Below are 109349 nucleotides of genomic sequence, written 5' to 3'. Positions count from 1 at the left end.
AAAAATCCTGGTAAAAGGGTTGACTTTTTAATAATGATGAAGAATATAAGTCTTTGGAAAGTTCACTTCCTGAAAAGGATGAGGTAGTTTTGCAGATTTTTTGAATAATATTAAGAGTATTGTAATAGGGTTGACGCTTAACCAATTTCAGTGACTTTTCAGTAACAATTTGCACTCATAGTCACAATATGAAAACTTAATAAATACATTTAATGTGGAAAACTGCTTTCATAGACAATAACACACAAAGCATGTCTAATTATTGCTTCTTGCAATATAACTACACTGGTATGTTTTTGCAGTATTTCGAGTGAAATCTGAAGGAAACAGCCTTGCTATAATAGATGATGTGAAGGCTGTTACAGTCTCTTCAGCTCCTTCCAGTTCAATATCATCTATGGCTTTTAAAGATGAAAAACGAATGTGGATGTAAACTAGGGTTTGTCACCTTTAGCAAACTCCATTAGAGAAAACATGACACCGATATAACGTCGGATGTTTTGATTCGGCTCCTGGAGGTCCAGTGTCTTCAGTTCCAAACCTGATCAAACTCACCTTCCTGTAATCCTGAAGTGTTTGCACTGGAGGAGAAATTAAATAACCCAGATATAGTACGAAAACTTGTCATGTTCCTGTATAATTGTTTCAAACAGGCCCACATTCAATCTATGTGCTTGTCGTCCTACACAGTCCATGCACTTTACATTTTCAACAGTTAAACTCACAGATGCATTTAATAAAGTTTACGGTTTTTAATCCATTCCACAGATTTTAACCTAAAAAGACAGTGTTGTAAATGTAAAGTCTGCAGATTCTGGATCTGTTTAGAAGCCGTGCAAATACACCCCCACAGACTCATTTCTCTTATGTTTTGTTACTGCAGCCGCCAAACTTTTTATAATATATATGTTTTTCCTTCTATACATGACATCTCCTAATAGATGTAAATTAAATTACATGTTTCCTTAGTCTGAAAAAGCTGACATTTTCCCTATTTTGTCTGGCTATTTCCATAACGGTGTAGTTACAGCATCTTCCAGCAGGGGTTAAACACTGGAACCAAGCAGCCAATCCTTAACCCCTCGCTGACACCTGTTGGTGTGGATTCATCATCACAAAGGAGTTCTGGGTAAAAAGAAAAAAAATCCTGCCACGCCTTTCCTTTAATATATCTTTATTGCTTGAATAGTTTTGATACAGAACAGCTTACATTTCTGATTCTGAAGCACTCATTGGAAGAACAAGAGTAGTGTACCAAAAATGTTCTGGTGATTCTGGTTCCATTCAAGTCCAGTAGAATTATTTTTTGGGGATGTAGCAGCGACACAAAGCTCCCTTTTCATCAGTCAGCACGTCGAACAGTGACAGGTTCCTCTGCATTTCTCCAAAGAGGATTATATCTTGTAGAAAACCCATGAGTGGAATGTGGATTTGATAACTCCACCCTGTTCATTTGAATTCACAGTCAAGTGCTAAAAAAAGTAGTGATTGACGATTCAACATTTTCAGAAATCATATGTGAAAATAGTTTTTTGTTGCAAGAAAAATGAGGATTTGAGAAAGCTTTTTGTATGAACCCTGAGAGTGAGACAGAGCGGGGGGTTGAAAACTAAAATTAAAATTATAACTGAAAACAAAAGGTTATCATGCAAGACTACCCTAGATTCACCCATAGCAGAATAACAGTAAATTTCACAGTTTTATACGCAAAAGAATATATCAATGAAAACAACTTTTATCTCTCTGTCAAACTGAAATCATCATCATCATCATAATAATATAATAAAGAAAACAGAAACAGACCACACATTCAAAAAAAAAAAAAAAATGCATACAAAGATCTACATAAAGCTTTCAGATCAAAAGTGATTATTATCATCATCAAGGACCCAGATCAGAGCTGGGATATGCTAAGTATTGAATTTGAATCATTTTTATGCAGCATAATTGTGTTAATACATGGCTTCTCCACGTTTACTTCTTCACCCGCGCTGGGTCACAATAAATACATTAAAAACAGTCTGTGAGCATTCTTACCAGGAAACCAGTCACTTCTGCACACAACCAACACAAAACACACTCACATGAACCCAGGAAAAGGCATCGGGAGAAGCAGAAGTCCCGGAATACACCGATAGAGAAAGCGATTGCGATTGCATTCAAGTTCATCCAATACTACAAGTCTGGTGCCTGAGCAGAGGTGTTAGATCTGCACCACCAGGGGGCGCACACAGCCTGATATCCAATCAGGGGCAAACCCTCTCCCCGTCTCCACTATTGGTTCGATATTCCTTATCCTTGTCTGCTTTCTTCCGTGTCTTCACACTTCGGCACGTGCTGATCAACAGGCATGCTTTTGGGTAAACGGCTGCTCCAGGAAGTCAGGAGACCAGTCCACACAATCACATACAGTCTCCATGCCCTTTGAGGTCTGCTTTGTTTGTGTGTGAGGTTTCTTTACAACACGAGATCATGAAACTGAGAGGTCAGAGAGATCCAACACTGCAGAAGAGCGTGTGATTGACACGGGGTCCTCCTGGATCCTGACACGAGGCAGCAGGGCGACAGGGTTCAAGTACACCGTGAAATCTAGTTCGTGAGCCCGGCAGAAAGTGAGACACCTGCCTAAATGCTCAGACGAAAGAGTAAGGCTTAAAAAGTGATGCTCTTGGAAGAAGGTACACGTTTCATCAAGTACATCAGATTCACAACTCATGGGCTTCCTGTAATTCCTCATTGTGTTTGCCGTTTTAAGGAGCTGAGACGAAGACAGCTTGAGGGACATAAATCAAGAGCCCTTAAATCTAAAAACATTGCCTTCTCTCATTAACAACCATCCTTTTGTGCCAAACAATGGAATACTAATGCTAAGGACATTGACACAATCAGCACAGCTGGACATTCATCACCTGTTTTGGGCAAACATTGCCCATATACTTAACCCGACAGCTGCTGAGCATCTTTCTGAGGATGACCCTCAGATTATTATTTTTTTTGCTTGGCTGTTCCCCAAAACATCTTTACACGACGCAGCACCCAGAATAACAGAGCTCGGTTATAAAACAAATACTCTGGAAGCTTCTAGCATTGAAGGAAATACAAGGACAAACAGCATCGAAGAAAGTCGTCTTTGCGTATTCCAGTTATGCACTTGGGTGCAATCCTCTCAGTAGAAACATGTCCTCTTGTTAATCTCAGCCGTCGCTGGATAAGCCTATAAACTTGTCTCTGAACTGTACAATAAGATATGCTAATTTGTTCATATATTGCTTAAAGTAGTTCTCTCAGGATTACACACACACACACACACACAAAAAACAAATCATAATGATCATTGTAAAATACTATAAAAAAATCAACTTTCGAATCATGATAAATGCTGATAAAGATATAGCAAAAAAAGTAGAAAGGCACTTGGAAAGAGTCATTGCTTCTTTTTTTCTCATTGCAATGTAGTTTTGTGATATGGCACTGCTTCTTATCGCAGCACGTTTCACCACAAGGTAAGATAAGAGTCGCTCTTCACTCCACGCCGAGCAGAGGCGGCTCAGGCGAGGGCAAAATGTGCTCAGTAGTGGGCTTGGTGTGGATCTCCAGTAAACCTTGGATGAATCCCTCCGACGGCTCCAAGTCGGTGGGTGGATCCAGTGCTGGAGTTTCTTTGGGTGTCTCTGTTGCTGGTCTTGTCTTAGAGGTTAGTTGAAGCTCTTCAGCTTCCGCAGGGGGTCCACAATCCTCCTCTTTCTCCCGTGAGGTTGGCTCTTCCTTCACAGTGTCTGTTAATTCGCTTTCGTTCTCAGAGGGTGGATTGGTGCTGGTGGGTGTGCTCTCGCCTTCGCTAGCCGAATGCCCGCTGAAGCCGTCCTCGTCGGGTCCACCTGTGACCCCATCACTATCCGCTCCACGGAGTTTCTGATGGATTCGCTGATGTCGGACCAAACTGTGCTTGAGGGTGAAAGTGCGCTCACATGTCTGGCACTTGTAAGGCCTCTCACCTAGCAGAAGCAAGAAAAAATTCAGGTTTTAATTAGAAGCAAGAGCTCTATGTTTTCGGGATTCATTTACCAATCAAGTTATGTATTTAGCATGGTCATTACCTGTGTGAGAGCGCATGTGTCTGGTGAGGTCCTGAAGGCTCCAGAAACGTTTGTTGCATATACCGCACACCTTCTTCCTCTTGTCCGGCTTGCTGCCACGTTCTTCAGTCTCTCCCTCAGCACTCTTTGGTTCAGTTGCAGCTTCCTCTTCATCACTCCTCTCCTCTTTATCCTCCTCAGATCCGCTCTCCACCACACTGCCCGAACCCTCGTCCTCTGCTCTGCCCTTCCTTACACTGTCCAGCTCTTCTTCTGTAACCTCTTTCTTATTTTCACAAGGCACAATTGCATCATCTGATTGTGTGAGGGTTTGTTCAGGTCCATTTGTTGAGTCTGATGCTAGATCCTGCTGGTGAACTTTCTCATGTCTGGTCAAGGTGGCGGCGTAGCGGAAGCTCTTCTTGCAACTCTTGCAGGTCAATTTGGACTCCTCCGGAGGTGTTGCTTTGTCCGACATGTCACTATCTGCTGCAGAGGAGGACTGCGGCTGGTCTTTCTCAGGGATCTTGAAATCCTTTGGCTTGGAAACAAAGGTCAAGTCAAGGGTCTTATTGCTATGGGAATCGCCATCCTCTTTTTCTGGGTCACTGTGCTTCAGAGACTCGAGGGCTGTTGGGTCCTCCTCTTCTCTGTGAGGAAGAGACTCTACCATGGCTGTCTCTGTGGGCTTAGCTGGTGAAGGTTTCTCAGCATCTGATGCTAAAGGTTTCTCAGGGTCTGATCTTGTGAGATCCATTGCCTCACTCACTGGAAGCTCCGTCTCAGATGTGCTCTCTGAAATATACATTGACCCATTACATTTTAGGTAATAATAACATGCAGTTTTAATCTCTAACAACAGATGAATAAATATTTAGTCTGAAGTACTTACAGGGTTAATTCACCCAAATATGAAAATTAGTCCATAAATTAGTCACCCTCAAGTCATCCTAGGTGTATATGACTGTCTTCTTTCAGAAGAGTCCAGTTGAAGCTATATTCAAAATTGTCTTTGATCTTTTAAGCTGTTTCAAGGCACTCAGCGAGTGTTTCTGTGCTTCAGTCCAAAAGAAGTGAAATAAAAAGCGCCCATCCTTAATCAAATGTGTCTCACAGGGCTCCGGTCCTCTTGTAGCGAATCGATGCGTTTTTGTAAGAAAAAGAACCATATTTAAAACGTAATAATCAATTTAATCTAGCTTGCGCTCACTGTTGTACACAGAAGCAAATCCGGGAGCATGACGTAAGAGGTCAGCTTTGCGCATGCGTCGCTCAGAAGTGATGAACGCGGAAGCACAGGGGAGAGATCAAAACAAGGATTTATAAAGAAGAAGGAGGATTTCAATACAAGCCAACAGGAGATTTTTTCTTTGCTAAAGTAAGGAAACTTTGCTTCTTTTGATCCTATCCTGCATGCGCAACACTGACCTCATACGTCATCCGACTGAAGCTGCTTCTGTGTACAACTGTCGCATGCTACATTAAAGTGATTTAAGTTTTGAATATGTTTTTTTTAATTACAAAAATTGTCTCGCTACAGAAGGCCTTTATTCATCCCCCTCGGAGCCATGTGAGACACTTTTTTTGTGGATGGGACTGAAGCACTGCAACACTCGCTGACTGGCATTAAACAGCTTGAAAGATCAAAGACTATTTTTATATATAACTCCGACTGGATTCTGAAAGAAGATAGACATGTGCACCTAGGATGAGTTGAGGGTGAGTAATTTATGGGCTTATTTTGATTTTATTGGTGAATTAACACTTTTATCAATTCAAATGTTCTATTCTATATTATTGTTGATACCTGCACTCTCTTGTGAGCCTTCCTCTGCTTCCCTAGTCTTGGGTATTGCTCCATTGCGTCGAAGCACTCGGTTGGAAACGCCATGCTTGCGTAAAAGATGTCGCTCACAGTTGGACTTGGTCGAGAAGAAGGCATCACACTGAGGACAAGGATATGGCTTCTGACCTTTTAATGGAATACAAAATAAAATGAGGAAAATAAATTGCACATATTATAAAGAGGTAAAACTAATCTTTATCTTGACCTAACTCTAGCACTCTCTATTCTATTCTAAAAAAAAAAAACCTCTTAGACTTTTAGACTTCCACTCTATTTGTTGATTTTGATTGCTCCATTGTCATCATTCATAAATCGCTTTGGATAAAAGCGTATGCTAAATGACTAAATGTAAAACAGAAGTTGTACATCAAACCTGTAAAATTTTACATGCAACACTCACCGGTGTGTGTTAACATGTGGCGCTGAAGCGAGCTGGCCCAAGGAAAAACTCTGGGACAAAAGGGGCAAGTCATCTTTTGCACAGAATTTGAGTATGCATTCTTCTTTCCTTTGGACTGTTGGGATTGAACGGTCTTCTGGGCCAGCAAGTGTTTCTCATCTTTCACCTCTTTCTCGTCACTAGCACCTGGCTTCTGTCCACCTTTTCTTGCCAACTCAATTGTGTTGGTCTGAAGATAGGCGCTGAACTTGTTGGCATCAGTGGTTGCCAACATCCTCTCAACACTAGCAAACTCCCCACTAGACTCCAAATCAATATTTGGGTCTGTGGCATTCATCACAGGTTTCTCCTTCGCTGTTCTGTTGGAAGGCCTTTTCCTGGACCTCTTCTTTGAACTCTCTAGTGAAAGATCCTCTGTCACAATATCTAGTGATTCTTGCTTGCCATGTATATCAGAATCAGCCTGAAGACTACTAGTGTTGTCCCGTTTAAGAAGGTCAGGGGCACCAGAAACTGAGGAAATGATCTGAGCAATGGACGCTAGTGGTGGAAGCTCCTTCACAGCAGCGGAGGAAGGTTTAGGAAGCAGTGGCTTTAAACGCAAGAGCCTTCCTGCAGCATTGGAGGACAAAGCAACAGGGACCTGGTAGCATCCAAGAGGTTCAGGCTTCTCATCAATAGACTTCTCGGCCTGAAGAGCTTGTGCAAGTATGCTAATGGATGACTGTTCTTTCTTAACCTCCCTTGGCAGTGTGGCCTCAATGTCTTGTTTAAGCTTCTTCACAGGATTCTTAGGAATAGAGAGATCAATTGGTTCCATGCTAGATTCATAAGAGACAGGTTCAGTTTTGATCCCAGGAGATCCACTCAGACTTCCAGCACTGCTGCTCCCACGGCTTTTGTTAGAGAAGTCCAGAGGTTGATCCATATCTATGTTGTAAAAGCTAAGGTCCTCAACTTTGATAGGCTGCACTACAGTGCTAGGAGAAACCCCATTGAGAGGAGAAGGGTTTGGGCTATTTTTGGTTGATGCAGCTAGAAGAGTGATTATGTGCTCTTCAAAATCCTGCTCTTGGACCTCTGGATGTTGTTTCAGAAGGTGATGGATACAGTTACGCTTTGCAAGGAAAGCTGCTCCACAACGCTTGCACTCAAAAGGCTTGCGCTGGCAGCCATTGTGTGTGCGTAAGTGTATCTGCAGGGCTCGGAAGGTCTTTAGATCCTCCCCGCAGAAGCGACAGGTAGTTTCACTCGTTCCTGCCTGCTCCAGCAGGTCTGCTGTGGATGAGGTAACATACTTAATGTTTTTCTCAATCTCTTTGCGATTGCTTTTCATGTGTTTTTTGCGAAGGTGTCGCTCACAGTTAGCCTTTACAGTAAATGGGTAATGACAGAGCCGGCAGACGTAGGGACGCTCACCACTGTGTGTTCTCAAATGACGGATCAGCGTTGCTTTGTCTGGGGCAACATAGTCGCAGATATTGCATTGGTGGGGCAGGATGCCCAAATGATATCGCATATGTGCCTGCAGTACACCAGAAAATGCAAAGACCCGGTCACAAAATCTGCAGGGGTACGATCCCTTTTGAGATGTTCCCTTCTTTCCAGTGGTCTCTTCTATATTTCCATTCTCCTGTTTGATGTGTCTTTCATCCATGTCCATTGGGGTATGGGCATCTCCCATGCAGTCGGCCTCCATTTGTATCCTCTCTGCCGAAGCGTGGTTGTTGGCAGAATTGGATGAGGAAGATGGGGAGAGGTCCTGAACTGTCTTGAGAGGATGGCTGGCAGGAGGTGGGAGGCTAGGGCTGATACAGCCCAGAGAAGCTTGCTGGGTATTCATTAGGGGTGGTGGAGTTGAAGCTACAAGACTGGTTCTGGGAGCCACCAATGGCTTTGGCTTGAGTGGAGGCATCTGCTTGTAGCCCGACTGCATGGCACTACAAGGCGCCTTAGATAAGGGTGGGAGCGTGATCTGGTTAGGGGCAGCAGAAGCTACTTTGATTATTTGCTGTATATCAGCGAGTTCCATGTTGGATTCACCAAAAACTGGCTTCACTACCATACCACCATCTGGCTGCACCAGAAAGCCAGTCTGAAAGGGCTGAAAGGATAGCAGTTTGAGAGCCTCTTGATGGGACAGACCATGAAGAGTCATCGGGTCTACAAGAGACGGGTTAACCCCACCCACAAGGACATCCTCCTGAGGTACAGAGGACTGATTCTGGTCCACGTGGATAACCCGAATGCTATCTAGCTTGGCCTGCTGAACATCCTCTTCTGAGGGGACAGGCTTGACCTGAGAGATGTGCTGCAAGCCCATGGAGTCCATGAAGCTACTTTTCTCAGGAGAGGGAGGCTCATCTTTCGTAATTAAGGGTGAAGTTGTCTCTTGGGTGCAACTGGGAGTCTCATGTGAGGCTTTGTGCAAGTCCAGAGCCGAGCTGAGAGGGAATGCCTTATCACATGTGTCACATACAAAACGATGGAATTTGCCAGTGCATCGCCGGAGGTTGGTTTCACACCAAATCTGTGGGTTTAAAATAAAATTTAAACGTAACAAAATTCTTCAGATATTACAGACAAGATAAAGAACTTTTACACATTGTGCAAAACTGCAAAGAATATTTGTCCATGGCTGTTACCTGGGCAATTTGCGGGAACTTCTGGCATGAAAAGTCAATGAAAGCCAGATCATTAAAGCCGAGAGGGATGGACGGGTTGTTCTGAATAAAGGGTCGTCCGTCGGGGTCTGTGGGTAGCTGCTTATGGGTAGCTGCATTGTGGCGGAGCAAACTTCGGTGTGTCCGGAATGAGATGCAGCATAAATCACATCTAGGTATAAAAATACTAACGTGAGACGCTGATATCTAGAACATAGGTTATAAAAGAATCAATCCACATATTATATATGCAAATATGAAATAAATACAGCATGCAATCTACAGTGTACTTTTGAAACATCCACACAGGGAAAATAGAGTTGGGATTTCCTAAGTAAGAGCTGAAAAGTCGATGCTAACCACACCCTTGCACACAATAGCACTCTTTCTGTGTTTAAAGGGTGCTGGATAAGACAGCTGGCTAATGTCTGTGACGCTGTGCATTGGTCTTGTCACATGCCCTGCCTCTGATCATTGTGACGACGTGTCCATAGGGACTGTAAGCTGCTTTTATCTCAGCAGACAAAGACAATGCAATGTAAGGCATAGCATAGCAGCATATCCACCTATGCACATAATGCCTTGAAGTGAAAACAGGTTTAGGACCAATACTTAAGAATGGTTTAAAGTTTTGCTTTAGAAAGCCATGAGAAGCAAATTTTTGTTTTCCTGCTACAAAGAGTTCAAGCACCGTTTAAATAATAATTAATAAATAATTAATTTAAATAACTGATGCTGTTATTTCTGTTATTTACATCCATCAGATTTCAGTGTTGAAACTGTTCATTTTATTATAGCATGTATGTATGGGAGTGTCCGTCTTACTTGGAAGGGCTGTTTGGGTAAGACAGATAACAGGTCTGTATCTTAAAAAAGCATTATTGGGTCTTTTTGTATGCATGTAGTTGTGCTGCTTTTAGACCTCTTCAGAGTGGAACCCAATTCACAGCAGTCTACATCCTCTTAACTAGCACTCTTAGCTCTTGTGATTACACAGGATTAGTGCTGAATTTGCAGTACTTCCATACAACAATAACGCTGCTCTGAAACACAATCAGACGGGCCCTGCCAACTTCCTTCTCCCAGAGACACGCCGTACAGCTATCCATTAACTAGAGGAGGTACGCCTCGGTTGGGTGACTTTGGAGAAACATTCTGCAGTCTCCTGACGTCTCCAGGGATACAGCTACACCCTTACACACATGCATGCATGCACACACTACTACAGAGATCTCCTGCAGAAAGCATCTTCCTGAAGTCTCCTCCTGTGTCTCATTAAATCCCCCCCCCGGCTACACAACTTCTGTGGTCCGTCCCCCCTCCATTTCCCCCCTTTCCTCTTTCGTGCCACTCCCTTGCCTTAAGCGTGGGGGCCACATGCGGGGGAGGGGGGAGGGAAGAACCTCTTAGGCCTCTCAGGAGTGGGAGGGGGACACGTCGACAGGATTACAGTCATTTAGGTTATGATCATTCTCAGCCAATAACATTTTAGCAAAACAAACAAAGCTCCAAACTCGTAAGGTCCATAAGACAACAGATTTATATCTGAGCCAACCAAATGTGTTTTTTTACATGCATCACAATATAAAAGGCAAATTCCATTGAAACAAAATCCCTTTTCATAGTTTGTGAGCAAAAGGAGTTGCCCCGTCTGTAGTCGGATGTGTTAAATTATGAGTGTTCCAGCACAAAGCATGCCACTATATCTCCCAGCAACTGCAGGGATCCAGCCTAAAGCCGCAGCTACTGGCGTCCCCCCTGCAATACAACTCGCACCTCGAACAAAGAGACAGCATTCCTGTCTGGGCTTAATGGACAGCTATAATATACTGAACGAAAAACTGAGTGTAGGAAGGACCAGAACTGTTCCAGTATCAAACCCTGCCGGTCAGTCCTGAATTAAACTCTTGTGTTTGTGTTGCAGTTTTCGAAAAAGCACTTTTCACTGAATTTAATTTTCTGATGTAGGGCTTTGTACCTCAGTGTATTGTCAGGATGGGTCTCCATGTGGGCATCAAACTCGTTTCTGCAGGTGAGGGTCTTGAAGCAGACAGGACAGGTCAAGACTTCATCCTGTCCTCTGTTCAAACTCTGCTCATCTACAACGCTATCCTCTTTGACCTGCAGCATACACATCACCGTCATCTATTTGTAGCCCAATTTTGAGAGCACCTCTTGGGGCACTGGATAGGATAGTGGAACTACACTTACCTTTTTGCTGGTTGTCTCCTCGGTCTTCTCAGTGTCTTCATCGTGGCTTGGTTTGCGTTTCGCTGTAGATGTACGTCGTCGCTTATGTAGAGACAGAGTCGGACTGTTGGGGAAGGAGCTGGCCGAGTCCTTCTCGTGGATCTTCATGTGTCTGAAAACAGACGATAGAGTGTGCTTTAAAACTGCATTTTATGCATTTACAAACAAGCATTCATCACAAATTATCTGTTCTTTGCAAAACACCCGGGCTCTACAAGGTTAATGGTTATGGAAGAATTTCTTGGGAGGGAGTTGCATCTTGAAGACATTTACAGATGCCTACCACTTGTTTGATGGATGAGCAGCTTATGGATAATATTCTAGAAATTAGGGTAGAGGAAACCCTGTTCATTCCTTTGGGAGCCAACAGAAAGGACTGTACTGGGACGATACTAATGGTCTGGAAACTCATGCAATTATCCCACAGCCTCTATATGTGCATATGTGAGTCCAAGATGGCGGGTAGAGATCAACGGAAAAGAGAGCGGTAATGTTGCATGAAGAGGGCCAGAAGTTGATCCTCTGTTATCCAAAGAGATCTTGAGGAAACCAATCAAGACAAGTAGGAACTGGAGGCCTAATAAAGATGAATGTTAGACTCAAGTAAAAGTTTGTTTCCCAAAATGTCACTCATATACTATACCTATAAGACCAATTATAGTTTACATTTCAAATAAACCAAATCTGTTGGATGAATCCAGGAAGTGCTCTAACTGAGCTTTGTATCTGGGGACCTATAAAACCTATTATTTCATAAAAGTACTTTGAAAGTGTACATGCATGTGCAAGTGTAAAAAGGTCAGACATCCCATGCTCTTGCAGGTCTCAGTTTTCACTCTGCATTCAGTGTTTATTAATAGCAGGCAGTATGTTGGACACCCGTGTGAGGACCTGACAGTCTGTTATATCTCTCTGCTCTCTGACCAATCACAGAAAACCAGCACTGCCAAGTCAGCAAACTCTGATTGGATGGAAATCATCACCACAGTAACCTCACACAGGATGACAGCTTATCCTCTGAAAAACACTAATTAGCTGATTACTGCTAGTACTCAGTATTGGTATGACTGAATCATGCATATGTTTCTCAATTAATTGAAAAGTTAATGTGGCAGTAAAGTTTTTGCTAACTGCACTAGACTAAAGTTTGCTGTCCTTGAATGAAGGATGTCAGTGGACATTTCACGAGCAGCCTGGCTAATCTGTAAAGGATCATAAAACTTTTTGATGCATAAACAGGTTAATTCCATCCAATCCAAGCATTCCTCTGCAGTCCCGCAGAGCACAGACAGAGGGCACTGTAGGGTCAGAAAGTGTCCTCTCTTCCAAGCAATGTCAGAGCAAGGGCACACCCCCTGCAAACATGTGGCTGTTCAGTGGTGTAACTAAAACCTAAAGAGTTAAAGCAAATAAAAGCAGCCAATCAGAACGCACACTGACTTTCCTCTGTGAAGTTGAGATGGCAGTAGTGACTCCCTCCTCACGGCACCCATCTAACCATGTGATGCTTTAGCACAAGATGGATGCCTCTGTCTGTCAACTACATGGACCGCTTCCTTGGTCATGCATGAGGCTTCAAAACCTTTAAAAGTAACTTTAAAGGTTACTTAAAAATCAGGTCTTAGACAGCATCTTGGACAAATCTAGAGACCAGAATATAGGTCTGGGCTCAACTTGGTCCAGCTGACGTTAGTAAGGCCAAGAGTTAAGTCATTTTTGACAGGAATGAAAACAAGACTTGTACATATGATTCAGGAACACATAGGGCCCTATGATTTCCACGATGTGGAAAACACGGATGGAATCACAGAATCATAAAAACGAAATGTACAGTATAATGCTGAATATCATGGAAGCTGCCAAATTTTGGCCTGATAAATCAAAAGTATCAATTTAAAAATCAATTTAACAAAACAAAATTGAGAAAAAAATAAAACCGATTTCACAGGCCCCTAAAGTACACCCTAGTAACCATAATTAGTAAAACTATACTCATACAAAAACTATGGAAAAAATGTGATATTATCAGGACAGTAACAGCTGATGTAGTAAAACCAGATTCCCTTCACAGCCGCACATTTCATGCAAATCAAACTTTGCGTATTATTTCCAATTCCACCTGAATTCTACTTTAATTCTGCTTGCTACCAGATAACTGCAATTTACAGAGCGCTTATGCATGGGGCCCTTAAGAGCCATCCACACACGCTGATCCCCCAAACGCACTTCACCATCAACCTTTCAAAGCTTGGGAGGAAGTTCGTGTTCACCCCCTCCATCAGCAAGGCCTGCTGGGAGAAGATACCATGACCAAAAATGGGGGAGGTGCTTTAAAGTCACTCTTGGCTTCCTGCAAAGGTCTCTCTCCTTAAACAGAGCGGACCAACCCCAGTGGTAGCACACGTATGAACACCAACATACACAAACAAACCAACGCCTTTTCATTTATCTTTGTGGTGCACTCATCCTCTGGGCGCAGGCGAAGGCAGGGTGAGGCCTGAGGGATGTAATCAACCAACAAGCTTTCACTTCTCTAAAAGCCCAACAAACATCTCTGAACGGTTCAGCTTCTTTCACAAACGGATGTGGACATCATATGTAACGGAACATATTCTGCACTGTCTGTGCTACAGATATAGAAGAAGCCAATGTACTCTCAGAATCTTGGGGGTGAACTTTTTTTGACAACCATCCAAAACACCCTAGCAAGCTGTATAGCAATGCACCAACAACTAACTTAAAACACCTTAACACCCCATCAGTCTCTGAGAACACCCTTGCAACTGCGTAGACATGGACTATAAACCATGTACGCACTAGGGGTGTGCACGCATAGTCGATTACCTTTAACCAAAATTGATTCACTTTTTACACCTCTGAAAAGGATTGTGCAACATAACCAAGGCCTCATGGGTGGAAAAAAAGCTCAAAATACTCTCAAAATCGCATTATATCCCAATGTATAAGAGTCCCACTGAATCTTCCATTTTTTTATGTGCATGCTGTCTTGAGAATTGTTCCTGTTGTGCAATTTAAAACTTTCAATCCAAGTGACACATTTTTGCTCCAGATTGCAAATCATTTTTAGTTTGAAACCCCCGACTGACCTGTGCATGTTGCCATTGGTGGTGAAGGTCTGATGGCACACAGAGCATTCGTAGGGTCTCTCTCCACTGTGCACTAGCATGTGACGATCTAGAGAGCTAGCCGAGCTCAGAGACTTCCCACAGATACTGCAAGAGTGGTCCGAAGCCCCGCTATTGGTGTTGTGCTGGAGAGAAGACATATGGGTCAGCTAGCTCAAGAAGTTAATTAACATTACAGGCCAAGCTCTACAATATATTGTCTAGTCTAAGTGGCTTCTGAAAATGCTCAAACATTCGGCCATCTTTGCTAACTTGTGCACAGACTTTAATTGAAGAGATCAGCAGATTTGATCCATTATACTGAAAAAGTGCATGTTACCTGGCGGATGTGCATGGTGAGCTGGTGTTGGGTCTGAAAGCTCTTATCACACAGTGGACAGACGAGACTCCCGCTGTCATCTTTGGCTTCCTGAAACATATATGAGATGAACTGTATGTAGTTATAAATCTCTAAAGCATACATGGAGCACTGTATTATACTGTGTGACAAAAGATGGTGTTTTAAAGCACTTTCCCATTCAAAATCTGGGGGATTTGTTTAAATGTTTTCTTCTGAACAACAAGGCTGCATTTATTTTATATTAAAAACAAACAAAAAAATAACAAAACAGTGATATTGTGAAATATTTAAATAACTTTTCTCTATATTAATATATTTTAAAATGTAATTTCTGTGATGCTCCGCTGTATTTTCAGCATCATTCCTCCAGTCTTCAGTGTCACATGATCTTCAGAAATCAGAATAATATGATGATTTACTGCTCAAGAAACATTTCTGATTATTATCAATGTTGAAAACAGATTTGTGCTTATTTTTTTTGCAAACAATGATTTTTTTTCTGGATTCTTTGATGAATAGTTCAAAAGAACAACATTTATTTAAATTAGAACTCCTTTGTAACATTCTAAATGTCTTTACGGTCACTTCTGATCAATTTAGTTCTTCCTTGCTGAAATAAAGTATATACAACTTCTTAAACAAAAAATAAACTTTTGAACAGTAGGGAAAAGATGAGCCTCAAAGCTCATGAAATAAAAGCCACAAAACATTAGAAAAAAATAAATAAAACAGCCGTAATTTCACATTAAATAATAAATAAAAGCTTTTTTTTGTATAAAATCTTCTGGTCATCACTTTGAGTCACACATTGAATGAGCGTGGGTAAAAACACATGTGCTGGAGGCAGGGAACGAGGCCTTGTCTTCAACCTTGAATGTCTTGTCAGAACAAGTTATATGTGAGATACTGAGCTAAATTCACTGTTAAATAAACACTTGCTCAATCCCAGCCACTGCTGCACGACCACCGAGCACAAACACTCTACTGTCACACATACACCACAGCAATACAGTTCACTTTTTTGTGCATGAATGCCATTTATTTTAATACAGACCACAGTTGTGAATCTGAAGACCTTCTGTTTATTACATTTGAATGTTTTCAAAAATATATGAAAATCTCTCTTCCTGCGCCTATGTTTTGTTTTGGAGTATCTAAAATAATAATAAAATAGATAATAAAGCTCATTCTGATTCTGATTCTTACGGTTTCCTCTTTCTCCTTGAGTGGAAATCTGTGTAAACCGACACTACACACACTGCCTTCCTCTCACTGCTGTTGATAGTACATCAGATCATTAAAGGGACAGTTCACCCAAAAATGAAAACTCCGTCATCATTTACTCGCTCTCGAGTTGTTCCAAACCTGTGTGAGTTTCTTCCTTCAGTTTCTGGTCCCCATTGATGCCAAACATCTGTTTGGTTAACCAGAATCATCAAAATACCTTTTTTTTACCTTCAACATAAAAAAAGAGATTCATACAGGTTTGGAACAACTTGAATGATGACCCAACTTTCACTTTTGAGGAGAACGGTCCCTTTAACTGCAGACATTAGCAGCACTGTTCAGTGAGACCAGTTCCTGTCGTAACAGATCTGATTCGGTCACATGACAGAATGCCTTGTATGCTTACTCATATGATGTCATAAAATAAATGCGTAGCTATCTCATAATATATATAAAGAAAAAAGAGAGCACACATGAGTCATCACAAGTCCAGCCCTAAATAGGCGCCCATGTGATCTACAAACACCCAAGCAATTAAACTAGCCTGGAATCTTCAAAAACATCTCTAGGAAGAGAAGAGCACTTCCTTTTCCTCTGGTGGCATGCTGGCGTACGGCTTGTTTTCCTTCGGTGACTCTCTTGGCTTCAGTTCAAGACCAGTGAGCGCCAACGGCTCAAGCTGACAGTATTTACCATTCAGCATGTTATGAGGGGAAGTGTCATTCTCAGACAGCACTTTGCTTTTTGACCATAAAGGGGAAATCGGATGGCCATTCTCCAATGCTGATATGAGTCTTTAGGGTTTTAATGAAAATTCTGTAACATAGTTTGGTTAAAATTTCTCAATGGTAGTGTAAAACAACATTGTGTTTACCCCGTCAAAAACTGTTTTTTTTTCCAGAGCAAGCGGTTTTCTTGCACACTGCTTTAAATGCTAATGAGCTCTGCTGACTCCGCCCCTCTTTTGCAATCCGCTCTCTAAGGGACAGTCACTCAGGGCGGAGCTAATGTAAAACACCAGTGTCAATCAACAATCATGGGAGGGGCCTGTCTGTGTGACATCATACAGGCATCTGAGATCGGCTTGATTTGAGAAAGGGGAAATGATTTAACAAGAAAAAAAAAAAAAAAAAAACACTGGCTGGATCTCTATCATTATCAGGGTGGTTGTGTACACACACTTCCAACACACATTTCAGTTCAAACAGCTTGTAAAAGTGCATGAGGCATCCGATGACCTCTTTAATTGGCAGGATAGTTTCGTCATAAGGAAGTCTCATTCATTTCATCTCATTCATTTCATCGTAACAATTCATACTGACCTGCTTTAAAGTCTACAAGTCATAAATTGTTTTGAAACACTAACTACACTCTACCATTCAAATGTCTGGGGTCTGTAAGATCTATTTTTAAAGAAAATAATACCTTTATTTATTAAGGATATATTAAATAGATTTTTAAAAAAGTACTGTTCATTGCTGTTCTTCCTAAAATCTTGAAAACAATGCATCACAAAATATAGCAGCACAACTGGTTTCAACACTGACAATCATAAATGTTTCTTAAGCATCAAATCAGCACATTAAAATGATTTCTGAAAAATCACTTGATACTGAAGTCTGGAGTAACAATGATGCTAAAAAATAAAGCTTTGATCACAGGAACAAATTACATTTTAAAATGATATCTTAATTGTAATAATACATATCCACAATATTTCTGTTTTTATTGTATATGTTTTCTCAAACCCATGCAATCTTGATGAACACAAGATGCTTCTTTCAAAAAGCATAAAAAAAGACGTTTGTACTTTTGAAAAGTCGATTTCCTTGGATGATTCAAAAAGTGGATGTAAATGCTGTAAGGCATTCTGTTCTAGTGTTCTAGTTACAATTCATGGTGCACCTGAGCAAACACCTGTTACTTTTGTCTGAACCTGTCTTTGCTCAGCGGTACCTGTCTGCAGTGTTCTGTGCTTTAGCTCGTCTTTTTATTCTCAGTTAATCCAGTAAATTACACAACGCGCTGTAAGCTTCTTTACTTTTTCCTCAAAAGGAGCGGAAGAGTGTCCTGAGAACAAGACTACAGCCTCTCCAGCTGAAAAGATCCCACACTCAGATTTCTATTCTGCTCTCTAGATATAACTCAAGATTTTAATACTTATATATATTATCCAAAAGGCAAAATTAAAATGTTTTTTTTTTTTTTTTTAGTGGAAGGAACACATTTAAGGGGGTGTATGGTTTGGATCCAAAACTTCCCCCCTGGAGTGTTAAGGGGTTAAAAGCGACACCTGTTGTCCCACACTGCAGTGTTAAGGGATGAATTGCATGCTCTAATGGGAGCCATGTGATGCAGCTGGGTGAACAAAAGGTGGATTGAAATGCCAGAAGACCATTTGTCACTTTCCGTTTTAAAAGCAGGATGCTGCATCCATAAAGTCCTTCCCACCTGTACTACTTTCCAACCACAATAACACACGTACTGTACTGTATATAAGCAGCAGCTATTCATTATTTAGAGCTGCATCCCAGTTAACTTTAATCTTAAATCTTTAGTGTGCAAAATCAGAATTAGAGTTATGCCATCTGCAAAATCTGCCTACTGTAGATTAGTTTTTAAATGCATTAAATTGAAATTAACTTTTAAGGTCATTATATAGCTAGATGTTACACAACCTTATTTGTATGCAACACAATTTTAGGAAGCAGTAATAAGCCACAATGGTGGACTTTTGTTTAATAGAAGTATGTGAATTGGAACGCATCCAAGGACATTGCCATGCCTCCTCTGATTGGTTTATTTGTGGACTGAGTCAGTACGACTTTGTTTTGCGATCAGTGTAAGACATTTCAGTGTTGAGTTTGAATCATAAATATATTGTGTGTTTTATAACCACAAATAGTTCTCGTTTCCAACCGCAAAATGACATCAGCACTGTCTCTGCTGCACAAAACACTAGGAAACATCTTCTGCATTTTACTTTTACTTTACGGTTAATACATTTTAACAGCAGGTTTATGCATGTAATTCCATGTTTATTTGCTATATAATAATCACATTAATTAAGTATGCATGTGATTTTCACTCTTATTCTTCGTAACCTCTTACCTGGGTCTTTCTTCCACTGCGGTTGGTGCTGGGGCTTTTGACGGACACCTTACTGGGCGTGGTGTGGGCGGAGTCTACGCTGCCGTTAAGCTGAGCTGCTTTCATCACAGTGCTCATCATGGATTTAATGGAAGACAGGTCCACCCCATCGGCTACCTCCATCTCTCCGTCTAATCTATTCTGTCCGTTCTCCCATTCATTTGCTTCCTCCTCTACACTGGTAGATCTCTCTGTGGATGTTTTCATTTCTTTGTATTACTTTAATGAACGATAGAATGGCAGTTAGAAAGATAGTGACAGACAGTGCAACAGACAGAAAGATAGAACAAATGATGGATGGATAGAACGATAGATGGGTAGAAAAACAGATAGATCTAAATAAGTGTTGCCAAGTCTGCATGTTTTCCGTGGAATAGGTCTACTTTAACACTGTTGCCGGCGGTTGTTGCAACCCCAATAACTTGATATTCAACCCCTGGAATGCTAATCACTGCCAAAAAACTCATTTTTAACCAGGGAACCCCCTTCGAAACATGATTGGGCTAGTTTTGGGTAGCAATTGGGCGGGATTTGTTGTGAAAACCTGGCAACCCTGATCTATAGATGAACAGATAGAATGATAGACGCAACAATGATAAATAGGTGGATAGAGCAAAAGATAGAAGTAACAATAGATAGAAAGATTGATAGGGTGAAAGAATGGACAATGGATGGATAGATGGACTGAGCGATAGATGGATGGATGGATGGATGGATGGATGGATGGATGGATGGATGGATGGATGGATGGATGGAATGAACAATGGACTGACAGAGAGATGGAGAGTAAAAGTTATAGAATGAATGACAGATGAATAGAAAGAATGATGGGTTAATAGATCAGTATATAGAACAATAAACAAAACAAAGATGGATAGAATGGTGAACAATGGATGGAAAGATAGATTTTAGAGCGATACATACAAGTAATGATGGATAGAACAGTAGCTGATAAATTGATCAATAGATAAAACCATCAATAGGATGATAGATGGATAGAAGAAATGACAGATAAAAAGTGCAGAGCAATGGAACGAACAATGGGTGGATGGAAAGATAGATAGATGATAGAGTGAAAGAAAGTGATATGTTAAATGCCCTATAGGACAACTGATGGATGATTGATGGATAGAACTCATAATGGATCAATAGATAGATAGACAGAAAGACAGATTTTTACCTGTGTGCGTTGTTTGTGCTCCTTTGGGGGCGGGGCTCTGGCGTGCATCACTTTGCTCCGCCTCCTCCCTAGTGAGGGTTCTTGCCTCCTCTGTTGAATTTTCCATAACTATGAATTAAAAAAAAAAAAAAGATATTCAAATATACCAAGAATGCTTTGAGTGCACTGGAAGAACAGCTTGTATCTTATAGTAACTTGACATTCATTCAAAGTTTCTTTCTGTACTCTCTTTCTACCAAAGGTTAAGAAAAAATCTGAGATCTGATTGGCTGAAACAACTGGTAACATCATAGGTGTGGTCTATGTAGCCATGATTGGTTTCATCCAATTTTTGGACGACTACAGACGACCACACAGGAAAATCCTTGCTTTGGTGGGCGCCAGCATGGCAGATGGCTGTAGATGCTAATCTGGATGAGTGTGGGGGTGGGGGGGGGGTCTAAGCGCTACATTTAAGAGGGGTTCATTGCTGAGAGGTGATGATGGGAGATGCTTGAGGTACATCGACCTAAAAAGCAGAACTCTTAGTGCTGATTATGATTTAATAAGTGTGCTAATGACTTAAAGAGATTGATAATGTGTTCAAGAGGGAGGGAGAGTTGGAACGGTTGTCAAGAGGAAGGACGGAAAGGATTTGGGAGGGGAAAAAGATGGAGAAAAGAACGAGATTTTCTAATTGCCATTTCCCATCCGCAGCCACACAGGAAGCTCCTCTGCGGTCTGGGCCGCTTCCTCTTTTGGAGCGAGGATAAGGGAATGTGTGTCTGGGTGTGTGACGAGGCTGTTGCTGGCTGGACCAAAACAACATGGTAGATATGATCAGGGGGCCAACAAGAGACACTTCACATACGCCTTGTAGCCAAATGGAGGTAAACCAAATTCCTCCAGAAACAGCCTGCGAGCCGAGTACTGAATGCACTCGACATATCACCCTGTGGCCTGTGTAGTAGGAGAAAAACAGTAGTACGTCTCAATGCGTAGTTTTCTTGAAAACAACAGATGAATGATGACTACACTAGTGAAAAAAATACACTAGAATGTATTTGAAATCCATTAACTTTTTGCAAAGTATATTATAAATACATTTACATATTTATGTCCTTAATAAAATCAGTAAAAGGTTTTACGAAGATAAAAGGCATCATCTTATGGAAGCCATAAACAAGCATCTCATCAAAGCTCTCATTAGAAAAGATAAGGCCGTTCCACTGATAGGATGTTTGCATGATGGGCGGGGGGGGGGCATTTTAGCAGGAAAATGAACAATTGATGAATGTGGTGGGAGACAAACTAGTACTATGAATCAAAGAGAAAACCAGAAAGATGCTGGAAGAAGTGAACGTTGAGAAGGGAAAACCTGTATTGGGGTGTGGAAAGTGGAGTAAGAGACTTCTGTTGATGATTGGAGGTAGAAAGACGAGGGATTACACAACAGCAGGGCAGGTTTCGAGTTGTGCAAGGATTTGGGGTGGGGGTTTGGGCCGAGAGTGAGCGAGAGAGAGCTGTACTCGTCATGAGTTTCTCTCTCTCTTGTCGGGAGAGATAGCGAGGGTGGAGGGAGTCGGGGGGCTGCTGTTACTACATCTGTTCCCAACCATCACTCTCACTTTCCTGCACACACACACACACACACACACACACGACAGAAAGAGCTTCTTGCACATCCTTGTTAAAACAAGTCAAACAAAAGACAAACGGTGGGAAAGCAGAGGTGATGTTGGTAGACTCTGAAGAGAGAATATGTTATGGGTGTGCTGGCGTGTGTTCGTATATAAGCCGTATGTGAGCTTTTTGAGAGTTTGTGTGTCATTCAGAAGCACACAAGAGTGGAAAAGTCCTCACACGGTGCCAAACCGAGCAAGCAAGAATGCCTCTGCTGTTTTTCTCTCTGTGTCTCTCCATCTTGTTTCGTCTCCCATCTGTCCCTCCACTGCTTTTCCTCACTCATCCTACATAAACATCTTCAAATATCCTCTGAAATATTCAAAAATGTGAAAGCTAATCTCTGAAAAGTTGCGTAAAACAAACAAAACTACTTTAAAATGGTAGGAATTGTGCTAATCAAAATTAGTAAACTGACTGCATTTCTTTGCAACCAAAACTGTTGCACAACAGGGTGTCAGATGGAATAAGCCACTGGCTTTAACCACTGGAAAAATCTTAAATGACGCATTAAATATGGTCACACTTTATTCTCACTACTAATAAACCATTAACTATGACTTTTGCCTAAAAAAAGTCCTAATTTGCTGCTTATTTATTGTTAGTAAGGTACTTGTTAAGTTTAGGTATTAGGGATGTTGAATAGGGATGTTAATAATAAGTAAGCTAATAAGAAACTAGTTTATAGTGAAAATTGGTTTTTACTAAAGTGTTACCTAAAATATTTACTAAACTAATACAATAAGCATTCAAATGATTATAGCTATTTCTGCAAGTGTGCATTCACGTAGGCCTTGCACTACATTGATGCTAGCAGATATATTCATTTTGACACCATTACATTCAAATCAGTCTAAACCAGACTTTTAAAAACAAAAGCTTTAAAATAAGCTAAAAAAAAATGATAATCAAGGGTGTGTCTTTTGATTCACCCCAACCGTAATTTAATTATTTTAATATTACTTCTAATTAATTTAGTCATTTAATCTATGAACACTACTAAATTCTATGAAGAAAGAAAAAAAGAAAAAGCAGAGAGCCACTAGTTTAACATTTAAGAGGAACACATTCATGATGCTACACAAATGACCAATCAGTGAAACAAAAAGTTGGTTTCAGCTCAAAATTTCTAACTATCAATGGCTTGTCCTTCCTTCTACTTAAGCATGAGAAACACATATGATGCTGCCAAGTCCGGATAGCACCTGATTATTTATTAGAGAAGCTTTCCTAATCTAAATTTGCCTTAAATCTTGGGCCTGAAGCCAAAGCATCCACTCAAACCATAATGCTGCTAATGTAAGATTTGGTCAAAAACCCTAGCAACTTTGTAAGATACCGACAGTCCTAGCTTACATTCGGTAGGAACTCTTGTAAAGGAGTTGGCCGGGCTTCAGGGATGCAAATGACAGAGTTGGGTGGGATGCGCCTGCGAGGATGGCTCTCAGACAACAGCTCTGAGCCAAACAGCCAAAAATGACACGTGCACTTCAAAAGCAAACAGATACAGAGCGACCGCAGCAATGATTCTCAGTTACCTGGTGGGAAGAGGTCTTGAATGGCTTTAATAAAGTGAAAGGAGAGGATAAGGTTTGAAAAAGGGACTAGTTTGCTGAGGACAGGTCTGCAGCGAGGCAAGGGGGTTGTGACAGCAGTAAATCCAGTGACCACATGTTGGCTGTTTATTACAGCCTCCAGTGTCTTCCTTGACTTCACAGCACTCAAAAGGAAACAGGAGAAATCCAGAGTCTCATGTGTGAAATAAGTATTAGCTAACACACACAACTCCTGTATGCTTTCTGCCCAAAGCTCTCGGTGCAAAAGAAGAGTTTGATGGAAGCTGTTCACAGTGTTGGGGAGTAACTGGTTACATGTAACAGAATTACATAAATTAATTACTAAATGTAACCAATCCGTTACAGTTTCTGAGAAAAATCTGTGTAATTAAAATACAGTCGCTTATGCAAATGTTAACGATTACAAAGGGGGTTACACCGGATATTTTCACACAGATATGGATTTGATTTCTTTCTTTCCCAAACTTCATCAACTGCTCTAAAATATAAGGCACCAATGTTCTGAGGAGTTTAGGACACAATAACAGTTTTACTTTCGATTTCGGTTTGTGTATATGCTTTATCTTTTACAATTAACGTTTGTTTCATAACTAGGGAAAGATGTGATTTCAAAACCGGTATCATAGTTGTTAAATGGTTTCTTGTTATGATTTCAAATCTGTATTTAACCTTATCAAGAGGTACTAAAGTCTGAATTTGTGGTGGCTGTGTTTTAAAATGAGATGATTATAATCTCAATTCAAGTGATTAAATATTCTGTAAATCTGACAGTAGTGTCGAGTCCTATTGAAAGATTCAATCTGCCCGCTTTAAAGGCTTCACAATGATTAACAGTTGAAAACATTCATTGGAAATTTAGAAAAGCCCTTTGCATCTCTTCTCTCTAACTCGTATGTTTGAGTGACTCCGAGCGACTGGGGCCCTTCCTCCACCCTTCCATGTCCTGACTTGCCAGACCGAGCAACACAAAACCTCACAAACAAATGACGAAGTCGGTGAATTCAGTCACCAGTTTATGGACTCCTGAACTTTTCACGTTCGGTCTCTCTAACTCTGGCAAAGACCAGGGCATCATTAGAGCACTGTGTTTACAAAGACTGAGAGAAAGGTGGACAGAGTGGAAGGAATATCACTAGTGCTCCCTCTCTTACTCTCGTAAGTCACACATTGGAAAGTCATTCACCCTGGAGTTGACTGTTAGGTATTACACAAGCGATGGCTCAGAGGGGAATGAGACTCTGAACTTTACGTAATGGCCTACTGAACTAGCATTGCGCTTGAGGCAAAACACAACGGGACGTTATAAACCCCATTTAAAGTCAAAAGAAAGTCCTGAGGCACAACATTCTCCTCGGTAGAGTGTATTGCATGGCCATCCACTATGAAAATCACCACAATCAGCCAAATCCTGTAACCTGATCCACAAGAACAGTGAGTTTCCGAGACCATTAAAAGCACGAATTAAGTGTGTCCTGTTAAAGTTGGTATTAATGGACCTTGTGATTGTGTTTTTTGGTATCTGCTGTTTTTGTAGGGCTGAAATATTGAGCCAACACTGCAAGTCAATCAAGTTTATAACAGATGCACTTTAGATGCAAATTAATAAACAGATGAAAGGATGAGGAGGTCTCTAGACTTGTTTTAGGCAACGGTCACATTGACTTTCCTCTGATGCTACGATGGTCGTGATCTGTCATCATGGTCTGCATTGTCTTTTTTAAAAACTTAAATTCAACACATAACAAATAATAATAATAATAATACATCTAAAATGTAAAAACCTATAATCTACTCCACTACTGCAGTTCTACATTTATGTTCTTTTAATTCAGTTAGGAGGTCATGCTGTGTCGTATCGATCTTCTGTCGGTCACACGGTGTCACGTGATGTGAATTCACAGGTCAGAGTTCACCAAGTTTAAACTTTGGAACGTAGCGAAATGCTAAACTTTTCACATGGGCTTGTGTTTCCGGTGTGAAGCATTCGTATGTGTATGAATGGAAGTCACGAGAACGAAAAGTGTAGTGTGACCTGTCCTTTAGTACCCATGTTTGTCACCAGGTTTCCAATTAAGATTAATAAGACCTAGATTTTCTTCCCTTTTGGTTCAATATGAATTGGTTTCAATGTTGATTTGCTTTTAAAGTAGCAAGTCTTTTCCATAATTTACTGATAATGTAATGTAATGGCAGAAAATACACAATTAATGAGAGCACCGGTCCTGTGTGCTCCATTGCAGCATGTTGTGATGAGTCTGTATCTGTTTGGAAGACATGTTCAGGTTTATAGAGGAGGTGAGGATGGGTTTCTGGCATTTTTCAGATGTTAATTTTCATTTTATTTTTAGGTGTTAAAGAGAGTAACCCGGACTAACCACAGAACTACCGTAACACATATTTAATCCATCATAATTCTGCAATTAGTTTCATATGACCTAAACAGTCTAATCTAGAAGTGTGAGAAAACAGACCTCTTATTAAATACTTCCTCTACAAAATCAGTTCACTGCACCAAGAGCAGAACAGAAACAGATATGCTAAGCAAAAATATAAAAACGGGTGGCTGAGCACAAACACACACTAACACATGCATCAGAAGCATGACATTTTTCAATCTAAAACAAGCCTGTTATTGTCTTCTGATACTCAGTATGTACCGTAAGGCTCAGCTGTTTTAATGCAACGTTTACCACAAGCTGAAGTCTTTTTGTGCAGCTGTTGTTTACGGTGAAATCCCGGTATCTCCCTCATCTCTGCAGCCACTCAAACTGGTTTTCTGTGGATGACAGACGGAGGCCTCGGGCCCACACAACCATGCGTCAGCACCAGCTCAACGTCCTATCAAACACCCGACTAAAACAACACATCGTACCATGTTGGTAAAGTCTCACAGAGCAGAAAAGGCGACATCTTTTGGTTGATTTAAGTGCGTTACTGACATTATCTTGGTCACATCTAATGCATTTTGTTATCATTGTTACATGCCGGTGTGTGATAAATGGTTTAGTCCTGTTCTGTGACTTTTTCGACAGATGCGCCACAAGTCTGAGCATGGGAGACTGCAGGCGCTCAATAGAGCTGCTTGAGCAACAGGCCATGACTCACAGGAGGCAGTTATCTGAAACTAAACATGCTCCTATGAATAGATGTCAGTCTGAGCACATCTAACAGCCCTATGAACTGAATTCCATATTGGCGCAAAAAAGATAATAATAAAGTTGTGGGAGCAGATGAATGGCAGTCAAAGGCCATCTTGGCTAGTATTTTATGTAGTGTAGAAGCATCATACTTTGACCTAGACAACAGCTGTTTTACAGAACAGAATGTTGACCTTTGACCCTGCTACCTGAGAACACCTCAGAACGAGAAATGGAAAAGTAGTAACTCTCATTTAGACTCGACAAACTGTTCAATGAACCACCGAGATGAACATTAGTTCATGCAATAGTTAAAGTGAAATAATATTTTTTTTACAGAATGTATTAATCTTGGTTAATAATTTTAACATTTTTCAAATTATACATTGTATAAAATAAACCAAATGAATTAATATAATGTGAACAAACATTATTATAATTCACAACTGTATATAATCAGTTATCATTAACTTACATTAATAAATGGTACAAAAGTAGTACCTTATGCATTAACTTTACAGAAGTTAATTTTGTTAATGCTTTACAATAAGGAATCTTTTGTTTTAACTAACATGAGCGATATATTTTGTACAATGATTGATCAGTTAATAGTTTGCTCATGTTAGTGCAGTATTAATGTGAATCAATTCTAGTTAACTGTTAATGTTAACAAACTAAACCTTACTGTAACCTTGTGTGTCACCACAATGGTAGTCTCTTTCTTTATCTTTGACGTTTTTTTATTATCATCAATGCCTGTACTGATGACACAAGTCTACTTCCATTTAGTCTTGAGTCTAGCCCTTGCCTGGCATTTTGTCTTCACATCAATTCACATTCTTCTTCTACAAAGCAACAAACACAAATACATTTCTCAGATTCTTCCTGCATCTCGATGCAAAGTCATTCCATAACCGCCCTACCTGAACCGAAAACGTCTCGTGTTTGCAGCACAAGACGACGCAACAGATTCCAGCTTCATGCAGCGGACGTTAGCCTGTATATGAAGTGCATGTGACGTCTGGAGATCCCAGAGCAGATCGAAAGTTCAAGCTTAACGGTTCCAGTGCAAAATAAACTGTGACTTGACATCTGTTTTGTTCACCTTACTCTTAATCTGCATACATGGCTGGCTTCACTGTTTTTGCAGTAATGGGCCGCATGCACACTGCAGAAGCTGAATTTGATGAATGACAGAGCAAAGGATGTGTGGCATACTGTGAAGTATGAGTTTGGCTGTGATTGTAAAACGGTGAGGATGAATAGACATGTGGATGAAAGGATGAAATAAAAGAAGGAGAGATAAAACTCAAAGTTTCAAGGTGAAACTTGTGGGCGGGACTTGAGAAGCAGGCCAGGCATCCATGCTGCATGTGCAAACAGTGAGGATGCTCACGCGGACAGACAGCCTCGGCTCGGCTCGGACCGGACGGTGAGGTATATTTACCCGTCCTCAGACGAGGTTGTGTTATTCTGCTGCCGTTCTGGGTTTGAAGAGGGATCGCAGTGCACCTCGTGTGTCAGCAACCACTGCTCACACTGCAGGGAGACCACAAACATGAGTTTAATATTCATGCCTATGAACACACACACACACATACACACACACACACACATACACACACACTTTCTTTCAGGATGAGACTTTCGACCTTGAAATCTGTTATAAAGTAATAAAAGCATTGCAAAATCTGCTGTGTTGAATCATAGCCCTATGAAACGATCCGTTCGTACAGACAAGCTGGATCTCAGTGGCTGGAGTTTGACCTGCAGTCGTAGTACAATTTAACTTGCATGCTCTGAATCAAAACAAGCTTGTAGTTCAGGTTCTAGAAATCACCCTTGATGTGTTTGTTTAGAAAATACTTCAGCCCAGTTAAAACTACATACAGCAGAAATCTGTCGGTTGCTGTGAATGTCTGAGTAATAATTCTACTTTGGATAAAAACAGCCAGTGTGGTACAATCAATGATTCAATCGATACTGAAATCCTCGACTGAATCATTCAAAGCCGTTAATGAACCAACATCTGACTCACTTATCGACTTCGTTTCAAGTGATGCATAATGTATAGGTTTGTGAAATGACATTAAAGGTTTGCTTTAAATATTTTCAAAATCATTCTTCCATAAAAATGTAAATATAGTGATATAACACTACCATTTGAAGTTTTTTTTAAAAGAAAATAATTTTCTTCAGCATGGATTCATTTAATTGAATAATTGACTGGGCCTCTTGCCCAGCAATTTTATTATTTTAAATTGTAATATTTTACAACATTATTAATTATTTAAACATTCAAAACAATAAAAAAAAAAAAGTGTGAACCCCTGCTTTTGCACATTATTTTTATCTAGAGTTCTTAAGAATATTGAAACATTTTTTTTTTTTGCGTATACACCCCATTTCTATTTACTTATGTGAAAATGCTGTAAGCTATTAATATGAGTAGACCAGAGTAGATTTCTTTTTTACTTGCAGTTGCTAAAAATATAAACAGAAAGCTTGCTAAATTACCTGTTTGTTAGAAGACTGGTATTTTCTTATAGTGTAGTTATGTTTCTGACATTTCCTAATGTTTTACACAAATTCTGCTGATTTTCACCAAAAAACCAGGACAAGAAAACTTTGCATACTCTGTCTAACAAACACAATAAGGAGCGTTCAGCATCACTTGTTGCATCGCTAATCACTGATTGGCCCGTTTAACGTCTGTTAGCCGTCCGCAGACAGAATGGAGGGATACAGAGATGCACAGACGAAGAGGAGGAGAGACTTACGTAGCTTTATCCTCTTTGTGCAGGAGCTTTTCAAAAGAAGAGACGTGGAGAGGGGGTGATGGAGCATGTGTCTTTAAATTAGAGAGAGGGAGAGGGGGACGTAACTGACTGAAGACAGATGACCATAAAAAGTTCACAGGAAACTTCTCCGTTGGTGGTGGGGGATGGAGACGAGATGGAGAGACGAGTGAAGGAGAGATGGAGGATGGGATGAGAGAGACAGGACAGAGATTATCAGATTAACGGCTGGTAAATCGGTCTAATTGAGAGGCAGGTATAATGGCCTGCTGGAGGAGACATTTTCGCCACGCCTGTGTGTGTGTGTGTGTGGAGTTTAAGCTCTGTCCCCATCAAATACACCCATCTTGCGCGTCTTCTCCCACGTTACACTGCTCTGATGATGATGACAGGACACTGACTGTGTTCAGCGACTGTTATTGGCTTTAGTGTGAATCACACAGCAGTCAGAGAAAAGGAGACAAAGTGAGGAATACATCAGCAAATGAACAGATTGGTTTTACACAGCCAGCATCCCTGATGCATTAGCACAGTGATTTAACAAATGTATTTTTTTATTTTTTTTTTGTAAAAAATGTATAGTACATTTGTAGCAAAGTTGCATCCATATTATACCCAAGTCTCTGTAAAAGAGATTCCATTCACATCTTAATGCACATTTTAGGGATAAAATGGCAAATTTGCATATAAACTTAGTTTATGGTTAGACAATTTAGCAAATGCATTACCGTAGATAAGATTAGGGTCAGTATGATGACAAGGATGCATAAAACTGATCAAACGTTACGTGACTGTAACATATTTAGTAAGTTTACATTTTTTTTTATTTTAAAGAAATGGACATTTATATTCATATAAAAATATGAAGCAGCACAAACTGTTTTCAACATTGTTTCTTGAGCAGCAAATAAACATATTAGAATGATTTGTGTAGAAAACAATATTTTTTTTTTTGAAAATGCAGATTTTCCAGCATAGGAATTTTTGCTGTATTTCAAACTAAATCAATGCAGCCTTTGTGTCTTCTTAATTTTTTTTTACAAATCTCACCAATGGTAGTGTAGATTCATATCGCATCAAAATAGTCATGTGATTGTGTATCAGTCTTGTGACTTAATCTCCCATCATTACTCAAGTACAAAATTATGCCACTAAGTTTACTGCTATGGTTATAGAGTTTGTTTAAAACCTCAAGTATGAGCACCAGGTATAGTGACACTTTCTCCGCAAACAACTAATTAGATGAGTCACTCGATTCAGAGTTTTACAAATAGTTTGTGGAAAAAAAGTTAAAGCAGTCGAAAAAAAAAAGAGAGAGATTCCCTGCGATGAACCACAATTAACCGCTGCAAGTTGCATTTCATTCTTTCGTGCCAGGAAACGGTTTAATTTTGGCTAAATTTATGTTTAATTAGTTCAGGTATGGGCTACATCCATTTTTGGGTTAAACCTGTTTGTGTATGCACACTATGTGATTACCTCCGCCTCCGTGTGTGTGTGTGTGTGTGTGTGAAAGAATGCTACTGCTCTGTTTCAGGCTGGATGACAGGCACAGACAAGTGCAGGAACCAACGTGTTTGAGAGCAGTTGGCGCGCTGAGATAGCGCTGCTTTCTGCCTAGCACATCACCCCTCAATATCAGTTACAATAGCGAGAGGCCAAGATAAAAACCTGTGAAAGACAGACAGGAGATGGGACCTGACGCAAAGACAGGAAAGTATAGAGTTTAAAAGAAAGGGTTGAAAAAAAAAACTGATGAATGAAAGGAGCATGCTAGGTGGCGCAGATAAAGAAAGAGCAAGGTGAGAATCTGGACAAACGGGACAGGCCAGTTTGCTCGTTTGCTGCTGAAAGAGCGCACAGAGTTAACTGCTCTCTCCCTGGCTTGTTTGCTTTGTTTCTACTAAACACCAGAGACACTGAGGGGAAGAGAGGGGGCGGAGGACGGGAGTTACCAGAACCAGCACCACCCTGAGGTCTCGTATCCTTATCAATGCAAACCGTACACACCAGGGCTGATACTAATTACAGCAGTTAGACTATGCCACAAACGACAAGCATTTGACACCAAGTCCTACTCGAACAAAACCTACACTCTTGAGAATATTTTTTCAGAATATATATTTATTGGGGTTGAGTTTGCGAGCATTGCCATCAGAAGTGGGACTTATGCCAAAAGGGTCATGTGGAGATGTAATTTCACAGCCGACACAATGCAATAATACCATCCCATTATATGCTTGAAACACATTCTTATTCTGATGAGGTGTAATTGACCTCCAGTACTCAAGGGGGTTGATGTGTCGTATTATATTTATAGTAAGATTCCTAAATAATAAAGGTTTAACAATCTTCAAACAATTGTTAGGTAAAAAAAAAGTTAGGCTGAATGCACTACAAGTCGCTTTGGATAAAAGCGTCTGCTAAATGTATAAATGTATAAATGATAATGCCATGACTCAAAAAGCATGACCATAGAAGAAGACAGTTTGTACTAATGTCTGTTACAAAACCTCTTGTGTCAACGTATCGAATGCAACACATACTTGCTTCAAAGAATGCAATGGTATTACCATGATAATAAAGTACAATGTACCATGCTTCAATGTCCAAAGAAACATGGTGATACCAAAAATTATGTTACATTTCTTGTACAAGTGAGGGGTGAAAGCACCCCTCAGGATGTTTCTCAATCATTCAGCAGAAGTGCCGGCAATGCACTCAAAAGCAAAGACATAGCGAATTGAAATCATCTGACCAGCCATTGTGTGGCAACATGTGGAAACTCCAGTGAGGTTTGAGTTCCTTTTACAGATGATGGTTTATATTAGAGCAGAACAGAGAATAGCATTTGCCCATCAAACCAAAGAAGGCAAAAGCAGACACGTCACAAGCCCCAGTAATCTTCTCAGCAACGAAAATCCTTATTCACGATTTTCTGCTTCCCAGGCAAATTTGCAAAGATGTTGACATCAACCACTGACAAGACGGCACATCCAGTTTTGTCTGGTGACTGATTGTTCATGGTAACACGACTAACAATAAGAAAGAAGAAACTATGAATGCAAAATGGTGACATATCAAAGGAGCAACTTTGGGTTCAGCTTTGAATAAAATAAGGGATTCTGCAATGAAGTTGTGGCATTGGTCTGTGTGATCGACTGTTTTACTCTTCAACATAATTCAACACCTGAGTCAAGCATACATCATAACAGGCGACATGCTAAACTGCGCAGGAAGTGGCTTTCATTTCCAAATCAACCCTGGCTGCTTCGCCTTAGGGTGAGCTTGCTTCATGCAAACAAGCTCTGTATCTGTGCGAGCATCTCAGATGCACTAAACATGTTCAAAGCTTCCAAATCATAAAACACATAGCCTTTTCTTGCTCAATGGCTTTAAGACAGATCCTTGAAGGGTTGCAAGGACGCACTGGAAGATTTGGTGCACATGTGCTCTTTGGATGCTTTAAGGGGGTTGGGGGACCTCTAGTCCCAGCTGTGGCACAGGCTCGGTAGTTCCTGGCTCTTCAGAGATTAATAGATGATGTAAACAAGCATGCAAATTGAGGGGTGATTGGCAAAGGACGACTTAGCTGTAAAGCCTCACAGGTGCCTGCGACAGGAACAAGTCTTAGACCCTTCGTTCTTGCAGACAGCAGGCATTTATTTGGGTCTGAAGGACACATATGGTGCCTTGGATTGGCCAGACTTCACAGTGGGGTACTGCGAGAGCAGTCGACTGCTCACATGAGCGAAGTCTGAGAACAGGACTGCCTTGCATTCAGGCTCATCTCCATATCCATGCAAATATGCATGGGCGGTAAGAGAAAGAACTGCATTCTCTCACAAAAAAAAAAAAGAGGTTGGGTTTGCAGAGATAGAGTTCTTGTAAGCGAAGACAGACGCTGGCTCATGCCCGGTTTCTGTGGAGAGCTGTGGTGTGAGTTACAGAGGGGTGCAGATGTAGGGTCCATGCTGACAGATCAGTGTGCCATTGACAGCTGCCTGGAAAAAGCATACACTGTCCGCCCTCATTACAGATGGTGTGTGTGTGTGTGTGTGTGTGTGTGTACAAGCGCTCTCAAAGAATATCGCTGTACCCACCAGTCCGTCTAAGACAGGCCAGCCATTTCAGAACACTTCCTTGATATAGAAACAAGAGCCGTGAATGAAAAGAATCACAATGATGCAAGACTACATGGGGACGTTCATCCCAGGCTTACTCTGGTTAAACAGTGCGTGAGGTGTAGAGGACTGGGTGAAAGGAGGATCTGCGAATCTAATCTCCTTCCCTCCTGTTGTTCTTGTTGTTGTGATCGCTCCTTTATTTAGCAGACATGTTCCTGCAGGAAGACCAAGAGATCTTTCCCTTGTCCGACTTGCTAAGATGACATTCTCTATGACTGGGTTCGACTGCGATCCGTGGATATAAAGACATTTGCTTTGTGCAACAATTAAAGGTCTAGATTTTGTACTCAAGTTTTTTTCTTCAATTTTGCTTCATGGGCAAAACTGGAACCTTAGATTCATCCATGGAAAAAGAATCATCTTGGGAAGCAGTCACATGGGAATTCCTCTTATCTCCCGCCCACTTTCCCCCATTCCACCCTCTCGCCAGAGCTAGTCGGGGTGGCCCATGCCGTTCTCCTTTGACAGTTGTCTATCTGTGCAACAAATGGAACATTCATCGAGGGGCAGCAGTGACAGCTCAGCTCCATAAATCCAGAGGCACACAGAGGGCTCTCCAAACCTCACCGAGTACATGGCTCACGTCAGTTTTACTGAACAACTAAATTAAGTTTGGGTCTTTTAGATGTACAACTCACATCTACCACTGATCAACTTTTCTTTGAAGATCATTGGTGATAATAAAGGATACAATCAACAACTGGAAGCACATAAAGAATGTTCAATGCATGCCTAAAACTGATTTTAAGTCCAATTAATTCAGAATTCAGAGCGGGAACATTCAATTTAAAACACATCAAGTCCTTAAAAATCTACTCTCATTTAAGCATTTATACTATTGTCCATAAAGATATTAAATTGATATAATGTGGCACAACCACCAAGTAAAAATGTAAAAGCAAAAACTATTTTGGGGTATTGTGCACATTAGTCGGCATGAATGAAAGTGGCCTATTTTTAATGAATCTAAAAAGCCGCAGAAGGACTGAAGGTTTGGCTTATAAAGTGGTGTTAGCTGAACTGTGCTTTACAATAAAAGTATAAAGATGCTTCTGATAACCATCTCTCTTTCATGCACCGTTGAGGTATAGGCGTGGCCACTGGTTTCATGAAGTAGACTCTAAATTCACTGTACACCTGAGAACACAAAGAAACCAGGAGTAGGAAGAGGAGGAGGAGGTGCGTGGGGGTACCTCCAGGCATTTTTCAGTCCTGGTAAACCGGCAAGCTCCTACAAGCCGTCCTGAAAAGAGGCCCACGATGCTGTGCACACACATCCTGAAACTGATCTGAGTGAATGCGCCATTCCTGCAAAGGGATTCCCTCACAACTGCATGAAACAGCACTCAAGGCAAACAAAATAGCAAAAAACAACATCAATTATTATTCTGAAAAAGTTGTGCAAACAAATCAGATTGTGATGAATGTAAAATAAAACATAAAAAAGAAAACTATTCTTGTGAGTGCAGATCATAATTTATTTTGGAAAAAAAACAGATTAATGCACCAAAATAAAAATCAAGTGACAGAAGAGTGCAGTGCAAATGGCGTCATTGAACAAATCCGACTAAAACATTCTGTAGAGCATTTTAGTTTTACAGAAGTGAGAACAGTTTGAGTCACTGTAAATAATGTGCTAGCCAGTCAGTTTTTGAGGCTGGCGAGCTGCCACGGAGGGTTCTCCATCATTTATTTGGAAGACTAAGAGAAGGAAAACCACTGGAGGGGTGTTTGACAGAGAACTAGGCAGATATGCCTCTTACGGCATGCTATAATAGAGCTCTTTGTGAAGCCAAGAAGAATACAGCCTTCATCGAGCTGATGCTGAGAACATCTCTCTGTGTCTCATACGTGCACACATAAACAGACATGCAGTGACCACACATGATTTCTAGCCGTCAAGGCTGCCTTTTCCCTCCCATGAAAAAGAAGCTTGTTGGGTGAAAAAATCTAAAGCAAGATTTGTGAATGCTCTTATTGGACCCAGTTCTATTGGCGATGTTATCGTCAGTCATTGTGCATTACCTCACTCGCTCTTTTTTCACTTATTCACTCTATCATTTCTGCACCTCCCCTCCCGCCCCCTTTTGGCTTGTTGCAACGTTACATGTCCTAAACTCCAGAGCAAGGATGCAGGCTAAAGTACAAGGCCAAAACATCAGCCAACTGGGGCTGTGACGTCCGTCAGCCACCCACTTTAAAGGCTCCGCCCCCAAAAGCCAACCCATGTGACTCAATTCAGCCAATCGCGCCCGGTCTGCCAGCTGTTTGCTATTGCCGTTCGCCTGAGTGACAACCAGGCTGGTGGTTGCAGCAGGGGTCATCCATCACACTCCAGTGTGTGCTGACGCGCAGGGCTTCTCGGCTGAGCCGAAGCGACTCCCTAGCATCACATCACGTACAGCCCCCCCTCCCCTGCCTGAAATAAGAGTCACATTGTTTTTTCCCTTTCGTACTGCTCCAGAGTCACTGTGCAGGGCTCTCTCTACATAGGCGTCTGCCCGAGGACGTGCTCCTACAAGGGAGTGATTCATCTAGAATGGGGGGGTGGAGGAGCTAGAACTTCATAGGAGAATTCGCTGGCCCGAGAGCGTCAAAGTCACAATTCTTTTCCTAAATGTGGCAGCTTGGTGTTTAGCATCAGTCTGACCATCCTACAAAAGGCTGCACAACCATCTACAAAGAAAGAGCAAACCAAAAGCGAGAACTTTATGTGAGCGGATTCAATTCATTCAGTGCATCTCGCTGTAATCACTAGCCTAAACGCCATTCTACACAAGAAAAGGGGTCAATTAAGCTTTTACCAAAAGCACCAAAACTGAAAAAGGTAAACGTATGTACAGAGTAGTCCGTATACGTGACATGATTGAAATCAAAGCTTTTTCACACCTAGATTTTAGCTAGTCAATGTGATCATTTAGCATAACTCTGCAAACAGACCTGCGGTATGAAAAACTGTATTTACTGTTAATTATAATTATATTTTACAGTACTTATAGTCTGTTTTACACAGCCTTTTGTGGTTTAGTATTTGTGAAAAGACATTTCACAATCAGACTTAATTAGATTTTTTACTGTAATGCTGGTGAAAGCCATAATTAAATATCATGTTATTTGGAGCTCCAATCCTTCTACATTATGAAGCAGTTTTAATTGTGGTTTTAAATACTTTAATTCTTACAGAGAGTGTCAGCTTAAAAAAAAAAAAGGATGTTACTACTCACGTACTATCCTGATACGTATTTAAACGATTATGTAAAACTCAAAAGACTCAATTTGGGAGTGGAGTACACAAATGTACAATGTTATCCACTAGACATCACAACATGCTGTTATTCATGCTTGTATTGTCCTTTAAGTTACAATTAGCTTGAAACCACCTTTAAATGACGAATCTGAATGACATCAGCCGGTACAGAAATGAAAGAAAGTACACAAGCCCAGCAGCAGTCAAAGGACGGGTGGTCATTACAGACCAATCTCTTTTGTGATTCCATGACAGTCTGTTGAGGCGTTAGGGCACCAGCATCTCAGCTGCAGGGCCGCAAAGGCCTCATTTCCATCTCTATAGGCCCCTTAATGTTTGCCCACACATTGATTAAGAGTGTCCCATCAGACGTAAGGCGGCACCAGAGTGGGTACAGATTGTTGGGTGGGTGACAGCCCCCTACATTGTGAGGTCCCGAAAGGATAAATGGGGTTAAAACATGCAGGGACAATTACAAGCTTCAAACAAAGGCGAGCAGGCTTAACCGAAATGGTCACATGACTCAATGGAAAAAGTTCTGGTTTCCTCCACTGATTTTGAACTCTAAACACTTTTTTCTTGGCGAGAGGTTCTTAGAGAATGACCTGATCAAGTATTTAATGTTCACCTCTAACAAAAGAGCCAAATTAGCAGAAATGAGGAGAGCTTTTCCTGTCTGGCAAATATTGAAACCATTTCGGCCTACTTCACTAGTTCTGATGAAGAATCCCTCACATGTAGAACAATAGTTATCATAATTATGAGAACCTGAAAAAACATCCAATATCCACCATTTCCTGTTCTGCAGAGGTTTCACAGACTCACACATAGCCTTGTGGGATAGGCCATTTCCTTAGCAAGCAATGAAACACGAGGTTGAATCACAAACACAGACGTGCCTGACATCATCAGGAGAGGATTTAAATGAAGTAACACCTGAAGTCTGGGATCAAATCTATGGTGATCTAGAAGCCAAAACAACACAAAAGTGCAACAAATCTTGTGAGAATAATCAGGTTTTCTATTCTGGTGGTCAACTTCTTTGTAACTTTCTCTATAACTTCTCAGCAGCCTTGCTCAAAGACTATGGCAGAATGAACTGAGAGCAATCTAGGAGAAGACATTACAGGGACACTTCCCATTTTATGACTAGTTACGCAACACTGATTGAGACAAAACAGGCGTTTTGCACATCAAACACCAAGGGCGCATGAAGGACTCTTCATTCAAATGAGGATGTTTTATGTTTTTGAGCTTGATGTGCTGAAGATTTGGACTGTCTGTGAATATCTGCATGAGATTCAAAAGCTTTATGTAATTCCTAAACTCATCAATTTCAACTTGCACAACCACAAAATACAGGCTTGCAGTAACCATAACCTGTGAGGATGAGTGAAGCAGCCATTTTGTCAGAGCCCTGACGTGCATTTTGTAAAGTCTGTACTTTCATACGGACCCTTGCTCTGGTCTTCCCATGAGCCAATCAACAGCCTGGTTATCTTCTTTGCTCTCTGATTAAGTTTATTATTGCCTCTGCTCTACTTTTCCCCCAGCACTTTGTAACAAAGTTCACAAGTGGAGTCCTAGCTCCCTGGTTAATGATAACACTCCTTGGATAGACGAGTTTTGTGAGATGCTCCAGATGGAGAGTAGATGTGTCCACATGGTTTTCTGATGACAAACTCTAATGAAGATGCTTTGAAAAAAAAATGGTAAAAGTCAAAAAAATAAAATAAAATACACTTTTAAGACCCTATGAAATGTTTTTTTTTTTTTTTCTATTTAGCAAATTATTTGTTAATATTTGTCTGGTTTCCATTTTAATGGTTTCATTAAGTTGTAATAATCAAAAGCATCTCTAATTAATTGATTTTATATATATTTTTAACTATTTTTATTATAACTATATTTTTTATATATATTTATCCCCAGAAATACTGTGTTACGCATTTACATTTTTCTGCCAAATAAATTCTGGTAATTTATTTCAATTTTATTTTCTTTTTTAACATTCCTAAAAAAATGTTTTTAATAATTATTATAAGTATTCATACCATCATTACATTAAGTAATATATTTGTCACAGTTTATTCAAGTTAACCAAACTTTTATTTTAATGGGCTGCTGTGAAGACCTAATTTTCTGTTTTCTGTTTTAAGTTTCCATTTGCATATAATAATGACAATAGTTTTTCTCAGAAAAAAATGGTAAAATGCTCATGAAGTGACTCTAGAGAATATGTTTGTGTTCACGTACTCGTATACTGAGGAGGCGGAGACTGTAAACACTGCAAGAGTCACAGGCGCTTCGATTGTGTGTTGTAAACGAAACAATGCATCTGTGCCATTCATTCACAAAGAGACACAGAACACAGGTTCATATTTAAATGGTATTTTGTGGCGTAATATTGACAGACACTAGTTCATATTTTGTTTTCACTTAACTGTACTGACCTACTTTTAATTTATCCATCCAAAATATAGCAGATTCCGTGACATTCCGTGTTATACAGTACATTCCGTTTTTATGACTGGATTCCGTGATTCCATCCGCATCATAGGGCCCTACAATAAGACTGGTTCCCAAATTCTGAGAGATGGTTCAGGGTTTGTTCACTTGGTGAGTGAATCTCATGAAAAACTCTTGAAATGTCGAAGCTTAAGAAAGTTTTAATAAGTTCTAATTTAGGACCACCAAGAATTGCAGAAAATCTCTGATGGTCATATAACGGGTTTCTAAATATATCGTCTTATTTTTGGAGATTGGTAGATTGGAACGTTTACATTCCGGATTCATCTTCATGGTTTTTAACACGTCTTCTGGGTGGGTCCCTCAGAAACATCCAAGCGTGCAGGCTCCCTGTGAAGTAGGTGTTGAAGGAGGGCAGTGTTTCTGTCTGTTCAGTGTGTACACAGCCCCTGATGGTAAAGACCAGGTTTCAGGAGAAGAATGAACCCTGCTCGCCGTCTTTTGTGGCGTCTCCTCAGGGGCGCGTCAGCAGAGCCTGCCCCATTGACTCCTTGTTTCCCGAGGGAGCTAGACGGTGTACCATTAACCCCACACCAGCGAACCAGACACAACTTTACCTTTAACCTTTCACAGCCCAAAAACTGGGCTTGCGCGCCCTAGACCTCTCTAACCCAACCCCCCACTCATCATTTCAGCCGGCTCCATCACAAAGACGCATTTATTTTGGAAACAGTAGCCAGCATATCAGCATCTCCTATCTTTTCTAATGCTGATGTCCCTAAACAGAAGGAGCGTGTCCTGGTGCTATTTCTAAATGTCTGTGCTGTCATGGAGGAGTGTGATGATTCTGTCAAGGTTTTAGGATTGATTCTGGGGGATTTTTCTGAGTGGACTGGGTGTGGCTTTCAAAAAGAACTCTTCGGTATCGATGCTTGCTTAATAACACTGACACGCATCTTAGTCAGACCGTCCTGTCTGGAAACGTCTGGTGGAAATGGTGGTTTCAAAGTCAAATGTGACCAATCGTTTTGTCTGAACTTGAGGGTGCAAGACCAGTTTTATTAAAGAAAGTGTGAGCCTGGAATGCTGGTGGAGTTTTAAAGCCTTGAGTTCTTCCTCCCTTCCTCGACTTCCCTCACTCAGCGGGTCTCCGCCTCCATCCCAAGGCCATTCCAGTAATCTCATCCTCCCTGCCCCCCTACACTCATAGCAGCTGTGCAAAGGATGCTCTCTCTCAGGTGGAGGCCCATGTGTTTGCACAAGAGATTGCAAGAAGGTGTGTGTCTGACTTCTTTACGAGTCTGAGGTTCGGCAGGACTAGGGGCATTCGCTCCAGTCTCTGTGGATACGAGGTGTGTCCTGTGTTTGCTGAACAAACAACTGTACCTTTTCAGCTCATGAGCAGAGATGGCAGGAGATTGTGTGTATGTGTATTTGTGTGTTTGGATGCAAATGGGAATGTGTAAGGTTCGGTTTTTAAATTTTTTTTTATTAAATTTGGTAATTTGGATAATTCTAGTGCATTCAGTCAAAATGCATATCTTTAGAGAAGTGCTGATTAAACACCGATTTTGAACCTTCAAAACTTTTTTTTGCCATTTCAGCTAATAAATTTAGTTTCATCACTAGGTGTTTTAGGTTTTTGCTCATGTTGCTATCTGCTAATAATTCCACATCTCACACCACTAAATTTAAAGCATGGCTTTACACGGGTAAACAATGTGGGGATATGTTTTTTTTTAATTAATGATTTTAAAGTGTTGAATATATAAAATAAAAAAGGAATGTATCTGCTTGTCAAGTCAGACATCACACATCAGTTTCTCTTTCCATAATTTCTGTAATCCTGTTTTTAAAAATACATGTAAAAAACATTTTATATTTTCATTATTTACTTTAGTGTAATGACAATATAAATTAACATTTAATATAGAAAAACATATTTCCTAAATGTTAATATTTACCCATCTTCCAGAGTGTAAAGGAGCAACACAATAATGACCATAAACAGATCTGCTCAACATGTTTGCCGAGCTGCATCCCAGGATTACATCTTTTCCCATCATGCACTGCGACCGCCAGGTAACATGTCATTAGGGCAGCTCACCCTGGCGGTCTATATTTGTTACCAGTTGAGTGGCAGACCAGCGCAGCAGACAGGAACAAACAAACAACTCTTGGCTTTCGATTAGCACCTGATATAAGAACACCAGATCTGCACTGTTTACACAAAGGCCTGTCTGCATGTCCTCAAACGCAGAACGTGCGACGAAGCTACCCTTTTTCTCCAGCTCAATATGACGATTACTGCAACTGTATCATTAGCTTGCTCTCTCCCTCACACGTAATTAGACAGAAACTGGTTGTGCGATGCTGCTGGCCTCTCTTTTTCTTTCTGCAACCACTCGCGTCTTGTCTGTTCCACCCTTTCTTCCCTCCCTCCCTCTCTCTTTTTCTCTCTCTGCCAGCTCCACTGAGCAACAAGTGCTGCCTGCGAGTACCACCCTCCCCCTCGTCCCAGCCTCCAGAAGATATCGCAAATCCTGCGAGCAACTGCCAGCTGACAAAACTGTTTAGTCAGCAAGAGAGAGAGAGAGAGAGAGAGAGAGAACGAGCCGTACATCAGATTTAAACACTTATCTTGAGGAAACAACAAGTTAAAAAAAAGTTATAAAAGTGAGGCTAGTGTAATCAAAGCCACTAGCGGGCCTACACTGGAAAAAAAAATTCTATGCAATTCTTTGCAAAATCTTACTTAGTATTTTTGTCGTAGTATCTTTTGTCTAAAAAAATATCTAAAGATTCTTAAATTAAGATGCATTTACTACATAAGCAAAACTACATTAGATATTAAGTATTGCAATAAACTAACAAAATTGATCCATTTTGATTAAAATAAGTTAAAATATCTGCCAGTGGGATAAGTAAAATAATCTTGTTTTACACTCAAATTAGACTAAATATCTTGCATCTAGTAAATGCATCTTAATCTACAAACAAGACAAAAATACTAAGCTTTTTTGCACTGTATCCGTTGAGCCGTCTGAATCTCAGAGAGGGAAAACAGTCGTGCAACTAACTCGCTATTGTTCGAACACTTCCTTCATCTCTTCCCCCTCCACCTCAGAGAAGAGGCGAGTTTCACTTCCTGTCTTTCCTCTCATCTCCTCCTCTCAGCTTGCTACAGCTCCCTTTTTTCCCTTCCCTGCCCTGTCCTCTCCTCCTTTGTGACATTCTTTCACATCGGTGATAGCCGTTGGGTTAGACTTTGAACTCTTGGCAAATAAAACATTATTTGCTGGTTGGAGCGGCTCGGGGGAGAAGCGGGGAAAGGTGATGAGACGGTCTCCAGCCTTATGGCCCATTAGCCTGAGGACTAGTTAACATGGCAGATGATTGGGTCAGTGCTTCTTAACAATCCTACAGCTAGAGTTTAAAAGCAAGATGAACAATCAGTTTCATCTAAACAATCATCTGCTAGCTCTTCAGCAGCTTCACTGTTTCTGAACCAAACGTGTTTTTCATGTTTTCACAGCCAAAGATAAATGCTGCCTGTGTGGGCCAAGACAACTCCTGCAGTCAGAGAGGATTGGTTGAATTTTTGAGGTTAAGCCTTCAATCCCATATATGACACATCCGGGCTGTTTAACAATAATGAACCGCGGTGAGAAGGAGGTAGTAAAGCAGCATTCATGAAACGTCTGCATTCTTCTTACTGCGTTAACAAACAGTAGGCAATGAGGGACTTCGAGCAGGACAACCACAAATATAGCCGAGGCTGAAGTGTCAGCACCCAACACTATTCTAGTACAGACCTCCAGACAGAAGCACACCTGTGTCGCTCCGAAATAAACCACTCGTTTCAATAAAACACCAGTTAATCTGTGTGCTAATGAAATCAACACACCTCTATAACAATTAAACCCACAACTCTGCATCTCTAACTAATTGCTGCAACTGAATATCCAGTTCTTTACAAGCAAGTTGATTAAAACAGAGTCCTAATTTTTTTATGGATAAACTCCTGATTTGTGAAAACAACTTGTGAAATACACCTTAGGGCTCTTTTTCCTCCATCTCTCACTCAAAGCTGTTCCCCCGCTGTGTTCCTGTCTCTGCTATATGCCTCACGGAGGGATGGAATATAATCTTATCTAAAAAAAGGCAGGCTAAATATAGCTTGGGAGCCAAAGGGCCAACCCTTCATGCCCTAGGGCCAAAAGCAGGTCCCTTTCCATCAGGTTGCTCATTTTCTCTATCAGGTCTCATTTAGACTTCAATAGCATTAAAAACACTAAAATGCGCAGCAAAACATCTTGAATGTATGGATGATGAATGCATAAACCAGGTAACATTAGTACCTATACAAGATGTGATATTTCACATGCACCTTGTGCAATAACTGGGATCAATTATTCACAAGGCATTTCAAGTAGGACAGTTCAATCAAAGATTGAAAATCAAATGAAATGAAATGTAAATCTGAGAACGTCAGTGATGCAAAGCAGAGCTGTAAAGTGTTTATCATTTGGCAGACACAACCGAGGCCTGCTGTGTAGGTATCTTGGGAATTACTATAATGAATTTAAATAATGTCAATACCCAGGACTCTAACTGAGACACGAGGGAGGGTGATATACTTTTAATTAGCACTAGAAAAAAATCCCAAGGGGGACTGGACACCAGATTTCCAAATGTTTGAGAATGCATGAACAATGCATTCGGTATGAAACATCTAAATGCATTTAAAAACACCAAATAAAAAATGGATTGGTTTTTATTCACTGGTAGCTAAAGTAGAATAAAGTATAAACTTTTAGCATCAATATTGGTTTCCTTTGGGTTTTAATTAATTATATACTGCTTGTAAAAACACTAGGCACTTCATAAACTCCAAAATATATATATTATATTGCGTTAATACAACTGCATGCATTAGAATTTTAGATTGTGCCATTAAAAAATAAAAAAGAACAAAAATGAGAGCAAACTTTCCTATTAGCCTTAGCCAAAGAGGAAACAAACAAAACTACAAGGAAACATCCTCCTTCTTTAGCCACAACACCATCAAGCTTATCCTTTAAGACCTCCGTATGGTCCTACTCATAACACGTCCGGTCTCTGCCATACTCTGACATCACTGATTTGAGAGAAAAGCACAGAAAATGTGCTTCGTAAATACATCAGGTGGGGCTTTTATTTTAAGGGATGGCATAAGATCTTATATTTAGAGACAGAGATGATGTCCGTGTAGACTCTGCTCGTCTCCAGGGTTGAGTTTCCTAATGGAATGTGAACTGCTCATCCAGATCAGTCCTCTCTTCCCTGCCTTAAAAAAAAAAAGGCTAGAGGAAACTTCTTTATTTGCCACGACCCCAAAACTAGTTTTGGTCATCTAATGTGATTGGTTGAGCAGTACTGGGACTTTGCAATCCTTGAACCACTCCAGACGAGAGTGTGAAGTGGAAGCGGCGCGTGGAATGGGTTTTTACTGGAGGAGAGCACAATGGAAAACCCGGAGTGGAGCTGGAGACAAGGGATTAAAGAAATCCCTCAGTCTTTTTGTTGGCGACACTCAAAACTAGATGCTTCGGCTTCATTTTGGAAATATTGCTGCCATGGAAAAATTAGTTCCTTTTAATATTGATTTTGTTATTACTACAACATATCACAAATTCAAGAAGGAAACAGAACCTGGAAGTAGTCACCAAAAAAAAAGAAGAATTACTTTATATTGTGAACAATAAACCTAGATAACTATATTCAAACATTAATTTCAATCAACTTGGTACCACAGCTAAATATGAAGAAACTGATTAACGCCATTCGCTTCAGACTTGCTTTCCGCTTACTGATCTCTATATACAGATTATAGATAAATTATGATATTATCTATACATTTCCGCAATGTCAAATCAACCTGCACCTTCACAACTTCCCAATTTCATCAAGAATTCAGAGTTTCCCACTAGAAAATACCACTTGTCTTCAGTCAACATGATAATTTCCACTCAAACAAATATATCCAGAAACTAGCCTGCTTGTCTGAAATGTATATTAGTCATGGAGTATCATACATAAACAATCCTGTTGTAGTATTTTATCGATGACCCCTAGAGGCCTTGTGCCTAACCTTGCTTAAATACTAATAAAGCAAGACACTCTCGACTATAACCAGAAATGAGTATCATCTTAAAGACACCGTGGAGGAGGATGCACTGAATGAATCCGCCACGTTTCCCTCCGTCTCTCCTCAGTTTCTGCCTAGCAACCATGATCTAATCCATCCTCCATTCCTTCAGTACGACAGAACTTACAGAAACCACAGATCAACGACCTTTCGTCTTTACTTTGACGGGGCAGATCTTAACGAGTCCCAAACCAGCGAGTAAACAATGTGACAGAATCACGAAACGCTTTCCAACCGACGTTACTTCACTCGAGTTACCTCAGAAACTACCTGAGCTGATTCGCGATCCAAAACAGGCCATCTTTAAAGAGATACACTGTGTTTGTGAACTTTGTGGCGCAACAGGTGGTTGTCGAACTAGACCAAACGTAGAAAAAACGAACTAAATGAACTTAAACACATCAAAAACGACTGTTGATAGTCGACATCGATCGAGGTGATGCTCCGCAGCGTTAGCTTAACGCTAGCTAACCGCCGCAGACTTTGAACCCCATCACCGCTCGAAACTACTTCCAAACAGCGTTAAAAAGTTAGTAAAGATAGCCACAAAGTTGTGTGCGCAGAAACAAGCCGATGTCTTAAAGAAACTGCGTTGTTTGGGCATCAGGTCTCTCCTCACGCGACGAGGAAGCTGAAGTTGGGGGGTGGGAAGTGTCCTCTTAACTTTCCCACTAACTCCAACATGAAGTTACGATAAAACCTCAAATAAACACACAAAAGAGGCCCAAGAGAGAGAGTTTAGGAGAGCCGTGTGACTTACGTTTGACTTTGTTGGGGTTGGGTTGCTTTCGCCGAGACATGATGATGATGATGATGATGATAGTGATGATGATGAGCTGAGGAGAGAGAGAAAGAGGAGAAGAAGAAGAACAGAAAGAAGCTGCTAAAGTTGTTCCGGAGAGGAATCAAGATGGCGTTTGTAAAAGATGTGCAAAGTTCGTCAACTTTGCGTTTGAGTTCCCCACTTCTCCCAGATTCCCCCCCACGCCGAGATGCTTCAGGGAGGAGAGAGGAACACACTCATGACCGCGCGCTCTCGCTCGATCTCTCTCGCTCTCTCTCTCTCTCTCTCTCTCTCTCTCTCTCTAAAGCTGATCAGTAAGGCGGAGTCACGTGATGCTCCTGCTCTAGTCTCCAAGGGGACGCGCGCTCCTGAAGCTGCAGACACACACACACACACACACACACACACTCCGCTCTTTCACAAATACTGCGAAAGCAATACTAAAAACACATAAAAGTGCACTATATCTGTGTTAACATTGTGTTATGTGAACAGGAAGTCACACAAAATATTTCAAAACAATAAATACAAAGTAACTAAAGAAAGGAGAATGGGATGTAAAATAATGTTATATAAATATAAATTAAAAATATAAATATTAATAAAAGCAGATGTAAATCTAGGCAAACTACCTGCATGAACATTATCCCACATGGTTAGGAAGATTAACAAGTATGATTCAATAATTAATAATTAAAATATAATAATATTAAGATAAGTTACTACTACTACTGTTATTAAAATCTAATAAAATAATAATCATAGTCAGTAATAAAAAAAATGGTGAGTAAAAATGTAAACAATAAAGAAATAGGCTATGATTATTATTAAATAAAATGAATAGCAATAGTTAATCTTGGCCAGTTATAATTATTCACATTATAAATCAAATATAAACAAAACTGATTGTTATTTTGTTGTTATTATTGATATAAAATGAAAATTAAGAATTTATTTGAAAATGAACATGACAACGTTAATTAAAAATTAAAGAACACTAGAACGCTTGAAGTAATTGATATTTTATAGTTCAGTGTTTTATTGGTATGACAAGTACTTTAACAACAAATAAAAAAACAAAAAGACACAAAATACACAGTAAATGAAAAATGGGGAAGAAAAAATAAAATAAATTAACATTAATAAAACTTCACATTAAGAACGTTTTCAGTGTGGCATGCAACAGACTGTACGGAGAACTACGTTAATTAACTTCAGATGGCAGAAGAGATATTGTATGATGACTGTATTTTGCAGGGTTTAATCATCTGTAGGGCTGGTTTAAGCAGTGATCTCCTGGTGCTGATCGCAGGGTGTTAGACCCTCCTCGTCCAGCTCAGACTCATCAGACTGGACAAACCTGCCCCGCGGCACCCAGCCAGACTCTTCCACTGTGATACTGGATATTATAATTGATCCACTACTGAGAACTTCTGATCAGTCACTACACAGAACTCCAGCTGTGTCCACTGCTCATATTAAACTAAAAAAGTTTATTAAGCTGTCTCCCTCTAGTTCTGGATGTATCGGTTAAGGAGGTCTTGTACGGGTCAATGAATAACCTGTTTAGGGCATTTATCATTCCCTCCCAAAGTTTGCATGGCTGTTGAGTGTTCAAGTCATGCATCTTTGCAGAACACCACCAAAAGTGAAATAACTTCAAATATGTTCATGTTATATGTTTGTTTCATTCATTATCATGCAAACTACATCTAAGTGTTGCACGTTGGGTTTAAAGTCCGTTCTGAAAGGCCTACAGATCTACTCCAGAGTAAGACCTCAGTCTCCAAACTAGCCGAAACTTGAGAGTGATGTTATTTATTGACCGTTACCTAGGCATCCGAATGCAACCCTGTTGCTAGGGAACAACCCTTCACGGCAACAAAAGGTTTCCTTTATCCTCTGTGAACGAGTCTGAAAGAGTACCTCAGCTGCGGCGCGGTCTGAAGACATCCCACAATGCCCTGCAGGCCGCTGCATCACAACACACGGCATGATATATGATATTATCTCTCAGCGCATCCAAATGGTGCTCTTTCCTCAATTTGAAATAGAAAACATCTTAATCAGATCATTAGGGATGCTCCTGAACTAAGCTGCAGCACACAACATACTGAACGTCTCATGCTAGCGGATTACAAAATATGCTTGGTTAAAGGGAATTATACACGGATTCAGAGCAATAACTGTCCAAATGCGGCAAAACCAGAATACAAGCAATCAAATTTAAGGCGTTTTTTAAAATAAGCACGTTGCAGAGGTCGCATTTGTCGTATTTGTATTGCTTTATTTTGTTACTGTGGGCCTGAGGAATTCATTCGGTTATCTGTTTATAAATAAACAACATTAATGATGTACTGACTAAATATATTCACATTTATCAGCCATTGAAACATCTGTCATATAGATACAGAATACCTTTGCTAAGGCTGTTTGAAGCTTTATAAAGACACTGTTAATATAGCAAACTATTGTATTGCATTGCTAAAAAACATACTTAGTAAACATAATCTTACCATCTAACTTGTTCATTTGCTTATCTAGCTAGAAAATATAGTATAAGAATATTTTACTAACATTTATGTTATAATGTTTTTTCTTGGTTATATGAATGTTGAGGGAACATTCCATTCTATAGGTTTGAAAAGATTGTGAGAATGTTACGTTTGAATGTTCTCTGAACATTCTGAAAGAAGTGATAATAAAAATAGATACACATCAAATATAAACTATATCATGTTTTGTGCTAACATCACTGGAATAACATTTGTTAGATGTCTAATGTCTTTCAGTGGCTCTAAACTTCTTTTTGAATTTTCTAGCTAGCTTTGACAAAATAGAATAAAAGCCTGACTTTGTATTACGCATCGAAACGGATGATGAAACAGCTCGTCTTTCAAGCACAGAAATAACTAAATGAATTTCCCAAACTGGGCTATGTTTACATGTTCATTTTCTCAGAAAGTGCACGGTTTACTGAAGTATAAGCATGTGATGTATAACTCAGAAGGATTATGCAATGCTTTTTCCGGGCTTTGGGGATGGAAGTTCTGGTCTGTATGAAGTGAAATGTATGTGAAATAGAGAAGGAGGCAGATTCATCTCTGAGGAAGAGAGAAGACACGGGCATACGGACACTTCAACCAGACCTGCCTCTTTAATATTTCATGTGTACATTAGGACTGTGTGTCTCTAGATTATCAGGTCTCATCACTCCAGATGAATGGAAGGTATGTGATGAATGCGTGTGCTGTCATTATGAATGGGCAAACACTTTGTATTTGCTTGTGTTGCTTGCAATTAAATATGGTGTATAATATCTTGTGCAATTGAAAAAAAGTTCCACTTTTCACTTCTTCATTCAGTAGGCCGATACATTAACTTAGTTTCAGTACGTTCTTGAGACAAAATCTAGAATGATATAACAAACGAAAGTGATTTTCGAGAGGACATGAAGTCGATGCAGTGCATCTGTCTGTGAGAGGATGAGAGTGCAGCAGCAGAACAGGGTCAGAAGAGATGATGGCGCCATCTACTGGTGACAGACAGAACTGCGCTGTGATACATTTGAACTTGTGAGACTTGTGTGTGAAAATACTTTTGCTGTGTTATTTTAGCATCACTCAGATACTATAATACTTTGTATTCACATTTTGAATATTTTAAAAAATATGTTTCGTTTTCATTTTTAAGTTTAAGGTATTATCAAAATGTAATATTTTTTATGATAATGCATTAGTTTTTATTAATTCTAAATTTCAGGCTTTCTAGGAAGGAAAATTTCCACTGCAGTTTTATTTCCACTGTAATTCATAACATCTGTTGTTGTTTTTCTATGATGGAAATCTTTAACATTTGTGTTTGTGTTTGTAAATTTATTTTATTTTTTATTAATTATAGCTGGACATTTTAGGTCTTTTTTTTCTTTGGCTAATTTCATAGCTGGACATTTTAGGTCTCCTAAAATAAATTAATAAATAATATTTTCAAGGAAATTCCAGCTTGTTTGAAAATGAAACATAATAAAGATATGTTTCTTTATTTTATTGACAGTCTCATACTGTATTTCAATCATGCTTTTCACTGAAAATGTCCTCCGTAGTTTCAGGAGAAAAAGTTTTTTTTTGTTTTTTTTTACTAAAATAATTTTCACAAAATAAATATTGAATCTAGATATTTTGTTCACTGCTTTTTTACATCCCTTTTTTTCTGTTTGCATTTTGTTTTTAATGGATTCTTATAGTTTTAAAAGAGCAATGGTCTGAGACCAGGGCAAAAATCACCTGAAAGCATCAAAAATCCTGAACATACGCCGACACTCACTCTGTACATTTCCCATAACTCTACATTGAGGAACAACAAAAATAACTTAAACATTCCTTTGCTGAAATGCAGTAATATACGATTAACAGCTGAGTTCAACAACTTGCAATTACCACAGTGTAATAGATTGTACAGTTGCTCTCAGCTGAAGCACAGGTCCTCTGCTCTTAAAGGATCAATGAAAGTTGAGAGTTGCATTCACACAGGCGATCAGGAAGCCTTCTTGATTTATTGCACGTAGTTTAAGATCAAAATCAGCCTGTGAAAAAACACAATAAAGGCCATGTTCGTTTTCAAAGTAACATGACATGAATCAAAGCTGTTTGAATGGAATACACAAATCAAACCTTTAGAGGAAGATTTATTTTTGACTTAAATGATGACTCGACGGTGATGATTTCTGGAGAAATCAAAATCGAACACATTATTCCTAATGATGGCATTTTGCAGTCTATTGATTGTAAAACTGTGAAGGGTGCTCACTCACCTCCTCTCCTGCTTCCACAAAACTTAAAACGTGGGAACTGAGGAAGACAGAGGGGCTCGTCCCGCTTCAGGATCGGGTGATCATTGAGCAACAGCTCGTATGATGTATAAAGCTCATCGATGGACCTCCCTGTGGAAAACACACGCTTACTGCCTGATGGCATTGATTTGAAACCTGATATTGTTATGATGAAAGATGAAAACTCACTCAGAATCAAGGCCAATCTGATTTTTACAACATCGGTTAATCTCTCAGGGCAAGGCAGGAAAGTAAAACCTACATCCTGCAAAGGGTCTGAGACAATGAAATGGGGAAAAAAAAGCAATTCAGCATCATTCCTCCAGTTTTCAGTGTCACATGATCTTCAGAAATCAGTATAATATGATGATTTACTGCTCAAGAAACATTTTGAAAACTGTATTTTTTTTGGAAACCGTGTGATAGTTGAACATTTTCAGGATTCTTTGCTGAATATAAAGTTCAAAGGAACAGAATTTATTATAAATAACATCTCACACAGATCTCACACTGATCTCACACAGATCTCACACAGATCTCACACAGATCTCACACTGATCTCACACTGATCTCGCACAGATCTCGCACTGATCTCGCACTGATCTCACACTGATCTCACACAGATCTCACACTGATCTCACACTGATCTCACACTGATCTCACACAGATCGCACTGATCTCACACAGATCTCACACTGATCTCACACAGATCTCACACTGATCTCACACAGATCTCACACAGATCTCAGACAGATCTCACACAGATCTCACACAGATCTCCCACTGATCTCACACAGATCTCACACAGATCTCACACAGATCTCACACTGATCTCACACTGATCTCACACAGATCTCGCACTGATCTAACACTGATCTCACACTGATCTCACACAGATCGCACTGATCTCACACAGATCTCACACTGATCTCGCACAGATCGCACTGATCTAACACAGATCTCACACTGATCTCACACAGATCTCGCACAGATCTCGCACTGATCTCGCACTGATCTCGCACAGATCTCACACTGATCTCACACAGATCGCACTGATCTCGCACAGATCTCACACTGATCTTGCATTGATCTCACACTGATCTCACACTGATCTCACAAAGGTCTCACACTGATCTCATACAGATCTCACACTGATCTCACACTGATCTCACACTGATCTCACAAAGATCTCACACTGATCTCACACAGATCTCACACTGATCTCACACTGATCTCACACAGATCTCGCACTGATCTCGCACAGATCTCGCACTGATCTCGCACTGATCTCGCACTGATCTAACACTGATCTCACACTGATCTCACACTGATCTCACACTGATCTAACACAGATCTCACACTGATCTCACACTGATCTCAAACTGATCTCACACAGATCTCACACTGATCTCAAGCTGATCTCAAGCTGATCTCACACTGATCTCACACTGATCTCACACTGATCTCAAACTGATCTCACACAGATCTCACACAGATCTCACACTGATCTCAGACAGATCTCACGCAGATCTCACACTGATATCACACAGATCTCACACTGATCTCACACAGATCTCCCACTGATCTCACACTGATCTCACACTGATCTCACACTGATCTCACACTGATCTCACACTGATCTCACACAGATCTCACACAGATCTCACACAGATCTCACACTGATCTCACCGCAGCTCCTGTAGGTCACCGTGATTCTTTCAGAGTCGCAGACTGTGTGAAGCGGCCATCGAGGATCCTGAGCGTGAGCTTCATTCATCTGAACCAGAGTCAGAATCACAACCAACAGCATACTGACACACGCTCGTGTCTTCACAGAGTCTGACTAACGTAGGTGAAATATGTGGTGGAACAGGGCAACTTAACTTCTCCTTTAGGTCAAGCGCTTCAGACGGTGTCAGCACGTCACAAGTTTCACTTCCCTTCATCTTCATGTCATCAACATGCCCTAGAGCTACTTCCTAATATCTAATACAACCAGATATAGTTATGTAAATTGCATTTGTAATAGTGCCTAAATTATTAGACTCTGTAAGAACAGCATCTGATGGCTCATGTGTAGGGTTTAAAAGTTCAGCTAAAAGCATCACAATTAAATCATTCTTCTTAAAACTCTTTTCATTTTAGTACTTTTTAAAAAAGACATTAAAATAGGTTTAAATTTTCCATGTCATTTAGTTTTTTAGTCTTTTTTTTAACTCACAATTTTATTTTTAATTAATTTATTTATTTTAAATGACCTTTTGAGAAATAATGAATTGGTAGAAAAGCACTTTCTTTCTCTTCTTTTTCAGATACAGCATTGTTTAGCACTTTTGTTTTAATGTTGGTAGTATCAGTATCACTTTTATTGTTTCATAAGGGATCGAGAGAAGATGAGAAGAGAAAGAGGAAACATGATCTGGAAAAGTCACAAGTTTGGACATTATTTGGCTAAAAGTGTAACATCAAACCAATACATCATCTCCAAAACCTATCAAGGGTTTTTCTTTTTGTCCAGCTTCTGAAAAATAAAGGGACCAGAGTTCATAGACAGATTTGATCAGTGACAAAAACTACATTTGTTTCCATTTAGGGACAACATTTGTCCTCTTAAAATAGATTTATGTTTATTTTTAGAACATTTATACAGGATTCTTTCTTTAACCATATCAAATAAATGTGTTAACTTTTAATTTGGACTGTTAAATGCAATTGATGAATTCTGTTAGTTTCTGTTGGACGTGTCCAATTCGAGAACTGAAGTTGCATTTACCCTGTATTTACACATTCAGTTTACACTGAAATTACAATTGCATAAATACTGTTATGAGATTAATGTTTTAAAATCTTTCTTTATTGACACCTTTCAAATCATTGACATACATAATTATGTCAATACATAAATACAGTACTGTATGTTGAATTTTGGGGGCATTTTTGTCAAATAAACCCAAGAAATTTCAGACCCTACACTTATTCCATCCTTGGGAATCAAACATTGCATGCTACAGGAACAGGACTGAATTTATACTTTGATGTGAGCAGGTTTGTTGTTGTTGCATTAAAAGAGCATTTTAATGAGAAAACAAAATAGAGAAATATAAAAGTAAGGCTACAGTAAAATCTGTTAACCATATGAAGATTACATTAGATTTAGTAAGACACAAACACCATGAGCAAAGTCCCTTTAAGATTAATATTCTATAGTGAAATCTGACATTTGGGAGTAAGATAACTAACATATACATAAATATTGTTAATATTTTAAAGAACATCTTTAGTAGTTTAAGTTGGTGATCAGCATCCATTAGGCTATTCATACACATATAGGTCTATCCATCATATCCACAATCATGTGATATATAGGTGATTGTGGTTTCACCAAGTACAACATGTTCCTGGAACGACATCCAATCAACCAATCAGAATTGAGATATAATTTTTCAGGAAATGTCAGTTTCAGGTTTACAATCAGGATAAGGTGCTTCCACACCCTTGTTAATCAGTTATCATTTCCCTCTGATTTTAGGAATAAATTATGGATAAGGTTATATATATATATATATATATATATATATATATAGCAATACATTCTAGTATGTGTTGTTGCTCCAAAACACTTTCTTACGATCCTTCATATGATTCTTAAACAACACTTGTCTGATCAGTATCTGATGAAGGACTTACAGAGAGTGTGTCATTTTGGTTTAAAGACAAGATTGCAACATGTATTAATCTGTATTTACATGACGTGAGGTCACAGATGTGTGTGTGTGTGTGTGTGTGTGTCAGACTGACCTGATCTTGGGATCATCTTGACTTGCTCTGGTGTTTTTCTCCAGTGGAAGAGGAAGTCCTGAGCATATATTAATCAGAATGGGGCTCCTCTGTCTAGAGCTTCTCAGCAGACCATCTCCACTTCTACAGAGACCGTGAGTTCAGCACTGTTTATGACGCTTTGCCATTTTCAGTTGTATGTCTGAAAGCATTAGCATTACATATAAGACAGTTTATTTGTGGTGTACAATTTATGACAGACTTGTAAACACCTATGCCTTATAGCTGATGTATCTCAAAGGCTGTTCGATTCAGATATTATTGGAACTGACTGCAAATGATTCCTCACTGTTGTTTTTCGATCCCGATTTTATTTTATTTTTATTTTATCTTTTTTAAAGCTTGGAAGAACAGGTTCAGCTAATCTCAATGTGACTACATGATATGATGAAATTAGTGAAAAGAATTAGTAGCTATTCATTGTTTATCATAAGTGTATTATCAGCTTATTCTGTTCATGTACTTTAGACATAGGCTAATCAATATATGGCATCTGACATACAGGATCGCAGAATCAAACCGTGAATACAAACCTCATTGATTTTAGTTAATGAAAGGTAATTCATCAGGAATATGTCTTCACAAAAGCGGAAACATTTGTTTGAACGTTCCAGCAGACATACCACAACACAACCAAATATGTATGTGAAGGCATAAAATAATTATTGCAATTGTTTTTTAAATGATTTATTAAAACTGAACTGTCCAAAGAACCGGTTTGTGTTCAGCTCTATTGAACTGAGAAGGGCAAATTTCCCCACAAATTCTGGATTCAATTTCTTGCTTCCAAGGTGTTGAGAATCGAGATTGGATTCCTTGATTCCCAACGACTTGGAGAAAGGAATTGATTCCCAGTCTGTATGGCTGCAGTTTACAAAGATTGAAATCATCTTTCATCCAGGATAACGTCAAGACATTTTGTGCACATCATGTCATTTCAACTCGACCAAACTCAGCCCTGGGAACTCCAACGCGGCCGATTTTCCATTGACAGCTCAAACTTGCAAGAGTCTAACCCACCTAAATATGTGGCTTCGGATGTCCCAAAGCCGAGGGGACCTTCAGATGAAGGTAAAATCTTACCCATGTATGCATTAATGCATGCCATTCTGTACTTCAAATATACAAACATTTGCCCAAGTTTTTGAAAGCAAGTCTTCTTTTTTTAGAAACAAAAGCTGCAGGTCTCTCAGTATTGAGTGTTGACATGCGTGCAACTGAGAACAAAAAAGACCACAACACAGACAAGTACAAGTGTTCCTCCCTCATCGTGCGCAGGAATAAAGAGTTCACCATCATCATCAAACTTGACCGGGCCTTCAATGCACAGCAGGACGATGTACAGTTGGAATTCCTGATTGGTGAGCTTCTGCATTTAATTATAAATTGTTATACATGATAAGGTACATAAAGCATCTGAATAGAAGAAGCGGTATATGAAATATCTCCATAGCCTAGCACAGGTATAATCTGCTGATCTGCTCAACACAGGCAGTTCACCTAATGAAAAAAAGGGCACCTACATTACTGTGTCTATGGGGAAAAGGAAACATCAAGGGCACTGGAAGGGCCGTGTGGTGGAAATACAAGGCAATGATGTGACGGTGGGCATAACACCTGACGCCGGCTGCATCATTGGCCGATTCCGCACCTATGTAGCATTAATCACTGATTTGGGAAAACAGCACACTCAGAGGAACCCTGACACAGATTTCTATGTGCTGTTCAATCCTTGGGACCCCGGTGAGTACGACTGTAACACAATGACAACAAACTTAGCAACAGACCTTTGATAAGTCTGTACATTTGCTTTAGGCCATCATTGGACCATTATCAACTTATTACACATGTGATGACGCATGCATATTGTATGTGTTGCTACCCAGAGGATCAAGTGTACGTGGACGAAGAGGAAGACAGGCAGGAGTATGTGATGAATGAAGTGGGGATCATCTACAATGGAGAATACAACAACATACGTTACCGTTCATGGAACTTTGGGCAGGTTGGCAGAAATCTGGAGAGGTTTCTTCACATCAGGCATACAGAAATTCTCCCACTGAGCTCACATATATACTGTATGTAGCATCATTTAACCTAGGGGTGTCCAATCCTGCTTCTGGAGGGCCACTTTCATGCAGAGTTTAGCTCTAACCTGCCCAAATTTTCTTGGGGTGTTTCTCAATCATAAAGCTGAATCCTAGTAAAGTTGCTCACCGTGGCTGCCACATTATCATGCGCCATCGAAGCCAACTCAATTTATGTGATCCTTGAAAGATGCATCAAGTTTAATCTTTGTTTCATCCAATCACCCACAGTTATTTTACACACGTATACAAGACAATTTTGCCGTCAACGGTGAGGTGAGACAGAGTGCCTAATAGTCAAAATTATTGAGATTGAAATCTGTTACCCATTCTCAATGGGAAAGTGCCCAAAAAACATTGTTTAAAATAATTTCCGCGTGTATCATCAGCCTTAGACTCGCAAACTTCCCTAAGCACTTCCCCTAAGTGGAAACTCCTGTCACCATTTTGAGGTACTTTCCACTTCGTCAAGTGGATGGGGGAAGTTTATATGGACAGACCCTCAACACCTTGACTTTGACTGAGGGAGCGAGGCTACTCATATATACGTTTCAGGAATCTCCATATGCCATAATGCAACACGATTGTGACACAGCCAATTGCACTTAATTGACCCAAATCCCAATGTAAATAACAGGATGTAAATCATCACCATAGCATATTCCAAATAAACAAACATTTAGGACATTCCAGTTCAAACCATTGCAAGGGTTCCACTAATAGAGGACACTCATGCAACATGCAATGAGGTACAACGAGAAGTTAGCAAAGAAGGGAATTAAAATTTTAAACTGGAACAGAGCTCATGTATTCCTGTAGACCTTGATTAGCTGATGCAAGTATGTATAATTAGTGCTGAAAGTAAACTCTGCAGGAAGGTGGCCCTCCAAGAACAGGATTGGACATCCTTGAATTAATTTCCTACTGTGTTTACTCTGTGGTGTACTGTAGTTTGAAGAGGGGGTTCTGGATGCCTGTCTTATGCTAATGGATGCTGGGAAAGTACCACTAATGTTCCGAGGAAATGCCACTGAAGTAGTTCGCCAAGGATCAGCTCTGGTATGATTTCATAATAAGAATCAAAGTATGGACAATTCCATGAACAAGTAAGCATTTTATATTTGGTGGCATATTTTCAGCTGAACGCCCAGGATGATGATGGTCTCTTGGTTGGCAACTGGAGTGGTGACTACTCCAGCGGCACAGCACCCACTGCCTGGACCGGAAGCCCTGAAATCCTGCTCAAATATGTCAAGGAAGGATGTGAGCCTGTGTGCTTTGCTCAATGTTGGGTGTTTGCTGGCGTGCTGAACACTTGTGAGTATGGCAATGACACATTCTATGGGGTCTCTGTTTCTATTTTTTTCTTCATGATAGTTTCAAATATTATTTGAGCATCATCATTCTACTCCTTTTTTTGCAACAACTGTTCAGTGATGCGTTGTCTCGGGATCCCTGCACGGGTCATCACCAATTTCTTCTCTGCTCATGACAACACGGGCAACTTGAAGACAGACATTGTGCTGGATGATGATGGGAAAGTGGACCGAAGCCTAACTAAAGATTCAATCTGGTGAGATTCCCTCAAAAAGGTGATGTCCAAGAGGTCCACAACTGTGTACTGCAGAAAATTGGTACCTTTACCATAACAAGGTCTGTTTACATGGCAAAGCTTAATGCACAGATCCAATCTTTCGTCCTTTTCCAATTAGTTATCTGTTTACATTTACTTTAAGCTACAGTCAGGTGGTGGATCGTTTATAGCCTTATCTGACAGCAGCTGGAATAATTACATTTATAATTTTAATGACTGATTGTAATCCAGAAAGGATTATGTTTTTATGAAACACATGTAAGTGACTGAAATTAATTTAAATGTACATCTGATTACAGATAGCCTATGTGGGATTACACATAGGAAAGGAAGAATAATTAGCTTTTTGGGTTTCTTTATATGAAATTCAAATGGTAAGACAATTAGATCTTAGTCTGTAAAGAAATTGAAATCTACATGTAGTACATGTAATGTTAATACACACTTCATAAATGTAGTCACTCAATGCTGATTGTTAACATTAACAATTTGAGAAAAAAAGTGTAATGTATAACAACAATAATTTGCATGGTCTGATGGGATATGAGCTAACGATCATTAAATTTAATCACCATTGGTAGCACAAGTTATTGTAATGCTTTTTTCCTCAGTTGGTCAGAACAAAAGTGGCAGACCTGTGTACTTTACTAGTTCTGATGACAAAATCAGGTGAAAATTCTTATTTGAGTCATATTTACAAGACGTATGCTAGAATCTGTGATTCCGAGGTACAGTAACAAACATTAGATTCATCCGTGCTGAGATTCATCCAATGCACAACCCACTTAAAGGAAATAATTCTGCAAATAACTGCAATTGCAAGCTTCAAACAGAGATGGCAACGAGGCAAAATTTACAGACCGGAGCTTTAAGACACAAGTCGTATTTTATATCTGCTTTACATGAATCCCCTCCCAAACTAGAATAATTCCACTGGTGATCACTTTCAGCAACTCGGTTGACCCTTGTGTTTTGAACAGCCATAAATGAAAATGATAATTCATGTTGGGTGGATCTTGGATTTGAATGCACACCAGCTGTAATAATCCCGCTTATGCCACAATCACTTGCATGGATAGTTAAAACTTTAAGTTTGGCTGAACAAATGAAATAATGACTGCTGTTTTTCTACTAGTCACAAGAGCTGAGTAAAATTACTCACAAAACAGTGATATTATTGTCAACTTGCTGAAAATAAAATGCATCTTTTAGTAGCAAAGATATTTCATAAAATTCATGAGCAAGTGGCTTTAAATAATTTTTTTTGTGAGTGCATGCTCATTTTTTGTGGAGAAATGGGTCTCCGTACCGAAATTTCCGGAATTTCACTGGGAATCAGATTTACGTGTTTAGACATAGTCAGATGTCCAGATATTGGATATGCATCTGATTGGATCTCATGTGGATATTTAATTTAACACATGCAGCAATATCTGATCTGTCACATGTGAGTATTTTTTTTTTGTGCCAGTGTAAACACAGACTTCAATATCTAGGTGATACACTATGAAGCCAATATGATATTATTCTCTGGTTGGTTGGTAATATGTTTAGATACAATTCTGTATTTCACAGGAACTACCACTGCTGGAATGAGGTGTACATGAAGAGGCTTGATCTGCCGGAAAAATACTCTGGGTGGCAGGTGGTCGACAGCACCCCTCAGGAGACCAGTGATGGTATGATCCTTCCCATAACTCCTGCCACATCATATAAGTACCATAGAAGTACCTTTTTGACCCAAGTCTATATGAGCTATTTTACTTGTCCCATACAGGTCTTCATCGATGTGGCCCAACATCTGTCAGTGCCATCAAAGAGGGAGAGCTCAGCTATCCATTCGATGCAAAGTTTGTCTTTGCAGAGGTAAGAAGCATCTCAGTGTTCTTTGATGTTTTTACCCTGTAGATTCAGCTAACGCAATATTAAAATCTTAGCTATATCCTATATGCTAACTTAGCTATTTATATCTAATATAAAAATATTTTTTCCTGTCTTCAGGTGAACAGTGATGTGGTATACCATAAGTCTGATAAGTATGGAAACATGAGTGTTATCTATGTTGACTCTGCGTATATGGGAAAGGCCATTGTGACTAAAAAGAAAGGCAGTATCAAATATGAGGACATCACATCTACCTATAAATACCCAGAAGGTATGTTTCGTTCTAGTCAAGTCTACAGAATCAAGAAGCAATATGGCATTTAAATCAGGAGAGCTGCATTCTATGTAGCAATGTGATTCATATGATTGGCCTTTGACATGATTGACACTATTTGTGAACTACAGGAAGTCATGGTGGCTTACAAGGTTTCTCCATTTGAAAAGATAATCCTTTAAGTGTTTTCAACTAAATTAATTAAACTAATCACATTTTTGACTAGGAAGTGATTAGGAAGAGCCTTTTTTCCTTGCTTAGGTTGAAATGCTTGACAGAATTTTAATCAAGAGTCTCAGTTTACTAATTTGACTGGTTTATAGAACCTGGTTTATAGAGAACTTCATTGGTAATTTGATAATACCTTGTTAAAAAAACAGCATATGCTGGTTAGGTATGTTTTGAAGCATGGCAGCTAGTTTGGGCTGGTCTAAGCTGGTTTAAGATGGTCATATAATAGAAAAAAATAAAAATAAGAATTTTTTTTTTTTAAATAGCCTCTGCTCAGGACCAGCTCATATCTAGCTTATAACTAGCTCAGGACCAGCTTAAACCAGCACATGACCAGCTCAGAACCAGCTTAAACCAGCTTAAACAAGCTCATGACCAACTAAGGACCAGTTTAAACCAGCCCAGTGTTGTGTTCTAGATTATTGGAGCAACAGTTTAAAAACACAGTTGGTTTCAATGACACAAGAGCATTCTCTTGACACTTGCGAGACTCAACCACGCCCTTTAGTTATTTGATTATTCAACAGACTTATAGGAGGAATCCAGACATCCTATGGATGTGCACCAAACAATAATGTTTTGATTGATTTGGGAAGGAGTGGAAAATGCCAATATTTTGACTTCAACCTTCCTGATTCTAGGAAGTCTCAAGGAGAGAGAGACCATGCAGATGGCAGTGAGTCGTGGAGTTCCAACCAAGGACTACTTGCCACTCACTGAAGCAGGTGTGGACTTCGAGCTCCAGGCTGACACCATCAAAATGGGTGACAACCTCAAGCTGACGCTGAACATTAAGAACCATTCCAGCCAAACCTGCACCCTCAGTGCCATCATAACTGGCTGTGTGGTGTTCTACACAGGGGTCACTAGCACAACTTTTAAACATGAAAACATATCTACAACTGTGGAAGCCTCAAAGAGTGAGTCAGATACAAGTGTTTCAGTAAAACTGCTCATTATTTTGAGATCGATTATAACTCTAAGTAATTCTACATAAATATTGTTAATGGATTAGGTCATAGTGTGATCATATTATCTTTTTATAGCCGAGTCCCTTACAATGGATGTAAAAGCTTTGGAGTACATGCCCCACCTTGTGGAACAGTCCAACCTGCTCTTCATGGTATATGGGCACGTCGAGGAAAATGACGCATCCATTTCCACAATGAGAGTTGTCACTCTTAGTCCTCCTGAACTCGCAATTAAGGTAGTTTACAGAATCAGAATCAGAAAGAGCTTTATTGCCAAGTATGCTTGCGCATACAAGGAATTTCACAGTACACAGAGAAAACAACACACAGACAAATAAAACTTTGGTAATAAATAAGTGTATAAACAATTATGCTAGAAATGATAATGGAATAGGACTGAGTAAGATGCAGGGATAACAAATAAATATAAGGATATTGCACATTTTTATTGCATAGGTGGGGAACATTTAACTGTTCATGAGGTAGGTTGCCTGGGGGAAGAAACTGTTTCTGTGCCTGACTGTCCTGGTATTTATGACTCTGAAGCGTCGACCAGATGGCAAATGTTCAAAGATGGGGTAACTTGGATGTGAGGGATCCAGAGTGATTTTCTGAGCCCTTTTCCTCACTCTGGACGTATACAGTTATTGAAGGGTGGGCAGGGAAGCACCAAAAATCCCTTCAGCAGTCTGAACCATTTTCTGTAGTCTTCTGACGTTTGATTTTGTAGCTGAACCAAACCAGACAGTTATTGAAGTACACAGTACAGACTCAATGACGGCTGAGTAGAACTGTTTCAGCAGCTCCTGTGGCAGGTTAAACTTCCTAAGCTGGCGAAGGAAGTACAATCTTTGTTGGGCCTTTTAAACAATGGAGTCAATGTGATTGAATGTGAGTGTCATCTGCAAACTTCAGGAGCTTGACAAAAGGGTCTTTAGTGGTGCAGTCTTTGGTGTACAGCAAGAAGAGTAGTGGGGAGTGAATACATCTCTGAGGGGCACCAGTGTTGGTGGAGCAGTTTGACATGAATTTCCCCAGTCTCACTAACTGTTGACTATCTGTAAGAAAGCTAGTGATCCACTGACAGATAGAGCTAGGAACAAAGAAATTGGTCAGTTTGGTCTGGAGGGCTGTTGGGATAATGGTGTTGAAAGCCGAACTAAAGTCCACAAACAGGATCCTCACATAAATCTCTGTTTTGTCCAGATGTTGCAGGATGAAATGCAATCCTATGTTGATTGCATCATCCACTGATCTGTTTGCTCGGTAAGCAAACTGCAGGGGGTCCAGTAAGGGTCCAGTGATGTCCTTCAGATAAGCCAGAAACAGTTTTTCAAACGACTTCATGACAACAGACCACAGGTCTGTAGTCGTTAAGTTCTGCTATCTTGGGTTTCTTTGGAACGGGGATGATGGTGGAGTGTTTGAAGCAGGAAGGCACTTCACACAACTCCAGGGATCTGTTGAAGATCTGTGAAAAGATGGGGGCCAGCTGGTCAGCACAGGTTTTCAGACAGGCTTGTGTAACACCATCTGGGCCTGGTGCTTTTATTCTTTTATTCTTTTAAGTCCTGGCGCACATCATCTTCACAGATTTGAAGAGCCGGAGGTGTGGAGAGGGGGATTGCAGGAGGTGTTAACGGTTGTGTAGGGAGATGGGCAGAATGGATGTTGGGGGTTTCAAATCTACAAAAAAACTCATTCAGGTCATTAGCAAGACGTTGATTTACCTCAGTGAAGGAGGATGGTGTCTTGTAGTTTGTGATGGCCCTCAGTCCTCTCCACACTGACGTTGAGTCATTGGAAGCAAACTGGTCTTCCATCATTTTAGCGTAGGTCTTTTTAGACGCTCTAATCTCTTTGTTCAGTGTGTTCCTGGCCTGATTGTACAAGACTCTGTCCCCATTTCTGTAGGCATCCTCTTTGGCCTGACGAAGATGTCTGAGTTTAACTGCAAACCATGGCTTATCATTGTTGAATGTTAAATAAGTCCTGGTAGGAATTCATATATCCTCACAAAAACTAAAATGGGATGTTACAGTCTCTGTGAGTTCGTCCAGATCGGTGGTAGCAGCTTCAAAAACACTCCAATCAGTGAGGTCAAAACAAGCTTGTAAATCCTGCTTTGTTTCAGTGGTCCATCTCTTCACAGTCCTTACTACAGGTTTAGCAGGTTTAAGTTTCTGCTTGTAGGTCCATATAAGATGAACCAGACAGTGATCAGACAGCCCCAAAGCTCCCCGTGGAGCAGAGTGATATGCATCCTTTATTGTGGTGTAATGTGATCCAATATATTACTGTCTCTGGTGGGACATGTAACATGCTGTCTGTATTTTGGCAGTTCACAGGAGATATTGGCTTTAATAAAGTCCACCAGAATGATTAAAACAGAGTCCTGGTGTTGTTGTTCTGTCTCTGTGATCTGATCAACGAGTTTCTGTAAAGCTGAGCTCATGTGCACTTGCGGAGGAATGTAGACTCTCACCAGAATGAATAAGTGAAACTCCCGCGGCGAATAGAATGGCTTGCAGTTGACAAACAGCACTTCTAGATCTGAACAGAACATCTTATTTAACACAGTTACATCTGTACACCACTGTTCATTGATGTAATTCAATTTAAAAAAATAAAATAAAAGTAAATAAACTTGAATTGATTTGAATGTAAGAGCATGTCCTACCGCCGTGCGATTTCCCCATTGATTCTGCATTGCAATCTGCTCTAAACAGCTGAAAGTCCGGCAGATGGAGCACGCTGTCCGGTATGGCACCATTCAGCCAGGTTTCCATGAAACACAGAGCAGCACAGTGTAAGAAATCCTTATTTGTCTGAGAGAGCAGAAGGAGTTCGTCCATTTTGTTGGGTAGAGAGCGGAGATTTGCCAGATGGATGATAGGCAATGGTGCCGAAATACTCACTTCCTGAGTCTGACAAGCGCTTCCGCACGCTTTCCCCGTTTGCGCGTCCTGTAGCATTTGATCAGTGCTTCTGCTCCTTCTATGACAATGTTCAGTAAAACATCTGAATAATACAATAGATATTAAAAGGATAGATAACCCAAACATGAATATTATGTCATTAATTACGTGCATATGTCATTGTACTCTCCAATTATTGTTGAATAAAGTCGTTCCTTTTCAAGAACTTGAGCTGCATAAAAAATGCTTTGGGAATGTGTCTGGGTGACCATGCTCTGAATCACATGTGAAATCATTCCAATGGAATGGCGAAACGTCAAGGGTGGACAAACCAGAGAGCTTACAAGCACATCCAAAACAAGCAGCATTAGCTTCTCTGTTTTCAGCAAGCGCTGTGTGAAACCTGTCAGCGCTGTGTGAAGCGCTGTGTGAAACCTGTTATTTTCTGTTGTTTGTGAAACAGTGCACATTAACCTCTATATGGCGAGCTAAACAGACAACACACTAGATTGTCAGTTCTTCTCTGCTCATGCTAAACATTATCGCTGTGTTGTTGTTTGGAAGCAGGGCATGCACAGTTAGCTCTTAGAGTGTAGACACAGTTAGAGTGTATCCGTGTTTGCAGTCTTTATGGTTCCTTTCCAACTGTTGCTGAGGCACAGTGGCGATTAGGATCGGTGCGGGATGGGGGTCGCATATTAATCTAGCGCTCTCTCTCAAGGTTCGGAAGCTTGCGTTGCAATCTCTTCCTTCTTTAAGTTACAGCTCTATGCTGCATTTATCTTCTCGGAGGAGGTTGATATTTTTTAGCAATTATGTTTATGAGACTGAAGACTCGCAATTTCAATCATTTGCATATAACAAGCATACTACATTTTAGATCCCTAATTTCTCTCTGCCCTCTCTACAATTAGGGGTGGGGATGCAAGCAATTTATGCGTGGTTTGTTCTGGAGTGGAGCGTGCACAATCTGCTCTTGAGGGGGCTGGCTGTGTTCATTCATAAAATGTCCCTAAGTGTACAAGTGTGCATTACCTTGGATTGTTTAGCTCTGCTCCCACTGGCATTTCTTCTTGAGGGAAGAAAGTCTTATGCAATGTAGAATCTGGTAGCTTGCGCATTGCTGAGGCAACATGTGCATTATGGATCTGGAGCAACTAATGTCATGGGAATTAGAATATCAGCGCAGCATCAGTTTTAGCTTCACGCACACTCAGTATCTCCAGCTCATCGGTTCTCAATATGTTGAACATGTCCTAAAAGAACAGTTCTCGAATGTGTCCGAAATGTTGAACGTGTCTAAAAGAAACGATTCTCGGTTCAGTGTACTGGTTATTTGAGAACTGTTGACTCGAGAACTGCTTTACTTTTCAGTATTACACACATGCTTAGTATCTCCAGCTCATCGGTTCTCAGTATGTTAAGCGTGCATGAAAGAATCGATCCTCGAATGTGCCAAAATGTTGAACTTGTCCGACAGAAAGTAGCAGTACTTTTCATTCAGTAGTACACACATGCTCAGTATATCAGCTGCTTGTGCTCATCAGTTCTCTCAGTCTGCACAGCATGTTTCAGTGCTGTTGGAGTAACATAACTTATGAATACTTTGATTGGTTTATTTCAAATTGTAGCGATTGTAAGGTAAGTCTGAAAATTAGAAACTTTTGAAAATTGAGGATCACCTCTGACTCAAGATGCAAACTAATTTGTACGATTCAGTCTGATTTGGTGTACCAGTTTGGCCAGTTCGCTAAAAAGAATCGGTTCAAAAGAAGGATTTGTTTGGCGAACCAGACATCACAAATGTCTGGACCTACTGGTTTTCCCCTGTCTCCACACCGAGGTGTTGAGAGTATGGGTTTAACCCAGGGGTGCCCCACCCTGCTTCTGGCGATCGACTGTCCTGCAAAGTTTGGCTCCAACCCTAATCAAACACACCTGCCCTTAATTTTTAAGTGAACATAAAGACCTTAATTAGTTGCTTCAGGCGTGTTTGATTAGGATTGGAGCTAAACTTTGCAGGACAGTCGATCACCAGGAGCAGAATTGGGCACCCCTGGTTTAACCATTTTTTATTCCAGCTCATCTGCCCTTTTTAAAAAAAAATAGATTTCACAGGCTGCATGAGTAGGTTTATAGGCCGATGTCCAAAGTGGGACAGATGCCCGCGGGCTATCTGTTCCCATTGTGTCACGTCACGCTGCCCGGAAGTAGCATGGAGCTGAGCATATGCGAAATAAGACTTTATTAATCCAACGCAGGGTATATCCAACATGGAACACTGAGGAAGACACACGAATGTCATTTGTAGACCCGACAAAATAAAAATAAAAGGAATGAAAGGTCACAGGAGGAAAAAAACACATAAAGTTTCCAGGGGTGTGACACATTGCAGCCTCACCCCTAGGCCTCCACATTTTCTAATGCTGGACAAAGATCTCAGGGGCTGCTGGGTGGGAGCAGCCCAAGCCATGTTCCAGCTCCTCATTTGGGGTGTATCACTTCTCATATTCCCATAGTATATCTGGAGTCAGAGTGGTGCTCCCTGGCCAAAGTCTTTTAAGCAGAAAGTGGATCTGCAGAAAGTTATTCTTGCTAGATAGTCTTAGACTAAAAGGTCCTGATGCCTATGGCCCACGACTTTTGAGGGCGGGCTCGAGATGTTCGAGATGTCATTGAGATGTCGTCCTTGCCCATATGAACCAACTGGGGTTGGGACTCAATGCCAAGAAAACGTCTCAGATTACGAATGTAACCATGGTTCCCTGAGAGGGAACGAGACACTGCATCCTCTGAAGGGACATTATGGGGAACACCTCGTCTTGACCCGTGTCTGAAGCATACTTTGAAAAATGTCAACGTCGCTACCTCTGATGTCGCTACCAGCGCGACTATAAATACGCGCCCGTAGGACCCGTCACTTATCTTCCTCGTGAAGCTTGCGTCTGAAGCATGGCAGGGAGCTAGAGGACACAGTGTCTCGTTCCCTCTTAGGGAACCATGGTTACATTTGTAACCTGAGACGTTCCCTGTCAAGGGAACTTCGAACTGCGTCCTCTGAAGGGACACTATGGGGAACAGTATACCCACGCCGCCATGCTGAGAGGAGTGCAGGCCAGAATCATGGCAAACACTAAGTTCAAACTCTACCATTTCACCGGGAGTCGCCCCTGGGATGGTTCGACGGCTGTCCATGACATTATCCCTTATGGCCAAAGGCCTGGTGAGGCCTACTACCTGATAACCACAGTATGTAGGAGCTCACCATCAGAGAGGCCTGATGAAGCCTACTACCTGATAACCACAATATGTGGAAGTCCACACAGCCCCTCATGTTGAGGGAAGCGATGCTCGAGGTGTATTACAAATACACACTGGTTGAATGAAGCCCATGGACCCCAGGGCTTATCATTTTCAGAAAGGGAACGAAGCGGAGCGCCTAACCCCTACCGTACAGGCCCCTCAGGGTGACCTGGACGGACATCCATGAAATTCCCTGCAGTGCTGTGCCAATTCTGATGATCAGCCAGGCTTTGTAAAGGAAACACACAGAGTTTGTTAGTAGACATATAACCACCAGCAACATAACACCCATAAGTAGGTAAAGCAAGGGTTACGTACTCACCCACCCTCCTGTACTGGAGTCCCACTTGCGGGGCACCCCCTTCTGGTCCGGACCGTCAGTAAGGCGGTTACTATGAACATAGAACCAACCAAAACATCTTAGGTCCAGGAAAGGAGACTGTTATGTGAGAAACTTTCCACCTAACCTTGATCAGGTGGAAAGCTGGTGACTGCAGGGGAATTAGGCAGGGGAGGATAAAAACAGAAGTTAAAACAGAGGTAAAAAAACATCCGGAGCTACTAGGTATCAATCTGATCCTCAGATTGAGATGGGCCAGGACCCCCTTTGTTGTTCAGGCTCGGACCTGGACCTTCATGGAATGATGGATTTAAAGGCAGCTGAGCGCGCCCTTGCCTCCCTGAACTTTCGACCACCATCTCGACGGAGATAACGAAAAGCTCAGAAGGCGAGACCGGAGCATCAAGAAGAAACCCCCTTTCTTCCATCCTGATGTCTGCCAGGTTCACCCACAGATGTCTCTCCGTTACCCCCATGGCCGCCATAGACCTGCCCATTGCGGAGGTGGCCTGCTTGGTAGCCCGGAGAGAGAGGTCTGTGGTGCGGCGCAGCTCGGCCGGAAGGAAGGCTCACCTGGGCTTGAGGGCTATGGTCAGACAAATAACGTTCATCGAGGCGACCTCATGACGTTACCTTTCTGGCACACTTCCATGGCAAGTTTAATTTTGCCGTGACGCGATCCATAACCTCTAACATCTCCTCATACGCAGGGCAGGAGGATTGAGAAGGCTCAGCCTCAGCTTCTTAGCCAATCTCAGACATCTCCTGCTCTTTCTAGGTAGGACCCAGCAGAGCACTAACTTCAGTGTCAGAATGGGTTAATGACCACGCATCTTCCTCCCAAAGTTCACTCTCGTTTGCCGCCGGAGAGTGTGAGAGGAAAAGTCCCTCTCTGAACTCCTCAGCGTGATCCACCTGTGATCCCCACGAACTCATTCTCCTCTGTGTCTCCCCTCTTTCTTCGAAAAGAGAGACAAACGAGAGCGGAGCTTTTTCACAGAAAAATGTGCTCTTTGTGCTCTTCGCCCAAACAAGAGACGCAAAGACTGTGTGTGTCATCAGGTGTCAAATAACGCTGACACGGAGGCACACACTGTCTAAACGCCTTGCTAATGGATGCCATGATAACAATAATAGATTGCTCTTACCATTTTGTTCATTTCTCAGATTCAAACAAAACAGTCAATGAAGATGAAGAAGATAAGTGACGGGTCCAACGGGCGCGTATTTATAGTCGCGCCGGTAGCGATGTCAGAGGCTGTCGCCGGCCAACACGTTGGCGTTTCAAAGTATGCATGGGTCACGACGAGGTGTTCCCCATAGTGTCCCTTCAGAGGATGCAGTTCGAAGTTCCCTTGACAGGGAACTGTGCTTTCTCCATTACAGAGAACCATTTATCTGGATATAGTGTTTTAACTAAGGTTGTTGCAACCATACTCCACTCCAGGGCTCCCTCCACAAGGAAACTGTACTCATGGTGCAGAAATTGTCAGCTGCTCCCAATTAACTGCCAGGTTGGTTCAGTTCTGGAGTTCCTGCAGGTTTGACCCCCTTACACCTTTAGAGTGTTTGTGGTGGCCATAGTTGCTTACCATGTCCCTTTGGGTGGTCAGTCACTGGGGGCAAAACCCATTGGAACATGTTTCTTTCATTGTTCTTGAGAACAAGGGAAATATGGTACCACTCCAGATTTTCAGGTGCATCTGTCTCAGTTGTGCTCGCCATGATTTCACACTAGACAGGCATTTGTCATAATCATAATCGTAAGCTTTTTAGACGCAGCTGGAGTTCCTGAAGGGGAACATCTCTAGGTTACCTATGTAACCCTGGTTCTGGGAGGGAATGAGACGCTGCATCTCGCTATACTTCCTGCATCCCTGTTAGTGACTTTCTTCAACTTATCAGAAGCTAATGCTGGTTGTTTCGGATGCACCTTTTTAAGCTCTCTGGTCTCTACGCCACCCTGCCCGTGACGTTTCGCCATTCCATTGAACTGATTTCACACGTGATTCAAAGTGTGTTCATACAAAGGCATTCCCAAAGCATTTTTGACGCAGTGTCGCATTCTCTCCGTGAACCAGGATTACATATGTAAACCAGAGATATTATTTTTGTTTTCTTTGTGCACAAAAAGTATTCTTGTACCTTTGTAAATTTACGGTTGAACCACTGATGTCACATTGACTGTTTTGATGATGTCTGTACTACATTTCTGTGCCTTGATCATGGTAGTTCTCTTGCTGTCTATGCAGGGTCAAAGAGCACTCATATTTCATCAAAAATATCTTAATTTATGTTCCGAGGACGAATTAAGTTCTTAAGGAATAACATAAGGGTGAGTAATTAAAGCTGCAGTCCATACATTTTTGTGGATCTGATGTCAATATTTGAGCAAGTACATACCCAGACAGCAACATAGTGTCGGCCCAGATCCGGCCCACATCTGGCCTGCATGAAATCCATGCGGGCCAGATGTGGGCCGAATCTGGACCAAAACTGCTTGCTGTCAGGGTAACCAGCCAATGTTCAAAATGATTGCCTTACTTTAGCATGCTTCACAACAGTCAGCTTATAAAAATGTTTTCTCATTTTAGTTGTACAGACAGGTTTTCACAGAAAATTTTAGCATTACACTGTGACATTACCACTGATCTATAATATAGAACTGGATTGCTCATGACGTCATTAAAGTGAAGACGCCGCGCCGCCAATATTGGTAATCCCTAGTGTGCGAAAACGTTCCATTGAATTAAGAGGAATTTGTATGATTTTAATGAGAAAACATCAACTAACAAGTCAGCATTTATAAATATGAACACCCTAGGCATGTAAACAGTTATTTTTTAAATGTCGGGAATTTCCCCTACTTATTAAAAAGCTATGTTCAGTAGGCTACAGTAGTGAGCATCATGAACATGATAAACATCAGATGGACACAACCTCAACACATATAACATAGAACAATTTACGAACGGATTTACGAAATAAATACAAAGCTTTATTTCCCAGATAGTAAATTACAATTTTTATTTCATTGTAGAGCAATATTAACAACATAATTGTATTATTCATTGTAATATATTAAAATCCATTTCTGATACTAATACGTTCATGTTTAATAATTCCTGAATAATTTTGTTCATAAAGAAATAAGCAATTTTTTTGTGTTTGATCAGTTACCTGTGTCGTCAGTGCACAGCCGACACCCACCTACATGATTTAAATATATCGCTTATCCTGTCCCAAAAGACCGTAACACTGCAGATAACATCTGAAGTAAACATTACTGTATTACACATAACATAAAAAGAGTCCTGTTTGACTGATTAGCTTCAAATCATGTTTCTTTAGGACAGCGGTTTGAATGTAACTCAATGGTGCTCTCTGCTGGTAGGGATAAGTAAGTATTAATGATAGCCTAGTAATACAAAGATTTGTATTTTTTTTTAAAGTCCGAATAATAATTTGAGAATAAAGTACACCAATAATAAAATAATTAGAACATTTTTAATAAATAATTTGAATGGTGCTATGAGCTAATCAATCTTTATATTTAATCATCATTAATAGCGAGATTTATGGTAGGCTAAGGATTTTTATCTCAGTAGACTAGTAGTAAATATGCAAACCAGTGTGGTGACTGACTGCCACACACATACTCCTCAAAACATCAGATTCATCCACAATGAAGCACAACCCACGCAAGGAAGATAATTCAGCACACAGCTGCAATTCCAGGTTTTCAAACAGAGATGGCGACAAAGAGGCAAACCTCAAGGACTGCAGCTTTAATGACAGAATTTTTGGGTGAACTATCCCTTTAATTTGGAAATATTTCAGAATATAATGATCATTTTGTCATAATATACTCACCCTCATGTTGTCCCAAATCTTTATTCATCTTACTGATCAACTGACTTTCATTCAAAGGACAAAAACAGTTGAAAGTAACTAATTAATGTGGACCTTAATAGAAAAAAGTTTTATTGTTCATTACTATAAAACACAAAGGCAACGCTAAATCTGAAATATTCCATAGTATACACCTGTTTTTAAATTTGAAAACATCAGGGGATGCAGTTTTCACAATCATTCTTTAAGTTTCAATAACAGTTGGTAAAGCTGAGTAATATTGCAATCAATTTCTCATGCCAAGTTCATATTTACATGTTGGCAAGTTGTAATTACAATGTCATGTGCATGTACTTTTTATACAAAAAGTTGGCATTAAACAGAAGTTGCAACTCCCCCCCCCCCCCCATGAAATCTATTCTATCACTGTAGTATGGGACTTGATTTTGTCCATCGAAAATGAATTGGATCATTTGATCAGTGCCATTTGCTATTGCTGCGGTCTCACATGAATGACAAAATGTCATCAGAGAAGAGATGTCTTTGCAAGAGGAAAGGGAACTTTTAAAAAAAAATGAAGAGTATGATTAAGATTTAAGGGGTTGTTAATGTGTGGAAAACATCAGCCACACAGCTGTTCCACCATCTTGGCCAAGCTTTATTAAATGTTGTTACAGGAAAGGTGAAGCTGATTGGTTGGTTCTTGTCACATGACCTGCGGTGGACTTGCGGCATTGTGAATTTTATTTTTAAAATCGTATTTTTATATCTTATCATATTTTCATGCAAAATAATCAATGACTTGCATCTAACTCAATGAGATTGAGGGAGGTCAGATAGGGAAGGGCATTTAAAAAAAAAAGTTGAACAGAACTATGTTGGTTTCTGCTGAGTTTTGTCACATTTCTAGCATCTGGTGTAGACAGGATTTCAGTTCCTTTAGCAATAATTTAATGAGATCTGCTGGATGGGGGTTGCACTACAGAGTTTAGTTGAGTTTTATTTATCAATATTTCTTATATTAGATACCATTTTCCAAACTTACCTTTATAGTTGCACAAAGAGCTTTATAAAAGCACTAAATGTTTTTTGCTGCTCTACATTATAATCTATCTACAGATGACTGCATCTCCCCGGGTTGGCAAGGAAGTCATTGTCAGTGTGGATTTCCAGAATCCCTATAATTTCATCCTGAAAAACGTTCAGCTCCGCATTGATGGCCCTGGTCTGATACCGACCAAATTGAAACATTACAGGTAAACTTTAGATTTCTATCACACTGGCAGGTGAAATAAAGCAAATGCAAAGAGATGTTGCAATAACTACTACACCATACCCATAAACACGTCCAGACATATACAAAGACAAATATAGGATTTCTTTTTTGTGCATATACACTATTTCCATATATTAACTTCCATTCATTCTAAATTCTGTAAATATTTAGTCTCTTTTGTGTGTGTTTCCTCTTGCAGCCGGATATTACCTGGTGCCTCAGTGAAATATAAAGTGTCCTTCTTCCCCCTGTCTCTGGGGAAGAAGGTGCTGATGGCGTGTCTAGACTGTCCTCTACTGAGACAGGTCACCAATCAGATTGAATTTGAAGTAGTGAAAGACTAGAGTGACACTGGGAACAAGACAGAGAAAAGAGGAACACAATGGAAGAGTTACCTGTCCCACTGCTTTGCTTTGATTCACTAAGCAAATATGTTTTTACCAATAATTAAATAATTAAATGTTACATATCAAATTACTCATGATTACCCAACTGATTTTAAAAGAAAAGTTTGTTCACAAATTATGCAGACTCTCATGACTTTCTTTGTTCTGTGCAACACAACAGCCATAAAATCCGAACAGAAATGTTTACAGGTTTGGAAAGTGTTAGGGTTAGTAAATGACAAAATGTTCATTTTTGGCAGAACTATCCCTTTGAATCAACAAGTGTGAGAACTATAATAAATAATGACAACTAATGAAATTGTTTAGCTATCTGCAACATGACTAACTTGTGTTTTGTTTGGGGAAATGTTTTCTCTGGTTGGAAGGAATCTTTACTAACTTACTGTATTAATCACAATGTATTGTTGTTTTACTGTGCTCTGATGCCATGGAGTATGTTGTAATAATGCAAATTAACAATAAATGTTTAGCATGGAAGCTTTTTGATAGACTGAAGCATTATTTATGAGAACTGTCATAATTTAGTCTACTAACCTAATGTCATTATACACCTGCTTGATTGTATTTTCTTCTGAGAAACAGGAAAAAACAAAGAAAAGAAAAAAAAAAAGTCCATTGAATATATTGTACTGTTGCTTTACAATGCACTGATTGTTTAGTTGAACAATCCTGGGGGATTTCATGATTTTAATTGGTCTTCTTTTATTGCTGGCTTAACCTCTAAATCCTAACGGAATATGTTCCAATACACACTACAGGAAACTCTTATTTTTAAATGGTTTTAATGTTTAATTTGTAGTGGAAACCATTAGAATTTCTGTGATGGTTTCTGTTTTTCTTTTCTAGCAGAGTTCAGTGGTCAGTGTGTAAATGTGTTTTTATGTTTACATTACTTTTGTATGAAGACATCTACATTGGCAAAATAAATGTAAAACATAAATACTGAGAAATTTGACCATATGTGCATGAAGCACTATTTAAAACTTCTGGATAAAGATAAGCAGCTCGTAATCTTCCGGTGAAGCTCATTTTATGTGTGCTACAGGCAGAAATGCTTGCAGAAACCTGCCTCATTCTCATCAGAAACTGAGAAACAAAATAATGATCGCAATATTAACATACATTTTCATGTTCTCGAAGAAAGTTAATCTCTTAAATGACATCGCAATGGTATTCTTGATACTCAATATCTTACCTTCATAACCATGAACACATTCTTAAAATCATATTATGAATCCTTTATTATTTCACAACATTCAACGTTAATATTTCTCTACAGCTGTGCAGTAAAATTCACTTTATTAAAGGTTCACTTTTCATTCATGAAGATGACATGAAGAAATGTGCCAAAAACGTGTCTCTTGGCAAAAAATAAAGTCTTTTAAAGATGAAAATGAAATGAATGTAATAACCAGGAGATGAGGATCACTCATTGGCTGCAGCTGACATTTCATCTCCCTAGTTGTTTTGTCTCGCTTTTAACCATTAAATATTATGACGAATTTTAGTACTTTATTGCACTGAAGTGTAAAGTATAGTCACAAAGTCACTTGTCATTTAGAAAGAAAGAAATTAGGCCAGACAACAGCCTATAATGCCGAATTATTTAAATACCTAGTTAAATACACATTAAATAACAATTAAATAATGCATTGGATATTTTGAAATATTTACATTTAATTTAACAACTACATCGTTTCATTTGGTTCAAAATGATTATTATTTCACAACGGTATTATACGGACTGATGTCATATTCATGGAGCACTGGTCCATTCCAGCAGCAGACCTAGAAAACAACAAATACAGCATTGTGTTAGAAAAAGCCCTGAGTATGTTGACTGGTGGTCATTAGTGCGGGTCACACGTCTGCTCAGAGCATTAGTGTTTTCAGTTACAGCTCAGTGCATGTGTTCTGTGAAGCATGGAGTACGCAAAAACCTTGCTTCCCACATCTCTGATGAGGTAAGAGACTAGTCACAGTTTTAGGATTCAGTGTTAGAGGTCAGCGGGAGTTTTGGGGAGTCTCTTGGTTATTTGTGTAAATGCAAGCTTGAAATTCTTGTATTATTTTACATTTTATTTAATCTCTTAATAGTAGCACTAATTAATAGTGGCACGGTAACATTAATTAATGCAAGTCATGGCAGCATATGTTTTGCATACATTTTAACTCAATTTTAAACAATTTCAACAGAATTTAAAATCAGTTTTGATATAAAGTTGAAATTACTTATACTTGCGATTATACCTAAAAATTTAAGGAAATGATTTACAGTAACAAGCATACATTAATCGTAGTACAGTAAATCTGCTAAGACATTTTTAACATTTGGTATACATTAACAATGTATCAAGAACAAACATAAATTAGCAAAAAACATTGTTTCTAAATGAGCATTAAGCTTTATTGTTCATTGTGGTTTTTAAAAATCTAACAAACTGACCCTTATTTTAAAGTATTACCTGTCAAAAAATAAAATTCCTCATGCACGAATAAAATAATTAAACCGCTGTAAGTGAAACACAATAAAACTACTGTGACAGTTTTCTGTACTGTAATATACTCTGCTTTGAAAGTGTGTTATCAAGCATTGAATTATCGCTTCAGCAGCAGACGTCGTGAACATTTCTCTTCCTGGTTATATAACCATAACTCACTCTTAACATTAAATGTAGTTTTAAGAACATAGTGACAGTTTTGCACTTTTTCCTAACAGACTATCCTGAGATTGCAGGTCTAGTTTTGGCGTCATGTCTCCGTGCAATATTAAAGGGTCAGCTCTGAGTGTGTGTTGATGTGGTTCTGTAGGTCTGTGTCGTCTGTGCAGACGTCTCTTATCCAGCGAATGCTGTCCTCTCCTCAGCCCCGTCCGTACAAGGTCTGCACGCAGAACCGCCGCAGGAGGAAAGGCTTCACCTCCACCTGTCTAACAGACCTCATGGAGCAGGTCAGATCTCTGGATGTCGTGCATGACGCTGCATACCAGTTACACTAATATATAGTTAGTTCTACACTTATATTCAATGCTGCATTTATGGAAAAAATAAATAAAAAGAACTATAAAAACATCATTACTGTGCAGTGAATTATTGTGATGCATTATTACCATTTATATAACTGTTTTCTATTTAAAAATTTAATTTATTTCATGGCAAAGCAGAATTTTCAGCATTTGTTTCGGACATAATTTTTTAGCAAAAAGTCTATAAAATTTTATTCAACCTTGCTGAATTTATTCATTTCTTTCAAACAAACAAATAAATACAAATGTTATTGCCACCATGGAATCAGAGGATAATATTATTAGGATAACTTATTATTTTTATATGAGTTTAAACATTTTTTTAAAAAGGGTTTGAAACAATCTTCACTATGAAATTGCTTGTACATTTCATGAATAACTACAAAAAATTGGTAGAAAGTGGAAAGACTTAATTTTTTTGTAAAATGTACTCTAATAATCAATGTTTTTCCTGCTTGTTGACCCAGGACATCTTATTTTCTTTTCTTTTGCAGTCATGGAAAACATGCATTATCAAATGATTTAAAAATATGGAAGAGTCTTAGCAATGTGCAATAGTAAAAATTAAAAGTGATGGAAATATGTAAATATATGTATTCCTAACATATATAGCTGCTCTCTGCAGTTGTGCAGGAAAGCCCACAAGATAACATCCGTTAGTTCACTGAGCTTCAGTCAGATCTTACTGGAGATTTATAAATGAATTCATATACTGAATAAGTTATTGTGGTACCAGTTGCATCTCTCTCTCTCTCTCTCTACAGGTGGCCAGTTCTTTCTTGATAACGTGTCAGTTCCTCACACTTGTGCTGGAGGATGATGGGACGGTGGTGGACTCTGAGGCTTTCTTTCAGTCTCTGCCTACAAATACAGCATTCATGGTCCTGGAGAAAGGGGAAGCATGGACCCCCAATACACTGGTACAGCTGTTATACGCATTTGTAATTATAATAAAAAAAAAAAAAAAAAAATTCTGCATTATATTCAACAAGGCAAAATATTACATATACATTTTTTTTTTTTTTTTTACAGAATGCTATTTATCTACAGTGTAATACTGCATAAAATATTTACACATTACTGCTGTCATATTTATGAGCTGGTACCTACAATTTGTATTTTTTCAAATAAATACATCCTAAATGTTTCATAAACTGTGCCCATTAAGCAAACTGGATTTAGTTAAATCAGGATTGTTTTCCCTAGAGCTGATTAACCGTATCCCATGTGTTGCTCCATTTACAGCTGTTCATTTATCAGTTTTGTTGATTTGAAACTTTCATCAGCATTTGTTATTTAAAACTTCTTCATTTAATCATTGCAAGAGTTGTCTTGACTGAAACGATCGTTGTGGTTTTGCTCCACCAGGGAGCAGGCTTGCATTTACCCTAAACGCTCATGACATTATCGCTTGCTTCAATCTGTGATTTGTCTCACAGGCATTTGTTTTTCCCTCAATCCATATTTCTCAGGTTCTGCCAAGTTTCAGAAAGCCAAGAAGAAGTGGAATTGCTAAATTGAGCTTTGACCTGTACAAACTGAACCCAAAGGATTTACTGGGATGCCTCACCGTTAAAGCCACACTCTGTGAAATATACACTCTCTCATATGACATCACGTGCGGCAGAGCCAAGTACTTTCTGAAGTAAGAGACACACACACACACACACACACACACACACACACACACACACACACACACACACACACACACACACACACACGCACACACTCCAGTGTCCCTGGAGCACAAAAGCAGTTATAAGTAACACAGGTATATTTGTAGCAATAGCCAACAATACATTGTATAGGTCAAAATTCTAAAATTTTATTTTATGCCAAAAATCATTAGATTATTGAGAAAAGATAATGCTCCATGAAGATATACCATAATTAGTAATATGCATTGCTAAGAACTTCATTTGGACAACTTTAAAGGGGATTTTCTCAATATTTAGATTTTTTCGCTCCCTCAGTCTCCAGATTTTCAAATAGTTGTATCTTAAACAAATATTATCCTTATAACAAACCACACATCAATGGAGAGATCATTTATTCAGTAAAAGAGCAATTTGGGATTACCAAGGCATGGAAAGTGTTTCTTGTTGTTCAATAAGAGGTCTGTGTGAAAAGTTTTTACCTCTCTTTTGTCCTTCTTCAGGTTTTTATTGTGGTGTTTGGTGTACATGGCCAAACTGGCGGGTCAGGTTCTCCTGTGTGGATCCACATACGTGCTGTGGTATATTGGAGACGAGGAAACCTCTGACTAAACGTCATCAGCTGCTGACAGATCGAAATAGAGCGAAGAAATCAATACTGCACTCACGTTTAGTTTTTGCTTAGACAAATATCAATATATATTTGTCCTGGTATGTTATGTTTTATGTGGCATAACTGCTTAGTTCTAAAATGTACTGTGTAAAAAAAAATAATAATTGTGAACTAAAGGAGAACTGAATATCTGGCATGTCATCTTTTATCAGACTTGTGCTAAAATGTTCTGCAGTTGAACTTGTTGTGTGACCGAATTTTTTAAAGACTTTATCTGATTTACTTATCCATCAGAATGAAACTAGTACCAAATTACGCAAGCACATTTCCGCTTTGGAATAATAATAATAAAAAACTAAATTGTGACTCATTTTCTTGCAACTGAGTTTCTATCTCACAATTATGACTTTGTGATATAAAAAGGATCAAAAATTGCTTATAAAAAGTGTTTCCCTCATAATTCTGAGTTTATATCTAGCAATTCTGTTTTTGTTTTTTTTTCCCCTGTAGTGCAATAAAAATACATTTAAATGCTACTTTTTATCTCAAAATTCTGAATTCTCTGAATTCTAAGTTTAAACTGAATGTCCCCATTCCCTAGAAAAATTAACAAATAAAAAATAATAGATATTATTTTAGGTATGTTTCTGCCAAAAAAAAAAAAAAAAAAAAAAAAAATTATATGTATATATATATATATATATATATAATTATTATTATTATTATTATTATTATTTTTTTTTTTTTAAACCTACGTCCATAAAAAAAGAAATCCGAAATATCCAGTTTCAGCGCAAAATTGAAGAAATATAACTCATATCTTAAAGACGGAATGCTTGGAATGTTGGAAAGGTGAAATATAAGTATGAATGTTTAGAAATTCTTTTAAAACACCAGGTTTAGTTCACACATGCTACTCTGGAGAGCAAAAGCAGAACGTATATATTACTGTGTTTATAGAGCACAATATATATTTGCAAAGTAGGCCTAATGCAGAATCTGTGAGAGTGACTAGAGAGAAATGACAGCACACTTGTGATTGTGCAGCTGATATGTCACTCAAATCCCCACCAATCGAGCAGAGGAGGAGTGAAGGCTGAAGATCGAGAGTCAGACTGAACTCAGAGCAGAACCAGAGCTGATTCAGAGGAGCATCATGAGGGAGATCGTCCACATTCAAGCCGGACAGTGCGGCAATCAGATCGGAACAAAGGTACGCTCAATATTCTTTTCCTATCACACTATGCATCGATTTAAAACTTTACATTTTGCATTTTGAAAAACGATTTACTTTAACTTTGATGAACGGATACATTTTGTGAATTAAAAACTAAGCTAATGATTATAACGATTTTCAGTAAAGCCTCTTCTCTTACATGCAGTAAGATAGATACACATTATTTTTCGTGATACGACCAGTTCAGTTCGAATCTCAATCAAATGACTCGTCCGAGTCGGTTCTTTTCAGTGAATCAAAACGCAGTGCGCGACTAGTGTGGTTCGATTCCCGATCGATACTTTTTAATGATTGAAAAACACCCCCATTTCCGATCTCTTAAGATCCAGTTCTTTTTGTTAAAAGTCATCTCAATATTTAAGAGGCCTCGCAACCAGAATACGAATCCCATCGCTACATTTTATGTATTCTGATCATACTTAAACGTGATCAACCCTTGAGTCATGACAAGAAACAACCCGCAACATTTTAAGCGCGCATCAGCTGCACATGTGTGTGTCGAGTATGCATCGCGCTTTATCTCACTGTTCAGTTTGGGGAAACTGTCTTTAATGACATCTAAACTAACCCAAAACAACTGTGACACATCTAGTTCTGGGAGGTCATCAGCGACGAGCACGGCATCGATCCAGCCGGAAACTATGTGGGTGACTCCGTCCTGCAGCTTGACAGGATTAATGTATACTACAACGAGGCTTCCTGTAAGTGTGTGTGTGTGTGTGTGTGTGTGTGTCAGTGTGTGAGTATGAATCATACTAACAGTGACCTTACACTTCTGAACGGTGTAGTCAGCTCACAGGAATTTCCTGGGATTCTCTGACTTCACTAGCATAATGTTTAATTAAATAATTTACATAAAAGAATGAAAAGAAATAGCAGTTGAAATATAAAGAATACACTGTTTTTTTATTACATTTCTATCATTAATTAATAATTTAGTTAATCAATGTAACATCTGTTTTAGTGAGAAGATTTCACTGAATAACCTTTACAGCACTAAAGCATTTACAGCCATAAAAAATATTTGTGTGTGTGTGTGTGTGTGTGTGTGTGTTCAGCTCACAAGTATGTTCCCAGAGCTGTGCTGGTGGACCTGGAGCCTGGAACGATGGACAGTGTTCGTTCTGGGGCATTTGGACAGCTTTTTCGACCAGACAACTTCATCTTTGGTATTGTGTCAACATGTCAAACTCTCATTTTTTTCAACTAGCCTACTTATTACTTGTAGGACTGTTAACTTCAAGCCAAAGAATGTATAAAGAACACGTTTAATAGTTTTTTAATTGTTTTGAATAGTTTTTTCATGACAACAGCGTTTTGGGGACTGAAAACGGGTTTCAGAGTGCATTTTTGGAAATGCCCCCGTTATCATTTTCGTGTAACACCGATATGTAAATCTTTGAAAACAGTGATGTCATGCATGTGCGTAAAACATGTTAGGTATGTAGACATGCGCAGTACGTGTCCATTTTAAAGGTAAACGTGAACAAACGTGAAGAAACATACACAACAATGGCAGAGTACATGGTAGCCTATGGTTGTTGCTTCTCTAGAGTTTGCTAACGCTTGTTCAATAAAGTGTGTATTTACTTCACCAATATTACAACCAACAGCGGAGATGCATCATATACAACTTATAATCATCACTTCCCTACAAGGTACTGTTTACTAACTAGGTGACAGCGCCTACTACTGGCCTGGCATACCCGTAATACAGTGTGTTTGGAGATTTTCATGGATATGTGTAAATGCAAATCTTTTAAAAACGTTGTCATGTATACGTGAAACTGTTCAAAAACACAACGGAAAAAACATTTCCATTTTTGACTACACCATTGTCGTGTAAACGTAGCCCAAGTGCAAATTTTTAAAATGCCACCGTTATCGTTTCTGTGTAAACACTCAATACGTTAATCTTTGAAAACGGTGACATCATGTGTGTGCGTAGTACGTGTTAGGTATGTAGACATGTGCAGTATGTGTCAATTTTTAAGTGCCCCTATTATGGGCAATGAAAGGTTAATATTTTGGTTTTGGGAGTCCCCAACAACATGTTGACATGCATGCAAGGTCAAAAAACACTTTCATTCTCTTATAATATGCGTTTATTTTATGCAACTCACAAACGATTCGCTCGACGATTAATATTTCCGAAACCATCCCTTTGCATGATGCTACTCTACGGTGATTGGTCTGACTGGATTCATTTTCTTTTTATCATGAAGAAATGCCTGATAAAGCAGTGCTACTTTGTGTACAGAATAACCGGGGAAACTGCTATTTTTATTGCTCCAAAAGCAGCACCTAGTGACAAATAATTAATTTGCATTTTCATTCAGATCAATGCAAAAAGACCAACAAGTGGACGGGCAATATGCTAATGTTGACGTCAATATGAAACGGCTTCGGATTTGTTTTTAAAAACGACTCGTTTCAATGATTTAGAGTCGGTACAGGTACTGTTTACTAACAAGGCAACAGCGCCAACTACTGGCCTGGTATACATAATACAGCGTTTTGGGCCGTTTTCGCAGATATGTGTAGACACGAATCTATTTTAAAACGTTGTAGTGTATACATGAAACTTTTTAATAACACAAGGGATAAACTTTTCTGTTTTTGACTACATAGTTGTCATGCAAACGTAGCCTTAGAATACTAGCTTTCAACTTGAATTCCTTCGAACAAAAAATCTTATTAAACTAATTTAATTATCCTACAATTCTTCAGTATTTATGATAACATAAGATTCACATTACATAAACACTTTCTCTCTCCCAGCACTTGTTCTGAAAGTATATTTTGAAGTCAGATTCTGTTTGACATAATATAATATTAATGCAAACATAATATAAATGGCACTACAGTAGTTTATAGGTTGTTTCTTTGTGTCTGTGTAGACATCAACCTAATTTAACAGAGTATTGCTGAATAGAAAAAAACAGACAATAGTCAAGTCCTTAATATCTATATCATTATATCTATATCAAACTGTGATTTAAAAAACAAATAAGAATACTTTGATTTAGCAAGAATGGATTAAATTGATCCAAAGTGACAGTGGAATTTTTCCAAAAGTTTACATTTCAAATAAATACTCTTCATTAAAAAAACTCCCAGCTAACATTTAACTCATAGTGTCAATCATGAGGAACTATAAATATAGTGTCCAAGTAAATGGCAAATTGTATACACAATAAAATGAGCACAATATATTTTCTGCCATTAATATCACTTCTAGCTTTTATTTTAAAATGAGGAAATAGACAACATTCACAAAATACTCCAGTACATATTTTCATGACATTCCACAAACACAAAGCGTCTGGAATGCATCTCAAGAATGAACATAAGTGTCACGTAGGCTATGATGAATGCTGGATAAATAATTGCTACATGCCTTCCTATAACAAGTGGCTAAAAAATTATATTTTGTTTTGAATGCAAACTGATCGTCTCTTATTTTATTGCTTTTGCAGGACAGACAGGTGCAGGAAACAACTGGGCCAAGGGCCACTACACGGAAGGAGCCGAGCTGGTGGACTCTGTCCTGGATGTGGTCAGGAAGGAGTGTGAGCACTGTGATTGTCTGCAGGGCTTCCAGCTCACACACTCCCTCGGCGGAGGAACCGGATCGGGAATGGGGACTCTTCTGATCAGCAAGATCCGAGAGGAGTATCCAGACCGCATCATGAACACCTTCAGCGTCATGCCTTCACCCAAAGTGTCCGATACAGTGGTGGAGCCCTACAACGCCACACTGTCGGTGCATCAGCTGGTGGAAAACACAGACGAAACATACTGCATCGATAACGAGGCGCTGTACGATATCTGCTTTCGCACGCTCAAGCTCACCACACCCACGTATGGCGATCTCAATCACTTAGTGTCCGCGACTATGAGCGGTGTCACCACTTCGCTACGCTTCCCCGGACAGCTGAACGCAGATCTGCGCAAGCTAGCGGTCAACATGGTGCCTTTCCCTCGCCTTCACTTCTTCATGCCCGGCTTCGCGCCGTTGACCGCAAGAGGAAGTCAACAGTATCGCTCGCTCACCGTGCCTGAACTCACACAGCAGATGTTTGACGCCAAGAACATGATGGCCGCTTGTGACCCAAGGCATGGGCGATACCTCACGGTGGCCACCGTTTTCCGTGGCCCTATGTCTATGAAGGAAGTCGACGAGCAGATGTTGGCCATCCAGAACAAGAACAGCAGCTATTTCGTAGAGTGGATCCCCAACAACGTTAAAGTGGCGGTGTGCGACATCCCACCCAGGGGACTGAAGATGGCCTCCACTTTTATCGGCAACAGCACCGCCATCCAGGAGCTCTTCAAGCGCATTTCCGAGCAGTTCTCGGCCATGTTCAAACGCAAGGCCTTCCTGCATTGGTTCACTGGCGAGGGAATGGACGAGATGGAGTTCACCGAGGCCGAGAGCAATATGAACGACCTGGTGTCTGAGTATCAGCAGTACCAGGAGGCTACGGCCAACGACGGCGAGGAAGCATTTGAGGATGAAGAGGAAGAAGTGAACGAGTGAACCAGGAATGCATTTTTGCAGTTTCTTTTCTGTCGTTTTTTAAGCTGTGATGTTTACGTTTTGTATGTGGAAGACTGAAGTCCTAGTAAATAAATACAGCTTGCAATAAATGCTTTTTGAAGACCCCATACATTTGTACTGTGAATATTTTTGTGTATTGTATTGTATTATAACAGTAAGTACATGTAACGTGAAACAAGGACAGCTGAGCTCAAAATAAAGTATAACCTAAAAGACCGATAAAGTGTATTAAAGAGAGTATATTGGGAAACTGGGAGAGATTACAGTTTCTTTACACACTTAAGTACACTTTTAAAAAGTTTTATTTTAAAATACATTTTTATTCATTGACTAACATACTAAAAATATTAAATATTTGTAATAAAATGTATAAATATTTTAACATCTAAATATCTTAATTTCTTATTTGATATTACAATCAATTAAATTGCAGCTATCACTACAAATGTGCAACTATGAATATACATATACGGTATTTAAATACATGGCGTACAAGTTTAAATAGAAAATGACATTAAAGTAAATTTTAGTTGATCATAAATCTTTGTCAGTATATTTGACAGTACTTAAGCTGTATTAATATTCAAAAAAACATTTAAAAGGCAATAGAAATTAAATACATATACAGTAACAATGTACGTAACTCCTATTTAAGTGGTTCAAAAAACACTTTAAAGTACAGCTAATTGCATTTAATGTAAATTTAAACAGTAACACATTTTAATTTCATTGCCTGAGAACAATACATTCAGTTCACACTTAAGTACAGTGTTTTCTTCCAAATGATATTATTTCAGTAACAAATACTTTTTTTTAAATAGGCAAAAGTATGTTTCTATCTCTTAAGAGTTGCAGCAAATAATGTTTAATATTTTATAATGTTGCACATAAAAAGGTTCAGAAGCTGTAACTGGGCAGTACATTTTCAAAGGTATCCTGTAAGTATCACTAAAGGGTGTATTTTATTACAATCTAAACTGTACATATCCGTACAGGATATTAGTTCCTTTTGAAAGGATATCATCTCAGCAACAGCTTTTGTAACGTATTTTCTTCTTATTTATTCCAGGTGTGTAGTCACAGAGCATTTGACTTGAGCTAAAACCCTATGGAGGATAGGTGAGGTTAGAGCCAGTCTTTCTGAATAACACAAGCTCTGTTCATATCCGCTTGTGTCTCGTAACACACAGGCTCTTGTTCCAGCCCTGGACACAAATCCTGCTCACTCAACCTTTTATTATTCTGACCAGCTGCTGAGCAAGCCGTTCTACACTTAGCAGCATGTAGCTAACAATAGAGGACGTCCAGTCTCGACACAAACGATTGAGAGCACAGTATTAACAAACACAAAGGGCTTTCAGCTCTAAACTCTGTATTAGTGGTGATTTACAGAAGCTTTTCAAATCTGAATTTTAATCCTGATCTCTGGACTCTGAGCGTGTATAAAATTCATTTGGGAAATAGAAGCCATTCAGGAAAAAAGGAATTAAAAATAAATATATTAGTCCTCCATAAAATTAAAAGAAAAATGTATTAATTACATTTAAATAAAATAAAGGAAATGGAGATAGATCAAATAAACCATAATAATTAATAAAGTAAAATGTTAATATTAACAATATATTTCTAAACTTTAAATTCTGTATATATATATATATATATATATATATATATATATATATATATATATATATATATATATATAATCCCATAAAATACAATTAAATTTTTTTTTGTCATATATATATATGTATTTATATTTTCAAATTATTTAATAAGTATAAATGTAAAGTGCAAAATTATTTAGTTTTTTATAGATTTTATTCATAAAAAAGTCAGTTTGCAAAGCGATTAATTTCTATTTTAATTTTTGAATCGTTAATTCACATCTCCACATTTTTGTGATTTCTCTTTGCTAAATAATTGTCAATTTTACACAGCATTAAAAAAGAGTTATGTAATTATAAAATAAAATAATGATGTAATATAATTACATTTTATTCAGAAAATGAATGATTGTATGTATGTATTTTAAACAAGTAATTGCTTCACATTTTTACAGTAGTTCCTCATAACTTGCTAACGAGGCTAAAAGAGTGATGCAGTCGCTTAACAAAAAACACAAGAGGTCTATGTGTGGGATATTTTGAAATATGAAATGGTTATTCGCAGGATCACGAAAGGCAGGGGTTTAGAGGTCTTCCTTTGGTATGTTTAACAGCTGAGAGGAAAGTGGCTCAGAATGTCTCGCTCACATTTCCGTACGAACCAAACGCTGAGGACTGGGAGGATAGTTATGTGTGATTGGCAGTTCATTTGCTCTGTATTCCCTGTGCATGTTGGGATATCCAGCGGTTTTTAGCTGCAGTATCACTAACTGTGGGAGTGTGTGGCAGCATCCCCAATAAGGCATCGAAAATGTATCTGGAATCTACTGGAGTCTCGTTTGTTTAAACCAACTATGATATATTCAATGTCGATGCTTAGCTAGAGATGGGTGCAAAGTAACACTAACTTCTCAAAGTGCATGGTTAGAAAATATATATAGCTCCTGTGCCTAAACATTTATATAACATCTTGAACATGGTGCAGGGCTGGCACAGATTCATGTTTCCGAAAGAACTGCCGTCTGCAGACTTATGGCTCTTTTCAAATTGTTTATACAAAAGCAAACCGTACCAGCTGGATCATTCTGTATAGCAACAGCACGGCGAACTACACACACTCGATTCATCTCATTCTTCCTATTAGAATTACACGAATACGAGAGTGGTTTGTTGCAATGGATGTTACGATAAAAAAACATTGGTTGTGAATATGTAACTATTACTGTAAATCTCAGTCTAAAAAATGTATCCCCATGTATCCCCATGTAAATATTAGAAGACAACTTGAGAGCTGCTTTATCAGGGTTAATCTATGCAAAACTTCATCAAAAAATGCATTTCACAACACTGACATCATCTGGAAAGCACCAGAAATATGCAAAGGTCGACTTGACTATGTCTTGAGTTTGATGTGGCTGCTTAGTAAAAATATTATGTAACACTTTAATTAAAGCCTTTATGTGTGATGCATTATAAAAGTGTTTTTATGCAATAAATATAATGCATTGTACAATCTCATGAATAACTGTAACCCCATTCTAACACGTATCAGTTAATTGTCACTTTGCATTTTAAATGAAGTTATAATTATGTATAATTATAATGCATTATACCCTTTAATAAGACTTTATAATGCATTGTAGATTTTTTTATTAAATATTTTTCAACTATTCATTTTCCTCCAGTGTCTAGTTCTTTCCACATCATGTTTAAGATATAAATTACCATATGTACCGAATTAGTGAGATTTATTTTATCTGATTGATACTTTAGTGAGATTCAATTAATTTTTTCAAATGTATTTCAAACTATAGATTATTTTCTCAGAGAAAGTGTAATGGTTTTATAGTTATGAAAGGAATCGTAATAGAAACTGTAATGTTCCCCGTGGATCTCTGCCAGTAACTGACCTTCTATTGGAGGCATGTTAAATCAACAAATGCAAAAATAGGCCAAAACAAGCCAAATGGCCCTTTATGCAAAAATCTAAACTCAGCATATGCCATGCCCGTACCTAAAATTATGCATTATACACAATCTCAACTTTCACCGTCTATTTTAATTAAAGAGTTCAAATGCCCCCCCCCCCCCCCCCTTCACAAAACTCATAATTTAGCCCAGTTTTATAATTGGTAGAATGTTAAATATCTCAATAAACTTAATTCAGTCAATGACAATGTATGCAATATGTCAAATCTTTAAACTGCAGAAATAAAATCAAGTTAACGTAGCCTAATTCCTCAGGAAAACTGCCAACTTGACAACACTGGTACAGTACTTGAATGCATTAAGTTATGATTTTATTGTTTGGTAACAGTTGATGCTTTTTATATTTCTGTGATAGTTTCAACTGTGTTTTCAGCAGAGTTATTAAAACTGCATGCTTAAATCTATGCTATTTTGTTCTGTTTTGTTACATATATAAGGTATAAGGTTACCCCCATAACCCCCCCCCCCCCTATTCTGTTTTGAATAGAGTTTCTAAAGGTTTAATTGTGTTTTGAGACAGTTTTATTTCCCTCCATGCAAATAAGTGACTAAAAGACAGCAATGTTGAATAGGGGTTGAATAATTATGACATTATAGCTCTGTTATTCAAATCTTATAACTAAAAAAATGTATATTATATATTGACATAATGACTTTTTGTGTTCCAGTGAACTGTTATAGATGCAATTTTTATTATATCCTGAATCTTCAGAAAAGCTTTATTTGTTAAGTACTGCAGTCTCTGAAGGGTTGAGTAATTTTGAACACAACTGCATATACTGTGATTACAATTATTAAAAAATACAAGAATATCTGTTTTCAAAAAAATTAATATTTTGAAACATCGTAATAAGATACTATAATAATTGAATATGGCTTTACAGTAGTAATAATAATAAATATATTTTATAAGATAAGATTAATGTAATATTTTAAATATGATGATTTTATTACCAACATGGTGATTACCTTTAAATTAAACATCCAACTTGATATTATACATACTATTAACTAGACCTATTTAAATCTATGTCGTGTCAAAGTCAGCTATTAATTGTTACCTCAGTTATTGTGTCTTTAGCCCCAACGATTTTGTAAAATTATTTTTCATTGAAAAAAAAAAAAAACCCTGATGATTTAATTACCTTGAACAAAAATAATCAACAAGCCCTTTGTCTCAAAAAATTTGCTACATAGATCTTATAAAAACACTATTCTGGTTCAGAGGAGAAGACTCTCCCCGACCTCTCACTGTTAAAGGAAAGATTTACAGTCATTTCATCAAGACTTCACGCCTGGAAACAGATATCCAGATGGAGCAACGGAGGTACATCCAAGTATAAGTTATTACATTAGAACTAAGTTTGTTTTGAGAACGCAAAAATATATATTTGCTGTAGTCTCCTGTTTACTGCTACAGAAGTTTACAGAAACTATGACAACATTCTCTTCTGGAAACCCAGAAATGTGAGAAAGGGTCCATCACTGAGGAGCGTAAGAATATATTTCTGATATTTTTAATACTTAGGGTTAGGATTTTCAGTTTTAAGTGTAAATTTTCCGAAAGAGGGATTTATACATCATCTGAACGCTGAATAAATCATCTTTCCATTGATGTGTGGTTTGTTAGGATCAGACAGTATGTGTCTGAGATACAACTTTTTGTAAATCTGGAATCTGAGCGAGCAAAAAAAATCGAAATATTGAGAAAATCATCTTTAAAGTTGTCCAAATGAAGTTCTTAGCAATGCATTTATTAAAAAATGAAGCTTTAATATATTTATACTAGGATATGTACAAAATATCTTCATGGAACATGATCTTTACTTTATATCCTAATGATTTTTGGCATAAAAGAAAAATTTATCATTTTGACCCATACAATGTATTTTTGGCTATTGCTACAGACATAAGACTGCTTTTGTGCTCCAGGGTCACAGATAACATCCTTGTGTTTTATACTGAAGTAACTGTAACAGTGTCCTAGGACCACAAGATGGCAGGGTTATACTTTCTTTGAGTGTAAAAGTCAGTTGCTTTATCTGTCAACTTCAAAATTGTGTCATTTCTATATTTCCCAGAACACAGTTATCACTTTACATGCAATACTACAAAAACCAATGCTTTAATAAAGCAAAGATGCATTGAATTAAATCAAAGCAAATAAATGTTGTTTCCACAAAAGTTTGAAGGGGCATAACTGTTTTCATCAGTTTCTCGAGCACTAAATCATCATATTTTCATGATTTCTGAAGATCATGTGACACTGAAGACTGGAGGAATGATGCTGAAAATACAGCGGAGCATCACAGAAATAAATTACAATATTTTCAAATAGAAAATAGTTACTTTAAATTGGAATAACGCTTCACAATATTACTCTTTTTACTGATGAAATAAATTCAGCCTTGATGGGCATTCAGAAACAATAACAGCATAAATACTACTGTGTCTCCAAATGACCTCCCGAGCCCTTGAGCAAGACCCGAAAACAAATACAGCTCCATCTGCAAACAACAGAGACTGTGAGAAAGCGCAGGGGATCTGTCATAGCATTAAAAAAGCTTTAATTGGCACTTAAGAAACACACATAAAACACATGAACGATTCTCTCTCTTGGCCAGAAAGCACGAGCGATTAGGGATTCTGTTCCTGCAGACTCTCACAATCAGAGGAAAACAACCGCTGAGATTCCCACCGCAGCGAGAGCAAATCAAATATACAGGCGTTATCACCGTGGGAGAATCCCTCTCTAATCAAATAAGCAGAAACACTGCTCCACGCCGGCCTCTTGTTTTGTTGGCAGTGCTTAGAATACAAACAGACTCCAAGTGAAGAAATCCGAGGGTCTGCGTCTGGCACAAGAGACGGATCTGTCAGGAAAGACCCGGCTGCCTTGGAAACAGAGAAGAAGGAGACCCAAAGGAGGAAAGCACTGAAGAAGGGGGCGGGAGGAAGAGCGGAAAGAGGTGGAGTGTTGTATGAAGAGAGATAGAGAGAGAAAGAGAGAGTGAAAACACAGTGGAGCCTAGAGGAAGAGTAAGTGAATGAGGCAGAGCGAGTCGTTCTTCACACTCGCTCATTCACAAAACAACCGAGAGACAGAGAGAGAGGCGCACAGATGCCACAGACGCCCTCCTCCTGGAGAGAGAAGCTGAGGGCTCCTGTGGAAGGGGTCCTCACAGATGCAGCGGTCCCTGCGTGGGGTCCTCCGGTGTCTGGGGGCGAAGCTGTGCCGCAGGAGCGCTCTGCTGGTCGTCCTGCTGTGGCTGGCCTCCTGGCTCTTCCTCAACGGACTGGTGTTCGTGCACAGGAACATGTTCTCTGACTTCTGCACTGACCACAAGAGCAAAGAGATCCTGCAGAGGGTGGTAAGACCAACTTGTTTGTCATCGCTCAAATCTGGATTCTAGCAACAAGTCTGTACGTTATGGATATGACCGAGATATCAACTTGCTTAGCTTGAAAAGAGGGCAAATAAAAACAATATTGGTATTTGTTTAGAGTACAATGCTGTCTAAACTTAAGGGAAGACACCACTGGTGTATGTCAAGTAGTTTTCATTACTTGAAATAAATATTAATAAAAAAAAATATATATATATATTATATTTAACTAAAAAAATAACTAAAACTAAGACTGAATACTATATACAACTATATAAATGCATACAAGACCAAAACTACTCAACGACTCAACAAAATAACTAAATCATCAATGTAACACAGAAATATAAAAATAATAGAAATGTATAAAATATAAAACATATTCGGACTACAATAGAATCTCAACTGTACTAAAAAAACACTGGAATTAAATATAAATTATTTTTTAAAAACCTTGAGAATATTAATAGACTGTAAAAAAAAAGAAAAAAAAAAAGATCTCTCCAACTCAATATTTTTCTAGTGACTGATCACATATGATTGACCAAATTGAATTAGTGTGAATTTAATTTTGAAAATTAAATTAGGCCAATTGGAAAATTTAGATTTGGAAATTTTTGAGCTGGAGAGGTTTATATTTGTTACAGTGTAGTTTATTTTTTAGTTTCAAAGTAAACTTACAGTTTTAAAGATATGTATTATTTCAGATGCAAACATATACAATGTATTGAAAGTGTATTCTAGATACTTTCTACTGACTATTCTTCACACTAGAAGCAAAATAAATCTCAAACTGACCAGCGCGTGAAAAAACACAGGTTAGCTTGAACGTAAACTTCAGTACTTTTACATCAGACCAACAGGCTACATTTTTCAAAATATAATTCAGTGCAATCCGCAATTCAGCGGACCTGTCCTGTCGCAGTTGTAGTGGTACCTCGGGGATTTTGATCAATTGTCCACCACATGACGCCCAGTGTATTCGGCAGGATTACTCCGTCCAGCATTGAATCATGGGTACCAGCAGTAACGCTCCTCCATTAAAGGCTTAAGCTTTGTTCCTCGGGGGAAACCGAAAGCTCTTTCAGAGCCACTGGATTATGTGATGTCAAGTGAGCGCTGAAAGAACATTTCGTTTGTTGCCACATTGGGAACCGCACAATCCTGGCGGCCTTTAAACGGGGATTGGAAGATGATTACTGGTGTCAATTAGTGGGAAACTATCATTACTAAAACCAGTTGAGCAGATTCAGAGATTTCATTTATTTATTACTTACTTATCAAAATGTCTGCTGAACAAATATTGTTAATTGAAAAAAAAGTCATTAATAATATTAGCACTGAAATGTCAAATTGTAAAGAACATATATTTGACCCTGGACACCAAAACCAATCATAAGTGTCAATTTTTTGGAAATTGAGATTCATACATCATCTGAAAGCTGAATAAATTATCTTTTCATTGATGTGTGGTTTGTTCGGAGGACAGTATTTGTCTGAGATACAACTATTTGTAAATCTTGAATCTGAGGGAGCAAAAAATCGAAATATTGAGAAAATATGCTTTAAAGTAGTCTAAATGAATTCTTAGCAATGCATATTACTAATCAAAAAAATTATGGTAGGTAATTGACAAAATATCTTCATGGAACATGATCTTTACTTAATATCCTAATGATTTTTGGTATAAAAGAAAAATGTATAATTTTAACCCATTCAGTGTATTGTTGGCTATTGCTACTAATACACCCCAGAGACTTAACACTGCTTTTGTGCTCCAAGGTCACATATACACAGTAAAAATTACTTTTCAATGATAAATAAAATTGATTATTGGAGTATGTTTGACAAGAAAATATTCCAGTCTTTCTACAAAATTTCATCAAACTTTCTGTGGAGTATATATATATTATCATTTATATATCAAAGTTAATAAATGTATCAGACTAGTTCATTTAAAATCAAAGTAACTCTGACTGATGCAATCCTTTGAGCTGTCATGAAAGTGAAACTGAGCGAATTAAATTTTTTTGCTTCTGTAATATTTAAGATTATGACACAAATGTCATCTAATTCTTAATATTTGGGCAGGCTAAAATAAACATTATATTGAATTCAGCAGCTGTAAGTCGATGGAGTGCTGTGTGTCAGTATTGTGCACATGATGACCAGGTGGAGATGTAACTATGAGGTGCATGTCACTTTGGCATTAAAGATGAAAATAACAGACTGGCTGCTGTAATTGATGGGTCGAAGTCATTTTTTAATTCTCAGGGACGTTTAGGGAGAATATTTCGGCTCAGGCATCACAGTTCAGGGCTCTACAATGAGTTTTGTTTTACTTTGTGTTATTTTCTTTCTTTTAACCTCTTAATATCTGCGCAGTCAAAAGGTACAATGCAAAATAACATATTTATATAACAAATTTTATCGGTCTATTTTAACAAGTCAAACAATGAAAAATGAAGATCCGTATATACACACCTGAAGACTTTTATGTTTATAACATCCTGGACGCATGTTTGGCGCTACTCTGTTTCATCTTAGTACTTTTTACTAAGTAAACTTATGTTTTTTCTACCTTTCTAAATTTTCATGTTATTGTGAAATTACAAACAGTTATTTTTTGCTCCATATGGATTTTTACTTTTTTTTAAACTATAGTATTCAGAGCAATTCAATTTTTGGAATTCCTCTCACATAACACTCTTAAAAATAATGATGCCTTGGAAGAACCTTTTTTGTGTAAATGGTTCCATAAAGAACCTTTAACATCTGAAGAAGTTTCAAAGAAGGTTCTTCAGATTATAAAAAGGCAAGAGAAAGATGGTTCTTTAAAGAACCTTTGAATATTTTTTTGTGGAACCAGAAATGCTTCTTCTATGGCATTAAGAATGTAATTCTATATGATCCATCATTTTACCAGGAGTAAAAAAGCTCGCAGCTTTAGGATGCCAAAATGTGCTTTACATTCATTCATTTAGCAGATGCTTTTATCCAGAGCAGCTTCCAAATGAGAAAAATACAAGTTTTCGAGTTTTGATTTGTTTATTCTGTACTCCGTGTCTGATTTCCCACTGAATTGTTTTATTAGCGCAGTTCAAAAGCACAGAGATGGTTCTCATATTCCACATTAGATGTTTATTTGGAAATGCTGCAGAATCAAATCCAGCCATACGTTGTCATCTCCTTTCCTCTTATGACCACACACCTGGTTTAAACGCTTACGTAAAACAGAAATAGTCATGTTTATTTGCAACGAGTGTGTCGATTGATAGGTGAATCAATAACTTAGTGCTTTAATGGAGTCCCGAACCCATTTTAGTTACAAGGTTTTATAATGCAACTTACTTTATCTCCAAAACACAAAAGTCATTTCTCAATTGATGAACTGTTAAAACAGTCTGCTAATCTGCCAAACACTTAGCGTTTCTAAGGGCTTCAGCGTTGTAATAAACAGCGGTGAGTGGTGCACGTTCACACAAACTGTTCATCGTTTCTGGCAGCATGTGGCTGAGGAGCTTTGAACTACACGAGACCTTTTTTAATCAGCCGTACCATCTGTGAGGAGTACAACTGCTGGCATGAGTTCATGAAATAGTGAACCTACAGTAACTGTTCTTCAAGTGGTGCTCTGCTGCAGGCTCTCCATACAGTTTCATGCTTTGTTTTACTCTCATGTGAAGGTTAAGCACAGGTGGTCTTTCATGCGGTGGGTAGACGTGATCCACTGACTGGATTTTATTTGAATATCTTGTAAAGTGTAATGTATTTCTGTGATGCTCCGCTGTATTTTCAGCATCATTCCTCCAGTCTTCAGTGTCACATGATCTTCAGAAATACTGATTTGCTGCTCAAGAAACATTTCTGATTATTATCAATATTGAAAACAGTCGTGCTGCTCAATATTTTGGTAGAAACCATGATGCATTGTGTTCAACTTTGATGAGTTCAAAAGAGCAGCATTTGTTGGAAATAAATTGATCACATCGATAGAATGCATCCTTGCCTCAATAAAAGTATTAAAACATATTCAAACTATATCTGACCCCAAACTTTTGTATGGTAGCCTACTATATATAATGTACAACACTGACTTCATACGTTCACTAAAAACAAAAACCCCTCCAAAACACCAACTGATTAAAATCATTATTTGAGCATTCGTTTGTTTGCAGATGCCAGCTGATTTAATACTCTGTTTATAATAAAATGTAATGTTTTTAAATGGAGCTTTTAGGGGCCGCTGTATGTGTTTCTTGGCATATAAGAGTATACTGGAGGACAATAGGCCCATTCTCATGTTGTATCCCAGTTTTAGTGAGTTTCTTGTAAAGTGAAAGTGATGGAGTGACCCGGAGCAGCCGATGCAGACATTCTTGGCATGCTGGGACTGGACGGCACTCAGGCCAGCCAGTGGGCAACAGAAATAGCCTGCTATTCTCTGGGGCCTGATGTTTAATCATTACCTTACATGCTCAGAAGCGTAAAGAAATATTGTTTCCCTCTTATTTCATGTCCTCACGCAGCACTGGAGCTGTGCTCGTTTACTGGCACGACTCACAGGAGCCTTTTAGTTTTCTGCTCCCTAGATATGTCTCTGTATGGTGCCTCCTCCAGTGTGTGAGTGTGTGTGTGTGTGTTTTCTGTTTTTCCACCAGGTGAAAAAAATAAGTGCAATTGCTTAGTAACAGCACACATCTCCTCAACAATGACTCATGTCTATAGCACAGCACAAACTGTGCAGAATGAGTTATTACCAGGGTTTAATGCTACACAAATCATAAGCTAGTATAAGTGATGCTTGATGCAAACAGTGCTAAATTTATAGCTATCAACAGCCTGACTGGATAGAGGATGCATATTTTCAGACACCTGACTGGAACTAAAAATTCCATTAAGCCAAAAATATTCAATGGTTATAGATTTTTCCATGAAAAATAAATAAATAAATAAATAATAATTATGTTAAGAATGTGATGTGTATTTAGTCAGTGCAACCAAGAATATAAATAAATTAATAAATAAACAAATAAATTGCTATAGTTAATTTAAAATACTCAGATTAAAAGCATTTGACATGATGTGCCAAATCAACCAAAAGTATGTTTTAGGAATGTGTGGCTAATTTTCCCATTAGGTTATGAAAAGGTTCTTTACATGTTTCTTTTTCATCATTCTTTTTTACAAAAATGCTGGAACATTCTATTTTAGAATTTTGCTAATTTTGAATGTTACATTGAATGTTCCCTGAAAATTCTGAAACGAGTAGTAACATAAAAAAAAAATAAAAAAAACATTAGATGGGTGTCCAACTAAAACATTTGAAAAGAAAACACCCTAGGAATTATGTATAAATAACATTTTATGTTTTGAGAACATTATTTAAGATAATATAAGTTTAAACTAACATTCCTGACTAATTGTTACCGGAAAACAATCGTTCATAACTTTGAGAAAACATTGCCAAAAGTTCTGAGAACTTTCAAATCCAGTACTTAATCTTCTTTCTTGTACCAAAAAAATCATCCTAACCACTAGATTACAAACACAGCCATGATTTACAACATTCGAGTCACTTTGGGGCTCACAGTGGGAAAGTTTACATGCAAACGGGAGCTGTTGCCCCATCTGAAGAATTAAAACACATGTGAGGAATTTGGCTGGCAATTACAGCGTCGAAAACAGCGGAAGCCGCAGAGTGAGCACAGAGCACATAAACACTGTGAGAGGCTCCTGAGAGGATCTGGAGAGAGCAAGCTCGGTCTATGTTTAGACTCAGTCGAGCTGATCACAGACCTCTGAGATTCAACTGCTTTATTCGGAGTGTTGTCATGGTAAAGCGACCCACTGGGAGTAATTCAGGTAATTACTGGTGCTGGCTATTATTATTATCATTACTTGTACGTGTCCACTGGTGCAGAAGAAACACACTCACATGCTGGAGAGAAAAGTGTACACTAATTTGGTCTGTGATTGCTTTCAAAGCAAAATCAGAATCAGAAAAATGTTAACTTTACTTAAAAAAGTACACATGATCTGAATTTAATACACTCTTAAAGGAATAGTTTACCAATATTTCTTCATTGGAGATTTAGAGACATGTAGCATTGCATCACTTGCTCAGCAATGGATCCTCTGCAGTGAATGGGTGCCGTCAGAATATATTATGATGCCAAAAGCTGTTTGTAAGAAACATATATTCATCATTAAGACGTTTTTAACATTGTACCTTTGCTTCCAGGTAAAACTACAAGTCCTATAGTATAAATGCTTTCTCCAGTGAATAGTGTACTTGAATGAATCAGGAGAGAAATCTGCACCGATCAAACACTGTTTACAAGCCAAAACAGCTCTAAATAAATATATGGATGGATTTTGATGTGAGAGACAACAGGAGATGGACTTTCTCATTGGATGAAGTGTTATTATGGATTATAGCCTCATATTAAAGCCTGAGGTGATGGGTTTAAGTTAAAAAAACATCTTAATGATGGATTGGTTTGTCATAAAAAACAACTTTTGTCTTTATAAGACATTAACTGATGGACTGGAGTGGTGTGAATTATTGTGATGTTTTTATCAGCTGTTTGGACACTCATTCTGACGGCACCCATTCACTGCAGAGCATCCGTCAGTGAGCAAGTGATGAGATGCTACATTTCTACAAATCTGATGAAGAAACAAACTCATCTACATCATGGATGGCTTGACAATGAGTACACTGTCAGCAAATTTTTATTTTTTGATGAACAATTGCTTAAATACAGCAATTACCAAGAATCTCCAGCATTTTTGGTAAAATTGGTAAAAAAAAATAAAAACTTTTACTTTTAGTAAGAAAGAAGATTTATACACTTTTTGATTCCTTCACCATCTGGTTCAATTTTAGTCCCACAATGCCGTTAATTGTTAATGGGTTCAAACAAAGATTTCCAATGAAACACAAAGAAAAAGAAAATGTCCTAAATCCAAGCCAAAATATCACAGATTTTATGACCTGAGACAATATCCACATCCACTAGATGTTGGCACAGTCACTCATCTTCAGAGAATGTAAAAACCTAGTGTTATCACTGCCATTTTTAAAAGGGGGGGTGAAATGCTTGTTTTCACTCAACATCCTGTTAATCTTGAGTACCTATAGAGTAGTACTGCATCCTTCATAACTCCAAAAAGTCTTTAGTTTATTATATTCATAAGAGAAAGATAGTCTGTACCGATTTTTCCTGGAAAAACACGACCGGCTGGAGGCGTGACGTGTGGGCGGAGCTAAAGAATCACGAGCGCCAGTAGGCTTTTGCATTGAGAGCGTCTGGAAGCTGTGACATTACCGTGAGGGAAAACAAACCATGGCTAACAGTCAGATTCAGCGTATATTTATGATCCAGAATCAGATCCAGAGGCTGAAACTGAACGAGAGCAGCATCAGCAACGACATCTCTATGTGGTATGTATTGAAACTGTATATATTTGCTTAGCGGTTTTGGAAAATGACTAAGTTCCACTTTATGTCGTCTTTTTTTTTTTAAGCTGTACATGTGGAAAGTGCAGTTTGATGACAACATCACATGTTGTTTACTTGATGTGCTTATGCACCGATAGCTAAGTTAACAACACAGAGATATTTGAAGCAGTTTCACCGACTGCGGTTCCAACACACGATCGTGACCCTTTTTCGTTGGGATTGCATTATCCTTAAGAAATAAACGATGTTCAAATCCTGCGTCAAACTGGGCCTTGTTTGTATAACAAGCATCTTCGAAATGCAGGGAACAAACAAAAACACTTGCACAACTCCGTTGATGCTCTGTAAAAATAAACTCCATCCACTGGTCCCTTAATGCTGTTTCTCTTTTGGTTATCTGTGCAGGGTTGTCTTGCCCTGGCAACCAAAAACACACTTCTTTTGTGACATTTGGCGATGCTCTTGCTCTGATCAGTGAAGTCTGTTGAGCTCTCAGTGCTCTGCTATACGGGAGCGCACGCTCTTCCGGGAGAAGTGCCTCAGGACCCATATAAGGAAATTCCGCTCCATCTAACGTCACACAGAGCCATACTCGAAAAAAACTTTCCGAAACTTGTGACAAACCGAAAGGAGTATTTTGGGAACAAAAATACTCCTTCAAACGTACAACTTAATTTTTGAAACTTTGTCCATGTTTAGCATGGGAATCCAACTCTTTAACCGTGTAAAAAACTCAGTATGCATGAAATAGCATTTCACCCCCCCTTTAATTATCATACAAACGTGTGAGGTTCAGCTTTATGACACAACAGTAAAGAGCTTTAGCAGGCCTTTTTAACACAGAGGACATATTTTATGTAAGGGGACAAGCAAGGGATGGGAGATCATCCACCAATCCATTATGATTGATAATGATAAGGAAAAAATATATAACATGCTAAATCCAATGCAGATACTGTAGGAGCTGGGTGAGGATAACAGCTGTTTACTTTGGGAGGTGACAGAGGACGATTTGCAGGGTAATCTCTGTGGAACACAAATCACCCGAAGCCCCTGAGCCATATATATGTGCAGACTGCAGCAACAACCAGTAATTACTTCATTTTTCGCCAGAGGGGCAAGAGGAAAAGCAGTTTGGTTTTAACACCATGCATTAAAACGATTATTAGACTGTTTTGCAAAGATTAAATATGTGAATTTCATGCATGCCATTAAAATATGCTGACAGGTGGCATTGGTGCCGTATCTCAACATAGGCACATATTTAATAAGTGAGATATGAGATGGAATTAAGAGACATGCAGTGATTAAAAACAGCTTTAACGCTATGGAAATTAGTTTGACATGACACACATCATACCGAGATCAGAATTTGTTCTTGACTTCCTAGGAATACAAATAATAAACATAACAGTAAAATATAACATTTTTATATATACATATTAAATGCAAGTAAGAGAGTGTCTACTTTAAGGTTGCAAAATACTTTTGTAAAAATAATTTAAAACATCATACTTGTTCTGAGTCTTGACATGTACTTATTCAAATAAATAAAATAATTTACTTTGACTTCTGATCATACTTATTTATTTTATTACATTTTATTACATTTTTTAAATCATTTTTTAAATAAGTATCTTTAAATGCTTAGAAAGTTAACAGTAAGAGCAGCAATATTGTGAAATATAATTATAATTTAAAATAAATGTTTTCTGCTTTAATGTATGTGGTAAAATGTAATTATGCACAGCTGTATTTTCAGCATCATTCCTCCAGTCTTCAGTGTCACATGATCTTCAGAAATCAGATTGATGATTTACTGCTCAACAAACATTTATTTTTATAAATGTTGAAATCTGTGAAAAAACTGCAATATAAGAGATAAACTCATAATCGCAAGGAATAGTCTGGATTATGAGATATAAACTCACAATTATGATAAATAAATTCATAACTGCATTATATAAACTTGTAATTGCAAGAAATAAAATTAGGATTGTGAGATCCCACAATTGCGAGAAATTAATTTCAGTCAGTTAAACGTGTCAACTTAATTAGTTATAAAAAAAATAAGGTGATTCAAATATTTTAACACTGTTAATGCACTGGCCCCGCCCCCAGACCTTTACATCATCTTACATTTCATACAGATCACGGTCGACATATGATGCAGATGTTTATCAAATTCATGATATTGGAGCAAAAGATAACTGCATGAGTTTTTGTCTCATATTTCTATTAAATGATAAGCACACCAGCAGTGAGAGCAATATCACACCAGAGCTGTTTTTTTCGTGAAGAAAAAGTGCAAATGTGACTTTATACAACAGCACAGTAAATACGAAGTTGCTATTTTGTTATATTTTAAACACAATACCGTGTTTTTGTTCAATTTTACCAACGAATATATAACCTATAAAGCCACAGCAGAGCTGCATCTCCGAGTAACACAGCAGTGTCAAGTTTCTGAATGAATCTGCGTTTTGAAAGAATCGTGTGAATCAATGATGCAAAGAATTATCACAGAGACAGCCGTTCAGACGCTTGAACGAATCGACTCATTAAGACATTTACCGCCACCTACTGGCAGTTTCAGATTCTCCAGAATATCAATACATTTATTAAAAAACATAAATAAATAAATAAAAAAACATTAAAGGTATAGTTCACCCAAAAATCTATAAAATAAATCCTGTCATCATTAACAGTTTATGCTAGACAGTTGTAGCCTAAAATGTAATTATCTGTTGGGGGGTTTTTCACAGCCAAATTTAGTTAGATAAATGAATTGCAGCACCCTGTACTGAATTAGATTAAAAAAATTGTAATCGACTGACAGCCCTAATCTATTCTGTAGATATGTTTACGTGTCTAAATCACTGCTGATAGAAGTCGAATCACAATCACAGTGCATGTTTGGCTTCTAAAGTGAGCACTGCCTGTTCTGTGTGTTTGTTTCAGTGTGCTGAGTATCAGCAGGGCGTTCTGACCGGTGACCTCTGCGAGGACCTCTGTGTGGCCGGTCGTGTGGAATACAAACGCTGCCTCTATTACGAGAATGGCAAGAAGGTCATGTCCGCCAGCTGGCGCGGGGTGCCTATCGTTCTCAAGTCAAAGCTGGAGAACTTCTCCTCCTATGAGGCTTTAGCTCTGCTGGAGTACCAGGATGCAGCGGGAGGAGCGGGAGGCGAGGAGGAGCTCTCTCCGCTGGATGTCGTCTTCTTCGCTACGCTGGAGATCAAGAACTCTCTGGGTTTGGAGACGGGAGCTAACTTGACGTTGCCCCGGTTGTGGGGCCAGAAGCTGAAGGAGAACGAGCGGACGTACTCTCGAGCGGAGCTGGCCTCGCTCTGGGCTCTCCTTCAGCAGGAGGAGTACACCTTCCTCAGGGTCCTGCAGGATTTAACCCACCACGTGGCCAAGATCCTGGGCTCCTGTGGTCACTTTTACGCCGTGGAGTACTTGGCGGCCGGACACGCGTGGGACCAGCACATATTCTCTCTGGAGGAGCTGACGCTGAGCCCCTCGCCGAGCCCCTGGAGCGGACAGGAGAAGACGATAACCGCAAGAGATATGGTGCCACGAGTGGCCCTGAGCTTTCTAGAGATGGTGGAGCATTTCGAGAACGACTTCTCCCACAGATTACACCTCTGTGACATCAAACCAGAGAACTTTGCCATCAGGAAAGACCTGACGGTGAGTAAACACTTAACAGCAGGGATGCTGAAGGTAACATTAAGACTTTTTAATACCTTTTAAAAACCAAGTACTGTATTTTCCAGACTATAAGTTGCACATTTTTTCATAGTTTGGCTGGTCCTGCGACTTATAGTCAGGTGCGACTTATCAAAATTAATTTGACATGAACCAAGAGAAAACATTACCTATTCAGGCCACGAGAGGGCGCTCTATGCTGCTCACTGCTCCTATAGTCTACACTGAAAACAGAGCGCCCTCTCGTGGCTTGAGACGGTAATGTTTTCTCTTGGTTCTTGGATCTAAATAAATGTGACTTTTAGTCCAGTGTGACTTATATATGATTTTTTTCCTTGTCATGACGTATTTTTGGACTGATGCGACTTATACTCAGGTGCGACTTATAGTCCGAAAAATACGCTAATGAAAATGTAAAGAGTAAATAGAATGGATAGGAGAATAAAATAGAATACAATATGCTAACATACTCTACATACAACATTTGAAAATGTAACTTCCAAAAGATCTCCATTACTTTTTAATTTGTTGAATAAATAAATAAGCTATTTATGGCTTGAATAGCTCATTAGATTAGAAATAACTTTTACTGCACTTTCTTAACATCACTTAATTTTGATGAATTGTCTTTAGAAAACAAGACTTAAGTATGTTTTGATATCTGTATTTGAAGACAAAACAAAAACACTGCAGAAGATCCATTTTTTTGCATTGCATTTGATGCGTTTTTAAAGCTTTAAATTGTGTTTTTTTTTTTTTTTGCCAATATCTTTGGCAGGATTTGGGGCATTGTTATAGACATCACAGCAATTCATCTCTTATTTTCTTTAAGTTGAACATTTCTCAGTGTTTTTTTAAGGACGCCTTCACCAGCTGGTTATTATAGCATCTGCTAGATCATTTCATTTAATCAGAAAACTATGAACTGATGCGACTCTTAAGGAGAACACAAAAGCATGTGGTTCACTGTTCACTACAATGTGATTGTGCTTAAATGAATCATCCAAGCATCCAAATCTAATGAAAACATTTCTATAAAGAGTATATATCTTTCCAGTATTAGATATGAATATTCTTATAATAATTAGTTAATTGTTATTAAACTATTCTGCAATATTTATTATAGTTAAGTATTGTTATAATTAGTTATCCATCCTTGTCTCACACTGTTGGCAGAATTTAGCACTACTTGCTGTTTATTCGTCAAATTTTCAAAATAATAATAGTTTCTAAGTAAATCCTTTGCCATTTATTCAGTCAATCTATCCATCTGAAATGAATCATCTATCTCTAAATATCTGTTTTTGGTGAATACAGTGTTAATTATGTCTAATAGTTATGTCTTTTTTTCTATGCAAATGATTGCATGTTTTAAGATCTCTATTAAAGTATCTTGATTATTAGTTTAAGTATTTTACAATGTAAGCAAATACATCTGACATATACAAAACATTTTTTAAATATGAAAAAAATTACTTATCCGATTTGCATCCTAGAAATAATGTAGAATGTAGAATATTAAATATTTATTTTATTTTTAAATATATTTTTATTTCTAGGTATAAATTGGACTTTGAATACTAGAATATTTAAGCGGTTTCGGACTGAATATATATATATATATGAATACCGTACATTGCATTTCTGATTAATGTGTTGTATTTCACTGGTCAGGTGGTGGCTATAGATGTGGACATGGCTTTTTTTGAGCCTAAAATGAGAGAAATACTTGAGCAGAACTGCACCAGTGACAATGACTGCAACTTCTTCGACTGCATTTCCAAGTGTGACAAAACTAAAAACAGATGTGGGCCGAAACGCAAGAACAGTAACCTTCAGGTGAGTGAGGCATTCATTATTCTGACTCCATTATATACTGTAATTCTTTAATCATTTGCATCAATTCTTCTCTATTTCAACATTGAATAACCCAGTGGAGTATGTGGTTAGCCATTATATATGTGGTTTTGGAAAACTGTCATAAAGGAATACCAGTAAAATCGCTTGAGGACACAATCATTCTTCAGCGGTAAACATTGCCAAGAAAAGTGCACGGAATGTTATACAAACTTAAGTCAAAAAAAAAAAAAAAAGGAAAAAAACATGTAAGCTGAATTAAACCACACTTAATTTACTAATTACAATAATAATAAAAAATAATAATATTGTAGGGTGAATTAAGACACACAAGTAATTTCTACAAAAAATTTTACTATTAAAAAGCGACAAATGAACAGTCATATAAAACCCAAAACTATCTGATTACTACCAAAAATGCAAATGGCTCAGATCAGAAAATCCTCATGTAATTCAATGATTTTAGCAAAATCTATTTTTATACTTTACTGTCATCAGAACGTAAAACTGCATTGAGTGCAACTTTTTATCCCACAGTTATGACATTATGATATTTTTACTCGCAATTAAAAGTTCATAGTTTATATCTCACAATTCTGATTAAAAAAAAAGTCATAACAGAGGGATATAAACTCAAAACTGCAAAATAAAAGATTCTGTGGCAGAAATACGCCTCCATTAAAACAGATCTGTGCTATGTTAGAGGAAAATAAGCTCCAATGAAATTACTAGAGACAAATGATCATAAGAATAACATAATTATTTTTCTGAATGCTGCCACCATTATGCAAGTTTCATTTAAACAGTTTCTTTCCGTGGTGTAAATAAGCTTCAATAGAAACCACATATCTGTATCACCTTAGAGACAGACAAAGTAACTGAGCAAAGTTACAAAAATATTATTTGCAAAGAAGTTACTACAAGTAGAGGACAATAAATATATATATTTTTTAATGCCACCACCATCACAAGTATATGCAGGTTTAATTTCTCCATTAGATACTTCAGTTACACGTCTTTCATCTGTTCGTAGTCAACACCTGCTGTCAGTCCCAGCTCCCTTAAGGAGAACAAGCTAACAGTCAAGCTCCGGGCCACAGGTGGCTGAGACAGATCCTTCTCTCCGTTCCCGATCACTTCACCCAACCCTTGGTGACCTCTACCTTCCCATTGTATGGCCTGCCATTCAGAACAATGAGGGCTTTGTAATGTTCAGGCCGTTGGGTCCAGGAGACCATCGCTTTCAAACGGCATGCATGGCAAATATGGCTGATGATTGCTCTGGAGATGATGAAACGAGACCAGGATGACGCTAATGTCTGCTTCCCTCATCCATACCCATGCTTTTCCCTTTGGGGTGGATATCCGTCATGCTTCTCTCTTTCTGTCTCTCCGCAGGTGATCTGTGAGAAGATCTTCAGGCCTTGGATTTCTCCCACGCTGCTCGGTGCTAAAGCAGGGCTCCCCCTGCAGGTGGCGCTGCAGCGGGCCGTGCAGGAGTGCGCTGAGATGGACGAAGGGGAGGACGCCCGGCGCACGAGGGCCGTGAGAGAACAGCTACAGGATCTGCTCGTGGAGCTCATTCAGGAGGACACGGGACACCGGGCTGAAGGCCAGGAACACAAGATACGGCACTTCATTTCTAAATGAACTCTCGAAACGGCTACGAAAGAACAAACCCAGTCATGTGCAATTCTGGAGAACATCTCAGATGACTATTATAGTCGCGATAACAGCGGTTTCCAACAGCCAGATACATTGGCATAGTTGTTTACTGCTAACATTCAGAACCTCTGTTAAACCTCTGGTGCTGTTCAGCAATTTTTGAAAGAACTATTGTGTTTTTTTTTCTATTTTATTTACTTCATTGGAATTACAGAACATGGTAGTGCTACGTGGCCACACGAAAATCATGAACGTGATATGGAAAGTTTAAATGGTTCTGAAAATTATTTAGACTTGTACTGTTCGTGGTCGAAAATGGATGTACTGGAAACAGACTTCATTTAGTGGAAACATGGTACCAAACAAAATCTTAATAAAAGCAAATTCTTTGAGAGATCAACCTCAAATTTGGTACATTTAGTTTTAATAACAATATTTTTGAAACTAAAATATAGTACATTCATTTAAAAGGCGAGCAGCACCAGAGGCATAAAAGGTATAGTTCAGTCAAAAATGTAAATCTAAATCTGTTTTTCTCACCCTCATCTTGTTCCAAATCCATACAGGTTTGTAATTTTTGCATAAACTATCTCTTTAAGGGTGTAGATATGCCTCTTACAGTAAAGGCCCATTCACACAGGTATCGATAACTATATTGATAATTATATTAGCATCCAGACCAGTGTACAATAACATGGTTTCACACGGCAGTCTTTAGATACTCAAGCTCTTTAAAGCAGGAGTTCTGATTGGCTGTCAATGGTTTTATCATTCAAAAAAATCATTTTGGAAGAGGTTCCAACAATATTGTTCTGCTATGTTGTTGTAGTTTAGAGAACTATTACTGTAAATTATAACTATATTGTTACTGTTATCGTTATAGTCATTGTGCTTGGTGTAATGGGCCTTAAATATAAAGGAAGTTCATATTAAAATTGTTCAGCACATTTTTGCTGGCGAAATCTAGTCATTTCAGGATGAAAAATGAGAGCGAAGCAGATTTTGCAGCTGGGTCATACAGATTTGCCATGTTAAACGAACAGAAAGCTGCTTGGTTTGATGATGTTTTCTGTGTGAGCTGCTTCATACATCTCTACACTACTGACAACAGACAATGGACATTGTTCCCGTGAAATTTAGCTAATGTGAATGAACTTTAATACTCCTTAAAAAAAAAACGTTGGATCATCTCAGCTAATGTATCCCTGTTATTTGTTGAAAATAATTTGTCTACCTGTGATTTTGTTGAATCATTTCAATAAACCATGCTCAAGCACAATCCTTCCTTTGGTTTCTTACCCGCAGCTGCATGCCTTCACGCCAAATTATAGTCTGTACGCACATCAACACTACGCAGAGGATCGACCCGAAAGCTCAAAGATCAAACCAACGTTTGGTTCCTATCGACGGAAGAGATCTGTAGATTTGTTTGGATCTACCTTCAGCACTGTGGTCTTTCAGGAGACAGGGTTAGAAAGACCAAACACAAGCTTTGGACTATAAGACGACGTGACCAGTGTTAGGGAAAGTTACTTTTAAAAGTAATGCATATTACATTAATGCCGAAAAAAGCAAACCATTTTTATTAATTTTTATGGAGAGTAATGCATTATGTTACTTTTTCATATTTTTTATTTCTTATCTGGGCTGGGCTTGCTTGTTTGTTTTGAATATAAAGAGCCCAATTCAGTACTCGTGGTGTTCTGGTGTTCAGGGCTCGCGAAGAGAAAGGCGTCTCAAAACACTTGAACATCGAATTTGATTATTTTTGCTCTAGTGCTGACAAATACGTACAAAATATCTCAAAATATCCACCTTGGAAATTATGCTCGAAAAAACTGTCAGTTATTTCTTAAGTGAAAGTAAACAGTTGAGAAAAAATGGGATGTGTATTATATTGGATGCGTTCATCGTCTCTTAAAGGGACCGCGCCTAATTTAGCGACTGGCTGCTGTAATGTTAATCCAAGAACATGAAAATGAAAATCACTCACTGCTCTTGAATGAATTACTTTGTAGTTTTAACAGTCAAACCAAAAATTATTCAGACACCAGATATAATTTTTGATATATATAGCAAAACTGTAATAATGTGAGAAATGTTGAAGGTGTCTGAATAAATGTAGGTTTGGTTGTATATTTCATTTTTACATTGAAGACAGGTGTAAGGTTGTTTGCACCTTGTGCCATGTGGAATTAGTTTACAGCTTTTTCAAGCACTTTGTGATGCATTTTGGAAACAGGAGATGAGCCCCTTTTCTAATGCAACATCTAGCTTGATAAACCCCTTCTCAAAGACTTACTGTTTGACAATTTCTTTTTGGGTAACACACATATTCTGAATGCCTTCGGCTGAATTCGATTGAGCCATTTCAATCTAGATTAATCTAGATTAACCTAGATTAATTTCAAGATCACAGTGAGATTAATCTAGAT

General features: G+C 38.8%; 6 protein-coding genes across 8 annotated transcripts; 4 read left to right on the top strand and 2 right to left on the bottom strand.

Annotated features, from left to right (window-relative positions):
* Window positions 1-1157: 1157 nt before the first annotated feature.
* On the bottom strand, window positions 1158-46611 carry rreb1a (ras responsive element binding protein 1a). 3 transcript variants are annotated; one of them, XM_026200880.1, is made up of 13 exons: window positions 46306-46611; window positions 28102-28193; window positions 20279-20386; window positions 19060-19289; window positions 14701-14790; window positions 14343-14506; window positions 11197-11347; window positions 10964-11106; window positions 8968-9157; window positions 6323-8852; window positions 5884-6048; window positions 4098-4871; window positions 3523-3995 (listed from the first exon to the last, which is right to left on the bottom strand). In XM_026200880.1, exons 3-13 carry the CDS (start codon window positions 20382-20384, stop codon window positions 3523-3525), a joined length of 5016 nt encoding a protein of 1671 aa, XP_026056665.1. In that variant the 5' UTR covers window positions 20385-20386; window positions 28102-28193; window positions 46306-46611. The 3 variants fall into 3 exon arrangements, with proteins under 3 accessions (XP_026056664.1, XP_026056665.1, XP_026056666.1); XM_026200881.1 differs by lacking the exon at window positions 46306-46611 and adding an exon at window positions 29435-38602; XM_026200879.1 differs by lacking the exon at window positions 28102-28193 and having other exon boundaries at window positions 1158-3995.
* Window positions 46612-47476: 865 nt separating this feature from the next.
* LOC113042222 (lymphocyte antigen 86-like) lies at window positions 47477-53001 on the bottom strand. The gene is made up of 5 exons (XM_026200878.1): window positions 52847-53001; window positions 51347-51433; window positions 51140-51268; window positions 51000-51052; window positions 47477-50911 (listed from the first exon to the last, which is right to left on the bottom strand). The coding sequence occupies exons 1-5, from the start codon at window positions 52965-52967 to the stop codon at window positions 50828-50830; spliced, it is 474 nt and encodes a 157-aa protein (XP_026056663.1). The 5' UTR covers window positions 52968-53001; the 3' UTR covers window positions 47477-50827.
* A 3171-nt stretch (window positions 53002-56172) lies between these two features.
* LOC113042741 (coagulation factor XIII A chain-like) lies at window positions 56173-74601 on the top strand. The gene is made up of 13 exons (XM_026201756.1): window positions 56173-56355; window positions 56486-56737; window positions 56881-56999; window positions 58033-58140; window positions 58221-58398; window positions 58516-58654; window positions 60251-60354; window positions 60453-60541; window positions 60677-60830; window positions 61706-61984; window positions 62111-62271; window positions 73568-73704; window positions 73924-74601. Exons 1-13 carry the CDS (start codon window positions 56202-56204, stop codon window positions 74066-74068), a joined length of 2019 nt encoding a protein of 672 aa, XP_026057541.1. The 5' UTR covers window positions 56173-56201; the 3' UTR covers window positions 74069-74601.
* Window positions 74602-75977: 1376 nt separating this feature from the next.
* Window positions 75978-79606, top strand: cidea (cell death inducing DFFA like effector a). Its single transcript, XM_026200877.1, has 5 exons — window positions 75978-76095; window positions 76943-77081; window positions 77921-78076; window positions 78629-78801; window positions 79318-79606. Exons 1-5 carry the CDS (start codon window positions 76055-76057, stop codon window positions 79424-79426), a joined length of 618 nt encoding a protein of 205 aa, XP_026056662.1. The 5' UTR covers window positions 75978-76054; the 3' UTR covers window positions 79427-79606.
* Window positions 79607-80505: 899 nt separating this feature from the next.
* Window positions 80506-85335, top strand: tubb6 (tubulin, beta 6 class V). Its single transcript, XM_026200876.1, has 4 exons — window positions 80506-80640; window positions 81257-81365; window positions 81723-81833; window positions 84144-85335. Exons 1-4 carry the CDS (start codon window positions 80584-80586, stop codon window positions 85205-85207), a joined length of 1341 nt encoding a protein of 446 aa, XP_026056661.1. The 5' UTR covers window positions 80506-80583; the 3' UTR covers window positions 85208-85335.
* Window positions 85336-91608: 6273 nt separating this feature from the next.
* Window positions 91609-108382, top strand: dipk1c (divergent protein kinase domain 1C). The gene is made up of 4 exons (XM_026200875.1): window positions 91609-92195; window positions 102640-103374; window positions 105067-105231; window positions 106648-108382. The coding sequence occupies exons 1-4, from the start codon at window positions 92010-92012 to the stop codon at window positions 106897-106899; spliced, it is 1338 nt and encodes a 445-aa protein (XP_026056660.1). The 5' UTR covers window positions 91609-92009; the 3' UTR covers window positions 106900-108382.
* Window positions 108383-109349: the final 967 nt, after the last annotated feature.

This window comes from Carassius auratus, chromosome 24, assembly GCF_003368295.1.
Source record: "Carassius auratus strain Wakin chromosome 24, ASM336829v1, whole genome shotgun sequence".
Classification (NCBI taxonomy): Eukaryota; Metazoa; Chordata; class Actinopteri; order Cypriniformes; family Cyprinidae; genus Carassius; species Carassius auratus.
This window is presented reverse-complemented; position numbering and strand designations above follow the sequence as displayed.

Coding starts and splice junctions, on each gene's coding strand:
- LOC113042741 (XM_026201756.1), top strand. CDS start 56,202: ATGCGTGCAACTGAGAACAAAAAAGACCACAACACAGACAAGTACAAG. Junction 57,000..58,032: donor GTTCATGGAACTTTGGGCAG/GTTGGCAGAAAT, acceptor GGTGTACTGTAG/TTTGAAGAGGGGGTTCTGGA. Junction 58,141..58,220: donor TTCGCCAAGGATCAGCTCTG/GTATGATTTCAT, acceptor GCATATTTTCAG/CTGAACGCCCAGGATGATGA.
- cidea (XM_026200877.1), top strand. CDS start 76,055: ATGGAGTACGCAAAAACCTTGCTTCCCACATCTCTGATGAG. Junction 76,096..76,942: donor CTTCCCACATCTCTGATGAG/GTAAGAGACTAG, acceptor GTGGTTCTGTAG/GTCTGTGTCGTCTGTGCAGA. Junction 77,082..77,920: donor TAACAGACCTCATGGAGCAG/GTCAGATCTCTG, acceptor CTCTCTCTACAG/GTGGCCAGTTCTTTCTTGAT.
- rreb1a (XM_026200879.1), bottom strand. CDS start 46,345: ATGTCTCGGCGAAAGCAACCCAACCCCAACAAAGTCAAAC. Junction 11,348..14,342: donor ACCAATGGCAACATGCACAG/GTCAGTCGGGGG, acceptor GTCTGTTTTCAG/ACACATGAAGATCCACGAGA. Junction 3,996..4,097: donor ACACATGCGCTCTCACACAG/GTAATGACCATG, acceptor TGCTTCTGCTAG/GTGAGAGGCCTTACAAGTGC.
- tubb6 (XM_026200876.1), top strand. CDS start 80,584: ATGAGGGAGATCGTCCACATTCAAGCCGGACAGTGCGGCAATCAGATC. Junction 81,366..81,722: donor ATACTACAACGAGGCTTCCT/GTAAGTGTGTGT, acceptor GTGTGTGTTCAG/CTCACAAGTATGTTCCCAGA. Junction 81,834..84,143: donor ACCAGACAACTTCATCTTTG/GTATTGTGTCAA, acceptor TTGCTTTTGCAG/GACAGACAGGTGCAGGAAAC.
- LOC113042222 (XM_026200878.1), bottom strand. CDS start 52,967: ATGCTGTTGGTTGTGATTCTGACTCTGGTTCAGATGAATGAAGCTCAC. Junction 51,269..51,346: donor CAGATTGGCCTTGATTCTGA/GTGAGTTTTCAT, acceptor TGTTTTCCACAG/GGAGGTCCATCGATGAGCTT. Junction 50,912..50,999: donor AAATAAATCTTCCTCTAAAG/GTTTGATTTGTG, acceptor GTTTTTTCACAG/GCTGATTTTGATCTTAAACT.
- dipk1c (XM_026200875.1), top strand. CDS start 92,010: ATGCAGCGGTCCCTGCGTGGGGTCCTCCGGTGTCTGGGGGCGAAGCTG. Junction 92,196..102,639: donor AAGAGATCCTGCAGAGGGTG/GTAAGACCAACT, acceptor TGTTTGTTTCAG/TGTGCTGAGTATCAGCAGGG. Junction 103,375..105,066: donor CCATCAGGAAAGACCTGACG/GTGAGTAAACAC, acceptor TTCACTGGTCAG/GTGGTGGCTATAGATGTGGA.